The sequence below is a fragment of the Calypte anna genome, chromosome Z, assembly GCF_003957555.1.
Source record: "Calypte anna isolate BGI_N300 chromosome Z, bCalAnn1_v1.p, whole genome shotgun sequence".
NCBI lineage: Eukaryota > Metazoa > Chordata > Aves > Apodiformes > Trochilidae > Calypte > Calypte anna.
The window spans coordinates 52,093,468-52,237,646 of record NC_044274.1 but is presented as its reverse complement, the minus strand read 5'-3'; positions in this window follow the sequence as shown (position 1 = coordinate 52,237,646).

The window sequence follows — 144,179 nt, the reverse complement described above, 5'->3', positions numbered from 1 at the left end:
TTGCAGCTCAGAGCAGTTGATCTAGTTCTGCAGAGAAAGCTGAAATAAGAGACCTTGTGGATCATGCTTGTTAAGTGTTCTCTTTAAACAGGTTGGAAGCCCTGACATGCTCCAGCGACCAGTGAAAAGTTTGTTGACTGATTTAAAAGTAACTAGATTGAACTGTGAACAGCATGAGTCACAGATCATTATGGCTGATACATAACAACCTTTTAATTATTTGAACATTAGCCTCCAGTTTGAAGTAAGTTGAAGAAACTGGATCACCCTGTTCATTTAGACAATGAAATCTACCTGCTATCCCTTCCCCTGGCACCACTAGGGCTTGGGTGAAAGTCTGGCTTCACTGAAGCTAGTGACACAGTCCCTGTTGATTTAGATGCAAACAAACTTCCATACCTCAGTACTTACTCTGGTTTCTTAAATCTCAGTTCCTTATCCTGCATTTTCAAAGCTCTTTTCTGCATTCTCCTTGCATCACACCCATGACATGGGTGGAGTGGCTGACACCACAGAAATCTGTGCTGCCATTCAGAGGGACCTGACAGGATGGAGAGTTGGGCAGGGAGAAATTTTATGAATTACGACGAGACCAAGTGTAAAGTCTTACATCTGGGAAAGAACAACCCCAGGTACCAGCATAGGTTGGGGACTGAGCAGCAGCAGAGGGGAAAGGGACCTGGGGGTGCTTGAGGATGGAAGGACGACCATGAGCCAACAATGTGCTCTGGTGGTCAAGGCCAATGGCATTCTGGGGTGCAGTAAAAGGGGGGGTGGTTAGTATGTCAAGAGAGGTTCTCCTCCCCTGGTTCTCCTCCCCCTTGTGAGGCTGCACCCAGAATATTGTGTCCAGTTCTGGGTACCGTTCATTCCAGAAGGACAGAGAACTGCTTGAAAGAGTCCACACAGAGCCACAAAGATGGTTCAGGGAGTGGAACATCTCCCTTATGAGAAAAGGCTGAGGGAGCTGGGTCTCTTCAGCTTGGAGAAGGAAAGAAGGAGGGTGGCCTCATCAATGTTTATAGACATGTAAGGGGTGAGTGCCAGGAGGACAAAATCAAGCTTTTCTCAGGGTGACTAACAATAGGACAAGGGGCATTGTTTATAAGCCATTAAATAATACAATTTTTATGATTGTAGTTCTATATAAATATTAGGCAGAATTTTTAGGAATATTAGGAAGAATTTTTTCACTCTGAGGGTGACAGAGGACTGGCGCAGGCTGCCCAGGGAGGTTGTGGAGTCTTCTTTCCTGGAGATATTCAAAGCCCGCCTGGATGTGTTCCTGTGTGACCTGCTACAGGTGACCCTGATTTGGCAGGTCAGGTTGGAATAGATGATTTTTCAAGGTTCATTCCAACCCCTAACTTTCTATGATTCTGTGACAAGGCCAGAACCTTGATGTCCCATTTGAAACATGCTCTAAATGAACACCCTTAAAAAACTAAGGTGACCCCCTGTGGCTTTCTTTGCTGGGTAGGAAGGTGTCTGTCCAGGTGGTGGGGACCCCCCAGTGTGTGCTACTAGCTCCAGCAAAGGCTTCAGATGGAAAAGACAGAAGTCACCAGCTTCCTACCCCATGTCTGTGCCAGTGGCTGGAGCATGATTCTCTCCACTCATTTAAGGGTGGCAGAGAAATGGCCAAACAGCTGAGTCCAGTGTCTGCTCAAGTTAAAAGATGACTTCAGGAACCAGGGATGGGCTTAGGAAGGAGGAAGAGGATGCTCCAGGTCTCCCAGTCTGCCACTGGTTAACACAAACACATGGTTTTCTGGTTGAAAATCATATTTCCCAGATTTTGACCTGACAGATTACTATTCTGCACAGTGGCTGGCAGCATGCTGGATTGAGGCACCCACTGCCAGCCCTGGCTCAGTTTATAAACTCTGAATTTTGTCCCAGAGCTCTCTATAATCTCAATCCCTTTGGTTTTGGAATAGATTGTGTGACAATTGAAGTGCCTCTGCCAAGCATTGGTTGCCTGGAGGGGGTTAGTATCCCCAGCCTAGGAGATGCTTGAAGACCCTGGGCATCTTGGTCCAGCATGAAAATACAGCTTCACCCAGCATTACTCAGAGCAGAAATTTGTGCTTGAGGACCCTGAATGGTGCTATGAAAGTAAATGTGTCTATAGAATATCTACTTTTTTTCTGTGAAAGTTGCAAGCAACAGAGTATGTTTTGTGCATAAGTAAATTTTATTTGATCTGTAAAGGACACTGCTCTAGGCCTAAAATGAGTTGCATTCATCTCCATTTTATCTGTTTATGCACATTTTACAAGACAGTTGGAACCAGGGAACCCCAGGTTTCACATCCATACAACATGAAGTTTGGCTTTATGTGATGAGACAATTTTTTTTTACTCAGACTGGAATTAAATTGGTTTGTTTCCTTTTCACAGGAGATAAAGTACTATTTTTTTCTTACTCTTCTAGTTCTCTCAGGTTTTTTTTTTGTTGTTTTTATCCCTTGTAGGCATAGGAGGAATATCTCTGTAGTTAAATAAGGAAAGAAGGTGTGTGAGTGGGTTGTTGACATACTTCAGTGAGGTGGAGATAATCCAGTTTCCGAACCCAGGTGGTTAAGGAGTTCATCACAATATCCCTAATGTTATTGTTCAGTTATTCTTACATTGCATGGTCAGAGGAGCATTTATTTCCATCTTTCTGAGTAACCTAAAAGTCACTTTCTGCTGATGATGTGGTGCTACTGCTTCCAGAAATGATCCTTCCCTCCCCCCAGTTGTCATCACTTCTATGCTGCATGCATGCTGCCCCCTGTTAGACTAGATTTAAGACCTGGTTGGTTTGAAAATTAAACTTTGGGCTGACTCTCAGTTACTTTTTTTCCAGATAAACTCTCGGACTGACTACCTGACTATTGGTGTAGCGACAGGCTTGGCAGCTCTGGCACAAGGAGGAGATTGAGTTAGAGCCACCCCTTTTTACAGGAGCCAGACAGTGTCAGCATAGTGTCCTTGAGGACAGGGGAAGTGTTGGGCTGTGCAGCTCTTCCACCAGCCCCATTGCTGCCCCTATACCCACACCTCCCATGTGGTTCAGCCCTTCAAAGGGAGAACCAGACTACCCCCTACCATAGCACAGGAGATGTGGCTATGAGAGGCAACAGGCTCTCATATGAGTCTCAATGAGAGATACCCTGGTCCTGCTAAATGGACCCAGCCAGTGGGTCAGGGTGTCTGAAGTGTTTTTCTGATTATCTTTTGCCTGTGCATGGGTTTGCCTTATACTAGATAAAGCATTGCAAAGACTTATTCTTCTCCATGATTTTGTGTGTGGCAGTGTGACTGTAATTGCTCTGTTGAGCTCAAGTATTGAACTGTGGTCTTTAATGACATGAAAACCATTTACATTAGCAAATGCTTGACACCTGTAATTGTTATGAGCTGAAAATTATTTAGAGGGTTAGTGTGAAGGTCATGTTTCTCCTTAGTAAACTGTGATAGAACCAGAGGCAATGAATGTAAGCTGCACCAGGAAAGGTTTAGGCTGGATGTTAGGAAATATTTTTTCACTGAGGGCTGTCAGACATTGGAATGTCCTGCCCAGGGCAGTGGTGGAGTCACCATCCCTGGAGGCATTTAAAAGGCGTTTAGACCTGGTCCTCAAGAACATGGTTTAGTACTTGGCTATGGTGTTGGTCAAAGGTTGGACTAGATGATCTTCCAGGTCTCTTCCAACCTAAACATTCTGTGATTCTGTGATTCTGTATTACTTAAGCCTCTGGAGCGTACTGAGTTCATAGCTGTGTTGTTGCTTAAACCTCTTCACATAGTGCCTCCTGTTCTTCAAAATGTGGAACTAAACATGAAATGCCCTGGGCAGCCCCTTTCATGGTATTTCTGTGTACATGTGTTTGCAACAGCTGCGCTCCTTGCCACCAAATTGCCCCATCCTCCCCACACTGCCTCACATCCTCTTCACATCCCACAAATCCCAGTGCAGCACCAGCTGTGGTTATCATGCTCACATGGAAAGTTAGAGGAAAAGGAGCCACTCCTAACCTTTCCCAGCCCCCCCTGGGAGGGACATGCACCTGAGATGAGCACCCCAATGGGTGTGGAGTGAGGGATCCAGTGCCAGCTGGAAGGGAAAGCTTTTGTGTCTGAAAGGCAGTGGAGACTTGTATTATGTGATCATAAACTTGTACTTTGTGATCATAAACAAATGTATTCTCACTGGATTCTCTTAGTACAAACTGCACAACAGTGCACACTAATCTCTTTTAAAAACTGTTCACAGCAGAGATGAGGCCCAGGGCACCTGAGAACTTGCAGGAAAACGGTGATTTTCATTACCTTTAGCTAATCCATACAGATGCCATCCCATTCACCTTTTCAGGCACTTCTGGCACATGGTTTTAGCCATGAAATAAATTGGATTATTCTATGAAAGGGAAAAATTAATCTCCTCCCAGTGGCATTATTATAAAAGGGATTTTTCAATAATTTTTAAAAATTTCTCTTCTACATAGCCATAGATCAAAACACACACAGGTTTCTGCTGTGCTTAAAGATGAGTATGAAATGGCTGGGAGCTTTCAAGAGAGAGGCACAGCCCTGAAAGCAGAAAGTAGAGGGGTGGGGGAAGGAAAAATCCCAGGTCTATAAGACTTGCAAAATTTCAGTATCAGGGGTTATCCATTTTCATATCTTCCCATATCTTTCAAAATTAGAATCCAGGACAGTAAACATCTTTCACAGATGCAAAGGTGTTGGACAAATTTTACTTAAAAATTTTACTATGTTATTTACATTTTCTTGATAAGCAGCTATGTAACTGTGATTTCCCTGATTTTTGGGAAAGCTTAATAGGTGGCTAATTGTAGGTGGGAAAGGCAATGCAAAGAAATTGTTTCACTTCATTCTCTCATTCTCCTCCTGCAAGCTGTTCTTTGTCCTTTCCCTTCACCTTTCATTTTGCCCTCTTTTCAGTTCTTGAGCTCTGAGCCATCCTTACCTTTCCTACTGCCTTGTAAATTATGTCTCAGCTGAGATCATAAAGAAATAAACACCCCAATTATCTATTTGTGTAATAATACAACATTATAAATTTAGACTAAAAACATTAATATGAGAAACACTAATTGTCTAAATGCTTTTTTACCACTTTGCTTAATATTAGTGTCTTAGGAACCCCTATTTTCTACCTTGTTTTTAGTTTAAACCTTTTATAGATAGCTCTGTAAAACTGTGACTTTCTTCTGGTTTCTGATGCCAAATATTAGCCTGAAAACCCTATTGCCCCGTGGTAATGTCTTTCTATGCCGCAGTGTTCCTATGAAGCACATGTTACTTCTTCTGTTGACTTTTTTTTTTTTTTTTAGTTTTCAAGTCAAGAGGGGAGTTGCGTTTTGCTCATGGTCCTGTTGCACATGGATTGTGTACACAAGGCCAGCATCTCCTGCAGTGCTGTGTTGCTGTTTCTGCCACTTTTGGCCTAGCTGTAAAACTGGAGGGAAGAGAGATATTCACTGGTATCTGGTCTACAGATAGGTTTTCCATAAGAACAGAATCAAAGGATGACTCTTGTCAAGTGGAACAAACATTTTCTGTTGCCTCATAAGAAAATACTATATTGTTTCTTTTCTTTTAAGCATATAAAAGCATGAACTTTAGATAAACATGTAAATATTTTTATGAAGTAAATGGAATTAATTTACAGGATGCTGAAATTAAACATTTACTGCTCAAGAAAGAGTTGTCTGAGCCAAAACAACTAATATTGTTTAATCTATAGCCTCTGACTGTGTTGCAGAGTATGGTTATTTGCTTATACCCTTCTATCAAAAGTCCCTTCTCCTCTCTTCCTCTTTAACGGAAATTCATTTCACAGATGGCAAACTATGGCATAGAGATGGTAAGAAACGAGTCCCAGGTCCGAGGGGGGTTGGCAGAATAAAGAATCCTCTTCAGGTCCCTGCTCACCTTGGAGCAGTTTGTCTCTTTATCAGATGTAGGCATAGTTCTGAGCTCTGTGCATCCTTTGGGGATGCAGTTCATAAGAGTGATAATCTCTACCTGGCCAGGGCATCCCCAGCACTGCTGATGGTGCAGATGCAAGCTTTCAGTCCAGGACAGGCTCACTCTGCATTTCTGCCTTTCACCAGAGGGGAAAATAACAGCTGTTATGCTGCTCCCCCACCCACCTCCAGCCCCAAAGTTTAGTAAAGCAGGGGGGAACAATTTGTAATTGATTCTGTCTTTTCTCATTTCTTGTAGTGGATTAAAACCTGCACCCTCAGTCCAGGGAGGTCCTCCATGGAAATCAGTGGAGTGTTTGCATAAGGTCTTCAGGTACCTGAAAGCAACCACCTATCTCCAGAGTGAAGAAAATAAATTCCAGGCAGCAGTTCAGAAAAAGGAGCTGAGGGTTAAGTTCTGATATCTGCAGAGAACAGACCATGATGAATGAGGAACAAATTATTTCCAGTGTGCAGTTATGAATATATGTACCAGAAACATGATTCTTAAGGTTGAAAACAAATTGTCACCATACTGTCCTGTCATCAGGAGCTCATGAAATATCCCAGAAAAACCTGCAACTCTGTCTTGAGTTGCTCCATGTCTTTGTCAATACAGAGCCACCTCTCAGTTTCAATACACTGCATAGCTTTTAAACATGAGTATCTTGTACATAGAACCCCCCCATCCCCCCCATGTGTGAGTTGGCATCCTGTGGCCTGGGTTGCTCAAAAGGTGAGCCTCTCTTGCATTTAAAGTATATGCATTTAAAGTATACAGATTTTAAATGTTTATTTTTTTAGTTTATACTTACACATAGATGTATAACTATACGAATGCAAAAACAAAATGTACACTCTACATTTATACTAAATGTCATTACCTTGAACTTGCCATGTAAATTTGCCCAAATTTTTTATTGGGCGATTGACACAGGCAGCACTCATTTGCATGAGATGTGTCCTATGTGAGTTCTGAACTGTGGCTCTGCTGTGTGGAGCACATCCCAGCTTTGCAGGCTGTCCTGCTGCCAACATCTCTGCACCTCCTGGTCTCTGCAAGAGATGCTGCTGCCCAAATGCCCAGTCTGGGTGAAGAGGAAGGTGTGAGAGGTAGTATGTGTTTAGCCAGGATCTCACCCACCACACTGCAATCTCTTCCCTTCTGTTGTGCCCTGTGCAGCAAAAATGGCTATGGTATCTGCAAACAGTGCCAAGATTTTTGCAGGTTTCAGATCAAAGTTGAGCTTTAAGGCAGATTTCAAAGAAAAATGAGGAGATGATGCCATGGGTATTTGGTTAGGGAATTTGCCTGTCAGGGAGGAAAATATGGCAGGAAGAACAAAAGTTTTGGCTTTAAAATGCCCTCTTGGAGGTAGGATTCAGCAAACAAGAGGTGAATGAGAGTTGGACACAAAAGGATTTAAAGATGAGGTGAGGTGTTTATCTTGGATTTGGCAGGCAAGAACTAGCCACTAGTGGTTTGACATAAATAAGCAGCTGGGGAATGATCTTCACAACAGTGGTATGAGTGCTGAAAGCAGGATGTGGTTTCATTTGACAATGCTGGAGAAAAAAGCATAGCTGTCATCAAGAGAGGAGCTGGCAAATGGCGTAGTTCAGTCATTCGGTTGGTGGCTACATGACATGGACATAGTCTTAGGTTCTTGCAGCAAGCTGAAAGATTATGAAATGCACTGGACTCATGTGCTGAGCAGTGTCTCCAGGTTGGAGGTGTTGCTTTCAGATGCATGAGGTTTGATGCAGGACTGGAGCTTCATGGTTATATTCATAGACACATCTGGGAGAGAGAGAACTTGAGGGGTCAAATAAGAGCTCAGGTGGCCAGATTAAGCTTCACCTGTACACTGCTTATCACAGTGGGTATCACAGGGAGGTTGACTAGAAGCCATGCTTTTAGAGAAACTTGAGCTTGACAGGAGTCCTAAATTAGGGATGAGCAAAGGGACTGAGATCTAAATTGCCATGAGTCTCTTCCCAAGCCTCAAATAAACTAACCATAGACTTTTATTTTTCCCTCTGTCCTTTCACTTCCTTGATTTTTGTGGGACTCCAAATAGAAATGCCAGAGGCTGGTTTTCTAGCATTTCCAAGAGAGATAAAATCAGAAAATCTACCAAAATTAGCTTAGTTCATATTCTTGGCATGCTTTTTCAGATTGACTTCTAGACCAAAAAGTGATTTTGATCTAGGTATTTGTATACCTTCCAAACATCTGGATTTCTTGAAGTCAGCTCAACTTCACTCCATATACTTCCGTTGTGTTTCCTGCTGTACTACTGAAAGAACCACACAAATATTTAAGCATTGGAGGAACAGCCATATGGGGAAATTTTCCAAGAACAAAATACATGCACTTGCTTAGGTGTGATTAAAGACAAGGTGTGATGAGGATAGACTTCTAGTCATGCTCCTGTCTCCTCAGAAAGAAAGGGGCAAATCCAGTATGTAAATAGAAGTAATAGAGTCCTGCTAAGCCTCAGGCTGTGGTTCCTAGTTCCATTCCAGTTCATAAAGTGGCCATTTGAGGTCTGCAGGGAGCTGGCAGGACATGTTTTTGTCTCCTTTCTTTCCACACTTTCTATTTCTTGTTTGAGGAGAGCAGATGGAAATTTCTTTATATGTTCATTATAAGCTGCAGCTAAAGAGGAAGAGGTCAGCTAGATCAGCTCTGACAGCAAGTGGTAGTTATCATCACTTTCTGTGTGCCTAGTAATCCTGGAGTAATTTCGTAAAGAAGAGTAGATATAGGAGTGAGATACTATGTTGGAAGAAGAGCAAGCTTGGTATTATTATGCAATAGAAAAAAATAATACAATGTGTGCAGAGAAGGTAGCACTAGAGGACCTGAGAACTGCACCATGAGAAGGTGTTGGGAGAGTGAAAGGGGCTCTTTAAACCAGGCCAAAGTATGTGAGTTCTCTGTGTTATTTCCAGTGCATGTGGAGTAAGCAGGATATCTTCCTGATATTACATTGCAGAAACTGAGAAAGGCTAGCAGAAAGCTCAGCAGCTGGAAAGACAAAAAGAGGGTGACAAGAAGGTTTTCATCTGGCCAGGTTACTATTGATTATGACACTAAAAATGTGCAGCTGTGACTTCTCTCACTGTTCTGCACATTCTCAGATGGCCATGGAGACAGCAATATTCTGCTCCCCAGAGCAGGTGGTGGATCTCTGATAACCTATTGATGCTGATAAGTTGTTTGCTAAACTGGGATGGTTCCATACCAAGGAACTACTTTTTAAAGGACTTGTGAACAATTCCTGCTCTCCATAGTAAAGAACCATATATAACAGAGGTTATAATCCCTAGCTGGCCAAACTCTCTGACCTAATGAAAACCTTAAAATAATCAAATATCAAAGAAGCTATTTGTAGTTGCTTTTTAGAAGATACCTTAGAAGAACCCTAAGAGAATGGCTAATGTAGTCTGCATGTGGAACCAGAACTTTTCTGAAAGGGAAAAAGAAGGCATTAGAAAAATTCATAGTTCCTGTGGTTAGCACCTGCACTTGATTTTTTGACATCTTGTTTTTTCAAGGTTTCCTGAAGTCCATGTATTTATGGCATTACACACATTTTGGAGACAAAGGTTCCTTTCTGTATGGGTAAGTTATGTGCTCCTTTCATGTTGTGTTTGTGACTTTGACTTATTCTTTGGAATACTTTGTGCTTTGTGGCCTGTTTTTTCATTTTATGTGGCCATAACTTGTATAAGACTTTATTTGTGGCCCAAGTTAAACAGGGATCATACAAAATACTTTTTTGACTTTGATGATGTAATTATTCAATTGAAGCAGCATTACTCATGGTATTACACAGAAGTTTTCAGTATCCCAAATGTTTTGACAGAGCAGCTATGCAATTTGATAAATAGTAGTGAAGGGGATACAGGTGCTTTCTGCACTTCTTTAAGCTTGCAGCAGGTAGCTTCAGATGGTCAAAGGGTAGCAACCAGATCTATTAGGTCAGTCAAACAGAGCAGAAAAATAACTTTACTTTTTTCTCTCTAAAGGAAGGAAGGAAAGGATTTTAGTAGTACCAGGATGCTGGTCTTGAGCAAATAACCCCAGAGAACATGAGTCTTTCTCAAGTTTTCAGGGAACACAAACTTTGCATATGCACACAAGACAATTCAACATAGTCTTGGAGATCAGAGGGCAGGCTGTATTGCTGGTGTAGACATAGCCATAATCAGTATATTAATATGCTGAGAAGGTGTGAGTTTACTTTTGAGATTTTGAAGTATGCCGAAGTGTATATACAGATCACCAGAACAGGGATGTATGGTAGATGAAGATTGCCAAGTGGTGTGCTAGAGGAGTGGAGATAGTGTTGGTATAGCAAAGATTAGAAAAACAAAAGAAAGTAATGAGAAGTTTAAAATATGCTAATTACCTATTATGGAGAATGATTGAAATTGCGTGCTTGGAAAATTATTATGAACTAGAAAGAATGATGAAAGATATTATTTTTTTCCCCTGAAATTTTGCATCATTTAAGATATATTGACCCAGACTTTATCTTCCACTTAACACTACTTGAGAATTTGGCTCATTAATTTGACTTGAATGTTTTATCATTATAGAACTTGTATTTTTTTATTCTAGTTGTTGGTGAGAGATAAGCTGAAAGATATGGTGTAGTAATATTTTTAATGCCTTTAATCTGACAGTACTCATGCATGAGTGCATGTATATGTGTGTGTCCCTACATATATGTACATGTAAGTAAATATATATTACCACTGTCTTGTAGGAATCAACCACAATGCAGCCAGCACTGTCTTGAAAAACATCATATTGAATGTTTTCTGAAAAATGTTTTTAATGTGAGTTGTGTAATACATAAACTGCAGATACAGAAGTATTCAGATCTAGAAAAAGCCTTACCAACTCATATATAATTGTTTGTTTGGACACTGAAATTTCTTCTTAAAGTATTCTTTAATATCATCAGCTTGCTGTCTCATCCAGAGGTGCCCAATATCCATAGGCACCAAGGCTGACACTCATGAACTTTCCCATGATTCCAACAGCTACACCCAGTCCTAGCCTTATGCACTTTATTTCAGACTTAAACATAGTTTATATATACATACAAACCCAAAACACTTTGAGATGTCCTGCTTACCTAAACTGCACTGTCATCTCACTTTTTAATGGAATCTTTCATAGATGCCTTGCGTTTTCATTCCAAACATGCCCCAACTTTGGCAGGGCAAAGAAATTTAAAACTTAAGTGATACCCAGGTCTACTGAATAAAGAAACAAGTATCTTTGCAGACAGGAGAGCTCAGTTCAGAGGTATTTTTCAGGGCATGCCTAACTTGCATCAAAAGGATTAATGTTCTCATAAAAAAGAGTTATAGCAACTGGTTATTCAAGAAAACAATATGCAAGTGAAGGAAGAAGGTGTTCAAAGGGAGGAATGTTTGGCATCCAGATGGGAGGGAAGACACTGAAGTCCTGATTTTGCTTCCAAAATTGTTTGTGAATTTCCAATTAAGTTGTTGGATGCAGTAGTGAGGTAGTATTGATGGGTGACTGGCTTCACAGGTGGGTTACCTGAACTATATCCCATGCATAGCTGTAAGGTATCTAGCATGTATTAGACTAGTGCTAAGGAAACAGAAAGAGCTGAGAAAAGAAATCTGTAATACTCTGAACTGAAATGCTGAGACTGACTTCAGAAGAGCCATGTCTCCACACAAGTCCAAGAGCTCCAGATCTTAGAATATCTTTCCATGAAAACTGGTTTTGCTTCTGTTCTCAACTATAGTCTTCTAAGAAGTGTGTCTGTTGCTTAAAGGATAAAATAATCTTGGGGAATAATTTCTGTTCATTGCAGCTATTTCGTAATGTGGTTCTAGCAGCTGGGGACAGGGAGGAAACCAGGCTGATGTGATCAGCCATCTCTCAACAAGGCATTTGACATCTACTGCCTGTAGTTTAAGACTTATTCTCCTACTTATTTTTTTCTCGTCAACAAAGAGAATGCTGAAGAAAGACATAATATGTACGAAAACTGCTGTAAGTCATTAATGAAGCAGTGCTGGGCATTCACTAGAGATACAAAAGTTTGCAGTAAGTATGGCTCCGGATTTATGCCTTCTTTTGATGTGACGTCTCCTCTACGCCTCTGACAGTCAAAGATATTTTTAACAGGTAAGTTAGGATGACTGTAAATGGATGCACAAGAACACACTTGGCAAGATGAATGTGGACAATTTATGGGTTTTTTTGTTTTAGTGGGTTTTTCTTTTGTAACCTGCACAAGAAGGGGGCTTATCTTTTCCCAGCAATGTTGGTGTTTAAATGGTGAGCACTCTGGGCCTGTCTTCAATAGCAAAAACTATGTAAAGACACTGCTGCATGGTGCTTCTGCAGGCTAAGCTGTAGGGAATTTGCAAGAAACATCTCTTCCCTGTAGCACCATGTGGAAAATGTTTCAATTTTGTGGCTAAAGCGATGAATAAAAAGTGTGGTCACACACAACGATCTGGAGAAATACCACTGACTGCACTTTGGCCTTTGTAAAAAGTGTTTCTAGAAAGGTACCAGTTTCTTTTCATCAAATGTGGAGGATATTCAAAATTGGCCTGGGATCAAAATCAACCTAAAGGAATCCACTCAACTTCAACAGCACCATAGAGTAACCTGAATCTCTCTGATGACCATTAAATCATCCCCAGCATCCATGTCAGCTAATCCCAAAGAGAACGAGACTGCCAAGAATGCCAAAACTTTTAGCCAAGTAACAGCTAGTTTCTCTACAAAGACATTGGAAAAAAACAGTGAAAAAAATAGTTCATAAAAAAAAACATAGGTCAATTTACTTGGGAAATTTTTCCATATGTGCTTTGGTTCTCAGTAGTCATAAAATCACTTGTTTTAGAAACACAAAATTGATTTTATATTCCTGGATTTGCAGAAAATCAATTAATTCCTTTCATTCTTAGTGTGATAATCTTGTAATTACCAAATAAAGACCTAACTCTAGATGCAGCAGAACACATAGGATGCTCATCTATCTTATATGAACATTCAGGATTCATCTACAAGACTCATTAGCAAGAGGAAGTGAATACGAGCTGGAAGCCATGACCAGAGGCAGTTTTTAGTCAGTTTTTAGAGGCAGTTTTTAGTTTGGAGATTCCTTGAGCATTTTGTGCAGCCTGAGGCTGGGTCTGCAACCTCAGACCCCAGGAACATATGGGTGCAGGCTACATGCTCTGCTACGTTGAGCATCTCACCACAAAGTATAAGGTCCAGGTTTTCAAATTTACCTTGTAGTCTTCAAATGCAGAAAACATCTTCATTGAATTTTAAAAACACCCTAGCAGATGAGTGACATTAATTATAGTTACGCTCTGAGTTAGTGAATGCCAGATTTGTAGGTCCTGCTAGTTACTCCATCTCCAAACACTAAAATGCCTTTAAAAACCTGGCTTAGATTCTGCACAGTTACTCCTGATTATGAAGGATAAATGTTTACTTTGAACATTACAGGAATTTTCAATGTTAAGTTTATTTTATTGAAAAAATATATGCTAGTCTTTTTTTTGAGACAATTCTTGCCATTTCTGTTTTTCTATAGAGTACTATGAAATGTGTCATTTGCAGCTTCTAGAGTATGAACAACAGGAGGTAAACTTTGGCTTATTACTGCTCTCACTCATGCAGATGATGATTTAGCTTTGCAGCCTGACAACACCTTTTCAACTCTACTGCAGTCTTATTTTAACATTGGCATTGGCTACAAGTACACAGATGTTAATTTGTGTCCATCAGGTCAAGGGAGATGGTTCTCCCTTTCTACTCCTCTAGTGAGACTGCACCTGGAGTACTGAGTCAAGCTCTGGACTCCTTGGGACACAAAATGCATGGAGCTGTTGGAGCAAGTCCAGAGGAGGACCATGATGATGATCAGAGGGGTGGAAGACCTCTGTTATTAGGCGAGCCTGAGAGAGTCGGGGTTGATCCTAGGGAAAAGAAGGCTCTGCAGAGACTTCATATCCACCTTCCAGTACCTGAAGGGGGCTTATAGGACACGTTTTGTAGGGGCTGTTGCAATTGGGCAAGGGGTTAATGTTTTACAATAAAAGAGGGTAAATTCAAAGTAGATCTGCAGAAGAAATTTATTACAATGAGGGTGGTGAAACACTGGAACATGTTCTCCGGAGAGATGGTAGATGTTCTATCCCTGGAACCATTTGAGGAAAGGTTAGATGGGGCTTTGAGAAACCTGATCTAGTGGAAGATGTCCCTGCTCATTGCAGGGAGGTTAGACCTTTAAATGTCCCTATCAAACCTGAATCATAGAAACACAGAATCATCATGGTTGGAAAGGACCTTCAAGATTAGAGTCCAACTGTCAGTCCTACGTCATCTTAACCACTAAATCATCTCCTGAAGCACCACATCTACCTTATTTTTAATACCTCCAGGGGTTCCAACTCCACCACTTCCCTGAGCAACCTATTCCAATGCTTCACTACTCTTTCAGTGAAGAAATTTTTCTTAACATCTAATCTGAACCTCCCTTGGTGCAGCTTGAACCCACTACCTCTTGTCCTTTCACTAATCACTGGGGAGAAAAGGCCAACACCCATCTCACTACATTCTCCTTTCAGGTAGCTGTAGAGGGCAATAATGTCTCCCCTCAACCTCCAGGATGTATAACACCAGCTCCTTAGGCCTCCCCTTACCAGACCTGTTCTACAGACCCCTCATCAGCCTGGTTGCCCTTCTCTGTACCCTCCCCACCACCTTGATGTCCTTCCTCTACTGTGGTGCCCAAACCTGCACAGAGTACTCGAGGTGCAGCCTCACCAAGGCTGAGTACAGGGATAAGAGCCCCTCCCTGGCCCTGCTGCTCACACTGCTTCTGGTACAGCCAGGATGCCGTTCACCTTCTTGGCACCCTGGGCACACTGTGGGCTCATGTTCAGTCAGCACGCCCAGGTCCCTCTCTGCTGGGCAGCTCTCCAGCCACTTCTCCCCACTCCTGTAGCCTACGTGCAAGTTGTTGTGGCCCAAGTGCAGGACCTGACATTTGGCCTTATTGAAACTCATCCTGTTGGCCTTGGCCCATGGATCAAGCCTGTCCAGACCCCTCTGCAGAGCCTCCCTACCCTCAGGCAGATTGACACTGCCACCCAGTTCAGTGTCACCTACAAAATCACTGAGGGTGCACTCTGTCCCCTCACCCAAACCCTCAATGAAGATGTCAAACAGGGTCGGCCCCAGCACTGAGCCCTGGGGGACACCACTCATGACTGGTCAGCAGCTTAATGGAGTTAACTCCATTATCACGACTCTTTGTACCTGGCCATCCAGCCTGTTTATCTCTTGAAGGGTGCACACATCCAAGCCATGAGCAGCCAACTTCTCCAGGAGAATGCTGTGGGAAACATGTCCAAGGCCCTGCTAAAGTCAAGGCAGACAAGATTCATAGCCCTTCCCTTACCCAATAAGGGGCTCACCCTGTCATAGGAGATGAGGTCAGTCAAACAAGACCTGCCCTGCATGAACCCATGCTGATTGAGCACCGTCACCTGGTTGTTCTGTATGTACCCCATAATGGCACTCAGAATGATCTGCTCCATCAGGTTCCCTGGTACTGAAGTTAAACTCACAGGGATGCAACTTTCTGGATCATCCTTCTGTCCCTTCTTATATAAGAAGGTTATGGTGGCTGATTTCCAATCTTCCTGTACCTCTCCAGTCAGCCAGGACTGCTGGTAAATGGTGGCAAGTAGCTTGGTGAGCACCCATGCCAGTTCTTTCAGCACTTTCAAGTGCATACCATCTGGCCCCATAGATCTGTGGACTTTTATATGGTGTAGCACATCACTGACCATCTCCTCCTGGATTGTGGGAACGTCATTCTGTTCTTAAACCTTGCTATAATTCTAATTCTGTGATTCTATGATTCTAACAAATATACAATCATTTGTTGTACTTGTTATTTAATATTAGAATAGAGACAATTTTCAGTTAAATCACTGTATGACAGAGGGATTCCATGGGACACAGGAGATTAGAAGCTCGAAGTAATTTACAACAAATACACCTACTAGTTTCCCCAGATGCTTCAGTTTTACATCCTGACACCCACAACTCCAGCCACTGGAGTTTTATTTCTGTGACTATTTTCCTTTCCCATTCTCTGTGAGTGAGAATCTTCTCCATATTTGAATGTCCAAATTTCAGCCCCATCTACTTGCTCTGTGTGTCTTGTCTCTCTAACATTTACCTCTACTTTTCCAAAGAGACTTAAAAAAAAGCTACAGACTGAAATAACCCTGACTGGACTCAAGCAAGGTGTGCCATCTTTTGACCTGGACCACCTCTGGTAGATAATTCAATAAAAGCCAGCCATGGTGCTGAATCCATTTCTGGGCACTGTCAAGAAAGTGGGACTACATTTGAAGTTTGTGTACCACAGGGGCTCTAGGAGTCATGGTGGGGTGGGAGGCAGGTGGCACCACTGTCACCCTCCTTGGCTGGGAGACTCAAAAGACTGTCAAAGAAATTGCAATAATGTTAGGAGAACTGGAAAAGTATTGTGTGTGAAGGAGGCACATGATAAGGAAAGGATGAGACCGTGGCTTTGCACCGTGGAAGTTTTTCAACTTTCCACAGTTCATGAGGGTTTAATGCCAAAACTCCACAGGTGTTTGCTTCTCACAACTGAACGTGTGGGGTCTGAGGAGCTCAGAGATCAGTGCAGAGCTGTAAAAGAGCTTGGCCACAATGTGCAGGTTTGAATTATTATAATATTAATATACTTTCTTAATATTTTCACAAAAGCCAACATTTTTCCCATGAGAAATTCTGAATCTTTTCCTTTACTGGCATTTGGCCAGGGCTCCTGCTGACAGAAAGGTTAATAAAGGAAGTGAGCTATGCAAAGGGCTCTGACAATGTTTATTGTAATTTTTTTTATCCACCACACAGACTGAGATTTTAACCTTCAGTGTCTCAGGAAATAATGCAGAAGAAAATGGATGTGATCCTCACCTTAAGTTACTCATGACAATTTGTAAATGAGAGTTGTGCAAAGGCTGCTTTACATTGAAGTGTGTTTTTCAGATCATGATTTTTATGCCAAAAAGACAAATTCAGGGAACTCCTTTCCTCTTAATCTCTCTTTAAAGCCTTTGTTTGTCTGCATGTTTAGTTGAATCCCTTTCTTTTAGTTCCCTGTCATTGGAAGATACTGTGATTGTCTAGTATTGCTGTTGAACAAAATATTTCACAGATGAAGACCCAAGCCCCAGCCTTCAGAATAAATCACGATGCTTGAAAGCAGTATTTTAGAGATTTTAAAACTGAGACTTTTAAACAAGCTTTCGTGGAATAGAGCTTTACAGATTCATTGAAAATTATGAAATGAAATGGAACATTTCAAAGAAATGCTACACCAACAAAATCTATTAAGGAGAGAGAAAATGTACAGTTGAACAGAATTATACTAACAATCATTTCTAGTGTCAGTTTTGCAGAATGCTGCAAAGTTTGATGCTGGCTCAGTGACTTCCAGCTGCTCTGAGCTTTCAAGTCTCATTAACTGTGGGACAACATGGAAGGCACCCTTCTATCTCTAGTGTAGTCGGTCTTGGTCAGAAGTCTGGATCCAAAACTGGACTCAAGATTGATTGTCTTCATGATGGTTTGATTTTTAATTCCAGAAAAGCCCATTTTAGAAATGCTATCTGTCACAAAATCCAGTTTCAGAGTTTATTCAGCATATTTAAGGTTTTGGTTTTAAATATATTTAATCTGTATTTCAACTCTAGTGGGAATATTTTACCTGCTGCTAATTTACAAGTATTTTTTTCATACCAAAATGAAAGAAGGATATTTCTGTTTTTATTGGTGTTGAGCAGAAATCAGGTCCATCAATAAAATTATTTGTACCTGTATGAGCTGATATAAAAAGTTAAAAGAGTCAGGCTGTGTGTTTTCCAGAGCATCAGTATCCACTTAACACATGCTGAAGACTCTCTAGTTCTTTCTAAGGACTCATGCTGCATCTCCTCTTGCATTTGCCTCCCATGACATTTCTGACAGTGAGTATGTCTTATCTATGTTTGGAAAGTGCTTTGTAAACTTACAGCACTATTATAAATCCTTTTATGAGAATAAGAATGTAAACCTTTACCAGCTACAATAACATGAGTGGAAAATTCTTTTTTCGTTTCTCAATGCCTGACTAAATATTTTTTTTAGTCTTATATTTATAGAAAGTTTCTTTTTATGGACTTTATCGGAAATGTTATTCTTAGAGGTGGAGTTAGGAAAATCAGGAATTCAGTACATATCTTTCACTTTTCTTCAGTGGCAAAGAAATTTTTTCTTATTTCTCTGTGTCCTTCAGGCAGACAGAAAGAAAGATGTGCCTTTAATGCTATGTGAAATCTGGGATTTCTAAAGGCTACCAGGGAGCATTTTCTTTTTCCAGTTACTTTCCAAACCCCTACACTTTTCAAGTCTCCTTCATCTGTATTTTTTCTCAGCATCTAATTTCCAATAATAGTTTTGGCTGTTATTGAAGATAATCACAAAATCACTGAATGTCAGGTTGAAATGGACCTCAAGAATCATCTGGTCCAACCCTTCTAATGTTGCTCTTTATGTGAGATATCTCAGCACCCTGTTGAGTTGAGACTTAAACCTTTCCAAAGTGGGGGAGTCTACCACTTCTCCCAGAGACCATTCCAATGTCTGGCTGTCCTCATAGTGAAAAATCTTCCTTTTGTGTTCAATTGGAATCTACCTAGGGGCAACTTGTGTCCATTACTCCTTGTCTTATCCATGTGATTCCTTGTAAATAGGGAGTCTCCATCTTCTTATAGCCCCTCTGACATCAGCCAGCTTTCTCAACACCCTAGGGTGGATGGCACCTGGACCCATCAATTTGAATGGGTTAAGCTCCAGTAATAGTTGCTACAGCAACTCTTTCTTCACTGGTGACAGGCCATTGTCTGCAACAACCTGAACTTCTGTTCCTATGGCTTGGGACCTACAGCACTGGTAAAGACAGAGGTGAAGGTCTTAAGAACCTCTCCCTTTTCAGCATTGCTGGTAACTAGTTCACCTCTCCTATTTATTAGTGGGCCAATATTATTTTCCATTGGTTTTGCTTGCTGTTAATCTATCTGAAGAACCCTTTCTTGAAGTTTTTTTACATCTCTGGCCAAATATGGCTCAAGCTGAGTTTTTTCTTTCCTAATTGCTTCTCTGTATATCCTGGTGATGGCCTTGTAATTTTCAACCAGTAATGTTCCACTTTTCAACCTCTGGTACATTTCCCTTTTGTTTCTGAGCAGATTCAGAAGCTCACAGTTAAGCCATGGGGGTCACTTGCTCCACCTACTTCCCTTGCCCTTAGAGGGCATTAACTGGTTTTGTTTAACTAGGATAGTGTTCTTGAAAAACTCCCAGCACTAGCCAGCTCCTTTACCCTTCACGGAAGTTTCTCATGGGATCTCTTTCAACTGAGCCCTGAGTGAGTTGAAGTGAGCTCTTCTAAAATCTAAAAATATTTTTATTGAAAAAATATTTTTCTTCATTGTCCTCAGCAGTATCTCAGTCTCCACAAATCTGCTGTCACTGCAGCTAAGTCTGTCAATAACCAAGATGTCACAGAACAGGTTTTCTTGGTGAGTGAGTAGCAAGTCCAGCTGGTGCTCCATTCCTGGTTGGCACCCCTGACATCTATGTGAGGAAGCAGTCTTCTACACATTCCAGGAACCTTAGATGTCAGATGAGCTGCAGTGCTGTTCTTACAGCAAATATCCAGGTAGTTAAAGTGTCCCATAAGGACCAAGTTTTGTTGATCTTAGTATGGCTTTATTGGTCACACTCTTGGTTTGGGACTTGGTAACAGAGGCCTACTGTAAGGACACCCTTGGAGATAACCCAAATATGCCCAAAGGCATATCAAAGTCAACCAGTTACCACAGTTGACTTCTATACTAGTTGAAATGGACAGGGTAAGTTCATGAAAAGGCAGTTTGAAATTATCACACATCAGTTAAGAATGGGCAGGTGTGGGAAAACATGATGCTTTGGGGAAGACTGCACCTTACCACAGCTAATATGGGTGGATGCTCTGTTCATCTCTGGATAGCTCTGAATGAGAATGGTGCCCTCACTTTGCCCTCACTTTGTACGTGCTTGTGCAAAGAATGAGGTACTGGAAATTACATCCAATAAATCAAGCGAATCTCTTTGCAAAGCTGAGATACAGACATGCATCTCTTCCTGCTTTACTGCTGAGGTTCCTATGGAGGTTTCCTGCTTGTAATTTACTTCACATAAGTCAATTTAGAAGTTATTAGAAAACAAATATCTCCATAAATTGAACAGGATTAAAAGATGCTGCAATTATTCATTTGCTATCTTGCAGTGCTGATAAAGCTGCTGCTGCCACCAGGCTTTTGAGATGCCTAATCATTCCTTCCCAGGTTTATCTCCACTGAAAATATGTCAAGATATCTAATAGAGACTTCTAGATACAATGTACACGTAGTTTTTACTTTACACATATATTCACAGGAGCTTAGAAATATTGTTTGGAAAGGACATCTTGAGATCACCCAGTTGAAAATCCTGCTAAAAATAGGAGTATTGTCCAATGCTAGGCCAGGTCAGCCATGGCTTTGTCTAGATGAGCCTTGAAAACCTTCAAGGAGTGCCTCTGAGCAATCATTTTCAACACTGCAACTTGTTCTTACTAATATAAGAGTTCATATATTTTGCCACCTCACATCTTTCTCCAGTTACAAAAACTTTAAACATTGGCAGAAGTGCATTATTGCCATCTTTCTACTCAGTCTCTAGAGCTAGGATTGCATAATGTCATGAGTCCAACAGCACGAGCCATTAACAGGGAAGTTATAAATATGCTCCAAAAGATCAGTTACACCACGTCTGGTCTTTTGTTCTAATGGTAAATCTTCTGGAGAACTCCTTGCAGAAAATCATTTGAGACGACAGCATTTTTGGAGAAGCTGGCCTGATGAGCAACAAGGGAGGCTGCTTGCTTGCTCTCTGGAGCTGAGACAGCATTTGCTGATACACTGCTTAGGGCTCTTGGTTAGTTTAACTGATGGGAAAGAAAAGAAAAGGTATTTGCTCAGCTCTTCCTCACACTGTAGCTGGCATAGATGTTCAAAGGGGAGAAAGATGGTCAGAGTGCTTGTGTGTCTCTCCTATTCTTTACAATCAGGAAACAAAGATTTCAATAATTGGACTTAGGTCTTTCTGTGTGCTAGTTATTATTGCTGCAGTATGACAGGGTCACTTCTTGGCAGCTGTTTACAGAAAGCTGCTACCTGAGCAGAGTCTTGGAGAGACACTTACACCCCATTTCTACAAATACTTCCTAATAGCTATAGCTAAGAGTCTCTGAGGCCTCCGTGAACTCCTGCTGCTGGGGCAATGCAGAACAACATGTTCCTAAGGATGTGTTTCCTCCTCCGTGCGGAGGGCTCTGGTCCGCCTGCACCATGGTTTGGAGTTAGACTGGTGTGGCACTGTTCCTGGGCTTGGCACCGACACACCACATAATGTGATAATCCCCGTGGGTTGAATTAATGCTGTCCTTGGCCAAAAAGCTGTACTTGGAGGTAAACTTCTGACCTTGTGGCTTTTTTTCCAAAAAAAATGTTTTGAAAATAAGTAATTGTTATCCTTTCATAAGCCATTCCTCACTCAGAAGATTTGATTCTTATGAGTGCTACTGTGGTTTATAAAAGAAACAGAGAACTCTTCCTGCAGCCAAAACACTGCAGCAGAGACAATGAGGAAGCAAAGCACTGGGGCAACTAGGTCCTTCCAAAACCAATCATTCTCTAAGGTATGTAACTGTGAAGTGTCACTCTCACTTTGGCTCAGACACGGGAAATGGTGCCTATGTCTTGGGTATTCACTGTTTATCCACTGAGCAAAAGTACTCATCAAAGAAACACATGCTCTTTTTTTTTTTTTTTTTTTTTTTTTTAAGAATGATTGCACATGAGACACTATAGGTCTAGCAATGGGTAAAAGATGGCATTTCTTGAGAGAGCTTTGAAGGGCTCCTCGGTTCAGTGCTAGTATGCAAAAGGTAAGAATGTACCTACAAGTTGGGACCTGTGGCGCTTCATTCTTAGCTTGAGGGTTTTAGTAAGTACTTGAGGACACAATGTGCTGAAGCAACATGTACAAAGGAAGACCTTTAGCTGAGAAGTAGTCACGGTCCAATAACTGTTACTCTCTTTGGAGACAACCACAATTGCACTAAAGTCGGGGAAAAAAAGTACATTAATTTTATATAACAACATTTTTAGTTAGCACATTTACAAAGGAAAATATTCAACAACAGAGAAATATAGGTATTACCCTTTATCTTAATGAGCTGAGTGAGGGGTGAAGAGGATAGCAGACCTAGTTCACGGCTCACAAAATGTAAACTCTAATTTTTTAAAGCATCCTTTACTTTGTTTCCTGTTTTGCATGTTATCATTTTAATGTGTCCAATAATTGAATCTGCAACTCCTTATGGATTCAGGTGAGACTGCACAGACATCTACCAGCATGATTTGCTGCAATCAAGTAATTGATCATTTGCAGACTATATCCTCATTTGCAGACTATATTCTCATTTGCAACCAGTAATTGTGTTGGAAGTTATTTGCAACTGCAGAAGTCTTCAGTTTAAGAGTCACAAACTACATGCACTTAAGAAAATCAGAGAACTTGCTTTAAGAGCAACGTGATTTGCATTCAGAAAGGGATATCCATGCAGATGTTGAAGGTAGAGAATGGCAGCATTGAGGCACTGTTGTCTGATTTCTAGCTTAGCTCCTGCTGAGAGTGAAGCCATAAGTGATTAGAAGCAGGGTGAGAGATGAGAGTGATTTGGGCACATCAGCAGGTGTCTCCTACCTTTCCAACCATTTCTAGACAGCTGTGGTTCTCTTGCTGTGGTCATTGGGGGTGACTTTGCTCTACTGACCTTACCCTGGGCCAAGGTGACAACATGTCATGGGCACCCAGACTGCTGTTTAGCACTCCTTCCCATGCCAGGCAGCAGAAATGATGAGACCATTTGCAAACAAGGGCTTTTCCTCTTTTTTTCTTGGGGTGCCCCAGAGAGTTGTGGGATACAAAGATACTCATCCTGTTGTACTACAGCTGAGGCAGAAACCTGAGCCTCCTCTTTCCAACAGCTAATCCACAAGGAGTTTCCAAAAAGTCACTGAGTGATCAGCCCAGCAAACACTGATACTATACAAGACAATAAGAGGTACTGTGTTTGAATGGGCGTCCTGCTGCAAGACTCATAGATACATTTTAAACCTCAGCTGCATGTACTGTAGGAAATGAGGTGTAATGATGGTGGCCCATCAATCTAATTTGTCTGACTTGTGCAGAAGTTAGATAGAACAGGACCCAACTCTCTCACAGAGAATGGATGACTCTATGCTGGGGACCCTAGTTCCTCTGCCCTGCCAACACCATTCAAGGTCTGCAAGAAAGATGAGGTGATTGTGGACCAAAGGAGGAGCAGAAAATCCTTGGACAAATGTGCTGATCTAACCCCATTTCTGCACTAAGCCTGGAGAAAACATGGAGCAGAGCATGCAGCTCCTCCATAGTGACTGTGCTTTCCCACCAACCAGCTCAGAGTAAGCAAATCATCAACAGAGCCTGGTGCCCTGGAGATACACATAGCTATGAAATGGATAGCTGACCAAGCTGCATGGTCTGCAGACAATCAGCAGGATGCCGATGTGCCTAAGTATTTGACATTCCTCAGATATACTGGGGCAATAAACAGAAAGATAATCCCTGTGCTTTGTGCAATGGGGAAAACATGTAATTTTTCAAGTTTTGAACTAAATATGTGTGGCAAGTCATGAAATGTTTTAATCATGAGCAAAAGATCAAATAAAACAAACAAACCAAAAAATGGAACAAAAGGCAGGCCAAAATCCTGTACAATGCTATACAAAGCTGCCTGACGTTGAAGAAGCACCAACACTGGCTGCTCTTGGGCTATGGCAAGCTCTGGGTCTACATCACCCAGTCTTCAGGCCTCCATGTGCCTGTGAGGAGGTGAAATTTTTTGGCTGCCAAAAGTGTGAGCTAGGAGGAAGATACAAGTGCAACCAGGCTTCATGCCTGCCCAAGCGCTGCTTGCCATGCCCAAGGGGAAGCTTTTTCACAGGGCTTGATGAGGTTTTGGTACTGCAGCTCTGCAATGCACAGACAATATTTGCTCTTATGAACATTCAAGAGGAACAATTCCAAGGGAAGAGATGAACTGAAAGTAAGGAGAGCATGACCTGGAGTCTGTTAGGCAAGCAGTTAGTTTTGAAATGTTCTCAGGCAGGTGTCCACTCCTATCAATCCAGATACAGTGTGACATGTTACATGGACTGTTGTGCTGGATCATGACTACTGAGACTGTATGACTCCTTCATCTTTTGAACACATCTTCATGATTCCTCTACATCGAGAGGGCACTTCTGCCAACCCTCTCTTCCTACCCTTAAAGTTTCCCTTTAGTTTCCCAGAGACATGCATATCTTCTTGTCTGTGTTTTCTTCCAGTGCTGGAAGCAGTGCATTTACTGTACACCTGAACTCTGGTTTCTGGAAAGATGAATGTGTTGTATCTTGCTGGTAAAAAATATAACATGGCACTTTTATTTATTCATTTATTCATTTACTCATTTATATATTTTATAGCTTTGGAGTTAAGAGTGCCAGAGGTTTCTGAAATAGCATCACTAGAGCTGCGTGTGACAAGTACCCAGAAGTGCCTCCAAATTATGGTCATGACTGTGAAGGAAAAGGACCCCACAGGGAAAGGCAGCATGGACTGAGGAATCCATCTGGCGACCTGGTGGACTGAAGATAGAAGGGAGCAGCAGAACTGGAGGTGTCCTATTGTATGCTGCTATAATATCTCACAGGTATTCCTAACTCTAGACTACCTAACAAAAATGCAGCTGAGTTATGTGTTCACAGGCCTGAAGGTGACCACTGCTACGCATTCACTGGTATTGTTGTCTGATGTTCAGGAATGAACCAACCATTCAGAAAGGCAGGGTTTTAGGAGCCTACAATTTGTGGTACTGGAAGATGAATTTTTAAGAATTAATTGTGCTGAGAATTGCAGTGGGTTCATCACGAGAAGGCAAGCCACATCTGCAATATGATCAGGTACTATTCTTGCTCATCTGTGGGAGGATGCGTGGGTAAGGGTGAGTGCAGGGTGCAGGGTGAGTGCATGCTCTGGTCTGCTCTACACGTGAGCCTTGCTGCCTGACTGATGCTCCCTGCCTTGCTAGGAACAATGCTGGACCCTAATTTTTGCCACCAAATTATGACAAGATACATGGGAAGGGGGTTGCTTGGCTGTCAGCTGGTAAATGGCATGGCAGGCTGCAAGCAGACATTAGATGTTTCGGGTGCTCAACCCTTGCCCGTGTCTTGGTACCAGTGATGGGAAGTGCTGAGCTGTGGTGGCACCTGGAGGTGCAGCCTCTTCGCTACAGGGGGCTGCACTGGCGCAGGACACTCTGGCATGGTACAATTCCCACTGATGACAGTGTCAGGTCACCTCTCCAGGCCACCCTGTGCTTATGACTTGCCCCAGCTTGCTGTTGGTGTCATGAAGGTCAGACTAGCAGTGATGTTACCTCCAAACAATGGTGATGAGACAGCTTGTAAGGAATGTCAGAGTCCCCAAAGAGTCTGCTGTGAATGATGTCCTCATCTGAAGAAGCATAAGTAAGTAAGTAAGCATCCACCAGCACTTCTGCATCAGAGAGAATTTTACTTCCCCGTGCCAGTAAGGTGATTTTCAGTCTTTCTGTCTGTGTCTTCAGGACTGGTCACCCTTGCAAAGCTGGAACTCAGCATTCATAGAGTCCCTTTGCTTGTGTCAAAGTGAGGAAGATGTTTTGGCCCTGCAGCTGAAGCTGTTGTCTTGTCCCTGCAGACGAAGCCACTGGGGGTAATATTCTCTGTCTCTGGAGGTATCTCCACATGCCTGGTTAGACATGGGGCCTGGCTGTGGCACCTGTTTGGGTTCCTGCTATGCCTGGTAGAGAGCAGCAGGCTCCTGCAAGCAGCATCTATGCATGAGCCAGTGAGGCAACTTACTCTCTTGCCACCGGACAGATAGCCCAGGTGTGTCCCTTGAGCAAAGCCAGGATGCACTATATGAGCTGCAGCACTGGTAAGAGTTGCTGGCAAGGGGATTTTGTCTGGCATGAGTGACAGCTATATGGTCAGTGCCTTTGCCAGACAAAGGGCTGACTCTTCATCAAACTGTGAAAGCCTGTGGGTAGAATCTGAGAACTGTGATCCTGGAAGAGGTGATGTCAGAGAATGTCTTCCTCCAGAGGATGGAGAAGACAGCAAGCAGACAAGCAGAGCAGATAGACCTTCAGCTGATAAAATGGGAACCATCTTAGGCCTAGTCTCTGTACTTTCTGGTTTCAATTTAAATCACGATGGACAGACCCATGTTTTGTATTTCTAGGTTATCATATGGCTTTGGAATTTGGAGCTGATTTTAGTTTACCTTCTGTTAACTTTTAATTACTTGTCCAAATCTAAGATGGGGAAAGTAACGCTAACATAATTCTTTTCGCATGCTCGGTCTAGAACAATGATTCAACTGCAAAGAAAAATTATTTCTTTCACAGCAGAGTGATTTCACCTCTTGTTCCTATTCTCCATGTCAAATGTCAAAATTTAACCATGTTAAATACTTGGTTTTGTTTCATAATGAATTTTCATTTTCAGGAAGTTTGAGCTTGGCTCCAGAATTGTGCTTGGGGCTGGAACTCAATATATCAACTCAAATTGGAAACAAACCATCATTTGTACAAAGCTGCTAAGAAATTCAGTTGGATGGAGTTTGGCAGTTAGTAAGAATATGTTATGCTTCTAATGTTCAAAAACATAATCTAAAGGATGCATGTATATAGTCCATTATCTCTCCATAATTTAAGAGAAGCAATTCACCTATCAATGAAAAACCACTGCTTTTGAGATGCTTCATTGTACATCAACAGCAGTTCATCTGACGGCCTGGAGAAGACTGACTTACGCGAATGAAATTTCTTCAGGCGTTTTTAAACAACCTTCCCTTGTCCTGAAACCATGGGAGATGTAGCAAACCTCTGAATTGCAGGTGTGTGCAGAAAAACGGTGGGTGCAGCTGAATTGAATGTTACTGTAATATAATCTAGATACATGGAATGAAAGTTCGTAACTTTTAAAATTGTTGCTCTCTCCAACTACATCTAAGTATCTCCAACTCCAAATATATCTTCAATAAAACAAACCTCAAACTGGTTTTTATTACTGGTTAAAAAATAAATTTTTTTAGCTGCCAGGGGTAAACACGTGCCAAAGCACTTTGCTGGATTAGGCTTTGAATGTCTCAGGATTTAAGCTCTTCAGATGTGTGGGGTGGAGAAATTGAAACCATTCAACACAGACAGGGTCCAAGAATGCTCTTGGAGGTTTACTGTGGCTCTTAGTTTAATGTAGAAACTACTCCATCTCCACAGAATACCATTTTGGCTGTTTCAGGGATTTATTGGGTATAAAATACTGAAAAGTTAAAAAGAAGAGGAGCTAGCTGGACCACTATGCTCATCAACTCACCAGTGTAGAAATATTCCTTACTCTATTAATCTATAGTTATTTGCTATCTGAAGTCCTCTACATGGATCAGAACTAGCAGTTCTGAAGGTCAGACTGGCAGTGATGGTGTTAGCTCCAAACAATGACCATGAGACAGCTTGTAAGGAATGTCAGAGTCTCCAAAGAGTCTGCTGTGAATGATGTCCTCATCTGAAGAAGGATAAACCTCCCGGCTGCAATGAGCAGCTCCCGGATCTGACATTTAAATGCACAAACCACCACTTATCTGGGGGGCTGCCTGGAGTCCAGGGGCACATGGGGCTTCCATCACGTCCCATTCTTTAGCACCAGGCTGTCCTCTGCCAGGGGTGGCTCTGCCTCAGCCCAGAGAGTGCAGTGCCCACTTTTCCACATCCCTTCCCACAGGGCTTGATGCAGGAGATACTCAAAGGATGATCCCCATCAGACAGCACAGCAGAAAGCACAGCCTCCCCACCAGACCCTCCCCTGGGTGCAGGCCTTGGGTCACTTCTGCTGGAAACTGTCTGTGGAAGGACAGGGGCCTGACACGGAGGCAGAATGTTGTTGTGTGATACTGCATTAGAAGATGTGTGTGTGATGTGGGTGTTGGTGTTTCTCTGAGTCATCCTCTTCTCTTGCTGCTCGTTTTTTTGGATAACATTGAAGAGGTAGATGGTATGAGCACAAATTATGTCTTCTCTCTCTAGTCCAGCAAATATGTGTTGACCCAAAGCAGAAGAGCTGTGTGGGAAGGAAGACATGGCTCTCCTGAGCACACTGGTGTGGGAGGACGTTTTGCAGGGAATCTGGGCGCGAAACACATCAAGCTAAGGAGGGACTCGGCTACAGTTCCTCTGGCAAGTGTTCTCATTGTTTGACCACTGCACAGTAGAGAAGCACATTTTCCTTCAGTTGTTTGGTTTGAAAGGGCTTTTTTTATATTACTATTTTTTTTTAATTTTGTAAGCATTATGTTGCCTCAGGAGAGAGCCTGGGGCAGCCCTGTGCAAGAGGGTGACTGTCAGTCAAAAAACCCTGTTGGGACTGGTAGGATACCAGACATACTCTTTTTAGTTTGTTAGCTCAGGGTTTTTTTTTTGTTTGTTTATTTTTTTGGTGTGGTCTTTATTTCAGGTATAAAAGTGAGGAAAAGTTAAATTCCTCATTTTTTTTTTTTTTTGCATATTATGTTGTGTCCTGCTCTTTTGCAGTTCTCCTTGTCAGCCTGAGGGTGACAAATTTTGCAGTGGAGATGGAGAGTTTGTGTGGGCCTGTATTTGTTTCCTGCTTCCAAGAGAGAGGCTGTGTGCCAGACACCTTTGGCAGCCCAATGCTCAGGCATCATCTTTTGTCCCCTCTGTGTTCTAGGCTGTCTGCTGCAAGAAACAAATAATAAAACTGTCGGTCTGAGATTCCTGGTATTCATCTGCCCCCAGCCAGAGTGCTTAGGGCTGAGAATATCCCTTGGGAAGATCAAATAATGTACTTTATTTACAAAATGAGCCCTTTTCCTGCTACCTGGTTTAAGACAATAGTTACAGGTGCTGGCTTTCTATGAACACGGGGTCCCAGGTTTGCAGCCAGGAGAAACACAGTGCTTGAAAAGGTTACAGGCAGGTCCTACCTCAGCTCAAGGAATTAATGGTGCTACTTTTTCCCATGAGAGCACTTGGCAATGAGGAGAAGCAGAGCCAGTCCCCATGTATATACTTCACTGGCATCCTTCATCTTAAGGGGATTTCACATACCTTCCAAGAGCTCCTTCCCTGTGTCCTGTTACACTCTTAGAATGGATGCAGCAGAAAAATTTCACATCAAACCCCTTTTTCCTTCCAGTGAAACAGTTGTGCAAGGGTTATACACACAGCAACAGTCATAGAAGGTGGCAACTGTGCACCCTTTTGCACTCCTGAGAGCTCATAGGATTGAGGGGTTTGGACATTTGTTTACTGACCTCCCTCAAGACTTTCCAGCTATGAATGTGCAGTCTCTACCCTGTCTTTGAATAACAAAATATTCTGGCTGGGAACAAATGAATCTTCAGGCAGTTCTAGCTTATGAAACATAAAAACCAAGTACTGAACTAAATTTCCTTTTTTTCTAAACCCTCTTTTTATTGTCACTGCCTATTAGCCTGCTCTTGCTTCTTTCTTGTGCAAGAAATCTGGTTTGTTAACCACATTATCTTTGTTATGAAATGATAAATTACTTCATCCCAGTTTCCAGTAGTCCATGATGCCTAGAAAATAGATCCGTGACTCCAAATTATTCTAACAACTTGCTGATTTCTTTGGGGAAATATGAACAAAATTAATATGATGCTTATGTAATCACTTACTAAAACTATGACTAATTTGCATCCCGGTGGAGATAAGAGGAGATAAGATGATGTGACATAAATTACACTCCTGTCTTTCTCTATCCATCTTTCTGGAGCCTGAGGGTGCCTGTTCACAGCAGCAAAAGAGTGCCTCTGATCTGAGCTGCAGTTGCACCATAGGACATGTGCTAAAGCCAGGCTAATGAGTCTTGCCAGACCTGTGTTGGCTTGTGCTGGGCTGATCCTGCTTCCTTCTGCTCCTGGTCTTGCCCTTGCTAGAAAGCCCTTAGAGATAGCCAGTAGGCATTTCTCTGGACTTTTTCTGAAGCAGCTGCCCAGGACAACCTAGTGTTTCCTGATTTAGTGTGGAAAGATAGTCCCATCCTGGCAGAAGTGGCCAAGCCACTTATAAAACACCCAGACTAAACCCTGCCTGCTATTCAAGACATTCATGATTTTTAAAAATTGGCATTCCTCCTTCCTCAGCCCCTGAATTTGTTTTGTTTTTTTAGTGCTGCACACAGGGCAGGGGCACAGTTGCTGCAGCATGAGGACCAAACACACCCTGCAGCCTGAAACAGCAGCTGGGAAACTGAATATTCCCAATCTTGCTGCACCGTGTGAATGTGAGATAAAAAATAAAACTGCATTTCAAGATAAGTAGTGAAAAGACCCTGATTTAAAATGTTGTTTGTTTAGGTGGTTTTGTTGGATGTGTGTGGGAAGAGGGCTTGCTCAAAGCTTCCCACATCTGCTTTTCAGGGCTGGTGTTCACACTCTCCATCCTAACCTGTCCTTCTGCATCACCAACTTGGTTTTCTAGGTCTCTCTCCCATGTATACTCCCTGCTCTCCAGTGCTGCAGGTGAGCTCACACTGTAGTCCTTGGGTGTCTTTCCTTCTGTGACCACCCAATGTCATTACATGTGTTGCTTCCATCTTTATGCAGCTTAGCTGGCAAGGGAGCCAACAGGTTCAAAATCTTTTGAGACACATAAATGCTGTTGTTACAGAAGCTTAGTTTCCTTGATAAGTCACGATAAAAATAAGGTTAGCAGACCATTTCACAGTATTGTCTGTATTCTAAGGACACGTCTGTACAGGTTGGTATGGTACCTTGCTGGGTCCTGAGCAAGCCTCAACTGAACCCTCAGATCAATGACACAGCTTTTATGAAGATAACTTTGAATACTGGCAGCATCTCTTGTATTTGGGGCAGCTGTGCTGTTTCTGGTTTGGGAGCCATCTCATCCAGTGTTAAATTGACTGAAGAGCTCTACAGTGCACTGCACTGTGCAATGCATACATACCCAAATAATTAAGATGAAAACCATAATTCCCTTGAAAGCTTCTCTCCAAGTGTGGATTAAAGGCCAAATTTGAGGTAATTTGCAAGGAATTGCTAAAATGTAACCCCTTCTTTAAAAAGTCATTTGCCATTGAAAAGTTACTGCTGTTACAGTATATCATTTACTGGTGGCATACATCTGCATATCTCAATGTGTCTCCAATCTACTCCAAGATGTTACCTGGTCATACGCTTGGGGTATGATGTTTGGTATGGTACAGTGGATGACACCTAAGGACCCTTAGGGAGGAAATACTAAAAGAAAGTAATAGAGGCACAGATTTGATGTCTCTGGATTAAAATGACAAGGTAAAGGAAATTAGGACTGCATGGTTTATGGACAGTGGGGGAGCTGCTGGTGTCTCTGTGAATATGAATTGCAACATTGCTAACTTTCCACCTGCAAGCTGCAGAGGTCACACTTAAGCTCTGACAGCAAAGCTGTCATTCTCAAAATCAACATTTCAAAGGGCTGTGAAACCCACACGCATGCTCAAGCTGTTCTGGAAGTTCCTATGCCTTTGCGGAACCAGAGAGTAAATTTAGTCTGGGTCCCTTGACACAGCATGTTCTGTAGATACTGCCTTCTTCATGTACATATACAACTTCTTTCCATATCCAAATTGCTCAAAAAACTCAAACCTGTCCATCCTCATTAAGACCAATACTGACTTGCTACAGCAGACATTTTTGCTGGAAATGAAGAGTCCTTCTATCAAAAGGTCTCTGAGATGTAGACCATGGAAAGAGAGGTTCTTATGGATTTTGGCAGTCTTCTGCAACTTTTGCAGTGAATAGCAGGGAAAAAAACAGCCACCAAATCCTCCACAAATAGGCTCTCTAATTTTACACCAGTCTTCAGGTATGTCATGTTGTCACAGTCCAAATCACAGTATCACAGAATCACTATGGCTGTAAAAGACCTCTAAGTCTTTTGAACCCGGTTCCATCTGTCAGCAAAGAAAATTACCATGTCCACTAGAATAAGTTCTGAAATGTCATATTTACAAATTTTTTAAACACCTCCAAGGGTAGTGACCCATTCCAGTGCCTGACTACTTTTTCAGTAAAGAAATTCTTCCTAACATCTAGTCTAAACCTCCCCTGTGGTTCAACTTCAAGCCATTTCCTCTAGTCTTATTGTTACTGAACTTGGAAAAGACCAACATCCACCTCTCTGCAGTCTCCTTTCAGGTTTCAGGGAACAATAAGGTCTCCTCTCAGCCTCCTCTTCTCCAAAATAAACAATCCCATTTCCCTCAGGCTCATAGGACTTCTTGTCCAGACCCTTTGCCAGCTTGGCTGCTCTTTTCTGGACACTTTCCAGCAAATGCTTCACTGTCACTGTTTGAAGAGACTTGTCATCTAGCATTTCTTCAGACACCCCTCACTGAAGGACAGTGACCCAGCAGTGAACCTGCACAGGGCCCATAGGACATAGTGTGGCACTGGAAAACCACATTCTGACTGTCCCAGGGCAGGTTCACCCCTGGGGCTGACCTAGGTTTACCTACTTTCCTCCATCCTCCACCAAAGCAAGTCACCCCAGAGCAGCTTTTGTGACTGGGCTGACTCTTCGGATGCACTGATCCTCCCCCAAGTTGCAGTTGGCCTGAGTGGCAATGGGTGCCAAGGAAAGGTGTGAGCAAGGGAAAGGTGTATGTGGTTGCAGGTTCTGGGCAGATGCCCCATGTGCCTGCGATGTCATTTCCCCATCTCTCTCCCTGCCACACTTCAGGTAGGTGCCACTGGGGTATGATGGATGGTTTGGTGGGAGCCACCAGACTGCATGGGAAGAGGAGAGCTGCCACAGATGAAAAATGAATTGCTATAAGGTAAGGAGGTTAGTGATTCCTTATACCTTCCAGAACATGAAGCCAGAGTGTTAAAGACCTGAAGCACAGTAGACTTAAATCTCCCAGTGTTGGGAAATTTGAAACTTAGCTTCTGCAATAGTACTTTCTCAACAACTTTAACTCTTCCCCTATATAAAATACTTCTCTAGCCTCTCTGAAAGCTTACCAGACTAGCCCTGTCCCAAGTCTATGGAGAACTACATGGGAACAGGCAGGGGTCCTGTGAGGCAGAGAGGAAGGCAAAAAGCTGAATTTAAGTCAGGTGTGATGAAGCAGGAGCCAGCTCAGTCCTGTGTGTCCTCACTTGCTTGTCCTGCTCTGTTAGAGCATGGGCTCCATAGATACCCAAGGGCAGACAGTGAGGAGCACTGGAGGAGCAACTACACCTCTGAACCTTTCTGTTCCTCACCCAGGGAAGAGCTGGAGCTATTACAAATCACTTTTATTTGCTCTTGGAGCCTCTCAAATACCAAGCAGCATTGTTTAATGACAGCCATAAATCAATAAGTAATTAAGCATGGAAGCTATAAAAAACATGTGAAAACAAACCTTGTGCAGTGATGTACATGTAGAATTTGAAGTTAGAAAACTACACTCCTATAAAAACATTCCTAGTGTTGCACTGGAGATAATCTGTGTGGGGAAATACTCCTCTTCATCCTACAAGTTATTAGTTTTGGCTAGAAAAGTACTCATTACCATAGTTACATGGAAGTTTGCAGGGCTAAACTTGCAGGGCTAAACCAGGACTAAAGTTCATACTGCCAAGTCCTAGAATTGCTGGCACATTCTATGAAGCAGGAATGCCAATTCCATCCCTGCTTCTTCCAGTGTTTTTGCACTATATTCTAGCAGTCTTTATAACCCGAGAATTTTGCCAGCTTCTTTTTCTCTTCGTTTTGTTTCCTGGGGAGTATTTATCCTCTCAGATCTTTGGCAGAGTGTATGAGTGCAGCCTGGCCTGCTGACAGCACCTTGACAGGTTCCAGCACCAAGGGCTGTGGCAGCGGGCACCTTCCTGGGGTATACTTGAGCATCTTTTTCAGCAGTTTGAGTTTTAATCTCATACTTGTTCTGTTTCTTCTGACGCTACTTAAAGTCTGTGTCTCGTGTCTCTCTCTCCTCGGCTGCTTTGTGCTCAACATGCTTTATTAAGCATGGGTTGTCACCAGGTGAATTCATGCATCACATCATTCTTCTCTGCTCCAGCTGTGCCTACAAATATGCAAGGGATTTAGATATATCCAGTAAGCCATGCTCCTCTGGAGAGCGTGTGCCTGCATTAGCACTGGATCCTGAGAGAGTAGGCCTCGTACTTCATCTTCAGATACTGAGTTTAAAAAGACAGGTATTTTTTCACTTACTGTGAGATTAAATATCTGATACACATTTCTAGCACTTGGAAGAGTCTTCCCAAAAGGGCTATTTGATTCCCTCCTTTTATTAATCTTGTACAACACTGTATTACATCCTGTGGTGTGTGCACATGCAACCAGCCCCTTGGGAGCCTGGTCAACCAGCTGGGTTGTGATTTCCTGAGACACTGACAGGGACAAGGCTGAAAAACTGGGGTTGCTCCTACTTCCTCCCTGCTTCACATCCTGCTGTATAGCTAACAAGGTGGCTGGCTATCCCTAGTTTGGGTTTGCTGTTGTTTTCCCTCTCACTGTAATATCACAGAAGACACAAGGCCAGATAGTGTTCTTAGATCAGAACACTAGGCATAATTAGAAACAGTCTGACAGGAACCTTTGTTATATAAACATACAAGTGTTTTATAGCCATGGAAATAACCATGAAGGTAAGATAAAAATACATCCCAAATGAAGTTATTATGTTAGACTGGATAGACCTTCAAGAGAAGGATGCAGGGTTTCAGTGCAAGAGAGTGTGTAACCCAAATCCCATCCATAGAAGCAGCATTGTCGTATCTCATTTCATGGACATAACCAAGGGTGGCTCTCTCAAAGATGGAGCAGCCCAACAATATAAAACCAGCTTTAATGGGAAGGCATTTTGGGCTCTGGTTATCTGCAGATTAAAATGTCATTTGTTGTGTCACAGGGTTACATATTTAGTACAGTGATGATGACCTAGATGCCAGGTTCCAGATCTGAGCCATGGGTCCAATCATGTTGCTTTCTGTTGACTGTTGTTAGTGAGATTAAATTTGACTGCATGAATGTAAAAACTTCATAAATTAAAAGCTGATGTCCCACAGACATTCAGAGTAGGGTGAAAATGTATGAATCAGTTTTGGGGAAAACTATCATTGCTTTTCTTTTCCTTCATAATTATACTTTGGGGTAGATTATGCGTTTATGCAGCAGAAGAATGCAGGGTCAAAAGTAACAGGTCAGGGCACCACAAAGGGCTTTGAAATGAAGTGTGAAATGCTGTAGTTAGGGCCCAGGAAAAGCAGGAAGGCTCTTTCTGAAGAGCACAGAGAAGAGCGGCCTCTCTGTTAGTCTCCCTCTTCCTACAGCATCTCCTGATGTTCTCACCAGAGCCTCTCTCCTGGAGAAGGAATTCAGCTCAGAAGTACCAGAGCATCACCTGTGATAAAGGCAGGTCTGCTGCTAAGGGCCAGCAGAGGCCCTTCTTTGCTGGGAAGACGTGTTCTCCCCAGGCATGGCCTTGCTGAAAAGCACACTGGGGCAAGGTGCATCCTAACTGGCATATCATAGAGGAGAGTGTTGGTACATCACTTCACCCCCCAATACTGCTCACTAATTAAAGTTTCTAGGGGCATGGAGTAATATGAGATAGAGTTTGTGGTAAAGTTCTAAGAAGCTGGAGAAAGGTGAAGCAGGTGTCCAAGAAAGCCTGTCCACTTAGGTCCCACTTGCCCTGCCTGTTGCAGAGGCTGTTATTCAGACAGATAGTAAAGAGAAGCATGTTTAAATAAACACATGTATACACTGGTGACTGAGAAACACCTGTTGGTACAGAAAGGGGATTGCTGATTTAAAGTTCCAGCTTTCTCAGATCACAAAAGCAGGTGAGAAAGAGAACAGTAAATCCTGGGTTTTATTGCCCTAAAGCAAACATTTTTCCCTCCCTAGTTTGATCTGGGAAAGTTTGTACTTACATGGCAAAACAACCAAGAAGTTCTGAATTGGTATTATCTTGAACTTCAATGGGCCATCCTCTGTGTTTTACTCTAGAAAGAGGTGGGAATGACAGTGTTCACATTGCTTAGCAGGGCTCGAAGAGACTGAGGCTACAGTCCTGGGCTGTATCCTGTAACTTGGGAAGCAGTGCAGTGAAGAGGAGTAGTGATAACTTTGCTAGAGTTAAACTGTTAAAAAACAACTTGAAAAAGCAAGATGTGGTAGAGATCTGGGGGAGATCCCACGGGAGGCAAAGTCTAAGTCAGGAGGCCCCTCAAATGAAATAGACAAAAAATAAGAATATCTGATTATATATGGGAAATAAGAATTGAGACACAAATTACTTGAAATTGCTTACAGGTCAGGGAGTGGTATGTGTGTGCAATCAGTAAGCTGTATTCAATGCAACTTTTCCAGCAATGTGCATTTAAACAACAGTATGAAGCAGCACTTGAACAGTTTGATGGAAGAGAGGCCAGAAATGTGGTCTGCATTTGCTGATGTACACAGAACTATTCAAGGCAATGCTCAAATCAAAATGAACTGTCAGAAATGTACCGTGTCAATAACGTCACAAACGTGAGAAAAATGGCTTCGTTCTCCTGCCAGAGAGAAAGAGTGTGTATTGGGGCTGCTAAACTAGAAATACTTTCTTAATAGCAATCTTATCTGCTCAAGTTTCTCCTGCACCTTGCAGCTGTTTTGGCAGGGCTAAGAGATCTCCTGATGTAGTAAGTTCATGACAAGATAACACCTTTGTAAGCAGTGGCAGGTTCAGACAAGTTAATTGTACTGCAGTGCTCAGTGTGATAAGGGAGCCCAGGCTGGGAGCCCAGGGAGCCTGGCCTCTGTGTACGCAGAGCTCCTGCTTACAGAGAAATGAATTAGGCACAGACTTGAAAAAGAGATGTCTGCATTTGCATTTGATTACAGCTTCATACCTGCAAGGGATGATGCAGGCAAGTTGGATTATCACATTTAGAAGCAGGTATAGAAGAAGACTTTATCAACACCAGCCCTTGTAGTAAGGTTAGTAGCAATTCACGCAGTATTTCCTGTGTAATTTTTTTTCCCAGTTGGTTGATTTCCTTCTTGCTGTTACAGTTGCTAATTGGAAGGTTCTGTTGCATACCAGACTTCTAGAAAGTTTTCTTGCTTTTGGATTTCATCCTGGATTCCCCACTAGCACTCAGCACAGCTGTGTAACAAGAAAAACATCCACAGGTCAGGAGAAAATGTCATCCGCATGAGCTGCCTGCAGAAGCCTAAGAGTGAGTGTGTTTTGGAGAAAGCTGTGGCCTTTGGTGGACAGCAATCTTAGCAGATGTGAGCTCTCTGGATTTGATTTTTGACTAGATTGATATTCTGAATGAGATTCATTGTACTTGCTTCTGCTAAGATGTCGTCACTCAGTGCATGTTTTCCTATTTGGTAATTATCATGTCATTCTTTTCTAGACCTGGCAACCTGTCTTCAAAACAGTGGCATCATCATGAGCTAAAATAATTATGTCAATTCTTAAAAAAAAATAACCAACCAAAAAAAAAAAAACAAACCCCAAACCCTGTACTTGGAGAAAAACAGCTGTGAGCATCTTTGTAACACAGCAATAAGTAATTCAAACTGCTTTTTCTCTTTAATAGCTCTTCTGGCATAAGATCCTTCCCTTTTGTCATTCATTAATTACTTCAGTGTAATGTCACTTACAGTACACTAATAACACAGAAGCAGAGGAGCAATCCCTGTGATAACTATTCTTGAGACAGGACTTTCTGGAATTGAATACTCTTTAGATTTCAATAGAAAAGACAAGTTGCAAACTTACTTCTGGAAAATCAGAGTAGGAAACTGGAAGTTTACCCATTCTTTAGCTCTTTCACTTCACTGTACTCTCCCTGCTCTGTATCATGCATGTGCTAAGACCCTTTACAAGGTCTCAGCAAGAAATACATTTTCTGGAACAGTATTTATTCTCAATAAGCATTAATGCTATATAATCACAATGTTTACATCAAGATATCTGTTGAACGTATTTTCCTGATTTTAAAGTGAGAAGAAACGTATAGAGGTGGCATTTCTAAGTTTAGTAGTGAAGACCATTTATTTTGGAGAGAAACAAGAATAGAAAAAAAGTAAAGAAACTGGGGGTTTCTGATGATATTTTTAATACTTGAGACACAGATTAGTTTAAATGATAGTTTAAATGATTGTAAAAGACAAATTGCTCCTGTTAATGTAGTATGGACACTTATCCCCACTGAGAAGAAGCTGCAGAGTGTGAAGAGTAAAATGATCTGGGTCTTATGGAAAAAGAGATTCCATAACTTGTGTAAATCCAGCACATTCCATTAAAAAAAAAAAAAAAAAAAAAAAAAAAAAAAAAAAAAAAAAGAGAAAGAAAGAAAGAAAGAAAGAAAGAAAGAAAGAAAGAGAGAAAGAGAGAAAGAGAGAAAGAAAGAGAGAAAGAAAGAGAGAAAGAAAGAGAGAAAGAAAGAGAGAAAGAAAGAAAGAAAGAAAGAAAGAAAGAAAGAAAGAAAGAAAGAAAGAAAGAAAGAAAAAGAAAGAAAGAAAGAAAGAAAGAAAGAAAGAAAGAAAAGAAAAGAAAGAAAGAAAGAAAAGAAAGAAAGAAAGAAAGAAGAAAGAAAGAAAGAAAGAAAAAGATAATTGTAAACTAGATATAAATTTCAACAAGGAACAGTTTTGCGGCTATAATTGATTTACAGATACTCACAAATCATGTGGGTAAGCATGTTACAGGATGTTCTTTCACCTAAGTAAAGGATTTGGATTTCTACAATTTGATACCCAACTTAATGTAATGAGTAATATGACACTTGTACCTTCTTTTGTACAAAATGAAAATTTGAGTAACAGAACCTAAATCTAATGGGTGGATGGTGATTAATTCAGAATGTTACAAGCAAGTCACCAATTCACACAGACAGTTTTAGAGATCTCCTGGAAAAACCTGGTGGAAAAGCTTGTGTTAAAAAGTGGCAAGGAAATGTTAAAAAACAAGTTGCTGCTCATCTTTTTGTTGTGCTGAAATACATACAGTCAAGTGTAAAAAGTATCTATGATATAAAGGAGATTAAAACTAGCTGTTTAAGTTAAGGAAGTTAAGGAAGGAGAAGGTAACAGTAATAGACTATGGAGTTTGGACCTTAGGTAGTACCTCTATTCATAAATAAAATAAATCCTCTTTTTTTTTTTTTTTTTTTTTTTTCTCCCCTCCATGTTTTTCTCTGTGAAGAAATCTAGGGTAGATATCCAAAAATTTTGAAGCTGTGGAAAGAAAATATTTCCTTTCTATTCCTTTCAATTTTTTCTCAGAGCTGAAACTCCAGTTCTGTGGATGTGTCCTGGACCTACAGGAGCACTGTCCCACTCTGATCTGAGGGGCCCAAAGTCCTCTGATTGCCTCTCTGCATCCTTGTGACTGCTACTATATATGTCATTGCTTGCATCCAGTTCAGGTCTTTCAAAAGCCAAGGCACAAAGACAGACATTTAATAGGGTCTCAGAGGAAACAGACTCCTTCGAAATAAATATTGATTTACAAACACATGAAACAAGAAAGATGTTCAGCCACAGAGGAGGAAGGCTGCCTTTTGTTCCATAAACATTTATCTGAATATCCCATGTCACTCCACCAGTTGTTCTGGGGTGAGTGGAGCCTCTGGGGTGACTGACTTGTGATGGATCTGGTTGGGTCAAGTTGAGTAGGAGTGTCGATACACTTGATGACAGGAAGGGTCTGCAAAGGGACCTGGACAGGCTGGACCAGTGGGGCAAGGTAAATAAAATGAGGTTCAACAAGGCCAAGTGCTGGGTCCTGCAACCCCAAGTAACAGTTACAGACTTGAGGAGGAGTGGCTGGAAAGCTGCCAAGCACAAAAGGGCCTGGGGTGTTGGTTGATACCTGTCTAAATATGAGCCAGTAGTGTGCCCAGGTGGCCAAGAAGGCCACCAGGATTCTGACTTGTATCAGGAATAGTGTGGCCAGCTTGCATTTTGTGCTTTCCTCCTGATAGAGCTCAATGACACCAATGGAAGGCTCAACTGTCTGGGTCCCTGGAGTTAGGGGGGATATCTGTTTGCTGTGCTTACGAAGAACACTTGGAAAATATCTGGCTTTGACTCAGTTTACTTATAGGTTCTTTTAGATATGTATATTTCAGAAGTAATATATATGTAGCTGGAATATCTTAAAAAAAAATAAAAATGAGAGTTTTAGTTCACACCTGGGACCCAATAGTTTTGAACTGGTTGTTATCTGAGCTTTGCTGTTCCAGTGAAGCTGTTCAGTGAAGCTGGGACTTCACTGACTCCTTCTCCAAGAGAAGCACAGATTGACCACTCATCTGATGACCAGTCACCAGAAACTGCAAGCTGAATGGGGGATAAGGACATGCCAAGACTAATGAAAATCATCTAGGCTAAACACAGCTGGCACACAACTGTAATCACATTTTGTCTTCTCTGCCTCTCAAGAAAACCTTAGGAATGCACCTTTTATTTTCTCTGTTCCCGAGTGGAGGGACATCAGGCTTAGGGCCACTGAAGGTTCTGAGGAAAAGGCTCCCTGTGGTCAATGCCTTCTGGGAAAACACTTGTCTCCTCAGCATCTGCTGTGCAGCACATTCTGAGGGCTGAAATACTTTCTATGTATAGCTAAACCTGTCCAATTTTTTTTCTTCTGCGTTGTTTTTTCTAGCTGTAGATTCCCCAGGTGTTGTCAGCAGTCAGGCTCAGATAAGGGTTCTGGCTGCCATTGAATGCTTCAGCCTTCTCTGACCAGTAATAACATCAGGATCAGCTTTGCCAGGAGTGGCCCTGGCAGTCTCTTAACAGACTTGAAAATCCCCTTTCACTGGCTCTTTGCTTGTGCATTGGTCAGAGTACCTGTATGCATGACAATCTGGGACAACTGCTAGATCTGAACATTTCTCAACCAGCTGTGGGAGCCACAGATGCTGCTGTAGGAGGTGATGGTTCCTGGCTCTCCTCATAAGCCTCCTTCCAGCCACTGGTTGAGTGGGGAGTTTTTCCTGGGTAAGGGTTGAATAATGACACCACAGGTTGGACATGCAAATGACACTCATTAGGCTGTGGCAGCATGGGTTAGCAAATGTTTTTTGACTTCCAAGACCCTTTTGGCATAACATAATCAGGTAATGAATTTTACATAGAGGTGCAAAGGATGCAAGTAAGCAGCTCCCCAGCTACCACCACTGGTCTATATTAATTAGAGAGAGATTTCTTAGTGTCCACACAATCATGGGAAAAAGGCAAAATGCAAGCAGGCAGGAAAGAAATTAAGGCAAGAAAAATTATTCTGCGTTTTTCTCATTTAGCAAAATAGCAGTGTTGATCAGTGGTCTGCTGTTTTCCTCTCTCACTTATTCCTATTTTTAAAAGGCAGAAGCTTCTGGAAATTACGGTGTGTAGAAAATGGGGACATTTCAAAGCTGCACTTCAGCTGAAGGAAGAGGGAGCTGGGTGTGATCCTTGCTGTGTGCTGTCTGTGGGGCTGACTGCCCACATCTTGCCAGTGTTCCCTGCAGGAGGACTGGCTGCCCCTGTGCTGTCCAGTGCCCAGGGATGTGCAGCACCCAGCCAGCCAGGGTGTGATGCCCCTAGGTTGTTCTCTGTGCTGAACTGCATCTTGGCCTCCAGGTGCAAATATAATACCATTTACAGGCACAGCTGTCTCACAGGAGTGGTTTTCATTGAAAAACCATACTTTCTGGGAGCAATTTTTATTTTGCAGGTGAAAAATGTGAAGGATTTTACACCAGATGGGAGGATCAGCGTAGGACAGCGTGAAGATTTGTGATGAGACTCAAAATGACTGACACATAAAGGTTGCACATTCAAATTAAAATGCTTTCAAAAGAATCAGTGAAAAAAATCCCAGATATAGATCTACACAATCTGGTCAACAAGAATGACCTGATGTGGTGCTTTCAGCCATTATCTGCCATGGGATTAATGGGTGATTGAAACATCATCATCCTGCCAAGACTAGTGAAGTATCGTTGTCAGGAGCTAGTGGCCATCTGTTCAGCAGAGATGTGGTAAAAAAGCACAAAGAAATTAAAACGGAGGAAAGCAGAATAAAAACACAGCTCATGGTTCCTTCAGATTTTGAGCATAAGAGAACTGCCTGCTTATGTTTTTCCTAAGAATACGTTTCCTAGGCTATTTTAAGACAGCTGCACAAATAAATCTAATGAGAATTTCAGAAAAGGCAATTTATTGAGTAGGCCTTGCTCAGAACCAGATACTCAAACATACTTCTTCAGCACTCAGAAGAGCTACTTGATGGTTTCCCAAAGACTAAAGCCATTGTGAAGCAGCATTACCCATCTCCACCCAGCGCAAGGTACTTAGGAAAATTTCAAGTGTATGATTTAAAATACATCCTTGTAAGAGAGACAATTATGTAGACATCTTAGTTATTAAACGGATGTTCCATCTGACGTAAAATTTGTATGTGGGTGAGGATATTCACTTTAGCTCTCAGGATCAAAATAGAGGCCACAGTACCGTCAAATAAATATTATTTACATGTGAAGGACAATATTCGGGAATGTCAGCAGTTCTAACTGACAATTAGGAAGGCACTGTCAAGCCTGGGTAACGAATCAGTTATTAGTAGAGGAGTCAGACGGTGCTAATCTCTTTACCAGCTAGTCAGCACTTTCAAACAGCCCATGGAGATGGCAGATGCTGTTTACTTAGCACAGATGTCTCAGCTACTCTTCTGGCCATGCTGGGAACAGTCAGTGGTCAAAAAGCCATGTTGGTCCTTCTGATTAAAAGAAGTGTTGAAGTATCCCCTGCTCCACAGCATGCTTTCCTCTCTTTGTTTATGCTGTCTTTGTGAAGCTGCATCTCTTTGGACATCGAACAGATTCTTTCTTCTTTTTTATTCTCCTGGAAGACTTATTTTAAAAAACAATCCTCAAATACCTGTCTCTGGCTTCTTGGGTGGAGAAAATGTTGCAATAATGTGGTTGGGATAGTGCAGTCTCCTTAGGTCTGTTCAGCACAGTGAGTCCACACCCAGAGCACGCTTGGCAGAGCCAGCCCTGACTTTAGATGTCACTGGCCAGGACAGAAACAGGGGTGGGGGGAGTCTGCTGTGTGGAGGGGCATCCTGGGCAACACTTGGCTAGCTATTTGCAGATCCAGGCATTGCTTGCATCTGCAGATTCAATCAGGTCAGTAAACCCTGCTCATTCTCAACACATTGGTGCCAGGAGTCCTCAGAGGATGGAGGGTAAGAGCAAGGCTGAGCAAGTATGTAAATTGGTGGGGTCCTTTGGTAAGGGCAGGTCACACCTTTGCCTTGTGCCAGCGGATGAAGCACCAGCACAGCCTGATTGCCAGCAAGACACCATTAATTGCCACCTGACCTGTTGTTGCTTCTTATGCTTGTTGACCTCTTTATATCCGAAGATGGCTTGATTTATTTGTGACTTTTTGGCCAATGCACCTTGGACCAACAAGGCAGTGTCAGCTTTTTCCCATGGGACTTCTTCTGAAATCAGCACTGCACCAGCCTCTGGTGAGAGGAAGCATGGGGACACATGTAAGTAAACATGCACACAGCATCCTCTGCACAGGAGACAGGCACAGGGATGCCAGGAGTGAGGAGGCATGCAGGGAGCTGAAAGAAAAGCATCTTGTTTGGGGAAATAACAGAACAAGGAACTTCAGCAAAATTGTTGCTTTATGTAAATGAAAGCTAACAAATGAGTGGCCAAGAGGAGTCCTTCCCTGATCTCCCTGTACTCCTTGGACAATCCATCCCAGGGCCAATGCTGTGCAGAGGTGCCACACTAACTCTCTGGCTAGAAAACCCTCCACTTTATATCCTTGCATGTACCTGTGCTGCAGCACTGTCCCGTGTTTCCTAAAAAAGGAAAATGACTCCTTTTAATTTTTGATTCTCTGGTTTTGTTCTTGGTGATTAATTCCCACTTTTATATGCTGTCCCACTACTGGGACTGCTTCCTGCTCAGTAAGACATAGAGCTGGAATGACACAAGGGTCACCAACGAGTCCAAGTGAGTTAACAAAGATACCCCAAGAAAACCTGAAAACTTTCTGACAATACATAGCAGGGCTCAAACGTCTTCCATCACTTTCACCAGTTTTTAATTCATTACTTCTTTGTCCATAGTACAGCTAAAACAATTTCTGTTAATCTTCTCACTTTTGAAACCATCTTTTTCCCATTCTTCAACTCCCTTTTTTTTTTTTCTTGCAGATATAAATCAGCCACCTGGGAAAGTTGAGAGACATGATGGGTCAAGTACAACAGAGTTACAGGGTCATCAGTAAAACACCCTTACAAAGCAATTAATTATCTGAGAGCTCTGCAAACCCCTTTTCTGCCCATCAAAGCACTTTTTCTTCTGGCACAGGGACACTGCAGAGTCCCTCCAGGACTGCACTGGGGTCTCATAGCTTACACTAAGTTGGCCTAAAGGCTGTGAGTTGAGACACCCAGCACAATAAACAGGTGGTTTGGAGCCAACTGAACTTGAAAAAAGCAAGAAATGCATGCATGTAGGTTCCCAGAGCACCTTTGCTCAGCATTCCTCCATTTCAAGGCTCCTTCAACTGTATAGAGCAGCTTTGGACAACAATAAAGCCTTGGGAGCTAAGGCCTTCAGTACTGTCAAACGTATGTACATTAATTAAAAGTAATGAGTGCTGCAAGCTTACTCATAAGAGCACATAACATTCAATAATACATTAGCTTCCAAATGTTCCCTGTGCATTTATTATTCTCATGTTAACAGAGGGGTCCCTTAGTATTTTAAATTTAGGAAGAAATTTATTGGAATGCATATTTAAGATCTGCATCAGGTGGGTTTTTTTAGAATTCAAACCATATAAGCTCATGTGTTAAAAAGGTATTATTAATTTTCCCATCCAAAACTAGAAAAAAACCAAAATTTAGGTAGAGTAGTTGATGGATTCAGATGGTATCTGAGGCAAACTCTTTTGTGAAGTCTGTTTGGAAAATAATGCATATGTGTCCTGTCTAAAAAAAACCCTTTTTTCATCAAAGATTTTGTTTCTTAGTGATGCAAGGCTAGACAGGCATAAATTGTTGCAGTGACCTCTTGCCTGATGATATTACTAAATTATGTTGGAGCAGAGGTGGATTTAGGGATTTAGTAAATGGCAAACCCCTCTGACCTTAATTACTCTAATGCCTTCTTAAATCCCTTCACAGCTATGCAAATAAAATGCACTTCCTGCGCTCAGAATAAAGACTGCTCAGTCAGTTTTAGGTTGCAGTAATGGCATATAATGTTAAAAATGTAACAGAAAGACATTCAGGCCACCTGAAGGGGAGTTCTGCATCAGAGTGACCTAGTGCTGTGCTGTGGGCACTCACCTGGACAGCCACAGCAGACAGCAGTGGCTGCCTGTCTATTCTGCACATGGTGCTCATGGAGAGGGCTCCTCTGGAGAGGCATCCAGGGCTGAAACTTGAGCTTTGACTCTCTTGCCCTGCTCCTACACAAATATTCAGGGCTAACACATAAGCCAATAATATGAAGGTCATATAGATACATACATGTATATAGGTAGACACACACAGATACATACACACACATAGCAGTGTGCCCAGGTGGCCAAGAAGGCCACCAGCATACTGGTCTGTCTCAGGAATGGTGTGGTCAGTAGGAGTAGGGAAGTGGTCATGCCCCTGTACTCGGCACTACAAGAAGGAGATTGAGCTGCTGGTGTGAGTTCAGAGAAGGGCAACCAAGCTGGGGAAGGGTCTGGAGAACAAGTCCTGTGAGGACAGGCTGAGGGAATGTTTAATTTGGAGGAGAGGAGGCTAGGAGGAAACCTTACTGCCCTCTACAACTACATGAAAGGATGTTGTAGTGAGGTGGGTGCTGGCCTCTTCTCTCAAGTAAATCATGATAGAGGACTAGAGGAAATGGCCTGAAGTTGCACCAAGGGAGGTTTAGACAGCATATTAGGAAGAATTTCTTTACTGCAAGAGTAGTCAGGCACTGGAACAGGCTGCCTGCGGAGGTGGTGGAATTGCCACACCTGGAAATATTTAAAACCTGTGTAGATGAGTCACTCTGGGACATGGTGTAGTGAGCATGGTGATAGAGATGCCTTGTTTTACTGGGGTGGGGAGATGCTGATAGTTGTATATGGTGATTTAGAGGTCTTTTCCAACTCTGACAGTTCTGTGATTCTATGATTCATGTATATATGTTTGTGTTTGTGTATGCATGTAAGGCAAAGGATGTGAAGAGCTAAGGATATTCATAGTTACCAAGGAGACTGAGCACATATATCAACTTTGTTGCTCTTCTCTATATGTAGGACCTAAATATGTCATCCTACATTTGTTGTTTTTATCCACCCTGGTCAATATATATTCACTCAAAAATATATAAATACGAATATCTGGAGGTGTTGGGCTGTTGAGAATATTTCATTGGATGCCCAGAGATTCATGTGTCCCTCACCTTTCCTTGCAGCCCACCACAGAAGGCAGAACTCTGGACTCAGTCATGCAGAGTGTTGCCACTGACACAGCTGAGCATGTGTGTGTTTAAATCCCAGAGAGTACCTAATCCTGTCGATTTCATGATCAATGTTGACTTTTCCTTAGGGCAAGGGATAGCATGTCCTCAAGGTGGCTGCCAGGCAGCCAGGAATCCCTGGTTTTGGGGGTGGACACATGCTGGAATCCTGGCTCAGTTCCTATGCACTAGCAAAAGGAAACATGGAAGCAGGTGAGTGGCAGTAACATGATTTGCAGCACCCTGGGAATGATTATTTCATCACAGGTGGATGTTTTCAGAGCAGTAAACATCTCACCTGTAGGCCAAAAAATTCTACTTTACACACCCCATTTGTTCTTTTTATGTGCATCACAAAAAAAGCAATTATGTGGAGTTTAACAAATAGGATATAACCTGCAATTTATTCCACTTTTAGCTTCTTTTCATGCCTGTAGCTTTACTGAGTTCATTTGTTCATTTGTTATTCAAAATCGGTGACAGAAGAAATTAGATGTACATCATCATCAGCCTAGTGATTGCGAACAGCTTATTCCAAGCATTTGACATTTGAAGTATATTAGCAACACTTAGCTAGGCACAAAGTAATGCATAGAAATGTGTCTGCTGTATTGCTGTAGATGTGTAATTCCTAAAATAAGATTTTGGCTGCAAACAGGTACCATTATGAGCTTATAATTACCTTTAGTAAAAGTTCTGTCAGGATTAATTCAAATTCAGTTCTCTTGAATTATGTGATGCCAGCATTTACTGGAACATTTCTAGGAAGATAATTCAACAAAGACCTGAATGCAGATGACAATTGTTTTGCTTTGCTGGGGCTAATTTTTGCAGGCCAGCTCAAGTTTTACTCCAGTCCTATGATCACATTGAACTTTGAGAAGGACAGTGAAGAAAATTTGGGAAAGGAACTCATTACTGATTCTGACACTTATTGTGATCAAAGAAAACTAATGGATGAAAAGAAAAGAAAAGAAAAGAAAAGAAAAGAAAAGAAAAGAAAAGAAAAGAAATAAAACAATAAAAAGAACTACCAGTATTGATAACATTTGGGCAGATGGTATCAAATAGCCAAATGGCAGCATATACAGAGTTTTTCTACACTTCACAGCAGGTACAAAACAGCTGGACAATTTCTTAATTTTTCTGAAAAGGATTATGTTTTCAATAGATGCCATTTGGAATTAACTAATGGAAGCTCAGGAAGAAGTGACAAATATGGGATTTGAGCTATGATACTTCAACAATATTAGTTGAGATTGACCCACATAGGTCTGAAAATAGTTAGCAGTTCATGGCATATGGCTGCTGGGCTACATCAGTGAGTCAGAAAACTACTAGAAAGTATGTATTTCTCCTGAAAGTTACATCCCAATTTCAAGAACTGTTTGCTTTAGTGAGAAATCATTGGAAAACCAGACTGAGTAGGGCATCTGCAGCCATGAAAAATCTGAGGGGCAGCTTAAAACCACCACAACTCTTCTTCCCTCACTTCTGGATCTTGCTTCACAGATGAGGTAGAGGTGTGATGGTGAAATCCAGCACAAGAGTGATGATCCTAATCAGTGGTGCCTGAAGCAGATTGCTTCTATCAGAGCTCAAGAGAACAGTGGTGTCACCTGGAAAATAAATCAGGTCAGACATAGCTGGCTTGCTTGAATCAGGCAAAGCAATGAGAGAGCTCAGACCTCTACAGACCTGGGGTCTACTGGTCACTTGCATTGCTGAAAATGATCATGCTTGGGTGGCCTCATCATGTGTGATGAGATTATGGACATCCAGGTGAAGCATCAGTCAGAGCCACATGAACTCTGGAAACATCCAACTTGATGCACAGAGCACTGGGACTATGCCAGCCTCAGCCGACCAGGGGTAGCAGATGTCCATTCTGTGGGTCAAGTTCTCTCTGTAGATTGCTGTGGAGGACATTTTTCTATGTCACTGTAAATATAGCACCCTGGTTTGCCTGTCGCACCGGTGACAAATGCAGTGGTCTTCCTGTGGTCAAACTGGTCTTCCTGTGCCCACTGCACCTGATCACTGTGAGTGGGGTCAGAGCCTGATGGTGCAAAGCCTTCTGTGCAGAGCTGGTTGCACCTTGGAGTGGGAGCAGGGAGAAATGCTGTGGGCATCAGCAGTCTGCTCTCAGTGGGGATGCTGGGACTTTGCACTTCACAACAGAGCAGGTGGTGAGTGAAGCAGGATGTACTGTTCTCCAGAATATGGGAATTCAAGACAGCATAAAAAATGCAGCAGCAGGACAAAGACTCAAATGAAGCAAAAGTAGGAACTGAGAGAGTTCAGCTCATTCAGAAAATGCTTATACACTATTTAACTGCTTCAAAATACGGAGTGTTTGCTTGAAGGGGTTTGTTTCACATTGACATATCCAGGATAAGGCAATGAAGAGTGATTGCCTTGCCCAGACATACTGATAGGATAACCTGTGCAGGGATGTCAGTGGAGACATGCAATGCCCTCTTACATGTTTCAGTGGTCATAAAGCAAGAACTTAATGCAAGCATGAACAGTGGAGCAGGATGGCATGAGAACAACCTGAGGCCAAGGTATCAGAGCAGACTCCCTTAGATGTGCTCTGCTAAACAAAGTACCCTGGTGGCCTCTCAGCCACACAGGATCATGAGTGGCACTGCAGGCATGCTGTTCTCTTGAGGAAGAGACAGCACAATCTCCTGGGAGCAGCTCCAGCATGTGCACAGATGCACACAGGGTGTACATGAAGAAGTGGAACCAGCAATTCACTCACTGTCACTGCACATTTTCTATGCATCATCACGGAGAGAGATGTAAAGTAAGGAAGTTCCAAGATGTGCCTGCCCACCTGGCCACAGGGCAGGGGTAAATATGGGTCTCTCCTGATTCTTCAGAGCACCTGCCTGCTGCTGCCACTCCTGTCCAACGTGGTCATGACTTCACCAGAAAGCAAGCTTGGGTGCTTAGGGACAGAAAGCAAGCTTGGGTGCTTAGGGACCATGAAGCCCTGGTCTGCAAACAGCCTTGCCCAGCTCAGCCTCGTTACCAGCCGGGGGTGCTCACAGAGATAAATGACTGTCTCATGCTGGACCAACTACTCCATGGGATTATTCTCAGGCTGGTATCTTGAGGCTAATCTGCTTTAGCTGCTTCTTTGGCAGGCTTTTGCCTGTGTCACCAGGTCTGGCCTCTGTTGCAGCATCCTACTGGCCCAGTGCCCTTTAGAAGTCCCTGTGCCAAGCCCAGGCCTCTGAAGGGCACTGCCCACACAAGCATGGTGTCCTAAGCCTGCCCTCCTACCTGCACCCTCAGGGAACACGGGGTGTTTGATGCAGGACTACACAGACCATGCAAAAGAGCCATCAAAGGAGCGTTTTGCATCTATATGGCACCCAAGAGGCACCAAAGACCCAACAATAACCCCTTGTACTCCTCCAACAGTTTGCTTTTCACCCCAGCAGGTAATAGCTGTGTGGGAAGGGGGCAAAGCTGCTGCATTTGCTCACTTTCTCCTTCCTGTTTGGTCTTGCCTTTGCTTTGCAACTCAGTAGATTCTGTCTTTTTATAACTTTCAGCCTCCTCTGACAGGTCAACCTCAACATCTACCCATCAGATTATTAAGGCCTCCCTCTTTCAGTCTTCTGCTACATTAGACACCAAGAAGCTAGGCTTGAAAAACAAATTCTTATCAAGATGGCAGCAATTTTATTGTTCTGCTTGGGAAACAGACCATTTATTTGTTAATTGTTTTTAATACCTTGCTGCTTCAGAGGCAGACTTGCAGGTGCCTGTCTTCCTGTCCTTCCTGATGAATAAGGCAGTGAGTGCTGCACAAGATACATCAGAAAACTGCAACACATGCTAACTCTTAAAGTGAAACCAAGTTTGCAAGCTGTATATATATCAACTAGTAAACAAACCTTCAGAAAACCAGTGAAAAAACCCTTATCTAGATAAGTATATTCAAGCATATTTACATATGAAAGCAATTTTGTCTTTCTCAGTAAAAGCTAGGTGAACTTCTAAGCAAAAAAACTTGTCAGATTTCACTGTTTCCACCCAGTTCAAACAAGACCACAGCTAAAGCAACTGATGACTCAACACGAGTGTCACTGGTGACTTCTGGCCCAGAGGTCTCTGAGGGTGACATAATGGGGAAGACCTATGAACATCAGTTTTTCCAGCACTGTTGTCCATCAAACAGAACACTTGTTGTCTAACTCCTGTAAGACTATGGAAGAACATACACATAATCTATCGATAGGCTTAAATAGATTTAGATACTTCAAGCTTTCCTCCTCACCTGTTTTAAGTTCAATTTAAAATGTCCTTTTCCCTCTTAAATATAAAGAAATCAAAGCCTATTGCTCTGGAAAGTATATTGTTTTCTCTACAGCTCTAGGTATTCATGAGTGGTTTCAAGCACTTTTGAGTATCATCTGTAAGTCTAACTGATTTTTGAACTGGCTTTCGTCTCTCTGATTCCTGACTCTAGTCAGTCAAGAGCCCTCCTAGAGTAGCTGCCTGCCTCAATTGCTACAGCAACTTGAGTATTTTTAGCCTGAGAGGAGAATGCATGCTGCTGACATGCTCTGCTACACAAGGCTGCTGAGGCATGGCTCTATTTCTGCTCAGCATTGAGAAGCAGCTGCTGTGTCCAAGCAAGGGTACTTTCTTTTTGCCATTTAAACCCAGGCCAGCACTGAGGTGCTTGCTTCAATAAAGAGTCTTCTCAGTTCTAAAAATTCTTCTTATTCTTCTGAGCCTGCAGCTTATTGACCCTCGTGGGTCAATAATGCCTTGTGGATCAGTGGTGGAGCACCACCACATAGTGATGCATTGATGCTGGACTTTATCAACCAGCCCCTAAAGCAGATCCCCTGAAAACCACCCATGGTCCTTTTGCACAATGTATGCATTCCCTGGACCTTGGCTGTTCCAAATGGATGGGCAGGCTGTTCTGCATGGAGACTGGGGAGCCACTGGCCCCAGTGAAACAGCAATGACCACAGCACTTGCTTGCATCAGCAGGGCTCCTCCCACCCTCCTAATCTGTGCATTTAGTTCTGCTTTTCTTCCTTCCTTTGTGAACACTTTTTTTTTTTTTTTTTGAAGAGAGTGTGAGAATTCAGCCTTGAAAAAGATGTGTATTCTCAAGAATACACAGAAGCAACACTTCCTAGTGACTGACCTAGCAATATGAGGTATTCTTTCACTAGTCTAATGATAACCTTCACAGTAATTCTCTGCTTTTCTGTAAACTAAACTGAGGAAAAACTTACAAAAATGTCCCACCTAAATGGAGTGTACATGCCTGAGTGTAAAGGGTGTCTCTTGGGAGAAGGCAAATGTCACATGTCCGATGAGAAAATAGCTTTTTATAACAACACTGGCTGCATAGCTGTTAACAAGGTGAAAGAGGCCACTGATAAAGAGAACTGATGAAGGTTCAGCTGGGCTATATAATGCTCTATTTTTAGAGTGTATGTTTTTTATTTTTGCATGAAAGAAGTTAACAGAAATCTGTATTTACCTGGCATCTGCCTATGCATAGGCCATTTTGCAAGATCTCTCTCGTTCACAGTGTCCAGCCTTGTTTGTGCTGTTTCACTCCTTGATTTCTTTGCCATTTAGGAGCTGTTGTGGGGGTGTTGTTAAACCACATATGAAAAGGAATGGAGTGAAATACTGTACAGCCTGAAAAATGGAGCAGAGCCAAAGTTAAATGGTTTTAACCTGAAAATAAAATGCTTTGAAGCACAGTTTGCAGCTTAAGAAGAGGGATTCTCAACCCCAACCCAATATGTGCTGCAGGGCTTTAACTTTTTATACACAGGATTCAACTCACTTCTTAGGCAAAGTTTGGCTTTGATCATCCCTTTTCACAAATTTAAAACAGCTAGATCTGTTTCTGTGACTTACTCTACTCTACAAGGAAGCTGGAAAGATTATAGAAATCCCATGCTGGGATTCCCTTTGTGACTTACAGAGCAGAAGACTGTCTGGGGTCTCTGTTGCTGAATTTGTGCACAATGGTAACCTTCAAACTTTAACCTGTGGCAGTGGCAACCTGCTCTTGGTGTCTCATGGTGATGGAAAGCTGTGGGAAACCCAGCTAGCTGGAAGAAACTAACATAGAAATGAAGCTTCTTGGAACATAGCAAGGCTCATTGCTCCAGGACATGCTGGCAAATCAGTCACAGAAACATAAGATGGTTTGGATTTTAAGAAAGTAGGAGATCAAGCTGGTTTGCCACTGTGTTCAGATTACCATTCAGTGGGGTACCAGTCTTTCAGGCCATAGCCAGCTGGATCCTTGCACAACCACACTGGCGCTGTCATACAAAAGCTAACCCTTTTGTAGCATTCTCCTAGACCTGAATTTACAGTACTTGAAAAGCAAGAGGATCTTTACTGTGGGGGTCAGGAAGGGATTAACCTTAAGGTAGCCAAAAGCCTGTTACTTTCAGAGCAGCATCCCATCTTTGGAATAATGGATCTCTCGGATGCTAAAGCATATTGCTGTAGACAGTGTGCTCTTGCATTCTACATCTATAGTGTTCATTTTATGATGCAAATAAAAGAAGAAAAATATGTTTATGTCTGACTAGACAGAAGAAAAATATAGCAATATGTAGTATTTTGCCTGAAGGTACAGACTGACACTAACAACAGGTTCAGAATGGGCTTTTGAGCTAATGAAAAGATTTCAGCTTTCAGAGAAATCTGGAAGTATTTTTGTCTAACATCCTGCTCCAAGCATGAGGTTCAAAGTTAGTGTCAGCAGACATACATAATATCACCCATTTATATGTCAGTATTTAATATCTTGGGAGTTGAGAATTTTACAAGGTGTGTGCACAAATCACTACATCCACTACAGAAACCTCTGGGCATGAAATCCCTGGTAGTGATGAGGTGAAATGGCATAATTCTTCAAGCAATGTATAGAGAAACTTCCTGCAAGTTTTAACAGGTGTGGAAAAAGTGCTATTTATCTTCTTCCTAAACCATTCCTTTCCCTCTAGTGTATGTCATGTCATTGTTCATTGTATCCAATGTACATAATTTTCCCTGAAACTTGCTTTTCCCCTGAAAATAGGAGGCTACTAGCATTCTGAAAAAGGGCAAGTTTCTAAGCAAGTCTCTAGAAAAAACTGCTGGTCTACTCTAATTCCAGATCTTGCTTTTTTTGAAGGAACAGAAAAGAAATGGAGAGCAAAAAAAGTCTCTACAAAGTCTTCAAACATAAGCCCATACACATGTTCTCAGCTATGGAAGAACATCAAAGTTCTCACTCTGCCCTTTAACAGGGCAATCAAAAACAGTTAAAGAGAGTGCTAATTATCTTCCTGAAACCATTTTTTTAACTCATTGTAATGCATTATCTAATTACAGGGTTCATTTGTGAATTCTCATTTAGCATAAAGCCTGTCATTTCAGAGACTGTAGTCAGTAGCTTTGGCTTGCAGCAAAAATACAAAATGCCATTCTCTGGTGTGAAAACTCACCTCACTCCTGTCAGTGGCAGAGTGGCCCAGGTTGCCTAAGCACTGCTCTATTACAAGGGGAAGGCACATGGGCTGCATACATTGGTCCAAGTCATAATTTGAGCAAGCCAAGGAGGGTGATGGCTGGCAAAAAACAAAGCCTCAGAGGAGTTAGAAAACCCTCAGGGTTCAAAGGGAGCCAAGCTATATTGAGGCATGTGGTCAATAGCTACAGAGTGGGAACACTAACCTGAGCACCTTCTGTTCAGAAAAAGGGAATCTGCCTCTTGGATAACTCCTTAGTAAAGACACAATCTGGGCAGTGATAGGAATGCTGCAAAACCCAGTGTTGAAATTGGATGCAGTCACATTTTCCTTTCCTCCAAAGAGAAGTGCCATATAGTTCCTTTTGAGTCACTGGGAAACCAGCCAAAACGGCCAAAGAACAGTTTTCTAGATGTCATTATCAATAACATATGATTAGCACTACAGCAAGTCTACACAGCCCTAGCATGGGAGCTGGGACCCCCCATGGGTGTAGAAGGCTGGGCAGCCCCAGCACTGCCCACAGTCAAATGCTGAGATTGTGAAAGCATCAAGGACCCGTCCTGTCTTGCTAGTTGGCATGAGGACCACAGCAGAGATATGAGTATGCTCGCCTTCCAAGTACAAAATGGTTGTTGGCAGTACACTGTGAACATGTCAGACTTGGGGGAATATATTAAGAAAAGGCCCTTCAGTGGTTTTCTTTCTTTAAATGGTAGCCACTGGAAAGTTATGCAAACACTTCAGCTGTGGAATATATAATCTGACATCTGGCAGGGCTCCTTTGTTGACCCAAGGAGTGAAGTATGCAAGGGATGGCTAGAAGTTGTTTCAGTGCTTATTCAAAATGATAAATTATATTAGATGGCTTTTCTCCCCCGCTGCTTCTGCTCTAACTTGGTCACTCCCAGTAAATAAATCTGATTCCCTAGTTTTCTAATAATGAAATGCACTTTTTAGCAACAGAAGGCTGGAGCAGAGGGAGCTGGAAAAAGGAACCAGAGAAGGAGTGTGAGCCTGTGGCTGCACATGAAAATGAGCCCAAACCAGAGCCAGCTATATGAAACATGGACCTAGGCAAACGCAGTTGTTTTTTATAAAACAGCTCCCTGATCCAAGCCACTGGAGTTAAGTAACTGGCCAAAGAGGTGTTGCTAAATCAAAATCATTCCTGTTTCTGCCCATTTCTCATCAAAATGGAGACTGCTGAAACCAGAGCCTGATTGTATAGCTTTTCCCTGTTGCCACAAGCCTTGGGGTCTTGGTCTGACCAGCTCAAGGGGTTGATTTTATAGCCTCCCTCCTCTCCTCTTTCACTGGCATTGTCCCCCAGGAACCAGCCTCTGCCCCTCCATCCAGACTCAGTAAAAAAACAGAGAGGGTGATTTTGTGTCAAGAAGTCCCTCAGATTTCACTCACTGCCTGACAAGGTATAAAGGACAAATAAAAACCCCACACTTCCCACAGAAGCCCCTGTAGCACCTGATACAACAATCTGTGCAGCTCCAGAGGAAATGAAGCTGTGCTGACCATATGCATTCTTTTTATTAGCATTTGAGGGCCAAACAAAAAGCCTGATTTACATGAAATAGTATCTTAAGCTTTTCAACGTGTCCTATTTCCTCCTGTATTTATATTCCGTGTGAATACTTACCAACTAGTTAATTTAAAAATTTTTAACACTTTCTAAATTAAAAGAGTTATGAGAAACAGTTACAAGACATCAAAAGTCTTACAGTCCTCTGAAATAAAAAGGGAGAATGCACTCAGAAGTAAATGTTGAGACACTCAGTAAACAGGACAAATATTAATTTATTAGTCAATTATTGTTACAGTAGTGATCTGCTAGGAGAAAGTAAGTCATTAAAGCATTTGAAAAATAACAGGAACTTTGAACAGAGTAGCTGCTTAGCATGAGAAGAGAAATCAGTGACTGAAGCAATAAATGAACCAGCGCCATAAAATACCTCGATACCACTGGAATACAGTACATTAATCGGAAGCCATGAAGTAATTTTCTCATCAAAGAGGCACTTCTCCATTTTCTTTGATTTTCTGTTAGTTGAACTTCTGTTTTCCTGCCTTTGCTTTGCAGCAAACAAACTGTTGTAGTTTGATGATGGGCATCTCTTTGAGCTACGTAGGTTTCTTGCAGGTTTTGCTTGTTTCAGAGGTAGTAATAATATTTTTTACTGTTAATGACTTACTATTGTCATTGTGGATCCATGAGTAGGTTGTAGTGTCTGACAGTCCTCACCACCCAGACACCAGGAACCTGGAATAAAGTCCAAATAAGTGTCTTTCTATTAAATTTAGACCATTTGGTCAAGAGCAGGAAACACATTTCATATGAGTTTTCTCCTTGGCTTTGGCTTTCTTAGAAAGCTTATCAACCATACTCTTGGTCTAAAAGCCCATAGTAGCTCCTTTATGTCCTGTCTAGTCTTAATACACACTTCACAGTCACCCCACGAGCCTTGCTTTCCTTCACCTAGGCTGATTTGTTCTTCACTGTTTTGTGAAAATATAATTTTGTGCTTCATTCCCAAAGCCTCTCCAAAGAGGGCTGATGTGTGAGATGGAAACCTTAGGTGCCACAAAACACACCAATTTGCACTGTGTGCCCTCTTCTGATTTTTCTTTCTCATCCTAGAAATGAACTCACACCCACACACATACACAGTCAGAAACTTGCCATCCTACCACAAGGATTTCATATACTGAGCAATATAAACTATTTCTTCAGTTGAAGGAACCTATGGAAGTAAATCCAAACCAACCACTGCAGGGTGACTTTGTATGAAATATTATCCAAACTAGTCCTGATGTTACATAGCATCAGCTGAAGGAAGGAAGCCATCATTTAAATTTCTTAAAGGCATAAGAGATTTTCAGGATCTGACTTTCTTTTGGGAGTGAATTAGTTTTCATGTTCCTTGCAGCATTCTTCACTCAAATACAGCAACTCTAACCAAGATATCTGGTCAAGGTGTCTTGGTGATACTTGCCCTGTTGGTATTTGCTCCACAATGGAAAAGTCATGCAGAATCCCATTAGTTTTTCTGGGGGAAAATTACTTTCTTGGTGTTAACTGGTAATGACTGTCTTGGGTTATAAACTACAGTGATGAATTTTAATGTTAAAAAGAGTCTTTTGCATTATACATGCAGGGAAAAACAGGCCTAGCCTTACACACATATGGATAGATTCTAAATGAGCAAATGTATCTCAAGAAGAAATCCAGGAAGACTGGAATAACAGAAGACAATTCTTTGCTAACACCAGCTTCATACTAAGGAAGCTGGATTTGAGGACCTGTTAAAATGAGTAGCAAGCGAAAGAGAAAGCATCACATGCTACCACAGAAAACAAAGACATACTTATTCCAGGAATACCATGTTCGGGGATCGTTATCCCCGGACAAGAAAAAGGTTAAAAATAAATAAATAAATAAAAAATTAGATGAGGAAGATTTAGAAGTAGCTTCTGTGTAGAAAGAGTGAACAACAATGGGACTCCCTGGCTTGGAAAGTGGGCAACAGCAGATTGATGTGCTGGGCTATGAAAACCCTAGCCTACATGAGTTGGCATCCATCTCCATCAGAGATGTCTCTGTGCAGGTGGCTCCTGCATTGTGCAGGATGATGTGGGAAACTGACTAGGTTGCATGCAAGGTTATTGTCATACCCAGGCAACACAAAGCCCAGTAGGGAAGGATTCCTATCCTCCCTCCTGAAGCATTCTCCCTTTGAGAAGTGAGGCTCAGAAAGGAGGAGCTTTGAAGTGTGCCATTTGCCCTGGCTGAGGGCTGGTGGGCAAGCCCTGGACAGGGCAGTGCACATTGATTCCCTCCTGCAACACATCAGCAGTGGCAACAAGCAATTTCCTCATGCTGACTAGCACTTTGCAGGGCTAATGAAACCATGGTTTGTGATGGCCAGTTTTTGGGATGGGAGAGAGAGACCAGATGTAGCAGGAGGAGCCATTCTTGCTCCTGAAGCTCGACGAGCTGCTGGTCTCTTCCAGGACTCCAGCCACCACACAGCGCTTCCAGGGTAGAAGTGTAGCGGGAAGAGCCTTTCTTGCTCCAGAGGCTTGACGAGCTGCTAGCTTCTCCATGCCTTACACCAGAGTGAGCTGCTCGCACCAGAGTGAGCTGAGGTCTCTTCTGTGGGTGTGTGTCCCACCTTTATTGGCCCCCTGGTCTTGCTCATGCCCAATAGGGGCCTGTCCTAATCAGGCACAGGTGGACTCACACCCACTCCTATGCTCAAGCTGGTGCCTCTTGTCCTATCACTGGACATAACTGAGGCTGGCACCATCCTCCTGGCTCTCCCCCTTTCAGTATTTATAAACATTAATGAAGTCTCCCCTCATTCTCCTCTTCTCCAAGCTGAAGAGACCCAGCTCCCTCAGCCTTTCCTCATAAGGGGGATGTTCCACTCCCTTCGTCATCTTTATCACTCTGTGCTGGACTCTTTCAAGCAGTTCCCTTTCCTTCTGGAACTAAAGGTACCCAGAATTGGACACAATATTCCAGATGCAGCTTCACAAAGGCAGAATAAAGGGAGAAGAGAGCCTCACACCACCTACTAACCACTCCACTTCTAATGCACCCCAGGGTTCCATTTGCCTTCTTGGCCACAAGGGCACATGGTCGGCTCTTGGTCATCCATTTACTAGCATCCCCAGCTCCCTTTCACCTATGCTGCTCTCCAACAGCTCAGTCCCTGACCAGCACTGGTACCTGAGGTGGTTCTTTGCCTGATGTAAGACTCTACATTTGCCCTTGTTGTAATTAATCAGATTTTCCCCTGCCCAAGCCTGTGTAAGTCCCTCTGAATGGCATCGCAGCCCTCTGGAGTGTCAGCCACTCCTCCCATCTTTGTGTCATCAACAAACTTGCTGAGAAGACACTCTGTCCCATCATCAAGGTCATTGGTAAAGATGCTGAACAGCACTGAACCCAGCAGCGATCCCCAGGGAACTCCACTAGTCACTGGTCTCCATCTGGACTCTGCACCACTGATCATCTCTTTGGACTCTATTGTGCAGCCATTTCTTAATCCATCTCCCTGCAGATTCTTGTATCTCACGTTTCCTGAGCTTGCTCATGAGGGCGTTATGGGAGACTGTGTCAAAAGCCTTGTTAAGGCCAAGGCAGACTGCATCCACTGCTCTTCCTGCATCTGCCCATTCACTCACAACATCATAGAAGGCTATCAGATTAGTCAAGCATGATTTCCCCTTAGCAGATCCATGCTGACTGCTCCTGATAACTTTCTTCTCTTCCATGTGCTCAGAGATGACCTCCAGAACCAGCCACTCCATCATTTTTCCAGCGGTGAGGTGAGGCTGACTGGTCTGTAATTGCCTGTATCCTCCTTCTATGCCTTTTTTGAAGACTGGAGTGACATTGGCTTTCCTGCAGTCTTCAGGCACCTCTCCTGTTTATAATGACCTTTCCAAAATGATGGAGACTGGTGGGGTGATAACATCAGTCAGCTCTCACAACACTCTTGGGTGTGTATATTCATTTTGCATAACTGATCTCTAACCCAATCTTCATTGACTAGTGGTGAGTCTTCCCTGCTCCAGGCTTTCTCTCTTATATCTGGAAATACAGAAATATCAGAAATACATCAGAAGAAACACAGCCTCTGGAAAGCTGTCTGGAAATCCCACAAGGAAAGATTTTTTTGTGCCTCTTTCTTCCAGCTGGGTTAGAGTCACTGTAAGAACATTTTCTTTCTCTCTCTTTCGACATCTGACAGTTTGACTTCTGCCTGGATCTCAGGAGCCTAGAGGTTGGTGAAAATAGTCAAGAAGTAATTACCCTTTTAGAAATAATTCAGTTTAGGTTTGGAGACAATTTTAGATGGAGGCCTAAGGGCAATGGAGAATTTTTACCATGTTCAAGTCTTCTGGCTCTGCCTTTGGCAGCATACAGAAGGCTCTGTTTCAGCATGCTTATTAGGTCAGAAATAAGCTGGCTCTCTGGCAGCATGGGAACCCGTGTTTGTAACAATGTTGCACTAAAAATCAGTGCTCGTTAACCTCCGCAGTGCTGAACCTAAGGAGAGCAATCTGAATTCCCAAGCCTTTGATACTTGCCATGAACCCTTAATTTTTATCAATGCATTTCCCTGTCTCATAGTCATATTTCATTAAAAAGATATTTTCTATTGAAGAAATGGAGAAAACTGGGGTCAATGTCAGTGCTTGCATTGTCAAACCTGGGCCTGGATACTTCAACACCATCCTCTAATACCAACCTGAGTTCTCAATGAACCTCTGTGGGACCCAGCTGGTGAGAAGGGGACCTTTGATATCTTGTTCCTATGCTGTGTGCCCCATGAGGAGGAAGAGGACAGACTGCCTCTGGGAGGCAATGCTTGATTGCTGGTGGCCTGCATCGTGTCCCATCCCTTGGGCAGCAGCAGCTGGCAGTCCTCCAGCCCACTGCCAGTAGCAAACACTAATTGTAAATGAAGCTTTGGAGACTGAGGTTGTTTTGTAACATCTCTTTCTGTATTACAGGTAAAACATCAGCCTCACCTCCACTTCAGGGACCTCTTTCCTCTCCACATCTCTGCTGCTCTGGGGATGCTCCTGGTGTCCCACGCTGTGTAGGAGCCATGGGAATCAGAATGTTAGGGGTGGAAGGGACCTCTGGAGATCATCTAGTACAACCCCCTCTGGTGGAGCAGGTTCATCTAGAGTAGGTTGCACAGGATTGTATCCAGGTGGGTTTTGAATGTCTCCAGAGAGGGAGAATGCATCACCTTTTTGGGCACCCTGTTCCAGTGATCAGTTACCCTTACAGTAAAGAAGAATTTCCTTATGTTTCAGTTCAATCTTCTGTGTTCCAGTTTGTGACATTTGCCCCTTGTCCTCTCACTGGAAACCACTGAAAAGAGTCCAGTCCCATCCTCTTCCTGATACCTGTTAGATATTTACAAGACATTTATAAGATAGATGAAACCCCTTGTCAGTCTTCTCCAGGCTGAACTGACCCAGGTCCCTGAGCCTTTCCTGATTTATTAGATGCTCTGGTCCCCTAACCATCTTACTGGCTCTGTGCTCGATTCACTTCAGTAGTTCATTGTACTTCATGAGCTGGGAAGACCAGAACTAGATTCAGCAGATGGTTCTCCAGCACAGAGTGCTGGTATCCTCACCAGTTCCCAGGGACCATTTGTGCTGTCAGGAGGCTGAGCTGGGCATGGAGCTGCAGAGAAGCACATTTCAGACTGTAGGTGAGTTGCAATTCAATCCCCAGCTTGTCCCAGGGAGTAAATCATCCTTTACTCTGGGACAGAGGGCAAATCTGAATCCTAGTCCTCAGTGAGCCCAGAGAAGATAGATAAAGCAAACCAAACATGTGATTTCCTGTGTCTCTGATATAAACTTCACATAGAGAGGGATAGTTCCTGGAGGCATCTGTTACAATAACACCCCAGTTGAGAATAATCTTGTTTTCATCTTGATATCACCTTAATTCTGTTGCAGCACACAAGACACCATGTCAGACGGCATGCTGAAGCAGCAGGGGTGCAGCAGATGGGTGCAGAGCAGGGAGGATTGGTTTGCTGGTGCAAGCCAGCCTTGGTGCTCTGCAGACCTCATCATCAGGCATTAAGTGTGAGTCTATGACCAATGCCACTAACCAACAAACCTCTTCTCCAGACACTCCACCAGTTCTCCTCTCAGGGCACTGTCCTAACTCTAGTTTGTGACATGCTCCAACAGAACAACCAGTGGCAGGAGTGCTTGCTTCATGGAGATGTCAGCTGCTGACCTGAAAACATCTTGATTATCAGGTACTTCGAAGTGGATGAGATGTTTTCCCACAGCCTCTTTTTACTTCTTAGTTAGGTTGTAAACTTGGCTTTCAGTTCTTCAGCCTGGACCTGCAACAATCCCAGAAGTTCTTTGGTCTAGGACTCATGCTTGTGCTTGGGGGACCAGGTGGTGTTTTTTGAGACAGCCTCATTCCAAGTCTTACAGACATTGACTGGTGAACCAGTCATAGCACCACCCTTGCCTCCACTATATGGCTAAGAAGCAGAGTAATCTGGCTGCTAACAAGAAGCAAGAAAGAATATGCTTGATGTTGAGCATGTGATGTGACAAGCACCTGTGGAGCTGACAATAGGACTGCTCTCCTGTTGGACACAAGGCTGGGGATTTGTGTCCTTGCATCTGCCAGAATCCTCAACAGAGCATTTCAGAAAGGCTCCAGAACCAACCTGTTCAGCCAGGCACTTGCAGACCACATGCACAAGCCAGGCATCAGCACTGTGCCTAAGGCTGACCAAAGGTCCTGGGGAGCACTGAAAGGGACATTGCTCCCACACTCCAGGTGGAACATTCCTACCCATCTCAGTGTGCAAGAGAAACTGGGAACATTGTAGGCCCCAGGATATGCATGATAAACATCTCTGCTGCTCTGCCTTTCCTCTTCACTCTCCCCCATTCTCCTTTCAGTTTACAAAGCCCCAGTTCTAGGTTGGGCTCTCAATCCTCAGCTGAATCTGAATTAACTGCATCAGAATGGGTGCCACTGCATTTTCATTACATCAGTGAAAAAGCAAAGGTGACTTCCCCAGAGCTTGCATGGCTGTCTGTCCTCTCTCTGCTGCTGCTAGCTGTGTGAGCATCAGGAGCTCATGTGTGCAGCCCACACCGCAAACCTTTCTCAGGCCCCAAGACTTCCCCTGGCTTCTTGGCATAGCTGAGGCATCACCCCTGCTAGCTTCATCTGGCCTGTAGGGTTCAGCTGGTGGCAACAATCCTACAGATTTTGCCTTCCCCTTGTTTGCGTGCAGCCAGCTCACAGTGCTTTGCAGTCTAGCGTGCAATCGTTTTAATGACTAAAACCAGGTTGACACGCCAAGCAGCTTCAAGGCAAAAAAAGCTGGCATGCTGTAATGTGTCCCTGTGAGCTAACTTGCTGTAGCTTTCCTCCCTGTGTTGCACTGGGCCATACTAGCAGCCAGCAGTGGGGACGTCCATCAGGCTGCTCTTTGTATACGTCCAGCTAGACACCCTGCAGTCTTTCCTCAGGCCAGACCCACACAAATGGTTAAGGGTTAAATACAGAGAGCTGTTTCTGGAGATTTTAATTTGCTTTCTGCATTCCTTCTTGGACAAAGATCAATTATATCGGAAGAGATTTTTGCAAACAGGATTTCACCTGACTAAAGACCGTTGCTTTTAAGAGAAGCCAAAGATAATTAAATATGCTTTGTACTGAGTATAAACTCTCTATAATATTGGGAATTTTCCAGCTCTGATAGTAGTGGGATCCACAAAAGAGCAAAGATAGGCAGATAGGCAATTTTTTAAAATGAAGGCATAATTCACTAGGCATCCCCCCATTTATTTGAAGATACCATCTTGGACCTCATTGAAGTATCTGCCAAACAGAGAAATACACCATGCCTTACTTGTTTGATTTGGGTTTAACTTGGGTTTTGCTTCCAGGCTGAAGCACTTTATGGGCTACCAGCACTGCACTTGGAGTGTGGACTTAAAGTAAATTGATTCAGCATTATACTGATGATGATATTTTAGTGCCCTCACTTCTTTGGCTTCTTGGAGTAATCCTGTCCCCTGTACCTACTTCCTTAACTGTTAGTAGTTGGTCTAACATCAACTACAGCCCAATAACAAAATGATGATGAACAATTTTTTGTGCATTATAAGGGCTTGTTTGAAATACTTTTAAATATGAGCAAAACAGTGAATTCTGCAGGACAAATTATTTTGCTCTTTTGTCCTCCCTTCTTGTTACCTTATCTCCAGAAGCCAACAAAAAATTGCAAATATTGTCTAGCTGGGTCATACGCTGTTATGGATTAGCAATGAGCCAAGGGTGTGGTCAGATGATTATAAGAGATAAATTGCTTCTTGCTTGACTTTAGCTCACCTTAGTTGTGAAGCTAAACTTGCTATTTAAACCAGGGAAATGATTGAAGCTCTAGTGTTTTATCCCCTATGAGAAACAGAAAGAACCCTTGGGAAGAGTGCCTGTCACTTATGATGGGACAGCCCTGTGTCCAGGGAGCCAGAGAGCAACGTGGCAGGGCAAACAGAGAGCTCTGACCGTGGAGGGCAATGTTACCCATTGTCTTGACTGGCAGTGCTGGGAGTAGCTGAAAGGGGCAAGGGAAGCAAGGCAGAGCTATACCATGGGAAGAGTGGTGGGGCTTTGTAGCTGCCTTTGTTGTTAGATGTGAATTTGTTCCCGTTTAAAAACACCCCTTCAGCCTCTTGCTTATACATCAAGAGCATTTCAGAAACTGTAACATGACATATAGAGACCAAACAGCCATCGCCAGATGGATTTTCCCCAGGGGATAAAACCCTTACATCCCAGAGCTGTGGAGGAAACCAGACCCTCCCCTGCCTATGATGCTGTAAGAGACCTTCAGACAGACCTTCCCAGTTATTCTGCATGGGGTTCAGAAACTGGAAAAACACCAGAGAAGAATGAATGTCCATATTTCTTCTCAACCCTGATGGCCATTGTGTGACAGAACTTCAACAGCAGTGGATGGGAGGAGAAACTCAGGTTGCTTAAATCTATATCTTTCATTGTTTTGTTGAACTAGTTTAAATCACCATCCTTGTGCTGTGGGCTAAAAGATGGATGCCTTGCTGGCTTTAAAATTAACTGAGAGCTTAGATACATCTCTCTAACTTTTACATTAACTTTAACCACTTAAGAAGGAAACCTAAGAGTGTAGTTAACTCCTAATGTTTCTAGATAGCATCTGGTACTGATTATCATCAGGTACAAAATACTAAACCACTAAGACCACTGTCTGATCTGGGTTTTGATAATTTTTGCTTTGCTTAAAACAAAAAAGTCCAGCTGAACCTTTTCTAAGTGTTTCCATACTATGCAAGTTGAACTATTCATGGATGGTTTTGGGGTTGTTTTTTTTGTTTTTTGTTTTTTTTTATGTTTGTGTGATCTTTCTATTTAGCATTCATACTACTATCTAGGAGTGAATGATGGCTGATTGCCACTTCCACATTCATTACAGCTTCCACTTTTACCAGTGGGTACATTCAATTCACTGCTTAGGTTCATGTGTCAAGCCAGTGCAGTACCTTTCAGGTCACACATGGCAAAGGCATCAGCTGATAGCAACTGGAATTAGGCATGTGAAAGCACAGTTCACTGAAGTGCCTTAAAGCTTGCAAGTTTGCTAAATGAACATGGAAGCTCTTACTTTGCAATGAACTCTGTGTGGGTGTATCCATGTGCTGCCTTACTCCAGCAGGAGTCTTTTCTTAGATTTATTTTGGATGATTTTTTTTTCAAAAAATCTGGATTTATAATTTGCATGTGGTTCAAAACTTCTTGCAAAACTTCTTCTGTTCCATCCCTTTTATATGAGCCATTTGACTGTTTCCTGCTATCCTTTTGCCATGATCATTCTTACTCACTAAAACATGGCATCAGGATGAACTGTAAAAGAGAGGACTTTTTACCTACTTTTTTTGGAACACAGCCAACAAAATCTGTGGATTAAATCTAAATTAATCAGTTTCTTCTCTGTGTGCCATCATATGTAAACAGTTGTTCCAGCTGTGCAATGACAAGCAATTGAAAAAATTATGTGCCTGAAAAAGATTTGGTGTGACTTTGCAAATGTATTAAATGGCAGCCTTTTTTTCAACTTGAATTAGCAGCAAAAAAAAAAAAAAAAAAATCACAATGGAAGTCCCTAGGCTTCAGCCAATATTTCCCTATGGAATCTGCCTTTTGACCATTAAGTGTTAGGTTATGACAGGTATGCATAGCTTCAAAATATTCTTCCTCGTGAAGACATTACATATTACCCTTTCTGCATATTGCCATTGCCTGCAAAGTGTAGTGAGCCATCATTTTCTTGAACTGCACCTCACTGCTAACGTCTGATATTTCTGTCTTTCCTTCTTTCCCTCATTTTGGCTCCTTCTTTGATGGTTTCACTTTAGTCAGATTAGCAAGAAAAATAAAGCTGCATTTCTACTAGTAAGCCTCCTGTAGTTCAAGCCAACTGGCTGAAGGGATGAGGATGTTGAAAATACATATCCAATTGTGATCTGGCTGCAGTCCTCATTTGGCTAATGTACCAAATGTCAGCTCCAACTGAAAAAAGCACACCCTTTCACTAATGCTGTTTTATACATAGCACAGAGTGTACTCTTGAGAAGCAGCCCCATCTTTTGATACTCGGCAAAGATTTGTCAAAAAGCAGGAAAGGATTATCTATCCAGAATGCAAACCTAGACCCTCCAGGAAGAGATTTATGCAAGATTATCCAACAAACTAGGTAATACACAGACATGCATTTTAAAACCCACGATTACTTGCATGCCAGGGATTTTTCAAGATGTGTGCAATATGTGTCCAGATATCAGAGTAGTATCCAAATCAACATGAAGAACTGTTGTCTAATTGCAGAAAAAATACTAAAAGCATACACATGTTTTATGCACTAGGAAACCAGGCAAGAGTTCAGGACTATAAAAGTGTGGTCTAGAGGAACTCTGGTTAAGGTAAGGAGCTGACCAGATATTATATACTATATTGTTCCTCTATTCCTGAACCTTTCTTCTCCAAGCTGGGCTGCTGAACTGAAGCTGAAGAATCAAAGGCTTGTTCTCTTGCTTAAGATGCCACAATCATTCGCTTTTCAGTTACTTTTCCCATTTTATACAAAAAATTTTGTTTAGCGTGCTGGCGTTGTGTGCAAGAAAGTCAGTATTATTGCTTACTTTTCGAGGATGAAAGACTGCTGATGGAAAAGATTCTCCCTCCCATTTGTGTGTTGTGCTTAGTAAACATTTATTTATTTATTTGTGCCTGGGAAAGGAGGCAAGTGCTGTGATTAAAAAAGGTTCTCCTTCCTTTAATTGCTGGCAAAAAAAATTATAAAACCCATTATAAGCTGAGGCAGGAGAAATAAGAACACGTTAACATGTTCCACTATTTTAGTCCTAAATCAGTCAGCTATAAATAAATTCATTTAGTCTTCAGAGAGCTGGGCTCTGTAGTCATTTGTGCATCTCATAAGCATAGCTTGCTTTTGCAAACACCAGGTCTCGTGTACTTTTGTGTTTGATGCTCACTAATATCTGAGCACACAAAGTACGTTCACTTCCCCTTTGTTCCACAATCCATTATGAGAAATATAGAACAGTAGCAACAGAAGAGTGCTACTATCCAAGAAAAACACTTTTTGGCCTTAGTAATTGCTATCAATACACTCATTCAAAAGAATAAAAAAGGAAGTGACTAACACAGAACAATAAAAATGTCTTCCTCACTCTTGAAAGGGCTTGTTATTCACTTAAGCCCAAATATTTTGTCACCTTCAAGTGATAATTAGGACATGAGTCTGAAAAGTTTTGCAGGTTTGTGTTCTGTGTGGAATTCTATGCATACAGTCCCAGCTGTGGATAAAATACAACCCTTTGATAGTCCTTGATTTTGAAAATCATTCCCTAGCAAGCCGTTCTCCTGAAAGCCCATGGGCAGTGGGTATTGGTAAGAAGATGGTGACCCTGGGAGGAATGAGCAGGCTGCAGGATATATTCAGAGGTTCTGGGTTAGCTTTTCTCTCTTGCAGTCTCCCAGCTGTGCACTTGCACTCTTCTGGATCCCATGGGGTTGTTTTCTTGCTTTTTAGTACCCAGTACCCAGCAGATAAACTCCAGGAAACACACAGGGAAATCCCGGAACCTGCCACAGCCCCATCCCTTTGAGCAGTCTCACACAGGAAGAGAGGTGGCTGGAGGATCTCTCAGACTCAATTCTACTGGCATTTCCCTGACTTCTTCTATATATTTTTAGAGCTACTGGAAAGTATTTTTGTACCAGGGGTTAGCCCTAGCAACGACAGAGTTTTGTCACTCTAAAAGCTTATTTATCTAGTTATAGATAGGAAAGCTTATTTATCTAGGTATAGTTTCAATTTGTCTTTCTAAAACTGGGCCAATAGGGCCTGCCAAATGGCCTGGAAATGTCCATACAGACCTTGTGCTGTCAGCTCAGTTTTTCATATCTCATTTTGTTCTGGCATGTTTCAGGCTGCTCAGGGAGAAATTTGGCCAGTGGCTTCTTGGTGCAGTGAAGATTTTCAAAGAGGGAACAAAGCCAAGCCATCTTGAACTTTACTAATGGAGGATGGAGCATACCGAGATGTTTTTCAAAGGTGAAACCAAAATCCTGAGCATGTGAAAGAGAAAAAATTGATGAAATAATGTGAGACTTAGACACAAACTCTTGCTCAGGCCTCCAGTTTGTTGTTGGCACTTGGTACCAGTACAAGGCAGGATCAAGCACCTTTTTGTTGTTGTTGTTTTGGGGTATTTTTGTCTCTTTTTCTCATTGTGCTGGCCAGAAAAGGTATCTGCAAGATCTGAGGGGTGTGTGAGGAGCTTGGGAGGCTGCTCATGGCTGCAGCAGCTGGTGGCTGACCTTGCTGGGATGGAAGCCAACATCAAGGGGACAGGGCTGGCAGTGACTGTGTAAGGGTCTGACTGAGTGGCCTTCAAAGCCATGTCCTCTGAGAGTGGCAGTTTAGGAGTAGCTCCAACATCCACTTGTGGTGCTCAGCTCTTCATGCCTGAAAGAGCAAGCTGTGTGACCTTACCTCCTTTCTGCACTTACGTAGGCAGGAAAATTTCTCTTCATAATGTCAATAGCACACTACTTCCTTAATTTTTCCAGTGTACAGTTATAAATTTACAAATAATGCATTACACTTTTCTTTGACAGTTGTGAAATGGGTGTTGTAATATCCACGATCAGAGCTATACACATTCATATAGAAATTGTGTGAGATATTCTGAGGTTTGAGCACCAAGGGGCAAGGAGAAATAATGTGTCCAAGCTGCCTCTGGAGGCCATATGTGTAATACACAAGCCTGTACACACAATAATTGAAATATCTGTGACAATTAAAGAAGAATTCAACTTTGAGCTAGAAGCAGGGGATGGGATGCCAGAGATGTGGAGTATGAGTTAATTCATGAGCCATCATTAAACTCTTGACAAATGTGCTCTGGGGTAGCCTAGAATTCAGAGCTCTGCAGGTCTGTTCAAGAAAACAAACTATAATGCAGGTCTTTGGATAGATATGAACTTCCCCATTCAGCTCCATTACTTCTCATTATTACTGGTATGTTGTTTTAAGAGCTACTCATGTTTTACCCATTGAATTAAGTTACCTAGTACTTCAAAGATAATATACTTCAAAACTTTCTGAAGAGGTTCTGACATTTTTACTGCTCTCAAAGACCTTGAAAGCTTGTGGATGAAAGAGCTACTTTTCATCTGTTGCATGAAATTCCTTTCAGGAGTTGTAAAATTAACTATTACCCCCTTCCCTCCCATCTGTGTTCTCTGAGAAATAATAACACAGACTCCTGTGGAAGCACTGAACAAAGGGGAGAAACAGTCCCTGCATTTCAATCGTATCTTGCACCCTTATTCCTGTGAACAGCATTGCTGCGAAGGCAATGGGAATGAGCCAAGAGGGTTCAACAGGATTCTGAGTGGATGTTGTAGAAAGGCCTCTAAGGCACTTGCACTGTGTTTTTATGTTGAGATACAAAAAGTTCTAAAAGTGTTCAATATCATTTGCTGGGAAACTGTGTATGTGATACAAGAACAATTATGGTTAATTAACCAGTACTTCTGGAAAATGATTGGTTCCAGTTACATTCTCTAGGGCAATTTATAACTGAGAAAGAGTCTCAGCATTCTCTCCAAAGGTTAAATCTGCTCACTAAACCTCAGACAGGGAAATATTTATATATATTTGGAAGGTATATAGAAATTTCTCCATCTGCTTAGTCAAATTGAAGACACAGAGGAAGATATCACGATATTATGCTGATCAAGACAAGAGCATGCCTGAAACTTAACAGTATCTGTGATTCTGTCTGGTGTTCTAGGGTATATTTAAGCTCTGTGTACTATTTTCACATGCAATTTTATACAGTTGATGTCTATAATTAAATTTTAAAATAATGAAAAACTTATTTCAATTCAAATTAGATAGAAAGCATGCCTTTGCCTTGAGCCTTTTCTTCCTGAATTTTCCCGCTTGTGGGATTTTGTTGTTGTTGCTGTTTTAAAGAAAGAACAAAAGACAGTGGAAAGACTCTTGTATATTCTCTGGTGGTAGCTTTTGAATTTCATACGGATTTACATGACAAAGATAGTGTGAAAAATGTGATTTCAGAGGCACAGGGAGAAAGATTATAAAATTTTCCTCCTTCAGAGGATTTCTCTGTAGAGAAGGACCCTCTAGTTGGACAGATGCCTGGGAGGTAGGAGCAAACATCTGACTATTGAGTCAGTGAGATGCCAAAGACTCCCCACTTTAGCCTCAATGCATCACTCTGAGAAGGCCAGCACTTAGCTGAAGCCATCCTGCAGATAGGTATCTCAGCTAAGCTAGTTATTTAGGTCTCTTCCATCATTTAGGCAGACAGACAGGCATCTCTGGAGTACGATTCAAGATATTTTAGTACAGCTGTCCAAGAAAGGATGAATGACTCATACTCTGGAGGTACCTGTCCTTCATCATTGACTGGAGAGAGAGCCTAGATGACTAGCTCTGATTAGATGCCTAATTTTGGGGGTAGGTGAAGTAAGGTGATCTTGCTCCCACCATTAGCCTTTCTGCACTTTTGCAGGTCTGTGGAACATGTCTAGACTCTTTCTGCAGGGACACATCTGAGAGAAGTGCTGTAAAAGTGTAGTCAGGATGTACAGACCAGGAGGGCCACATGAGCTTCTGAGAGGGATCTGGTAGGAGACATCTCTGATACATAAAATGGGAAACACCTCTTTCATCAGTTAAAATGTTCCATGTGTGAGGAGCTTTCACAGTGCAATGACTGCCTCTGGAGGAGAAGTCTATTGGAAATGCATCTAACTCACACAGAGATACATGTCAGCCTTTGTACACAGCATCCATATTTCTGTCTGACAGCTGACTGCTTCACTACAAGTAGAAAATACTTGAAACAGATTAACAAATAGCCTCCTGAGGAAGAAAGAGAGCATATAGGCTGCACAGGGTTGTTGTGGGTGTCCCCTCCCTGGAAGTGTTCAAGGCCAGGTTGGGTGAAGCCTTGAGCAACCATATCTAGTGCTAGGTGTCCCTGACCTTGCAGGGGGGGTTGGAACTTCATGGTCTTTATGGTCCCTTCCAGCCATAGCCATTCTATGATTCTATGATAACACTGGCAATAGGAGAAAGGAGAAACAACTAAACACTCAAAAATGTAACTACTACATTTTTAAAACAATTAAATGCCCTGTAGTGGCCAGCAGGGCAAAATTTAACAAGTGGACCCACAACAAGGAGAAGAGGCAAAAGAAACAGTAGGGAGAAACATTCATCCCTAATAAGTAAGGAGGAAGTGAGGTATTGACTTATGCAAGTGACTTAGCACTGCAACAAATGGTCATCTTTGAAGACTAACAGAGCCTACTGCACAGTGTGACAGGCTTGCAGCCTCCCAGTCCCACAGGAGTGCTCAGGACCTATGTACTTTGAGAGCTGTGGTCACAGCAGCAGGTAACAGCAATAAAACATGCTGAGGTAGGGTCTTGTACTTGGAGAAGGCAAATCCATGTTTTAAAAGGGCCTTGTACTTGGAGAAGGCAAATCCATGTTTTAAAAGGGCCTGAGCTTCAAGGGATGCTTCTGCCACAGTCACCCATCACAAGGTAAACTTGTCAAGTGACCTTATCCTCCTGCACATGGCCACCATGTTGGGGATGTGGTCTCTTGGGCTGTTGTGCTTCTGGTGCAGAACATAAAAGATCTAAACTCAGCGGACATCCCTGGCACTGCTGTGGACCTTGGGCTCCTTTATAGCATGCACAAGAGTGTGGCAGCATCTAGGCACTTTCTCTTAACTGGGAGGTGGAAATTGCCCAAATGACAGACCTGAATAATGACAGGTGGTTTAATGGCGCCTCATTTCTGTGTATCCTTTTCTCCACATTAGCAGGAATCATACATTAACCCAGCAGTGAAAATATATGGTTCACAGTTGGTTCCAGAGCATGGTGTAAGCCAAGGACCATGCTAGTTGCAGCACTTGTGAAGAAACAGCTATGATATTTCTGTCTGTATTGCTTCTAAAAGATAGTGAATATGTACAATAGTACTCCACTCATAAAGTTTTATAAGGCATTGGGCACTTTTGTTGGAACAGACTCCATGCCAGCATGCAACTTGTTCATTTTATGTTGTGAACACAACATTGTTTGCATGAGCTTCACAGTTGGCCGCCACCAGCAGCTGTTTTTCTTTATTCACCAGCTGGCATACTGAATGTACTCAGCTGTAATTCACTTTTTCATTCCTAGCCATGAGTACTGATGCTGCTTTAGAGGCTGAGTTTGCATTCAGAGTTCTAATTTTTAGTAGACCTTGCAGGAGGAGAGGAAAGAAATATAATTTATTTCAAGATTGATCCTGTATGAAGCTGCCTTTTGCAAGTGAATGATGGAAACAGTTTACATCTACTTCCATGTAATGTATTCCTGTGCTGTAAGGGCTCTGACACTGCCTACAAACTTGTTATTCCTGGGTTTGATTAATCAAAAGCTTATCGTATGTCTTTATTTTGAAAATTTCTGCCAGAATAATTGTAACTTTATCTGATAAATTATGTCCGTGTCGGTCACCTGTTTGTGTGCTCTTTCTTAGCTTACTAGGTCTTATCCTTTACCTTCTGTTACCGCACTGCTTTCCTTTTTACCTTGATACTTTAGTCTTACTGATGCAAAGATTGGAATTTGATGCCTCTTGGTGCGATCATTGCTAATATGATTGCTTTTCTTCTAGAGTGGTTCTGTGTGCTCCCAACATGTGTTAAACTCATGCTCTTGGAATATTAGTGGCAGCAGGAGTCTGAAAGAGCAACATTTCAAAAAAAGATGTTTCAAGCAGCCAAGTGACATAAATAATTGGAGGTTCAGGCAAAACCTTCAGGCAAGAGGCAAATGTTGCATGTTCCAAAGGTAAATGTTGCACTTAAAGTCTCTACAATGCAAAAGTTTTCTATTTGTGAGATTGCAGGTTTCTGGCTTTGTTCTGCAAGCCTGTAGAGCTGACATATGTGCACACTTTGCTTAGAGTTGCCCTGTATTCATGCCACAGTTAGAGCTTAGATCTTGTGACTTAGCACATGTAAGTAGCATGCTGTTTTCCAGAGAAGGAGAAGAGTCTCTTACCCCTCAACCAAAACTGGAATCCAGGCAAAGAGTAGCCCACACTCCATACAGCAATAGGAAGGGGAGCAACCAAAGTGTTAAAGGAGAAGCCAGGTGTGTTCTTGTTATGTTTGGCTTGTAGTACAAATTTATCACTTTTTAGAGTGTTACCTACCCACATCCCTGCTTTTTTGTTCATAAATATTCATTAAACACGGTTCTTGTAACACAACTTTTAGTTCCAAGGTGGATAAATAAACATAGAACATAGTTATACTCAAATACTTCAAATAAGGTTTATGAAAAAGTTTGTGTTTCAAATATGAAAGACTAGATAAGAGACCTATTGAACTAGTGAACTGGTATAGTCATTGTTCAGAACCAAGATGTTATTTAATGGGAAGGCACTAGGATTTTACTAAAATGAATGATTTGTCCTGGTGAATCTGAAAAGGCCACAACACACAAATGAGAATATTAAAAAACTTATGTCAACAAGGGTTTCTGTAAAACTGTTTATTGTATATGTGACTCTGCCCAAAGATAATTTAGGCCTGCCTGATAGCATGAAAAAATTTAGATAGCAGGAAATAAATGCATCTTCACTTGTAATAACAGGAGCAATTACAAGAGTTACAGCAGGCACTATATGTTTCAGGACATTGTCTGTGTTGGAGAGATGCTAACTCAGAGAAGGACAACAGTGTCTTCTTTCATCTTTTTAAACTCAAGTCTCTCCAAACAGACCAGGTTATTTCACATGCAGCTTCCTTCTCAGAACTAATTTCTAATGAACTGATCCTGCTCACAGCCTGAAGTAAGATCAGCCAATTCAGATCACAGGGAAGTGACATCTGATTTTCATTAGGTGCCTTGTCTCATATTCTTCACCTCGGTGAACAGTGTTCAAACCTGAAAGATAAAGTGAGTTGCAGCCTGCAGCTGCTAAGGGGTGGCCAGAACAAGAGAGAAGCACATCTGAGATCTCCACCCATGGAGAATCTCCTTTTCTCTAGTGTGTGATCCTTTCACTAGAGAGGATTCAGTCCTGAACTGTGGATCTGGTTGAGCTTCCCTGCAATACAGGTCTTGAAACAGATAGCAGGGAATTTTTCTGAGCTGAAAAAGAGCATATAGATAGACAAAATACAGCTTCTGTCCTCAAAGATACTAGTGATGTATTCCAACACACTCTATTGCTTTCCTATTTCACCCCTCTTGGCTTTCGTCCCCTGTCATTGCCCACTGCTCCTTCTCCACTATCTCTTTTGAAAAAAGTCTCATTGTACCTGAGAATAAAAATTACATGCATTGTCTAAATGTCATTAGCTGTCACCATGCCAACCAGTAGACTACATGTAACAGCAGTAAAAGATGCAGATCTTAATATAGCAAATGTATTGAATTTTCATCCCTCTTTAAACTTACCTGCACCTTCCCCTTTATATAGACACACATCTGTTGTCTCACCAACCTAAGCAAAGGTTACAAAGCAGGGCAGCCAGAGGGCCTGACAGATGCAGATAGGAGTTTCCCTGATGTGAGCTTCCCTCCCAGGAGAACTGGCAGAGAGACCAGGAGGTGAACTGAGTTGGGATGGCTGATGGAGAAGTGACATGGATTCAGGAATTACTGAACATACCAATTATTTAGGGTTTCCTAGATACTGCCCATGGTCTCTCTTCACTTAAATATGTGTGGAGGATGACATATGGGTAAACAAATGCACAAGTTCACCATATGCAGAATTACTATTAACAGAATTTTCTGTTTCTGCATACAGCTGCAAATCAGATTTCTGATGCTTCTGCAGCACTTGAAATGATCTAGTAAGATAAAAACAGATATCTGTGCCAGAACTGGAACAGTTTTGTTCAAACTTTGAGATGCTTTCACTAGGTGAATCCTTTTTCACTGCAGGGTGAAGCAGGTCTTCGAACGGCAGAATTGCACACACAGAGACGTATTGCTATGGCTCTCCAGAGTCCTTCACTTCTGATAGATGCTTGTCTAGCCTGCTCTTTACAAGTTCTAACAGGTGGGACTTCATGAATTTCCTAAGCAATGCAGTGTCCTGCTTCCCTGTCCTTAGAGGTAGAGAAAAGAAGGTGCTGCTCTCAGCTTAAACCTCTTTTGATGCACTTTAAGCCTTTCACCTCCTGTGCTCTTCCTCTTTCCAGTGAATCTGGAGAATGATTTATTAGAGACTGCTGTACATTTTATAGAGCAGCTGGAAACAGTAATCTTGTGATATGTGCAGCCTAAAGAACCTTTACACAAATCTTAACACAATATTTACCCATAGGGATGACTTCCTTTGTTATTTCCATATCATGTGCAATTTATAAAATTATACACACAGAAAGTATAGAAAATTTATGAAGCAAGTATACCAGAAGATGTCCTTGCCATAGGTCTCTCCCATTATACTTACCTAGGCAGAGGTTGGTCTGTAAAATTGCTTAAGAAAGATTTGGCTGTGAGAAGGGTGAGGCTTGGCTGCAGCTTCAGCAATAGAGGATTCCTGAAAGACCAGTTCTTTGACTCAACAAGTCAAATGATAATTATATCGCTGCTCAGGGTATATAGCATGTGTATATGTGAAGAATTCTGTTTATTATCAAAAGACACAATCATGATAGTGATTATTACTTGGTGATTGTGAAATATACCATGAGGTATTTTATGGGGACTCTGAGGTGAATGGACTGCATAAGACCTTTTGAAGAAACAACAGAAATGTGAGGCACACAGAGATTTCTTCGGAGCTGTTAATAGAGAAGTTTGCTTCTTAAGTGCAACCAGATGAGTGGGGCCAAACTCTCTTCACACCCTAAAACTAAAGGGTTGAGAAGCCCCGTAAGTATCCATTTTGTCCCTCCTCTTAGAATCTGATCCAGATTCCACAAAAGAAAAAGGCACCCTTAAAAATTAACCTGCCTATTAAATGCAACTGGGAAACAGAGATGACATGTAAACAGCAATAAAGCAGAGCTGGGAAATGAATTAAAAAAAAACCAACTCTAACTAGAAACATAAATTAAATGTAATATAACAAAGGTTCTCTGCAAGAATTTGTTTATGGCTGCAGGCTCCAGAGAGCCAAAGCCAGTGTGTGGTTGGCTCAGGCATACTCCATAGTTCATCAGCCTGGTTCAGTGCCTTGCTGGGAGACTGGCCTCGAGACTCACATATTGAATCTTTCCATTTTGGGCCGTGGAGAGAAGGATAACAGCAGGAAAATAGTTCAACATGTATAAGAAAGACACAGTGCATGGGAAAAAAAAATGTTAAATGCATTCTTATGTTTCCCTTATTTCCTATAGGTTTAAGAAAATAAAACACTGACAGCACTGCCCACACCAGAGCTAAAATTCAACAGAGCTGTTCACCCACAAGAAAAAAAACAAACCAAAACAAAAAAACCCCACCACATTTTCCACAGTTGAGAAACCTTCCATCCCTATTCTTGCACCACCAGTCTTTATTCCCACTTTCATGGTGTCCTTGAAAGTCTGGAATTATTAGTGGTCTGAAATTCTGGCTATCCAGACTATTTGCAGTCTTATGTGACTGTAAGCTAGGCTCCGTAAAACTCAACCAAAACAGCAGAGGAAAGACCTGAAAATTAATTATCGGCTCAGCAAGCTCCAGACCTTCTGCAGATCTCAGCTGCCATAGTGCCTCTGTCCAGACTTTTTTACAAAGTGCCACTTTTTGGCTGATGTGGTACTTTCTAGATATTGAAGGACTCATCCAAACTGCTCAAACTCTTTATCTGGAAAAAGAGGAAAATCCATATTTCTGTACTGAACCCCTAGAAAACCAGGGACCTCCAAATATGCAGCTGCTAAGACAGCTCTTGTGTTTGTATGAAGGACACAGAGTTTGGCACAAATGCCCTTTATCTGCATTCCCCTTGGAAATAACAGTGTAGTCATTTCTGTGTGTTCTGACTTTTTTTATGTAGGAGATGACAAGAGCAGGAGACAGTTGGAGAAAGAGGAGAAGTCCCATCCCACCAGGGAAAGGGAACTTGGGAAAGGAAAACAGTAGGAGAAATAGGGCCTTTTAAGAAACAACATGGGTGGAGGTAAAAAACATGCAGAAAATAAACACTGAATACATTTTGTAAGTGGAAATCCATCATTTTGCTTCTGTGGCAACTATGCTTGTGTAAACCACAGAAAAATAATAGGTACATAGTACTTATGTGATAAATTGCCTTTTATTATTGTCTTCCAGTTGTGATCACAGTAGAAGAGAGCACAGATAAACCAAAGAGAAAAACTGAAAAAAAACCCCAACAGAGTAACTAATGGGTTTGTCCTGGTTAAACTAGAGCATCTAGTCAAGTGCTGCTCAATGCCATGTATCGACCTCCATCATCTTTGGTAAGTTGTTTGGAACAGGAGAGGTGCCTGAGGACTGAAGGAAACCAAATGTCACTCCAGTCTTCAAGAAAGGCAAGAAAGAGGACCCAGGTAGCTACAGATCTGTCAGACTCACCTACATCCCCAGAAAGGTGATGGAACAACTCATTCTTCATGCTCTCTCCAGGCACATCATGGACAAGAGGCTTATCAGGAGCAGTCAACATGGGGAAGTGATGTCTGACCAACCTGATGGCCTTCTATGAGGATATAATCAGGTAGATGGATGATGGCAGAGCAGAAGATGGAGTTTATCTTGATTTCAGTAAGGCGTCTAACACCGTCTCCCACAGCATCCTTGGACCTAAACTGAAGAAATGTGGCCTGGATGATTGGGTAGTGAGGTGGACTGGGAGTTGGTTGAAGGATAAAAGCCAGAGAGCTGCAGTCAATGGGATGGAGTCCAGTTGGAAGTCTGTTTCAAGTGGAGACCCTCAAGGGTCAGTACTGGGACCAGTACTATTCAATATATTTATTAATGACCTGATGAGGGAACAGAGTGTACCATCAGCAAGTTTGCTGATGACACAAAACTGGGTGGGGTTACTGAAACCCCAGAAGGCTGTGCTGCCATTCAGAGGGACCTGGACAGACTGGAGAGCTGGGCAGGGACAAATTTAATGTATTACAACATGGGCAAGTGTAAAGTAATATCTGGGAAAGAACAACCCTAGGTACCAACCAGTACAGGCTGGGGACTGAACTGCTGGAGAGCAGCATAGGTAAAAGGGACATTGAGGTGCTAGTGAATGGAAGGATGACCATGAGTGAACAACGTGCCCTGGTGGCCAAGAAGGCCAAAGGAACCCTGAGGTGCATTAGAAGGGGGGTGGTTAGTAGGTCAAGAGAAGTTCTCCTCCCCCCTGTGAGGCTGCACCTGGAATATTGTGTGCAGTTCTGGGGCCCACAGTTCCAGAAGCACCAGGAACTGCTTGAGAGAGTCCAGCACAGAGCAACCAAGATGATGAAGGGAGTGAAACGTCTCCCTTAATGAGGAAAGGCTGAGGGAGCTGGGTCTCTTCAGCTTGGAGAAGAGGAGAATGAGGGGTGGCTTCATCAATGTTTATAGGTATGTAAGGGGCGAGTGCCAGGAGGATGGAGTCAAGCTTTTCCCAGGTGTGACTAACAATGGGACAAGGGGCAATGATTATAAACTGGAGCATAAGAGGTTCCGTATAATTATTAGGAAGAATTTTTTCACTGTGAAGGTGACAGAGTACTGGCACAGGCTACTCAGGGAGGTTGTGGAGTCTCCATCCCAGAAGACATTCAAAACCTACCTGGATGTGTTCCTGTGTAACCTGCTATAAGTGATCGTGCTCTGGCAGGGGGACTTGGACAAGATGATCTTTTGAGGTCACCCCCAACCCCTAACTTTCTATGATTCCTCTAGGACTTAGGTGGAAAAGGAAAGTGCGTAGAGATTGGAAGCAAGGCCAGGTAACACAGGAGGACTACAGAAATCTGTTCACCACTGCAGCGAGAAAATTAATGCTGTCAAAGCTCTGTTAGATTTCAAGCTGACCATCGCTGTGAAGGACAACAAAAAGGGCCTTTTAAAATGTGTCAAGAGTAACAGGAGGATCAGAGATAGATAACACTGGACCATTACTTGATAAAGTCTGTTATTGCATAAATAGAGATGTAGACAAAACAAAGACATTTAATGCCTTCTTTATCTCTGCCTTTAACACAGATGAAGGACTCCTGGAGCCTTGTGTTGGAAGACTATGACTGCAGAATGATAGAGTTCTAGCCAACTCAGAATCTGAGAGTTGCTGCTCCAGTTGGATGTGCATAAATCTATGGAGCCCAATGCAATTCATCCCAGGGTTCTGAAGGAGGTAGCTCCTGGTATCTCTTCATTTTTCAGCTGTTTTGAGAGTCTTAAGAGATCTGAATTGACTATAAGCTGGCAAATGTCGTATAAGCTTTTTAGAAGGGTAGGAAGAAAGATCCTGGTAATTGCAGGCCTATCAGTCTCACTTCAATACCTGGTAAAATTTTGGAGAGGGTTAGTCTGGAAGTTACTCAAAAACACATGAGACACAAAGTAGTGACTGGTCGTAGCCAGCATGGGTTCATGAGGGGAAAGACCTACTTAATTAGCTGAAAACCCACCTAGCTCACCAAGGGAAGCCAGTAGATGTGGTGAGTTTGGATATTAGGAAAGCTTTTAATACTGTCTCTCCCAGTGTCCTTCTGGATAAAATGTCAGCACACAGACAATTCCACAATATGTTGGATGAGCAACTGGCTTATGGGTCAAACTCAAAGAGGTGTAGTAAATGGGGTTACCTCAGGCTGGCTGCCAGTCATCAGTGGGGTTCTGCAGTGCTCACTTTTAGGGCCAGTGCTTTTTAATGTTTGTAGTAATGACCTGGACACGAGAATCAAATGTGCATTTAGTTTGCTGGTAATATTAAACTAGGAGGAACTGAGGACTTTCTTGAGGGTAGAGAGGTCTTACAGAGAGATCTGGACAGACTAGAGTGCTGAGCAATAATCAACTGCAGGAAAAAAGCGCCAGATTCTCCACCTGGGATGGGATAATCCTGGTTATATGTAAAAAATGGAGGATACGAGACTGGAGACCAGAAAAATACCTTGGGTTCAGGTTGGTGGCAAGTTGCATATGAGTCAACAGTGTGCCCTGGAAGCCAAAAGGGCTGACCATGTCCTGAGTTGCACCAAGCATAGAATAGACAGACTAACAAAGGATGTGACTGTCCCACTCTGCACCACACTGATGTGGCCCAACCTTGTGTACTGTGTGCAGTTTTCAGCACCTTAGTATGGAAGGGCATCAGACCCTTCTTGTGTTCAGAGGAGGGCAACAAATATGGAAAAAGCTCTTGAGGACATGACTTAAGAGGAGTGACTGGGGTCACCTGGTGTGTTCATTTTGGAGAAGGGTGGGGGGTGGCCTCATGGCAGCCTACAAATTCCTCAAGGTGGGATGCAGAGGGGAAGGTTTTGATATACTCTGGTGACTAGTGATAGGACATGAGGAGATAGGATGAAACTGTGTCAGGTAAAGCTGAGATTGGGTGCTAGGAAAAGGTTCTTCACAAGGAGAGTAGTTGGTCACTGGAACAGGTTGCCCAGAAAAGTGGCTGTGCCCATAAGCATGTCAGAGTTCAAGGAACATATTGTTAATGCTCTTCATCATATGGTTCAGTCCTAGGTAGTCCTATGAGGAGAAGAGCGCTGGATTCTGGTGATGCTTATGGGTGCCTTCTAACTCATGATATTCTATATTATATAAAAAGCCCATATGGGTTTTGGGGTTTTTTTGAGCAAAAGGATCGCTAAAATTACTCAGTAGGGCAACCAAGCCCCTGTGGGGAAGGTGGAAAGCTGAACTGAAAAAGCCCTTTTTTTGTGGGAAAACCAAGCTCAGGGATCATTATGGAGACAATAAAATTTGCTCAAACTTTGATTCTCTGCAAGTCTAAAAAAGAGTAACAAAACATTTTGGCGATCTGTCTGTACAGATGGATTTATTTTGTGAGTAATGCACAGAAGAGTGCCCCTTCCATTCCTTCTTCCAACTTCCTTTACAAATGTGATGTGTCAGAGCAGCAAATTAGAGAAAGCATTATTCTAATGAAAGAGGTCACTTTATTTGTCATGTTCAAGGAGGATATGGTGTTTGCAGATAGTTTCCACTGTCCTGACGTACAGACTTTTTCCTCTAACCACAACTAGGGATTTACTACATTTTGCACAAAGAGTTCCACCCTTTGCTTGTAAGAGATGATTTTAAGTTGAGAAACAGATTATTTTCACAAGGCTTATAGTTGTGGCGTAGATATGACTCCCTGCTCAGCTCACTACTGGGGGATTACTGGTCCCCTAAGTCATGTGCTGTCCATGCTGTTTGGACCTGTAAGCCATCTCAGAAATTCACTCTATAATATGTGCTCCAGGACTCTTGGTCAATAAATGTTATGGCTAAGCATGTTTCAGTCTGAAGCCATAATTCGTGAAAGCAGTGGTTCACAGGAGGTGTCCACTTACCCCAAAGCATCTGCTTAATTTCCATTCAAATGGACATCCTGAAGCCAAAAAGGTTTTGGTCCTCAGTCAAAACATTTAAGTGTCAGATATTTTGCTCAGATATCTGTCAACAAAAAACTGCTCCTGATGTGTTTTTTTGTTTTGTTTTTTTTTTTCGCAGGCAATACAGTTTCTGAGCAGCTTCAGTTAAGATGCATTGTGTGCTCCAGCCCTGGCTCTGATACAGAAAAGTCAATGAGTCACATATGAAAGTTCTTCAAAGTGAGGTCAAACCCAGACATAAATCACAAAGCCATAATTCACGCCTTAAAATGTGAATTAATGTGAGGTGGCAAGGCAGTGGGCAGTTTTATTCACAGCCTATTATGTGTAGTTACTTTAATGCCATGTACAGAGGGGGTCTAGAGAAGTTCTATCTCTCTGCAAAACTGCTCTGTGGCTTCTCCAGGAAGTGTCACCACATCTGGGCATGGAGGTTACCCTGAAAGGTAATGGGTCAATGGATGCTTCTGACAGCAATTGCTGTCAGAGGCTGACCAGTGTCAGGAGAGAGGCTGGCACCAGCAGAGTGCTGAGCAGGTCTGGCTGGGGCACTGTGCTCATCTCCCTTCTTCAAAATATTCCCCTTTCTTTGCAGGAAAAGTTCCTTTTGCACAGGTCTGCAGCTCTCCAGGGGGAGTTGCCCTTATAGGTACCAAGAGACTACCAAGCAGACACAGGGCAAAAATCAAAGCTGATATTCAAGTTGCCCCATCCCCAGGTTTAGACAGGGGGGACTCAGCCAGAGCCAAGCTGAAGAGATTGCAGCTGAGTCCTCCAATAAGCAGCCTGCTTGGTGGGGATGCTGTGACCAGGAGAACAGAGAAGAAATATGGAGATCACAGGTCTCAGAGTGTTATCTCACAAGCATCCATTCTGCACTCCATATCACTTCAGAGCACCCATATTTTCTTAGAAACTGAAGGTTTCATGCAGCACTGTGTAATTGAGTAGAATACATTGATCAGAGGAACATTTTTCTGCCAGTGCCTACCTGAATAGAGTTGTGTAAGCAACAAATTTATCATGCTAACACTGCTGTAAAAAAACCCCCTGCTGTTTCTTGCTAGGTAAATCTACTCAGGGCCTTCACCTAACACAACCATTACCACAAACAGATGTAACAGACTAAAGCACGACCCAGTTTATTACTGGTCCCCACCTCCTCTTTGACTTTAGATTCATTAGCCACTAGTAAATGATTGACAGTAAATCATAGAACTATAGAATGTCAGGTTGGAAGGGACCTCAAGGATCATCTGGACCAGCCCTTCTGATATTATCGTTTATGTGAGATGTCTCAGCACCCTGCTGAGATGGGACTTAGGGTTTTGTGAAATGGGGGAATTCACCACTTTCCGTGGGACACCATTCCAATGTCCTTTTTGTGAAAAATTTTCCCCTTGTGTTAAATCAGAATCTCTCTGTGAGCAACTTGTGCCCATTACCCCAGTGGTACATCACTTTATTAATGAGTACAAAAGAAGTAAATTATGGAAAGCAGATACAGCTTAAAAATGCCACCTATAAACTAATATCCTGTAACTATTTAAGTTTCAGTTCAGAGGAATTAAAGTCTGTCCAACTGAGGCTTTCATCATGCAGTTTAACAAAACTGCAGACTTCTCCCTCCTGTTCAAAACTATGTGTCTCACAAAGATATCCAGGATGGTTTCCTTTCCTTTTGTGACCGGCTCAGAAACTGCAACACTTGCTACCAAGTGAACAGGGTATCCTTATATCTGCTTTCTATCCTGATGCTCCAGAGCTTCAGTTCAGGAAATAACCTGGAATAAAACTGATTACTCGCTACGTCACAACATTTTGGGCATTAGTAATAAAAACATGCTATGATTTGCTGTCTCCCTGCAAATTAGACTCTTTTACATTTTTGTTTTCCCATCTCCTCATCCTAATACACTTATAATGAGGAATGGACTTCTTCCTCATGAACTACACAGTAAATCCCAAGATTAGGATTGCATTTTTTTTGCTTGATGTCTCCTTTGTCTAACATTTTTTCACTCCATTTATGCTTTTTTGGCAGATTATCTCTGACAATGGGTTTCAGGGTTTGACTCTGCTGAATGAGAGAATTTTTTTCCAGAGTTTTTGTTCTTCCTTTGTGCCACTTAGTGCTTGTGCCAACAGGAATTAAGGGATCCCTATTCTCCTTCACTGCCTCCGCCACATGCCTCTGTGCTGCTTCTTTCCAGGCTGAGAAGCCTTTAACCTCCCTTTAAGCACAGACCACTCCTCACCCCTGACCACCTCCTTCCCCTTCCTCTGTGCTGACTCCAAGGTGCAAATGAACACCCTTCCAGCCCCTGATTTGTTCTTCTGCATCCCCTGGTGCTGCTTTGACAACCCTGGCGCTGCAAAGGCACAGGCAGGGAGGCTGAGCTGAGCAGTGTGCCAAGGGGTTCAGGATGCACCTTTGTGCCCGTACAGTCCCACTTCCAGTAAAGCTCCTTTCCAGAAGGGCCTGGGGGGCTGGGTGCACATATGGCTCTGAGCAGGCAGGACAGCTGGCTGCTGGAGAGGGCTGTTGCTGAGGCATATGTTCTTTTGATGTCCTTCCATGCTCTGTGGCTCCAAGGCAGTGTGACACCACATCTGTGCTGCAGAAACCCAGCATCTCCATGCCATGGCACCAACTGATGCAGGGAACCACAAGCAGTGGGGCAGGATGGGGTCAAGAGGACTCTTCAGGGCCTATTCCCTGTCCCTGGTGGCAAGAGACCCTATCTCCTTGCTCACCCCCCCTGGGACAGAATCAGAATTCTATCTTTTCAGAATATAGGTAACAATGGGAGTCCCATTTGCTCTCCAGAGCAACGCAGCTGGTCCCCCAGAGGTGACAGACAGGAGCAAGGTGCTAGCATTGTCTCAGAGGAGAAGAAAAAAAGGAAGTTTATGAAATGCTCCATGCAGATGCAGAGGAAAGAAATGGGTGCTCCTCAAAAGCTGGGGAAATAGCTGCTGGGCACATCTCTGACTCCATGGCACCAGCCCAAGCATCATCCCCAACCAGGGAAGATCAAAAGAAAAAAAGGTGGAGTCTGAAAAAAAACAAGAATCTTCTACAGAGAACATACTGAGAATGAGATACTTTGCTTGCTAGCTGTTTGCTTCTTCTTATTTTTTTCTTTTTCTTTTTCTTTTTTCTTTTTTTTCTTTTCTTTTCTTTTTTTTCTTTTCTTTTCTTTTCTTTTCTTTTCTTTTCTTTTCTTTTCTTTTCTTTTCTCTTCTTTTCTTTTCTTTTCTTTTTTTTTTTTTTTTAACTCAGTTTGAGACACCATGTATTTTAAAGATTTTAACATTTGTCTTAAAGGTAGCAGGAAAATATATTCAGGAAAGCACTATCTGGAAAATAATAGATTAATAATAATTACTAGCTGAGGATCAGGATCTGTATTCTATTTAAAACAGCATTTTCATTATTATTCATAAGGAATTGCATGAGAATCAAGCGGGTATGAACACAATAACATGCCAAGTGGCTTGACATTTTAATTCATAAATATATATATTATAAAAAAAAAGAAACAAACCCTGCTGAACAGTCAGGAAGTGTCCTTTGTAGTTCTAAACACAAACAGATTTGTGAGCCGAAAGTGTGTTTCAGATTGTATTACAAAGCAGGATTCCATATGGCAGCTGAGGTCCAGAGCTGGGATGACTCAGGAAATCGAAAAGATGAAAAGAGCAGCACAGTTTATTGAATAGGTCTCATGGTTCCTGAAGAACCCTCAGCTCCATGGTTGAACATTGAGACTTGCTAAGTGGCAGAGCTGGAGACATATTTTGCAGTAGCTGAAAGTCATAACTATATTTTTCAAAGACTGGCTTTCTAGTAAATAAGCACATACTGCAACCCAGCCCCTATCAAGGCTTTTTGTATGTGAGATTTTATATACAGAAATAAGCAGTAGGACATCTGATTGATCACAGCTGTAAAATGTTTCTGCAGAAAACAGGTGATAAAAAAGTCCAGAAAATAGGCAAGAAACAAGTATTTTTATGAGAATTAGGAGGCGAGAAGTAACTTTTTGAACAGTTATTTTAGGTGATAAAGAAACCAGTAAACTCACCTTCTCCACATATCTGAAAAATAAGTAGACACCACACTGCTCAAACTAGAAATCACTTGCATTTATGTGACTATGCTTCTACTTTGACAGGTTTTTCCTGCCTTTGCTTGCTGGAGCAAAAGCCGATTTTTGAGCAAACTATCTGCAGTGATGGTACACGGAGGAGGCAGTGTCTTCCTCCAAAAACCCTCTCTGTGATGGTCACCAGGGAATGGGACTTATCCCTGCAGTCCAAGTGGAGACTCAGACTTCCTCCAGGGGGAGGGAAGCCCTCTCTGGAGGTGCCTACCTCTTCCCACAGCCACTTCCCATCCTGTGCAGCCCAACAGACACCAGTGCCTTGCAGATAGATACTGGGGAATGAGAAGACATCTGCTTTATTTTGAGGTATTGAGTGGAAAAAAGCCCATGAGGTTTCTAGATCTACTCATTCTTGTGCAATTCTCCTTTTGTGGTGATTTGGAACAAATTAATTTCTTTCAAAACCTGAAGTCTATGATGCAAAGTACCTTTGTTTTCCCAGAGAAGCTCTAACCTCTGCCTCTTTTTTCAGTCCTCCCAATGCACAAAAGATCCTTCCCAGGCTGTTCTGTGAGGTTAAGAGTGGATCCTATTGCATATCAACACCAAATGATAGGATCTAAGAGCAATCAGGCTTTACAAACATGTCTAAGTGTAGCCAGGAAGAGATGTCAGACTACCAAGACAAACACCAAACAAAGGCAGGTCTGTGAAAGGTGTGTTTGACTGCGGGCCTGTTCATCGCTGTCCTCAGATCACTAGTGAGCCATGACAAGGATCAGTCTGAACTTGAGTGAGGCCTTTGGGTATTTCTGCAGCATATGTATGGGTTGCATTATGTTCCCCATGCAGTATCCTGGGCAAAGACAGATATAGAGAGGCAAAGATTTCCTCCAGCTGCTTCTGCAAGTCTTCATTCCCTACACACAGTCAACACACTCCTCTGGCTTCCCCACTCCCCATTGCCTTGCTATCCTGAGCCATACTGTCTTTCTTCTCTGCTCAGGCAGGTTCAGCATGTCCTCCATAGCACCTGAGGGATGCTTGCACAAGCCTGCTGACTCAGGCATGGGGACCTGTGCCTGTGGCCAGTGTGTTAGGCAGGGTCATCCCCAGGCACAGGGCAGGCAGCATGTCCTGGCTGTGGGAAGAGCAGCTCCCTGAGCCTTGCCAGGGCCATGGCAGCAGACAGTGGCCAGTCTATCACCATACCACTCCAGCATCCATCAGGATTCCTATTTTCTGCACCATATGGGAATGGAGGGGGTGAGGTGGCTGAGCTCCACGGGTGGTGGCATCAGCTCAGCAGGCAGGCTTTGAGCAGAGAGCAGAAAACTCTTCAGCAAACAAAGGGAAATCATGTGCAGATCAGCAGAGCAAATGAAGAAACAAAAGAGCACAGACATAAGGACTTAAACACTCTCAGGGAACTAAGAGATGAATGCAGAGGGGGAGACAGAGGGAAAGCCTAAGAGCCTGTAGGATGCCTGAGCCAAAGCAAAGCAGGAGGAAAGGAGCTCTGGGGAAGCCACAAGCTGGTCTCAGTCAGGGACAAGCATCTGACTGAAGCCTCAGGGAATAAAGATGGAGCTCTTAGAGAGCTTGTTTAAGATTTGTCTGTAGCATGGTAGAAAAACAGAATGTGTGGCTCTTGCTAAAGGGAGGGGGTGACTGAGTGGCAGCCCAAAACCCAACAGAGCCACTGTGTCCACCCCATTTGTGTGAATACATAGTTCTCCCCTGAAGCTCCATCTGGCAAGACGATTTGACCAACATAGATGCGTGATGATGACAGCTGAATTTCTGCTTCACTGTGGGGAATCCAGATGAGGACGATAAAAACTTGAGCTTTAAGGGTGCTTTAAAATATATGTATTTTTACAGTGCGTACCAAGACCTGCTGATGTGAAAGCCCTTGACTTTTTAACATTAATAGTAAGATTTAAGATTCAGCAGAATATATGTCTCTGTGCACTCATAAAGTTTCTGATGCCAAAACATACAGAAAATGAATAGGCTGTCACTGAAGAGTTCAAACCTGAATCTATCAGGAAGAAAGGCAAAGGTATATTGCTTCCTCTCATTTCCACAGTTGCTGCTTTATTTCATATTGGCTTTCGCATTTTTGCTGGTGCTTGAGATATCCAAACCCCATTCATGATCCTTTTGTTCTTATCCACAATTTTTATGTACGCTATATCATCCTCTGCTTTGAGCTCTCCTTCCAGCAAGCTCTGACTAGGAGATTTCCTTGAGAGCTTTCTTGTACACTGCTGAGCTTGGAAGCAAAGAAAGCCACTAGTGTGCAAACTCTCATGGAAACGTGACTAGTAGAAGAGAAAGACAGAAGGAAATTCTAAGTCTACAGAGGAAGGAGCTGCAGTTACTGACTTCTGTGAGCCTTTCCCTCTTCAGCATTTACATGAACAACGGCAGGAAAAAAATCAAGGGAAGGGCACAGCAATATGGAAGAAACAGGCCCAAAACATCAGAGGTTTTGGTAGATATAGGAAGCTCAGACAGACATCTGCAGCCTTTAGAATGCCAAAAGCTATCCTACCTACAGCTGTGTGTGTGCCCATGTGTGTATAGTGCCTGGGAGCCACAAAGAGTGCTTGCATCTCTTCTAAGTCTTGCTTTGGACCAGCCTACTGATTGCTTTCCATGTTCGTTCCAGCTCTGCATCTTACAGATGCATCTTACAAACCTGCTCCCAAATTGGCATCACCCTTCTGTGTGTGATAGGTGGAGAAGGATGTAAGTTCAATTGGTAATTTCAATGAGGTGCTCTTTTCAAACACTTTTTGTTTTTTCCTTTTCCTGTCTTGTTTTCTACCAGGTCCAGATCTTCATCTACTGCAAACCCATAGAGCAATCTGACTGAGCCAAGGCTACCAAAATTTCTATATGTATCACAAGGTTCTTAATTACCACTTTCTCCTGCCTCATTTCTTCAAGATATGCAGATTGTACTCTGCAGAGTCACAGTCCATGGGAAAGCACCACTAGGAAACCTGGCACTCACTGCAGTGGTTTTTCCTTGGCTGCAGCCTGACCTGGAGCCTTTAATTAAAGTGTTTTAATACAACAGTAGATAGACAATATTATATAACAGTGTGACTATGTGTAGGGAAAGCAAAAATAAATACCATTTGAGGGATGGTGAGGGGTACATTTGTTGGGGCTGTGGGTTGGAGCAGACAAAGACATGGACAATATTTGGTCCCCTTGACTTGCTGCAAGTGCCTGCTTCTGCTCACCACAGTTGCAAACCCACCACTGGGATCTGCTGGTGCTCAGGGTCTCAGAGCAGACTGAACTAATGGCAGACGTGTCTACAAAAGGCCACAGGGTAAATCATGCTTGACCAATGTGTTGGCCTTCTATGATGTCATTACTGGCTGGTTAAATGAGGGGAGAGCAGCAGAAGTAATCTACCTTGACTTCAGCAAGGCTTTTGACACTGTCTCCCGTAACATCCTCATTAAGAATCTCAAGATGTGTGGGTCATGTGGGGTGGACAGTGAAGTGGATTGAGAGCTGGTCTAATAACAAAAGTCAGGGGGTCATGATCAGTAGTGCAGGGTCATGTAGGAGGCTTGTAGCCAGCAATGTTCCTCAGGGTTCAGTACTGGTCTTGTTCAATATATTACATTATATATATTCAATATATTCATCAGTGATGTAAATGAAGGGACAGAGCGTATTCTCAGCAAGTTTGCTGATGGTGCAAAACTGGTAGGAATGGCCGACACTTCAGAGGGTTGTGCTGCTGTCCAGCATGACCTGGACAGGCTGGAGAGCTGAGCAGAGAACATGATGAGGTTCAACAGGGGCAAATATAGGGCCCTGTGCCTGGGGTGGAACAATTCCATGCTGCAGGATAGGTTAGGGATTGAATTGCTGGAAAGCAGTGCTGAGAAAGATCTTGGAGTTCTGATAGACAATAAGATAACCATGAGCCAGCATTGTCTTGTGTGGCCAAGAAGGTCAGTGGTACCCTGGGATGCACTAGGAAGTGTGTGGGCAGCAGGTCGAGGGGGGGGTCATCCTCCCCCTGTGTCCTGTAAGTCCACAACTGGAATACTGTGTTCAATTATGGGCTGCCCCATTCAAGAGAGACATGAAACTGCTGGGGAGAGTCCAGCAGAGGGCAACAAAGATAACTAGGGAACTGGAGCATCTCTTAGGAGGAAAGGTTGAAAGATTAGGGCCTGTGTATCCTGGAGAGAAGTCTGAGAGGTGACCTTATTAGTGTCTATAAATATCTAAAGGAAAAGTGTTAGGAAGATGGAGCCAGACTCTTTTCAGTGGTGCCCAGCAACAGGACAAGGGACAGTGGGTGCAAACTGGAACACAGGAAGCTCAGTTTAAACATGAGGACAAACTTCTCTACTGTGAGGGTGATAAGACAGTGGAACAGGCTGCCCAGGGAGGCTGTGGAGTCCCCTTCTCTGGAGATGTTCAATACCCACCTGGATGCACTCCTGTGTAATGGGCTCTAAGTGCTTCAGCAGGGTGGTTGGACTAGGTGATCCCTAGAGGTCCCTTCCAGCTCTGATGATTCTGTGGTGCGATGGATAAACCTGTGTGCTCAGGGATACCATACTGAACCCCTTGTCCTGTGGCTGGAGTGTAGTGGGGCAGCCAGGGTGGGCACAAAGCATAAAGGTGCTGGTGAATGAAAGGCTTTGGTCTGCTCCAGGAGGTGTCTTTTAGGTCGTAATGTCTGAGAAATTTGCAGTCAGTGGATGCTTTTTTTTGATTTTGCCCCAAGGGATTTCTTCTCAAATTGAGAGCAGAGGCTGCTAATTCATCTTTGTTCCTCTTAGATTCAACAGGATGAATTTATTGCTCACCATCTGTGGTGCAGATACTATTTGAAAAATTGCACTATTAGCATTCTTGTCTTTTTTACAAGGGAAGAATTAGCCACTAACATTTTCCTATTTTATTTTATTTTATTTTTTATATTTTATTTAATTTAATTTCATTTTTTGTTTGTTTGTTTGCTTTGCTTTGCTTTGTTCATTTATTTTAAATTATGCAATTTTATTTATTTCATCTTTTACCTGTGTTTAGTGTTACTCTTTATTGATTATAGCAAGGACCTTGGCTGGTCTTCCATTTTTCTTTCCATTTTCTCTTTAGCAGACAGACAGTGCTCATCAGGAAGCTGTGACTAGAGTAATCACTGCTGCAGATGGTTGTCCCCAGAAAAGGATCAGAGAGACAATTCCTGTCATGGCAACCATTAGCACAGGAAGTCTGGACAGCTGAGATGGCAGAGTATTTTGAAACTAGATTAGGAAAGAGATGCATCTTTTGACATCAGTGCCCATGTCTGAGTGCTAATTATGGAGGAAGGACTAGCTGGGAGGTGCCAGCCATTAGGGTCAGGTAGCACATCAAGAGGTTCCCCTGGTTTCATGCTGCCTGTGAAGGCATCTCTTGTTGCAAGATTGGATTTGGTTCTTAATTGTAAAACTCCCAGGAAAATCTTTCCTGACACAATGTTTCCCAGCATCCCTGTCGCCATTCAGAACCTCTGTCCTCAGATTTACCATAATAATAATAATTAAAAAAAAACCCAAAAACAAAAAACAACCCCCCCCCACATCTGTCTTGCTGTCTCAACAGTTATTATGGTTTACATGAAGTCTACACATTAATCCACTTCTCCACTTCTTCAGATCTTTGTCTGCAATATATTCAGGTTTGATGGTATTCTCCAAGTTTGCTGTTTCCATCAAGGCTATTCAATGGCAATTATTCTTATTGCAGACATCTTAAAGCCTGATCTTAGAGAAAATGAGGGGACATAGACATAAGGTGTTGCCATAGCCTGAAATAGTAACCAACGGGTAAAGCATAGAAATTATACCTTTTCAAGGTGTTCTGAAAAGTAGCATAAAATGCACACTGCCCACATAGTTGCACAAGGCAGTCATCTAAATCTCCATCCAAAGCCAGGTCAAAGGTCAATTTCACAAATCTAAATCCAAAGCCAGATTTGCACAGCTCTAAGCTTAATTCACTATACCAGCAAATGCTCTCAAGGTCTCAGACATATTGAATGCACCACTGTGGATTTTAACTCCTGGGCACCAGACTTTTCCCACACAGCTCTGCAGGTAGAGCAGCAGCAAGTCATGAGTGTGTGATGAAGTTGTGCATCTTTGCCATTTTTAAAAACTATTAAATTATTCTTTCTGAGTGAGAGACTTTGTGATGCTGGTCATCAGAGTAGAGGAATTCACATTTATCTGGCTACACATCCATTTTAAATGATGGTGAAGAGTTCAATTTAAGTTGTCACAGCCAAACTAGAAGGGTATGTCTAAGCGTATGGAGAGTTTGGATAATCAAGGTACAGCCCAAAAAACAAATGTGGAGATTTTTGTTTTTCCATAGCACTGGAAAGAAAAATACCGTATGACTTACCTAGCTCTTCTCTTCCTCTGTTATTTGGTTAAGGAATTTTGACTTCAACAGCTTCTGCTGCTTTTACAGAGCCACAAGATTTTCTTGCCTGATGGGAGGGCTAGATGATTCAGGACATCAGTAATGAGTTATGGAGTCTTTCACCTTGCGGGTCACTGGCTTAAATACAGCTCATCGTTATCCAGATATTAAACTCTGCCTTTAATTTTCACAGGTGGAAACCAAGGATCTGGCAGTGCTGTGTAGTGCCAGTTACACTTTGCTGAGCCCACTATTTCTCTACCTATGTACAAAGGCAATGAGACACCAACTAGGATCATCCCAGCTGCAGACAGGAGTGTGATGCAGAGAGAGGCATGAATTGTTGGTATGGGAAAGATCAGAAAAAAAAAAGATAATGTAATAAAACTTTGGACTGCTCAACACACAAAGAGTCCAGAGCTCAGGCACTGGGGGATACTACTATGGAGATCTGTTACAAAGGAATTGCAGTCTCTTGCAGCAGGACAGAAATGTTACCTTATTTTTTTTCCATCAAGTGCTGTAGCCAGTAGGGATGACCAAAATCATCCTTATACATGAGGCTCTTGATAGCATCTGGACTGCTGGATATTTTCATTCCTCTGGACAAGAAGTTAAATTATCAAACTTCAAATGGAATTGGAAGTGTCAGAATAACTAGGGAAAAGTAGCAAAATATTTAGTTCAAACTTTGCAGGCTAAATTAAATTCAGAATTTCTGAGCCAAAACATCTCTGCTTCCTTTAAAAAAATCTTTTAATTTGTGATCTCAAGCTAGAGAACCCTGCCCCTTCTGTGTTATCAGATGTGGTCCTTCCCAACCACAAAAAACTGCCTTAGCACAAGCATTGGTGGAAGCTAAGGCAGTTCAAGCTAAGGCAGGCCCTGGCCCTTGCCATGAATTTTCCTGCCAAGTCCTCTCCAAAAAGGTGAAAAGCCATTCCAAGCCTCCCTGCCCCTGGTACCATCTCTCACACTTGCAGTACAGAAGAGATGAAGTTTTGACTTTGACCTTTGCTAGAATTCCCATAATGATGGATGCTCAGGAAAGTGGACCTACCTTACCACAGCCTTGGAAGTCAAGTACCCCCTTCTGTAGAAATATTAAAGTTACCAGAACATCACTGCTTATATGGGAGAAATTGAATTATTCCTTCACAAAGAATAAATTTTATTGATCCCATCTCAGGCATGGAGGTCACATTTTGACATTCCATTCAGGGAGCATGCAAAGAACATCTTCTGAGAAACCTGCCCCCTCTCCATGCTGGGAAGACATGAAGGTGCTCTGAGCACAGAAGAAGTAGATTTATCACACCAATTAGATACCCTGTGATCTCCGAACTAATGAACATTTGGCATGCTGCTGAAGTCTTTCTGGAACTGGATTAGTGACTAAGTTTCCCTGTGGCCTACATCTGACCATCCGACTGCTATTCTCATAGATATTGTCCCACTCTTCCACCAGGATATAAGCATAATTGATCCTAAGAAAATCTGGCATGTTCGTTGTTTCTTGTTAGAAGATCATGTGCTAAAAGAGTAATGAATAATAAACACAATGGCTTTTCCTAACATTTCTTGTCCAGAACCTACTGATACTGCAGTGTATAATTAATACCACCACCATTTTATTGTGCAAGAAATTTTCTTGAACTCCTGTCACTCTAATTATGTTTTTTGGTTAATTTCTATTTATATGTTGTTGATAATCACCTAAATCAATTATTATTCTTCACTGAAGTGCTTGTAATTTTCTATTATTCTTATTTTGAAAGGACCAAAGAAATTTGCAACAGTCTTCCTGGGTTTTATATGGTAAAATATTACCATCTACAGAAAAGAGAGTTGTAATTATGTTTTTCCAATGATGTATGGGATTTTGTTCTTTAATTCACTTCAGCTTTCTCCCTCATTTCTTGATTGTTCTGTTCTCAGACTTCAGGAGAACTACATTTCTTAAAATATTCCTATTAAAGTAAATATTTGAATCAAGAAGAAAGAGAAACAGAGAAATTAAAAGATGCAATAAAAGCCTCCAAAGGGCAAGTGAACAGTCTTGAGGGACTCAAAGTACTGTGGTTTTTGTGTTTAGATGAGGCACTAAATCCATCATGGTGCTTACATCCAGCAATCCAAGAGTTTGTAAACAGAGCAGATTTTTCATCAGTAATCCAAAGGGCAAACAGATAATTGACAACAGGTTCTGAAATGTGAGTAATCAAAACTAACCAGTCACCAAAGTCTCTATAAGGAGAAGATGATGACTTTTAGAAGACTTCTCAATTACACATAAAGTGACAATGCTGTGGAGCTTCGGCACTAACATTCCAAGATCTGGTAAAAATCCTTGTTTGGAAGCACAAAACTGAATTCACCCCTGTGGCTGCTGAGTGCAGACAGCCTGTCGCAGCTTGTGGCCATACACTCAAGCACCCTCCTTCTGCAGAAAATCTGGCTGTGGGCAGGGTGAGATGTCCTTTCTCCACATCCACAATGTTTATAGCCTTATAGCTATTTTGGGTCGCAGGATAAACTGAAGCCATGGGAATGAGCAATGCTATGAAAGAAATCAACTCAGCACAGAGGATACTGACTCTTCAAGTCCTATGACTTTTTGCCCTCATGGGTGTCAGTGGGGAGGAGCAGGGATGTCTGCAAGATTCTGGGACCCTGTCCAGCTGTTGTAGAGAAGCCACAGGCTTAGTTCCTGCGAGACGTGGGGAGCAGGAAGGGACACTGAAGTGAAGCAATGAAGTGGCTGGAGCTGGAAAACACAAGTGAGGAGTGGGTGAGCTCTGGGACAAAAGGGTCTGTCCTACTCCCCTGTTGAGAGGGAAGTTTCTCCTTTTCCTATCTCTCTGTTCGCTCCCTCTCCCCACCCCCTCATGGTAGATTTAAAGCTTGCACTCAGCTCCAGAAAGATGAATCATATGCTTGAAGATGATTCTGGATTTGAACTGGCACATCTCAAGCCTTCTGCATGGACACACAGATCACGTTCTTTCTTACAAGGTTGAGGAACACTACGAGTAGAACTTTTTCCTCTATGTCCCTTCTGATTTTGGTTGACATGCATCGATTCCAAATCTCCACAGATGTCTCTGTAAGCACCATCTGGTCAGCCTGATATTTTTAACCAAAGCCTAAGGATTTTTATCACAACACATTTTAGAATCATACTAGGGAATTTTTCTTTCCGTAGTTTTTAGTGTTCTTCAAGAAATAATTCAGGCACAGCACTGATGTTCTAAGTAAGCATCAGATTATTCACCCATGGATCCCCAAAGCTTCCAGAAGGTCCTGAATCATGTCTGGAGGACCTGGTACCCCCAGGCATAATGGGGAAGGCTGCATGGGAGATGCAGTCAGCTCTGAATAGGACAGAAAACACTGCCACATCAATAATAACCTATGGACCATTCTGCTGGCCAGTCCCTGCTTCAGTCTGTTGCACTTTGTTTCACACCAAATGATTTCCTAAACCACCCACTCTTTCACTGATTTGGGGTTATTTCACGATTTCAAATGGCTATGCAAAAGAAAACAAGGTAGCGTAAGTCAATGCTCAGTTCACCCAAGGATAATTTTAATCTAAATTATTATTAAAAACCTATACACTTACATGCAATTGGACTTATTCTTGACAGCAAGAATTTACAATTCCTTCAATCATACCTGAGGGATTGTCTTTCCAGATTTCATAGAGAAACCAAAAGTGAAAGAGTTATTATGTTGCTTTTAATAGAAACCATCTCAAGCCTCATGAGATACTGTCTTCATAAATATTTATTATGAAGTTCTTATCTGAATGTGATTACATGTTAAATAGCAGTGTTCTGAAATACTGCACTTGGCTAGAAAAGATTTCAATTTTATGACACTAGCACACTAGCAAGTTTAAAAAGTTGTATTTGTCTTCTCCTTTTTTTTTTTTTTTTTTTTTTAAAGAGGGCAACGTTAATAGATGCTACCATTTTATCTAGCTGTTCTTGCTTCTCTTAACACAAAGAAATGAGACTTTGGGGGAGAGATTCTCAGTTTTGAAGTACTGACCCAGTCACTTTGGAAGGTGGATATAATTCTATAACAGCTCAGTCTTGAATTCCTGCATCAGATTCATTTGCTTAGGTATAGCTGATGCTAATAAATTGTGTAAAAGATTCTAAGCCTCTTTTGCCAGTAGCTGTTAGCACTGTTAATGGCTTCTATGATATTTATTGGGCTTTTGTACTGTTGTGGACCCCAAAAGCTCTGCTCAGGTGACTTTTTGGCTCTGAAGAATTGAGCCACTACTGACTAAATCATTATGTCTGTAGAAACATATATTGTATTTTAAAAGGAAAGTATATTTTTAAAACTTAAACTTTATATTATGGGAATGGATCCCAGTTTTTCTCAAAATGTTATTGTCTAGTCATGATTTTGTACACATATATGGAGAAATTTTGCACCTATTATATATTCATTATTCCTGCATAAAGAGTTTGGAGGAAGAGGAGGAATGAGATGCATGGGACAATTTTTCACAGTCTTTCCAAGCATCTTAAGAGAACAGCCAAGCAAAAGAATATATACAGACATTTTGAGGCAAATGGCCATCTCAGGGCTGTTTATATATAAAAAAATTATAGTGCAGGCCCTTAGCTGCACTGGTGCTGTGGATCCTGGCTAGAGGGAAAGCAGAGCAGAATATGAGAGAAGTACAGTTCCAAGAGGAAAAAAATATGTATGGTTTGAGTTTAAAACCAGAGCTCATTTACATTAAGAGATCAATCAGTGGGGAAATCCATACCGCAGTGCTAGCCCATCACTGAGCAAGCTAATTGAATGCAGAGCAACTGAGAGCATGGGTGGCCTCTTTCTTCTTTTATCTGCACAGCTAAACTTGCAGCAGCTCCAAGATCCTCCACTCTACAAACTGAGAGTCTTCAGACCAGGCAACCATCCGGCTGAGACTGAGAAGCTTTATCTGTGAGTGCATAGCATCTTTTAAACCTATTTTCCTGTCTCTAAACTGGGCTGTGCACAATGGGGTAAAAGTGGCTACAGTCCACAGACACCCAGCCACTGGCTACCATGGGGACCCCGTCCCCTGCCATGACAGGTAGGAGCTGGGTGGCAGCCAGAGCAGAGGTGGCTACCTCCTGTGTACAGTGCTGTGAGAGCCCTAAATAAACATGCTTACATAACATGCAACATCAACCCATCTTTCCCCTGGGTTCTTTTGGCATGAACACTCACAGGAAATATCCCGTTAGGGGAGATAAAAGGCTTGATTTACTCTGTTCCTGATAATGTGTAATTGCTTAATCACAAGCACATAATTAAACTCCATTGGGAAGGTTACAGTGACAATGATTGCTGAGCAAAGATGAGTTCCCCTAGAGAGACAATCTTTGCATCAGCTGGAGTTTTTTTATAATGGGAACCAAGAGGAAATGAACTAAAAAGATTGAGTGTTTGGCAAGAGCTACGGAGGCATGGGGCAAGGGAGGCTGGACACAGCTGGAGCAGCACCAACAGAGGGAGAGGAGATCAGTTTTCAAATTAATTCCTTCACTAACTGAACTGCTGGTGGAAGCAACTTCTCTGGAGAGGCACTTCTTGTGCACCGAGGAGGCCATCAAGTCCAGCAAGCTCTAGAAAAGACAGTTTAAGGCTTGGAGCACACCTCCAGCTTGTGCCAGTGCAGCAACCCACCTGAGCCCACCACCCCAAGACTGCATTGACCCTTCTGAAGGCTGAATGTGCAGATGGCACAGAGCCACAATGCCCAGCAGCTGGCATAGCAATCGTGATGGACCCATACCTGACACAGCAGATTCAGTGAGGAGCTACAGCTTCCCAATGCAAAGAGCACCAGCTCCTGTGGTGTCCAGGCTGTCCTCTGGCTTAGGATATGGCACGGAAGGAGTGAACAGAAAGGTTTTTCTCCAAGGGAAAGGAGGCAGTTTTACAAACTGGTGCATGAGTCACGAGTCCTTTTATTGGAAACTCCTCTTCAGTCATCTGGAAGGCAGTGCTAAAGATATTTTTTTCATTCCTTTGTCATGTAAATTTTGTGTCACTTATGCATTAGGCATCCACCACAAAGGAACAGCAGTGTGCTGAGGCCATCAGAGTCTTGTGTGCACATCCACAACTCTGAGGCTTCCTTAATAACTGCATTAATGAATGAAGTCCTGTTTGCATATGGAAGAGCACTACAATAATTTTCATCTGTGATGATGAAGGAAGTCTGATAAGTTAAAAAAAAACCCAACAAAAACCTTCAGTACATAGGAGTGACTGTGTTTCTAAGAGAGAGAAGACAGTGATTTCCAGTTTGAGGGTGCCAGTCTGTAAGTGCAAGTAAAGAGCAGCATTTTGCAGACTGCAGAGCTGAAGAAAATTTTCTGCATCGGAAAATGATGCTTGCTTTGAATTGGCAAGAAATATTTCAATAGCAGGTTGTGGAGAATGCAACTTCAAAGTTTTGAAGTCGATAGAGTTTTGGAAGCAGTTGCTGAAATTTGTATCCAAAAGTGATTTAACTTCCCCAGTAAGTGATGTGTACAAATGGCACACAGCACTAAACCACATATGCACGCAGTGTATGAAATCCCACATTCTTGACTTCCTTTTCCAGCTTTAACATTTTTTCAAGAGCAAAACTAAATGAATCAAGCTTGCAATAGGATGTTTGTATAAATGCCAAAAAGAAAATTAAAATCAGCTGTTATCTGAAAATTACTGAGCCTGAAGTACTTTCTTTAGCTACTTGGTGCCCTTGTAAATCCTGTTCACTGTTGTGGGTAATTAGCTAAAGGTAGAGCTCTTTAAGCCAAGACTATTCTAGGTTTCTTTGGCTTTTTTTGGTAGTATGACCTAGTTATAAATCATCAGAATTCACAGGGCAACCTGTTCTTCCATGAATGGACTTCAGGTGGTGTGGTAACTCATCCACTTTAGAAGTATAGTCTTAGCTTCTGCTAAAGAAGAAATGTTGTGACCAAAAAAGAGAAAATGTGGGGACATGCTGGAGAATACATTACCCAATATTTTTCTTCGCCCAACTTACTGTGCTAAGAAAGTAAAAATTTCTGAGACCATCTGGAAGCAGGATGGCAACACATATCCTGCAGCAAAGCAGGATTCCTCTCACGCGGTCTAAAACTACAATCGAAGCTTTGGACTCAAAATTTGTAGGAGAGTTCTTTCTTTTTAGGTTTGTCAGCACAATTGTGGCAGAAACCAATTTAACAAAACCACATCTTCTAATTAATGAACACTGGTAACTATCATTTTTTAAAATTGTTTAGATAGAATACAGGAAGAGAGTGAGACAGAAGACAGATACCTCTTGTTTAGTACCCTAAAAATAACACCATCACCCTGCTAAATAAGCAAGAACATAATGCAACACTTGAAAGAAAAACAGTCATTCATTTTTGTCTTGATACTCTTTGGTACTATTCAATACTATTTTGTCTTCATACTAGTGATATTTGTCTTGATACTGAGTTCATCTGTACCAGTAGGAAGAACTTAAATTACAGTGCAGAATGTAGACATCTGAGCCTTGTCTCAGCTGGTGGAGGATTCTCTCTGTTACCTTTTTCTCCCCTCTTTTTTTGTTTCTTTTTTTCCAAATAGCATCCTGACTTCCTCAGGCACATGAAAAGGTTTATGTCTCCTGTTACCATGAAACATGAAACATCAGCCAGCCTGAAAGCAAAGCTAGAGGTTGTAGAGATATGTCACCTGAAAGGAAGGAGTCAGAGAGTTGTAGTCAATGGGGCAGAATCTGGTTGGAGGTGTGTGACCAGTGGAGTCCCTCAGGGGTCGGTGCTGGGACCGGTGTTGTTTAATATCTTCATCAACGACTTGGATGAGGGTATAGAATGTACCCTCAGCAAGTTTGCTGATGACACTAAGCTGGGAGGAGTGGCTGACACACCAGAAGGCTGTGCTGCCATTCAGAGAGACTTAGACAGGCTGGAGAGTTGGGCAGAGAGAAACATGATGAAATTCAACAAGGGGAAGTGTAGAGTCTTGCATTTGGGGAAGAACAACCCGATGTCCCAGTATAGGTTGGGGGCTGACCTGCTGGGGAGCAGTGTAGATGAAAGAGACCTGGGGGTCCTGGTTGACAAGAAGATGACCATGAGCCAGCAATGTGCCCTTGTGGCCAAGAAGGCCAATGGCATCCTGGGGTGCATTAGAAGGGTGTGGTTAGTAGGTCAAGAGAGGTTCTCCTCCCCCTCTATTCTGCATTGGTGAGGCCGCACCTGGAGTATTGTGTCCAGTTCTGGGCCCTCAGTTCAAGAAGGACAGGGAAGTGCTTGAAAGAGTCCAGCGCAGAGCTACTAAGATGATTAAGGGAGTGGAACATCTCCCTTATGAGGAAAGGCTGAGGGAGCTGGGTCTCTTTAGTTTGGAGAAAAGGAGACTGAGGGGTGACCTCATCAATGTTTTCAAATATGTAAGGGGTGAGTGTCAGGGAGATGGAGTTAGGCTCTTCTCAGTAGTGACCAGTGATAGGACAAGGGGTAATGGGTGTAAATTGGAGCATAGGAGGTTCAAGTTGAATATTCGAAAAAATTTTTTTACTGTAAGGGTGACAGAGCCAGGCTGCCCAGGGAGGTTGTGGAGTCTCCTTCACTGGAGACATTCAAAACCCGTCTGGACACGTTCCTCTGTGATGTACTCTAGGTGGCCCTGCTCTGGCAGGGGGGGTTGGACTAGATGATCTTTCGAGGTCCCTTCCAACCCCTAGGATTCTGTGATTCTGTGATTCTGTGATTCTACACTGCATAACTAACATAGACATCTGCTGTTTCATTTCCATGACCATGTCCTCAACCCTTTCTTTCAAGGGTAATGCAGTGTTAAGGGCAGATACAGGCTGGTGGCTCTTTATTTGCATCAGGATTTAGTAATCTTAATTTGCTTCAGGAGTCATCCCAGCAGTGAGCTGAAGAAAGCAGAATGTGCTGGAGCCAGCAACTACCTAGCCTCTGCCTATTACAGAGCAGGAGGGTGGATCTGAATGTCACAGTCTGAATGAGGAGAAGAAGGATATATTTTTCAAGCAGAGCTCCGTGAATTTTCTCCCTCTCTAGTACCCTCACGTTTCCATTTCTGCTGGCTGCTACCACCTACAGCAATATAGATAACAGCCAGCAAGAACAAACACATTAGAGGTTTTGGACCCAGTAAGAATACTACCGATAAATATGGATGATGTTATTCAGAGACTTAAATCATATGATGCTGGGCATGGACCCTGAACCTACCTGCAGCTCAACTTGCATCTTTTTGATGATATCCCATGGAGTAAACAAACCATTTTAACCATTTCAAGATAACAAAACCCTCCATGGAGAAAAGCATTGCAGTCAGTTGCAACCACTTACCACACTTAAGAATTTTGCTCCTAAGGGGATCTGAAGTATCAGAGCACAGAGAAAGACCTCACAGTGGATGTCAGTGATGCAAATGCAACTAGTATGTTTGCATGGTCACTAATGACCCTGCTCTCCTAATGCAGTAGGGTAGCTAGAAGAACACCTCTCTAATGGCATATAAACACTTTCCAAGTGGCTGTCCTATTAAGGTTATACAAGACCCAGGGCAGTCCTCTGCAATGTGATGTCAGCTCTGGCTCCAGGCCTGACATGCAGTTACACAACAGGACAAGGAGAGGGAAGAAAATGTAGAGGCTCTAGAGTTGTTAATTTTTAGTATACACGTTAAGCATGTAGTTTCTATTGCCATCATTGGCAAAATGTCAAGTGGGTGAATAGCAGTAGGGGGAGTCAAGGCTGATGTAAAACATGCTGGGTTTTTTGACATTTCTTAATATTGTTCTTTATTCTTTTTATTTTCATGTATCTGTCCTGATTTTCCCTCTCGGAGTCTTGGCAGGGGTGCAAAAGAAGCTCAGAAGTACATATCTTATGACTGAGTAATGCTTTACTGAGGCAGGGAATGTCTTTTTTTTCAGTTTTTCATAGTTTTTTTTTTTCTTACTTTGTGCATGAGCTGTTGGCCTAGAAGCCCTCCTGATATTTAGCATTCCTTCCATACTGGTTAATTTGTGTCAGTTGCAAGAAGACTGTGGTGGGGATTTGGGGCTGGCACTGGTGAAGATATGCTTGTTATCTCAAGCAGAGAAGGGAAATGTCACTGTTCTGTTGCACAGCCCAAGAAAAGGGGAAAAAGGAATCAGCACTAACCTTTTTCCTCACTGCCCACATGAGCCCACTGCAGTGTAGCAATGAGTGCTGAACAGATGCAGAAGTGTGTCTGAGGTGGAGAACCTCAGGTGCTATTCTCACAGAACAGCTTATGCTGCTTTCTCTTCATAGTGCTGTTTGGAGGTATCAGGGCTCTCAGCCAAGAGAAATGGTCATCTTCCCTGCATTAGCTAACCTTTTTTAAAGCTTTTTGTACTCCTTCAATTCAAAACCATGTAGGTGACTTTGGCTGCGGAGGAAATTCCCTAGGATGAGTGGAGCCTATGTGCTTCTGAGGGCACAGACAGAGCCTTGTGGAAAGATGTACCACAGCTGCCCAGGGTGCCAAGGGCATGTGGAGGAACAATGGAATTTTTTGCTGGTGTTCATGGGTGAGAGGCAGTTCTCCAAGCAGTGAATGCAAATCCTGCTGTCCACAAGGGTGGGTGCATGAGTGCTGGCCTTGCCACCAGGTCTCCATGCTGCAAACTGGGAAGAGGACTGGCCTGTCAGCATCACCGTAGGTAGGAGAACCAGGCCCCACAACACACGCCATCTGAGCATGGGGAAAGACAGAGACTGGAGAGGTAGCATGCAACAGTCTCTGTGGTCCAGACCTTGGACTCATTACAGGGAAGATCTCTGTCCAGCCAAGCTCTCCAGAAAACACCTGATAGCTGAGAGCCATATAGAGCACAGGGCTACCCTGTTCCTCCACAAAACACTCCCAGCCTGGTGCTTGATTCCCTTATTTTTCCATCAGCCTGTATAAAAACTTTGAGTGTTGACTCAAGTCTCTTAATCAGGAGACTGCATTTGGCTGACATGTTAGGAGTCCCATCTACTCATGCGTGTATCTGTCCTCCTCTCTTATGACCAGATTAGGAGTTGTCATAACAAAGCTGTGAAACTTCTCAGACAAAATCAATATTGATAGTGAAAGTTTGAATTGTAAGCACTGATAAAGTTCAATATGAATAAAATATTTTATCTAAAATATTTCTTACAGTTTTCTGTTTTACTTAATCCCTAATACATGCCAGCTTGCATTACTTTCTTTTGGTGATACTTTGGGAGAATATACCACAGGAAAACTACTCAGTCAATTATTTGCCTGTAGATGAAGAAAGTCAGACCTGAAATTAAAATAAAGCTATTCTGTATGAAATGGGGGAGAGAAAAGCCTTGGATTAGGAAACCTCTGGAGCTTTGTGGAATGTTTGATCCTAATCCAACCTGTGTGGCTCAAGACATCATGGCTTACTGTATGTCATTTTATGATGGAGAAAATATGCAGTAAAACCAGGCCTGTATGATCAGGATCCTTGGCAATAAATGCATTAAGCCAGAATAAATCAATTCAGAAAACTGTCTGTGGCCCTTTATGCTCCAAGTTGCTTCTACAACATCTGCCTTAACTGTCTTTGTTAGGAGAATTTTTCTGCAGGGTGTGTATTTTATACTTTGACAACCTCATACAAATATTTTATTGTCAGAATTAGGACACAACTATGCTTGCAATCCAACTACCTATTCTGAACTGCATGTGTCTGAACCTGTGCATGTCTATGAAGAAAAAAATAAGCTTCTCATTTCCCATTCTCGTCCTCACAATTCACTTGGAAACAGCAGTATCATACAGGTAAAACCAACCCCAGAGAAAATCAGGTTGCTTTTTCCTGCTTTAGAGATGTAACAGGATTTCTGTGAGCCAATACAAAATTCTTGCATTATGAAAGTCCCACCCTTTCCACATGAATGTTAAGTCTACCTCCAAATGATGTGTGTGTGCACGGAGTGCCTTTGAAAGAAGTCCTTCACAAAATCAGCATCAGGAGATGGAACTGCTGCACTTCCATCTGAATGTTGCTATTGTTCTAGTCTCCATCACATTTGCTTTTCCAATCAGTCTCAGATGTAACTTCCCAGCCACAAAAAATTGTTTTGAGTTATTGGCAGTCTAATTCATCCAGATTTTCTTTGTTTACAGGAAGATTTTAGTGTTCAACTAGAAGAATGGAATTTATTGCCAGCTCTTAGACACTGTGGGGCAAAATGCAGGGAAGAGAGTAGATTTCGGTAGGTCAGTCTCGATGGGAGAGAACTTTTTGTTCAGGTTACTGGCTTAAACTAGCAATAACTTTGTCATGAAGTATTGAAGTATAACTTTTACATGTTGCGCTTGGAAAGAGCAAGACTCAAGTCATCTGGTGCTGAACAGAGCTGCCATGCCCTCAGCCCCATTTACATCCCATTTCTTCAAACTACATGAGCAGAAACCTCTGTCCTCTCTCACGCCCCATGGCAGGCTGAGCCACATCTATGTCTATCAAAACTGGCATTAGTTTGTCTAACCTTTTCTTTAAGATCTCTGTTGCCAGAGAGACCTTGGCAAACTATTCCAGCTTTTGCCTGTCCTCACAGTCCCTACTTGCTGACCTGTATCTCTTTTAGGAAGTCTAAGAAATTCAACTTGTTGGAAATAAGATGAGCTCTGCTGACATCAGTGCATCAGTTTCACCATTAAACATGCTTTGTAGATATGACCCAGTACTGTCAAAACTCAGGCCTTTCACTTCCCTCTATATTTTAATCTGTTCTACTCTTTATCTCTTGATAGATTCACAGTGTTCCTCTCCCTGACTTTAACATCTAAGCAGTGTGAAAGTGCTGACGCTTACTCCTACATACCGCCATCAGCATTCAGCTTTCTTTCTGTTCATATTTCCAAAACTTCCAGATCTTTATCTTCACACATGCCCACGACAGCATTCTGCTGGGGATCTAAAAAATACATCAGACATACAAAGAAGTTTATGAGACCATCTTCCAGATTTGTCTTTCAAAGCAAATAAACCTTCTCTTTGTAAGTCTCACCTCTCTTCTCAAGTTCAAAATTTTGGACATTATCTTTAATACCACTCAGTGCTCAGCTACTTCCTCTTGTATTTTGTGTATCCTCCCTCCACTGTAGGGACACCAGTCTTTAGTGTCCATTTGGCCTGGTGCCCAAAAGATAACTTCCCATTTTCTTCACTGTCCTTTTTGAATGAACAGCTTTTCAGGGGAGTCCTTTAAAGTTTTTCTTCTGTGTCATCTTTAGCCTTTCCTTTAAGTCTTTTCCTCTGACTGCAAGTGTCTAGGTAGAAGGCATGAGGTACTCCTACCTTTTTAGTTAAATAATTGACAAGTTTGAATAAAATTAAACCACAAATCATAGCCAGATGCCCATCTGCATGTGCGCTAACTTTCACAAAAATGACTTCCCTATCACTGCTGCTTTAATCTTCTCTATTTCTTCTAATTCCTTTGATCAGTCATGTGTTAGGCCTTGTCTTGAATTAGCAGCATGTGCCACATAGGTAATACCACTCACTATGTGTTTACACACATCTTCACCCTCATTCTCTGCCTGGGCTATTAATTGTGTTATCAGTCCTGCAAGGCCTAGGAGCTAGCTAAAAGCCCTTCAATTCAGCCTGCATCTTGTCCTGGAATCTTTGAGATGTTCTTCCTATGTGGTCCTAGATTCAACAGTGCAGAAAGTGGCAAAGGGCTTGTAGACATGGTTCAAATTTTGCACACCAGCAGTGGTGTACAGGCAGACAGTGTTGTCATCAGCAAGATACTCTCTCCTTGGAGAAAGGGCTGCTTTTATCTTTTAGTCAGTGAATAAGACACAGACATGTTGAACAAGCCTTCCTTACGTTTTCCCTCTGAACAGCTGACAGTGGGGTCTTGCCTCCTGTCAAGGGAAGCTCTGAACCACAGAATTTGCACTTCATAGAAGTCCTTGCAGCCTAAGTTTTCCTGTCTGAGAGACCTGCTATGCAGACTGATTTTGATTTTTTTTTTTTTTTTTTTTGGGTTACTGGTTACTTTGGACTTCAATTAAATAGAAATATGTTAACACTCAGCCCTTATATAAAACTGCATACAGGTAGCATTTTGGAAAATAGTGAAAGAGAAATTGGAAGCTTATCTAAAAATCTGGTTCTTCATGATCCACATGCTTATCAAGTATTTTTAGGTTTTGTTGTTGCTGGTTTTACTATTTAATTTTGTTGTAGCTATATCTCTACATTGTCTTGCTTTGTCCATTAGGATCCACATCTCTTTGTTATATACACTTATTGTGAACCTGCTCTACCTCTGCATGTTTTCACTTGCTTTCCTGCTTCAGTGTTTCCTGTGCCTTCATCTGACATAATTAATCACCAAAAAAAACTGATCCTGATCTGAAAATACTGTGGTGAGTACCCTAACCCAGAGAAAATTCTGGACTTGTTGACAAGGCCCTCACAATGCCAAGGCTCCTTCAATGGTCACATTGGCCTTCAGGGATTGATAGAATGACAAGAGGTTACAGAATGGGCCAATGTTGACAAGTGCCATGTAGATGTGCTCACGTACCTCTATCGAAGATGCAGCCAGCCTCACAGTGCTTCCTCTACCCATCTGAAAATGAATCTGTGCAAGGCAGCCACAATTAGTTATACATCAATGAAAGACAGGCTTGTCTAGTCCTTTCAGCTCTTGCAGGGAGGAAAAATTCAGACAGCTGCTGAAAAACTAATGAAAACATTTCTGCTTTGGGCCACAAGCAGAGAAACCTGGAATCGAAGCAAGAAAAAAGCTTCTTTCTGTTGCATTCCCCACCTGCAGAATCAGTGGATGTCTAAATAAGAACAATATGTACTGGCAGCACTGCCCAAGTGCAGGCACGGCTCAGGGCAGAGCCAAGCCTGGCTGCTGTGCCAAGCAGCCTCATGCAGCCCTCGTCTCTGAGATCTGCTCCTCACAGGGTGCTAAAGGCCACAAAAATCTCCTCCCACACACTCTCCCCACATTTCTCAGATCCACTTAACTAATTAAACAGACTACTTCCAGGAACATCAGTATTTATTCTGAAAATGAAGGAAACTGGAACGGCCACAATACCTATTATTTGTAGCACTGGTGGCAAAACAATAATGCACAAAAAAAAGCAAAGCAAAATATGAGTATTTTCATGCCTCATCTGAATGCATCTCAACATGCTGGTAGAGTTGGCATTTTCTCATCATGCTAGGAAACTAGGTTTACTTCATTGTTAGTGAAGTGTGTTATTACAAGCACAAATGCAGAGAAGAATATTTTCACCTGCTGGCATTATTAGCTTTGAGAGAAGCCCTGGCAAGAAAAATAATAATAATAAAAAACAAATCTCTGTGGCCAGTCCCTGCTATTCAAAGAATAAAGCTTAACATGTTAATGCAGGTAACAAGCATTATGGAAGAGCCTTACACGAAGTTAGATCAGTTTGGCTGTATTCAGGTGGTGTGTAAGGGGTGCAAGTCACTTGCAGGTAAAACGACCCAAAACAAAGGAGTTTGATCCTCCATTTAGACAGTCATACGTGAAAGTCCCAGGGTAACCTTGGTTATTTCAAGCATACCTTTGAGATAGGCCCTCTGTGTTCATTTACTCCATCTGTTTTCTCAGGGTGGTTTAGAGCCTCATCACATTTTGTAAAAGTGCTGTGTTTGTGATGTATTACACTGAGAAGGTCAGAGAAGTTGGAGTAACACTTTGAAGTTCCTCCCTAGGCTTTTTTCCTAATGCTTTCCATCCCCTGCTCTTCAATTTTACAGGCAATTTGTGCAGGCCTTTAAAGAAGGAATTACACTATTGTTTAGCAAAAGTACAATGCCAAAAGTGAGTAGTAAGTTAAACAGTACCACATCTTTATTCCAGTGGAGTATGCATACATGCCATTTCAAATTTCTTATTTCTAACTTTCCATTTTTGTAACATTACAAAGCCTTGGAAACTGCACTGTAGCTTCTCAGGACCATGTGTTGAAGAAAGCTTTTGCAGTAAAACAACTTTTCTTGGCAGTAGGTTCATTTTCCTATGAAATCAGACAGAGCACTCACCAAATTAAGATCCATTCAGGAATGTCCCCTCATTTACCCTGCTGTCACACAGAGCATAAGCCTTATCACTCCTTGCCATGCCAAATGCCTGCATACCCATCACTTCTTCTTATGAGTTCTTAGGTGAAAAACAAACTTAATGATTATGTCCTGTGAAATCAGATCTCAGATCCCAGACATTCTATGGCACAAGGAAATTAGCTGAATCCTCACTGAGGGCTCTACCAATTGCTGTGGCACACAATGAGACTTAAGAGGCATGGTTTAGGCCTTCTTCTTAGTGATTTTTTTCAAATGCTTCAGGAAAACGCAGTGTGAATTTCCCATGTTTCTTTCACAGTGTCTGCACTTGTGTTCATCTCATTTTTAAGAAACAGCTACTTAGCTGAAAATATTAAGCCTCTGATTAATAAAAGTAGAAAGTCATCTGCAGGTCAGGTCAAAAATCCCACAGAAGGATCACACTAGTGAACAAAATGACAGGGAGGCATCACAGGGGAGGTCAAAACAGGCAAATTAGAATCACCAGATCTGTCTTCTTGAAGTTTTTCTTCCCAAGATATGCAAGTTTATCTGGTGTGTGTTTGGGTATTGAAGTTCTACCTACAGACATGCACAGATATACCTAAAAATATAATAGAGAATAAGGACAACTGAGAAGTTAGAAACAGTTTTTAAGTGATGCACAGACCTCAGACTGGAAGCAGGGGACATTATAATTTTCTCTTTTCTCATCTATCCATCTCTTTCTTTAACTCACACTAGCCATGGAAACTAAACCTTGCTGAGACTCAAGCACTGAAAGAAATAAGCTTGATTTCATGGAAGGCAGAAAATACTCTATTATGCCAGCTCTGACTCTGATAACATAGCCCTTTCTTTTGGAGGAAACAATCGAAACAAATGGAAAGACTCACTCACTCTTGTGTAGGTCTCAGTTCTGCTTGTGATTTTGGTCTTTTCCAGGAAGGAAGAGGACTGGCCACTACTTTTTACCTTTCCCATGCTCCATGAGGAAGAGAGGCTATTTAATATGATCAAGAACCCTGGAGGTAATAGCTGCAACCTCCATTTATAGACTTTTGGGTGGTGGAACAAGGAAGAAAAGAAAGAAGCAGTGGAGTTACCTCCAAAGATCTCTGGTGGTTTGGGACCATCACAAGAAGAAATCTTGTCAAACCAGATGTAAACTTGGGAGATATCACGAAAGAAGACAAAATGGGAGAGTGGGCTATGAGGGGAAAAGGTTCTTTGCTGTATAAAAGAAGCTTTGATGTTATAGATCTATAATTTGCTGAAAGCACAGCTTTTATGTATATTTCTGCCAGACTGTTGGTTTTGGGATTGAGATATGCTGACAACCAAAAATGACATATTTTTGGTGTGCTTCATCTGTGGCTTCTAATGATTGAAAAGCTGCTGTCTTCACTACTGAAGGAGAAGTAGGAGAGGAACACTCTGGTCTAGTGCATGCAAAGAAAGAGAATAGTATCCATTGCCACTATAAAGCAGAGACATTTTTGGGAAAAGAGTGGCAGAGACTGTGAGCTAGCCCAGGAAGTAGTCCTGGAGTACTGCTCTACTTTGGGCAGAAAGTAATCCAAAAATGACAGACAGTAGAATGATTTCTGCCTTTCATTACTATTACAAAACATTTGAAAAGATACAAAAGGCAATTAAAACCTGAATGGATTTCCCTTATTTTGCTTATAGAATACAGACAATATGCCTATCAAGCACTGATTTCACTGCTCCCACCATCTTCCTCCACCACATTTCTTATTTGTTTATAGGAACAGATTGTCCTTGTGAGATGTCTCTGAACCTGGCAGTGACTAAGAAACAGGCTGCTCAGTTATTCAAGTGACACTAACAAGCACCGAAGCTGGCTGGATCCATTGCACACAGTTTATCCAAAATGTAATTCAAGACAGTCTATTTATTCAATTCAGCTACATGTGAAGCACAGCAGCTCTGTGCAGGAATGCACAAGATCAGGAGGAAGGTCTTAAGTGGTGTTCATTCATGTTTACACATGTCTTCTCCACTTGTAGGGAAGTACAATATGCTCGGGATTTTCTTGGCCAGCTGCTTTAAGTTGCTTCAACTTACTATCTGCTAGGTAAACACAATAAATCACAAGAATGTTTAAAGGTAGAGCAAGTCGATTTCCCTGATAAGGAAACCAGCCTCTGCAGTGTTATTTCCTTTTGATTAGGTCTTGTTTGCCTATTGCAAAACCAAAACATGTGGCACTTATTGAAAGAGCAAGATCGAGTTAACAGTACAGCAGTTTAATATTTCTTCCATCGCCCATAGATTCAAAAAAAAAGAAAAAGCAGATGTTGAGTTGTGTGCTCAGCCATCGAAAGAGAACTATACTGTCCATGGTTTGTATGTTAGCTCTTTGTCCTTGCACTCACGCCCTTCCTGTCCTTACCTACCTTGTTTTAGCACGTAACAGCACATTTATCTACAGGGCAGGAACCATCACTTGTAGCTCTTTGTGAGCTACTGATCTCACATAGATGATAACAAACGCCATCGACTAAAACCATCCAAGAAAAAAGAGAAAAGAATCCACCATGCAGGGAAAGATGGGCTCTCAGGCCAATGTGGAAAGAGCCTTCAACCACCAGTGGCAGGCAGCAGTAATGTCAAGTTAACCACAGAAATGGTTGGGTAATTCTGAGGGGGCACTCACACCAGAGCAGGAAAAAGGGATGCAGGCATGACTGGAAGCCTGTGCAGTTTCTTTGCAAAGTGGCCAAAACTGTCTCTGTGCAGGCTGCCTGCCCTGGTACCGGGGCTCACAGAGAAAGGGGCTTCAGGACTGCCAAACAGAACCTGTAGAACTTCACAGCCATCAAGCCTCTCTCAGCCTGTGATGCCAGGTACTAGATCCTCCGCAAATGAGGAGCTTAGGTTGCTAATTAATGAGAATTAAGCCATGAAGAAGGCATAAAACCCCACATTAGAAAGCTAGTTTATAACACCATTCATTAGACAATTACTCAACATCAAAAAGAGACAGCCCAATGTGGCATTTTCATTACCTGGTTTTATTATACTGAAGGATTTTATATAGCACGTACTCCCTGCTGGGAAATGTGACTTCTGAACAGCTTTTTTCCCTTCAAGTGTGTTACCATTCTCAGGTTTCTGAACATGAGTCTTGCTTTCAGACCTTCTAAAAAAACTTTGACCTATGCACCAATGAAGGAAAAGATGACTTTTTCATACAGGAGAGGAAAAGTCATCCTGAGCCCTCACATGATTTAGAAGGAAAGAACCCTCATGCCAATTCCATTTAGCATGGAGTTCCTTAACATGCTGACATTCATATTCATTTCCATATTTCCACTCTGATGTGTTGATGCTTTCCTAGAGGCAGTGCAAGAGCCAAGGAGGAACTCATGCTCACCATCATAGCCCACTAAAAAGCAAGAAGTGGAAAAAAGAGTACTGTGGTGTTTGAGCCACCTGTGAGTTTGCAAAGCTTTGCTGCTCTCCTGGGAGGAAGGGGCACAGCCCAACAGCAGCACTGGCCATGCACAAAATACTTGAAACTATTTCAGTCCTTAAATATTGGTATGGGTATGGATGTGGGTATGGATATGAGGATAGATGTGTGCTACAAATAATGAGCTAAAGAGACTTAAAAGCAGAGGATCAAGCTATGACGAAGGGATAAAGGAAAACTTTTAAAAGGGGCAAAAATTTAAGCTGTTTGAGCACTGTGAAAATGTCCCATTTTGCTACTTTCCTGTAGAGAGACAAATAAGAAGGCAGGTATTGTATTTTTCAAACAATTGAAAATGTGAAACAGACTAAAAGAATGAGTGATTCCTGTTCTCATGGTCAACTGCCATGAGGTCTGCTGAGGCAGCTGATACAGGGACTTTTGTCAGCACAATTTCACAATCTGCAGTCCTTACAGCAACACAAGTTATAAGCAGTCAGACTTCATCCTATCATACATGGAAACTGGAAGAGATTTCCTTCCCTCATCCAGCTGAGGGGCAGGGGAAGCAGAGCCATTGCCTCCCTGCCCTCCCTGTGCCACAGCAGGAGAAATGCCCCACTATGAATCTCCAGTATTGCAAAATTTATCAACACCCCTGCCCATCCTAGTTTTCTGGAAAAGGGGGATGAAAAAGAGATGAAGCACAATTCCTGCTCAGCTTTCGGTCTTTCTAGTTTTGGATGCTTTTGAGTGTTTATGTTTGATTTTTTTCCAGGGCAAGAAGAGAGGAGGCATGGGCAGCGTCTCTTCTCTCTCTCTCTCTCTCTCTCTTTTTTTTTTTTTTTTTTTTTTCTCTTTTCTTTTCTTTTCTTTTCTTTTCTTTTCTTTTCTTTTCTTTTCTTTTCTTTTCTTTTCTTTTCTTTTCTTTTCTTTTCTTTTCTTTTCTTTTCTTTTCTTTTCTTTTTTTGCATTCCATCTGTAAATGCAAGGGCTTTTGGGCCAGTTTCTCAACACAAACAGGGATCAAGACATCTCAAAATATTTCCAAGTGTTGTCACTTGGGTATTTACAGCAGTCTTTGCTTTTTGAAAGACCACAAATGTAATTTCACCTCTCAAAAAGAAAAAGAGAAAAAAAAAAGGTGTGATTGTGTGATTTCTCTGTACCTCTCATCTCTCATGTAGAAGTTCCACTATGTCATGTCTATTCAAGAGCAGCAACACATCCCTTCCTTCCCCAGACTACGAGGTTGCTTCCAGCTCACAGCCCAGCAGCTAAAAAAAGACATTTAATGCCTCTTTCTGAAGTTTCTCTAGACTAGAAGATTCGAAGAAATACTGAATAGCACAGAAAATGCAAAGGTAGTTTTTGCATATACATAATGTCTTTACCAGCTAGGAAGTCTTGGTGCTCTTTGGCAGCTTTTGCTTCTTGCAGAGAGTTTCACCATGGTTTGGCACTGACACCCTTTGTAGTGAAAGGCAGTAGTACTTTTGACTGAGTTGAATTGCAACACCATCTCCATTAAATAGCCACAAGCTTTTATCATTCCCACCCCTCTATTTTATTCTAATGAGGCATTACCCCTGTACTCCATTTGCACATTTTGGCAGGGAAGGGACCTGTTAATTAGCCAGACATTGCATTTTTAGCCAAAGCCTGATGCAGAAGTCTTGGTTTTTCGAATCTGACCTGTTGTGTGAGTCATGAGATCCATATTAATACATGGCACAGTACTGCTCCATTGCCTAGCCTCCTAAATCTGCCAGATGGCTCAGTAGAAAGATAAGCAGCATCAGAAAATTCACTCTCAAAAATAGGATGGTGACAGCAGAATCCATTAGCCTGATGTTCACAATATAAAGCCACCTTGCCACGGAATTTTTGGGTACACTGAACCCTCAACCAGGATGCAGGGGCAGATCAAATTTAGAAAAGAAAGGCTTTAAATAGAAGTTCAATTCAAAAATAAGTGTACCCCTAGAAGTTATGTTCCTGTAATGAATTTAGAAATAAGAGTAGAATAAAAGATTTACTAGCATTCTCAGGTGACAGGCAGTGCAATCAGGTGGACACCCTGATCATGACACACTGTTTCAAACACAGACTTCCAGGAAAAACAGGGGCAGGACCACGTCTTCTTTTTCTGTTTATTATACAGTGCTAAGAACATTGGAGATGTGTGAAAAACTATAAATCTTCACATGAACGCCATCTGGCTTGGATGGCATGACAGCTTATATCAATAGTTTTATGTACTGGCTGGTTGTCTCCCGGTTTCCAAGTCATGAGTATCTCTGTGGCCAAATTTTCAAATCTCTGCTTCCAACAAGGCACACGAAAAAGTGCCTATTCAGGCATGCTCTGCCCACAACATCTTCCAGTCTAACATGCCTGGACAGATTTTTAAAAGTGCTTGGCAATAACATTCCATCAATAGCCTAAAGAGTACCGGGTGAGATACGTTAGCTCTTACGAGTATAAACTACAACAAAAATATTTTCTGCAGTATTTTAGCTTGTTGAAGATGTTGAAAAAATAAATCTGTTATTGACCTAGGCTGATTTTTTCGCAGCTGTTGGAAGTACTGCCACAAACTAAAAAATCAGTTTTTCACATGGCTTGAGTACTGTTCTGTTTATTGGTTTTTTTGTTGTGTTCTTTTTTTTTTTCTTGCTTGTTTGTGGTTTTGTTTTGTTTTGTTTTGTTTTTTAATCTATCTCCACTTTTAGATATGTTTATGATGAGACAGACAAAGCTGAATTCTATGCATTTCCCTGAAAATACAAATCACTGAATAAGCTGGGAAGAAAGAACCTCCTTACCACATGCAGGTGATTATTTCTGTGAGGAAACATGAGGACAGACTGTAATTTCTATGCAGATAATAGAGACACTAGTTAAAGATGTCCTGTTCTTCCTACTGTATTTAAAGAATATGCACAAAGAAAAGAGACAGGGTGGATTTATCCATTCCGGTTGTTATTTTTTGCAACTAAATACATGACACTGCATTTAATTTTATTCCATATTGTTGATGTTTTCACTAGTTTAGTTTTTCATTGATTGTTAGATTATTTTTTGCAGTTGAAAAACATGCCATGTATATTCTCTGTTCAGGAAGAGAACAATGTAATAAAGTTTGTTTTGGTAACAAAAATGTGATGAATATAGGAAAAATATTTTGTGTTGCATTATAATTATTGAAGTTCTGTTAATTCTAGTAATACTTTTGACAATTATTTCTCCAGATATTGAATCTTGCCTAGGTACACCTTTAATTTTGTAATAGATATCTTGCTCTTTGCATGTAATATGAAAATCCATGTTGGACTCTCTTCATTAGTGTTTCACTGATCTCTACCAATAATGAATATTTGAAAAAAATTAGCAACACCTCTTTGAAGGATGCCCAGGGATTTAGATCCAAGTCAAAATCTTGAGACCTAGAAAGTGACGAAAGCCTGGCTCTGTCAGCTCAACACTCTTTCGTGGGGAGTATATGAGCCCTGGTAGACTGAAACTTTGGGATTCCTGGAAAAAAAATCACTTAGATATTGTAAAAAATCCTATCAGTTTAAAAACTACCGTTTTTCAAATATCTCTTAAAAATAAATATATAAATAAATAAAAAAGACCGAAAGCATCTGGACAAAAAATAAAAACCAAAAAACAGCAACAAAAAAAAACCCAACAACAAAAAAGGAAGGTAAAGCATCTGGATTTCTTTTGAAAATAAATTTTCTTGGCTATTTCGGCACTTTTTGCAACTTTCAGTCACCATCATCATTCCTATTCTTCTTATCTGTGCTTTAGTTCCCCATTTACTGAGGACAAAGGCACTTTTCTAGCCTACAGGGGTAGGATTTTTATGAGGATAAGCACACGCTGAGTAGAGAAGTAGTCAGGTAAGACAGTACTGGAGTACCAAGGCTACCACAGGTTGTCTCTGGTAATTACAGGCTTGTCAGTCCCACTTCAGTGCCTAGTAAAATTATGGAGAGCATTACTCTGAGAGTTACTGAAAAACTCTTGAGGTACAAGGCAGTGACACAGCTCATGAGGTGAAAGTCCTACTTAGCTAACTTAATTTCCTTTTATGACAAAGCCACCTATCTAGCTGCCCACAGGAAGCCAGTAGATGTGGTCGTTTGGGATTTCAGGAGAGTTTTCAACACTGTCTCTTACAGTGTCCTTCAGGACAGAATATCAGCACACAGACAAACAATTCATTAGCATGTTCGGTGAGCCACTGGTTGATGGGTCAAGCTCAAAAAGGTCTAGTAAGGGGGGTTACATGAGGATGGTGGCCTGAACCAGTTGGGTTCTGCAGGGTTCAGTTTTGGGGCCAGTGCTCTTTAATGTTTTTAATTTTTTATTTTTTTTTTTAATGTTTGTACAAATTAGAGGAAATGTTGGGGAGCAGCTCTGCAGAAAAAATTCTGGGGGTTAGGTTTTTGGCAAGTTGGATATGAGTCAACAGCGGCAGCCAAAAGAGCCAACCATGTCCCAGGGTGCATCAAGCACCTATAGCCAGCCTTTCAAAGGTGGTGACTGTTCCACCCTACACTGCACTGGGGAAATCCCACTTCAAGTGCTTCCTGAAGTTTTTGGTGCCTCAGCGTAAGGAGGACAACAAACTATTACTGTGTGTCCAGAAGAAGGCAACAAAGATGGTAAAAGGTCTTTAGAGCAAGAGAAACACCTGAGGTCACTTGGTGTGTTCAGCTTGGAGAAGAAAAAGCTGAAGTGTAACTTCATGGCAGCCTACAACTTCCTCAAAGGGGACATCAGAAGAGGAGGTGCTGATCTCATCTCTGTGGTGACCCGCAATAGGACACAAGGAGATGGAATGAGGATGAGCCAGCAGGGGAAGTTCAGATTGGGCATAGGAAAAGGTTCTTCAATGAGAGGGTGGTTGGTCACCGGAGCAGTATCCCCAGGGACGTGGTCACGGCACCAAGCCTGTCAGAGATCAAGGAGCATCTGCACAACACTCTTAGTCATACAGTTAAGCTTTAGGCAGTCCCATGAGGAGCAGGGAGTTGGATTCTGTCATCCTTATGGTCCCTTCCAACTTGAAACATTTTACCCTAGTCTCATCTATGGTAACAGAATATATTGCATAAAGAATAAGAAGACAAAAAAAAAAAATAAACAAAGGGAAAATAATAGTAGAGATGCAGAAAGAGGAAGCAGCAATGTAACAGCTTGCATCTCCAGCTTTTTAGATTCTTCAGGATTAATCAGGCAATGCATCACGAAAAATATACATAACCAGTTTCAGAAATCTGTTGAATCTACACATATGCCAGCAACTTTGACTAAAATTAGACTTCAGCTTTTGATGAAATTTTCTGTTTGAGCACTAGCTGAAAATCCTACTGAAAGAAAACTTTGCTGGTTTTTTGTTTAGTTTTTGGGTTTTTTTTGGGTTTTTTTCCCAAAAAGCAGGGCATCTTCAAATCAAATCATTTTCACTGGGAGAAGTGGCTTCTCAGACACTTGAAAAAATTAAAAAGGCTGAATATGAAGGTAAGCAACTTACCAGAAATCAAGAGAGTAATTTACACAAGTCTTTCCAATAAAATAGACAGTTGAAAGAAGAAACAATAGTTATATTACACATGCTAGATGTAAAAGCTTATTCACTGAACAGTAAAACCAAGCTGACATAGAGATAGCACCAAGGGGATTACATCTGTCCAAAACCATAATGCAAAATGTAAAGCATCTGAGTTTGGGCAGATACAGTAAGCATTAGAGGAGACACTGGCTAGTTACCCTGCAGTTCTTTGACTACGAATAAACCAAATAGCATTTATTCAAGAAGTGCTGGAGAACATCTCCCTCTGATCTGACAACTTTACCTGCGAATGGAACCACTAAGTACAGAAGACACACAGAAAGAAACAGCAAACACACAGGTGGTGTGCCATCACACTTGAATATCAACTTGTGCACAGCAGAATTTTGCTTTTACAAAGGAGAATTTGAGACTCAGGTGGCAAGGCAAAAATTACGCATTATGGAAAAAGCATGGATGTCAGGACTCAGGAGCAAAGCAGGGTATAAACTAACCTGACGTTATAAATAGAGCCCAGACAGGCACTGTCTCAAAAAAAGTGGCAGTTCCAGGAAACACAGCTAGACATGAAAGGTTTGCTTTTTTTTTTCCCAATTCTAGAAACTTTCCTTCTGTACGACATTTTAAAATGAAGGCAGAAGAGAAACATACAAAAAACCCCACAAAAACAAAACAAGCAAAAAAAACCCCAACTAAACAATAAAAACCCAAAACCCAAAACCAAACCAAAAAACCTCAAAAAACAAAACAAAAATATTAAAAAAGCCAAAACCAACCAAAAAACCAAACCAACCAAGCAAACAAACCCCAAAACAATCAAACAAACAAACAAACAAAACAGAAAACAAACAAGGGCTAGAAGAAGAGGGAAATAAAATCCCAAAGAGAAAAAGCAGAAAAGCTTTGCAAGAAATCAAAGTCAAGACTACACATGCTGCCTGGATAAAAAGAGAACTCAAGATGGCACAAGAAAGTTCTGACAGCTTTCCAAAAGCAAGGGTAAAAAAAAGGTGTTAAAACATGCAGAGATGAACAGAGGAAGAGAAGAACCCAAGGCAAGCACAGACAAAGAGAAACACATTGCCAGTACATTCTACCTTCTCTTCAGGGGCTTTCAAGGACACTATAAAAGAGAACAAGTGAGTTCATTGAGGAACAAAAAATTCCAGCAACACCTCATTGATCCACGAAGACTGCTGGAGGCAAAATGCCTTTGAATCAGACCAGTCTGCCTAAGAACTTCCCTAAGCAAGGTATCTTGTCCTCACTGCTGACACTGCTGGGCAAAGAGACTTTTGTATGTGGTCAATACATGGGGATGTTAACCTGATGTAGAGATGGCAATTTTGACAGCATGTTATTAGGGAGGCCATGCTCCAGTGATGGGTTTGTAGAGCAGGGAATGGAAGAGGGCTTTTCTGGAAGGGCAGCAAGCTCTTCATTCCTTTCTCTTGCCATCTGAGCTGTTTATGAATCTGTCCCAAAATAAGCCCTGACTGATCCTTGCAGCTTCTTTTCCCTGAATTACACAGTGTGATTCTGCCCAAGAGAACCCCCCTGCCTGAGCAAAGGGCTGCTGTTCTGTACACAAATGAAATGGGTCGCATGGCTTGAATATTGCCCACAGCTTCAGGTCTCGTCCTTGTCAGATGTAGAGAAGTCAGAGATTTAACTATTTGATACTTGTCTGGAGACTGGCTCCCAGCAGGCCTAGATGAGCTCATGATACACTGATCAGAACACCACCTTGCTGACTGGTGTTAGATAAGCCACTGACATCTCAGAGCAACGGGGTACTCAAGCCAGCCTTTCCCCACATGTAGGGCTAGGGACTGTGAGATCTGAGACAGGGGGTGCTGTTAGCAGCATGCCCAAAAGAGGCCAAAGCACCTCTTGTAAGCAGCTGCTTTTCATGAGATGCATGCTGGTCATTTTGCCTGCAGGCCAGAAGAGCACAATGCAGTTTGGATTCACCCTTACATCTATTATGGAGGGAGAGCAAGTACAGTGATAATTTTAATTACATTAAAAGCTATGTGTCAGACAGCTAACCTTGAGCAGCCGCTCTGGCAGCTTGGCTGGATTCAAATGGAATCAGCTTGCACTCAGATTCAAATCTGGGATTACCTCTTAATCTTCCCTCTCTTCATTTAATATAATTTCATTCCATGTAGCCTCCTCAGCAAGAGCTCTTGCCTTGACATTGAGCACACTGGATGTCACTGCACCATTCACTTAATCTGGGCTTTCCCCCAAGATCAAGGATGCACAGTCTGTTTCTATGCTTATTCATGTATTTATCCAGGCTGAAAAATTCAGCTTTTAGGGGGGGACACAAAGAGCCACTGATCTTTAGCAACAGGATTCTGATTCCTGCAACTGCTTACACTGATTTGCCATGACTCACAAACTGTATTCCCAAGAAGAAGGTCAAGAAACAACTTCTTCATCCTTGCTGTTCAGTTTGTTAGCTTTTAAGATTGAAGTTGAGGCATTCTTTTTTTAATTTCTGGTCCCCAGAGCCGTTGAGGAAGAGCTGAGGAAGGCTGAGGGAGACAAGGACATCACAGAGAAGACACTGCAGTCTGAAGAGGCTGCAAAAAGTCACTCTGGTTACTGTTGGTGGGGCTGCATGGAAAAGTTGAGATCAAAAGACCATTCATTACTGCAGTATTGTCAGTGTACTTTCAGATGTCCCACAGCTTACTCAGGTCAGGATGAGAAAATGAACTTTCTCTGTCTACCTGGTTTTTACTTTAAAATACAGGATGCATTAGGTATTAAGAGTCTTTCTTCCAAGACTTGAATAATTGTTTGGCTAATACATTATCCTAGAAGATGCTGAGAAATAGTATTTTCCAAAGCCCTAGGTCATGTGTTTTCCTAGGAGATAATCAGAAATTTCCAAAGTGGCTAAGGCTGTGCTCAACTCAGGGCACACTAAGTAGCAGCAAAATTATACACTGTGACCCCCTTGTTATCAGTCCTATAATCTGGGAAGTGTAAAAGAAAATACGCAGTCACATGGTATAGTTTTTCATGTCTTGTTGTGGGATCACATAAAAGCAGCAGTGCCTTGGAGCACTATAGCAAATGAAGCAAATGCCAGGCATCTAAGTGGTGTTGACAGGTTGCTAAGGTATAGAGATTGTACGTGTTTCTTACAGCTGTGATGCAAATAGGGTCCCTTATTTTTCATCAACTGAAGAAGATTATGGGAAGGGATGGGGAAATCATTCAAAGGATCACCCAAAGCAATAGATTTCTCCTCTTCTTAAGAGAGACAATTCGAGTGAAATAAAATCGCAGTTACAGCACAAATCAGCCCTCTGGTCCCCACAAAAAAAAAAAAACAAAAAACAAAAAACCAAAACCAGAAACTGCAGCCAGTCCTGCTCACTGAGGCAGTCCTGTGCTGTGTGACTGCTCCCCACAGGCGGCAGCTCCTTTCTCCAGGCAGTCCTCAGGTATCCTTCTCCAGAAGCTGCTGCACTGCCCTGTTTCCTAGAGCTTTTACTCAAGTCATATGGCTTTTAGCCCAGCTCCACAGTCAGATTCTTTTTCCACTTTACAGCAACGACTGCTCTTAAATAGTTATCAGACTTTATTACCTAATTAGAGAGGTGTAGGCTGTACAACACACGCAATGCCAATAATGTGGTATTATCTCTGACTTATGGATGTTTATCTAGCATCTGCCAAAATTGTGACATTTTTCCTGCCTGGCATAATGTTTTGGCAGTCTTTTGACATCAAAAAGAGAGCTAGCTAAGCCTCATCTATGCATCAATGAAAATAAAAAGATAACACTCCTGTAAACTTGGAAAAGCCATTTCCACTCTATGCTGCACAGAAATTACAATGCAAAGAACAGGCCAAAGCGAAGATGGAATTTGAAAAATTCTACACTAAAACCTGGATCCCATTCCATCCATGCATGTGTATGTTATGGAAAAGTTTCAGCAGGATATTTTGCTAAGTAAACAACAGCAAGTTAAGACAGAAGAAAAATATTTCCATTCTGCTGATGTCTAAACTGCAATGGGTTATGCCTAGAAGTGACTTAGGAATACCTTTGATGTTCTGAAACTTCACAATGTCCTACACCTTTCAATTTCTGGAATGTCAGGATTTTTTTTAAAACTAAAGTGAAACCATGGAAGCTGCAGGAGTGACCTTGTGCTTTTCACTACACCTACGAGAGTATTAGCATTCAGTCACAGTTTGAGTACGTAGAACTAAAGGAGGGCTTTCGGACTCAGAAGAGAGGTCCAGAGCTCTTCCCAGCCCCGATGGATGTGGATTCTGCAGGGCAGGTGGCAGCGGGCGATGAAGGAGCGCAGGGGAACAGCAGCGTGGAGCAGAGCGGGCGGAGAAGAGGAGGGGCTGGGGTCTGATGAGCTTGAGAGAGAATGGGCAGGGGATGGCAGGGAAAGCACCCCTCTCTGTTCCGCCTCTCTCGGAGTCCAAAAGCGCTCCTTCTTTATTTCCTTGTACTCAAACAATGACATTCCACCCCTTATTCCGTTCCATTTCTCTCTATACTCGTTCACCCAGAGATGCCCTGTCTTTAAAAAAGACTTCAGTTAAGTCCAGGCTGCAGACCCTCATCATGGCAGTTTCTCAAGGCAAGACAGATGGTACAGGGTCTGTCAGGCTTTATGCCCTCATGTGCTGCAAACTCTTCCTGAGATTCTTGGATCCCACTGCATTATCCTACGGTAAAAATTTCACGTCATACAAATTACTGCTATTATATAACAATTAAAACTATACAAAGTGAAACTAAAGGCTCTTGGCCAAAGTTCCCCTGTGATACACAATGAACATCCCCATCCTCCTGAATAACCCACCAGGTATGTCCAGGACCTTGACTAAAGACAATCCCATGGATGGGTTTGTCTTTGCCCAAAGCAGGATAGATAATTAAAACAGTTTTCCTAATAGATTACTTTCACACACAGCAGGGGCTTTATTCCCATCCACTCTATGTAGAAGGTCTGATTGAGCAGGATCATCTCAATTGATAGATTCCCTAGTGTTAATTAACCAGGTGGCTTCTGCCAAATGCATACCCCAAGTCTTGCAAGTCCCACCACTCACTGCTTTCAGGGTGGTTTTCAGCAAGCCATTGTAGCCTTGGTTTTTTCCAGATTCTTGTATATGATAAGGAATAGGTATATCCACTCTACGCCATGCTCTTTAGCCCAATTGTCTTTGAGATGGTTTTTGAAATGAGAAATGGAGAAAAGGAAAAATGGAAAAAAATCTTGCCATGTGAGTGGCTGAAGGACAGGATTGGCTGCCCAGAGATATTGTGTGGTCTCCATCTATGAAGACTGTCAGAATGTGACTGAACAAATTCCTGACTAGAGTAAGCTAGTGTTGAAATTACATCTCTTTGATGCAAGAGGCTGAACCAGGTGACCTGCAGAGCCACTGCCACCCTCAGCTACCCTGTGGTGCAAAAGTCCCATATCCTTCCCACAGCATCACCCCTCAGCATGGCTGGCATGTCAGGCTACATCCCAGGGCAAATCCTAAGAACAATATTACTGCCTGGCACTGCTGAATTCACGGTATAAGGATTTTGCTAACACTCAGGCAAAACATTCACTGCCTTCATTTCACCCTTTTATTTCATAGTAAATGTTCATATAATGGTTAACATTTTATTCAAACGAGCTTTCCAACTTTTAGATGTACGAATGATTTCCTTTTATTATCTATTATGTAATCATTCACCTTTAAAGCTTAATGTTCCCTCTTAAATCACATCTCAACCCCAAAATAATTTTACTTCTTCTTGTATTATTTCTGCTGCTGCTGTTTACCAAAAGTGGATGGTAAAGGTGAAATCTTGTTCCCTTTGCAGTCAGTGAGACTATTAAAAATTGATTTTGATTAAATAAAATTTTATTCTATATCTCAGAGTCTGAAAAAAATATTTCTCCTCCCCCCAGACTACAACAGCATGTACTTAGAACTGCACTAGGTGATTTCCAGACAGTAACACTTGCTTGATTTCATGACAACATCTAGGTCTGCCATACTATTCGAGAAATTAGTATGTGTATCTGGTATTATTTTGTTCATTTGGTTTAAAATTTTTAAAAGTTATCTCTTTTATAACAAAGATTGCAGACAGTGCTTCTACATCTCTGCATGTATGTCTGATTTCTCAGTGCAATTCTGTTCACAGTTCTCTTCAGTTGTCTCTCTGGAAACTCTGAGTAAGATACACTCAGCCTCTGAACTAAGACTGGATGTAGCACAGTTCCTAGCATCCAGTTCTAGTTTTATCTATATTCTGTGTCTGGAGTCTGATTTATATGGTTTATTGTACAGCCATTTGAAACTCATGTCAGTTAATGATTTGCTGGTATAAGTAGTTCTATGTGTCCTTCATCGTGATTCTTTTTAATTCCTTCTATTAGGGAAAATGCCAGTGCAGAACGTAAGTTAAAATAAATTCTTACAGTATGTGATTGCTCAAAAAGAAGACAGGCCACAAGGCCAGTCTGATGTCTTGGATGATCTGCTTTTGCCACACCTGACTTTCTTTTATTAGATATATGCAAAATTAGATATGTAATTATGGCTCCTATTTTCCCACCCTTTCTAACCTAGTGACACATATTCCCTCTGGCATTCAGTAGTTCTTAGGTACAAGATAAGAAAGATAAGTTTAGAAAGGTAAGTTATTAACTTGGATTATTAACACAGCATTGCCTGATAACAACTAGAAGGGCCAGATGATCAGCAGAGGTGGAAAAGGAAATTGTTATACCCATAGACACTTAAATTCTAACGGGGATGAAATGCCACATGCGAGCACACATATGGAAAGCCAGCAGAGAGCTGCCTGACAGGCAGAGGTGCCTGCTCAGCAAGATGATTTAGAAAAATCAAATTGTAAAATGTTTGCAAAGTAACATTTTTTTCTGAGACTGCTGTCTCATTTTAGGGAACAAGGTGATGTTTTCAGCATGGGTAGTTTAGGTTATGCTGTAGGCTGTTCTTAGGGGGTATGTTTAAGTCAATACAGAAATTCCCAAAGAAGTGATACAAAGCTGCAGAAGACTCAAAGAAGAACATCTCAAAGGAGAGGTTCTCAGTATGTAAGTACTCTAGAAAATCTGGAAACAGCCCTCTACTTCCAAGAACTGTCAAAGGCAGCAAAAAAACATATATCAGTTTTGCATACTGAAGAGGGAGTGTTGGTTCTATATATGAGGAAAGGAGCAGGTAAGAGAAGTATCATGAATATTTTTTTCTGGTAATAACTGGCCCTAAAAATGAACAAATTCATAAAGATTCCTACAGCAACTTGACAGCAAAAAAAAACAGAGTTAAATACAACCTTCTGTGAACCAAGCCTCAAGGTGAAACTACATCTTGCATGGCCACTACATATATCTGTCTGAAATATGCTTCTCCAGCTGGCCTGAATTTTCTGTGCCAGAGTATGCCTGAGTACACTAAGGAAGGTCCTTTCAGGCTCACCAAACTGCCATCCAGACCAAACTTCAAGCTTAGACTCTTTCCAAGCTGGGACAAACTATAGATCTTTCAGTCACCTACAGAGGAAAACAACACTAGTACTAGTCTTGGGCAAAGTAAGAGAGCATGTGAATGCTTAAAGCAGAGACAATTTTGTAGACATGCTGGTCCCATATAAGCTTCTTTTTGAGTCTGCTCTTCAGGTCCATCCTGGGTCTGTAATACCCTTGCTTCCTCCCTGCTACAGGCCCGTACAGCACATCCATAGGATTTGAGACATGTCTGCATTGCAGGCAGCTTTTCCATGTCTGTCCCACAAGTCATTGTGGCTTGTTTGTAGCCTGTCATAGCAAAAAAAGGATTGATTGTGAGTCAGAGCCCAGTCCTTCAAGATGTCACTCCCATGGTCCCTCTCAGGCAGCAGCAGTACCTGTTTTTGCCCATACCGAGCACCCCACACAGGTCTTGTAGGCTGGTGCCTGGCCTCGAGGACATGTGCACATGAATGCCAGTGTGCACATGTGCAAATGCATTTACACATATGTAAAAGACTAATTTAAGACAGAAGGTTCCTACCGAGCTGCTGAGTCAGGAAAACATGCATTGTCAAGTAAAGCAGGCTTCCTGCCAAACAGGAGGCATTGCTCTCCAGGACAGCCCATTTTTAATTTCCAGGCTTGCAGAGACCTTTGGTAGAGAAGAGGCATCAGAATCAGCACCTCCGCAGAGCCATGTGAAGTCCCGGGTAGGTGAACTCTTCCCTTGAGACCATCACTCCTGCATGCTCTGAAACTGGCACCTAATGGGAAGCGAGGTCCAAATGCCTGGATTGAGATGGCAATGGAAGAGAGGCAGTGCTTAAAAAGCTGCATACCCAACACTGAAGATTTCCAAATGAACATGCATTTCTGAATCTAGCTGACTCTAAGAAAAAGGGATGTATCCCCCACCTTGTCCAGAAGGGTGAAGAACAAAATGAGAGTAAACAACAAGTGTCTTGAGACAAAATGGTTTGAGTGGAAGTCCCTAATTGTGGCCCTATGGCCTGGTGTGTCTACCTGAGTATGGGGAGGGTGTGAACAGGGGTACAGAGGCTGCTTGCAGAGCTGGCAGACATTCATGTAGTCATGTCCTTCAGCTCATGCCACAAATGCACACTGCAGCACATCAAGTGGGGAATGCTGACAAGGAAAATGGAAGTGGTGCACAGAACAAAAGTAGAGGTTTGGTAGGGTTTGCTTCTGTGTGAGACTGTACACACTTGATTTTGGTTTTGAAGTGCAGAGGTATTTTCTCAAGGGAAGGTTAGCATGATGCCACTGCCTCTCTGCCTTAACTGCAGACCCCGGAGGCTGATTCCCATGACAAGATGGAGCAGTGTGGGTTGCACATTCCCCAGCTGTCCCACCCCTCCAGCAAAGCAGCTCTGCCAATCAAAGGGAAGCAAAAACGGGTGTCAAGGCCTTATGGGTATTACAAGGGTAATGTGGGTCTGTGGGTCCTGAAAGCTCTTTAATGACCTTGACAAAACCTCTGGTGCCTGGCTTTCCTCCACATAAAAGCATGACCATTCCTATGCAGCAGAAACCATGCTTCTTATTCCCAGCTGGTGCAGCAGGGTCTGCTCCACCACCACTGCTGAGTAGAGCAAGGCCAGACATGCAGCGTGGTGGCTGGCTCTGCAGCAGCAGCCCTGCTGGTGGCAGCAGGGGGAGGGAGAAAATGCAGTGTGCCATAAGCATGTATGGAGCCAGCAGTGGCTGCTTATAACTTCTGTGAACAGTCTGGGCTGTATGGCTGGTGGCTGAGCAGAGCAGGATCCTGATGACAACAGCATAATCCTAACAGCAACATGAACTCTGTTTCTCTGTTCTGTGGAGTCTTCAAAGAGGGCACAGAGATGCTCTGGTGTGGAGATAAAGGTTGTGCTGGCCTGCTTTGCTAGATGTTTTGGTAAATCACAGCGACTATGACATGACCGTTCTTGAGGTGATGCTCAGGGGGACTCGACAAGCCTGGAGGTTTCTGTCCAGACTTGTGCTTCTTTGATGCCCTGGGTGTGATCCAAGACATGATTTAACAGAGCTGCCAGATGAAGTTGTGAAGCTGTGCTAAAGCACTTGGGTCCTCATTACTTCCTTAGTGACCCTTAGCCACTTATTTCCTTTTACCTCAGTTTCTCAGCTATAAAAGCAAAAAATAAAAATGCCTTATGTCTCAAAGATATTCTTAAGTTAAACCTGTTAATTACTACAACACATACAGTTATTGCTGTAATGCAGCCTATTAAAGCAGGTAAGAAATTCTGCTGTGCTTAAGCAGAAGAAAATATAATTGAATAGTTGTCAGTAGAACCTATAAATATTTTGTTTTCTTCACAAAGTGAATCATAGTCTGATGTGACCAAAGTGTAACCCACATTCTATGGCAATAGGCCTCCTTTGCAAGTCTGTACATTTATACACTGTAGGATGGGGAAACGCAAGCTCTGTCTACTCATACTCCAAGCTAAAAACACCAATGAGGCTGTATTTGTACCGATAACACAGGAGGTGAGTGCCACAGGTGAACTCCAAGAACACATTGAGTCTGCTTGCACAAACTGACGCCTGAATCATTACCCTGGCTCTCACAGGCACAGTGTGACAGCTTTCAGCAGAAAGTCCCTGCATTCACTTTTACTCCAACGTAACAACAGCCAATCTTTGCTGCTTCAACATGGTTTGAAGCAGCAAAGAAAGAAGCAAGTGAGCAGAGGGAAGTGTAGTTCTTCTGTGCCTGTGATGGCTGTTTGCTAACTTCTGTTAATTGAAATATTGCAGTGCTTTTTACTGAAGTCAGAGGAAGTCAGCTTTAAAAGAAAAAAAATTATGTTTAAAGAAAGAGTGTTTGCCTTCACACCAGACTGATTTTTCACAGTCTGTTTCTATGTATCTGAAGCCAGGCATTGACAGTGGGAGTTCTGGCACAGAGCACCTCTCTCAAGTGAGAGGCACTGGCAGCTGCTGCTGATGTGGACTCCACAAAGAGGGGAGCCTCTATGTAGCCACAGCTTCGTTGCTACAGACCGCCAGAGCTGTCTTCACTTGCTTTTCCATTTCCCTCCAATGTTTCAATGTTATCAATGCTCACCAAAAGGTTCCCACTTTTGAAAAGAAGGTAACTAATTGACAGAAAACTGTAGGTAATAAAGTATGTTTCTGAATAATCTTCTGGCACCTGCTCAAGGAAAAATACTATCTGTTGTAAGTATCTGCCTAAGGAGGTTCTTTAAGAATGTATTTTCTTTTCCAAAATCTCTAGTGCTAGTGCACTTTATAAGAGAAAAAAATCCTTACTCTTTTTGATTAAAATTGTTAGTTCTTCTCTTTCAATCCAAAAATTTCTGACGTAAGGACATTTTCTTAATATTTTACTGAAGTATGCTTTTGAAAGATACTCTGGCAGTAGTGATTTCCCCTGGGAAAGTGAAGTAGTATAGACTTCCTTCCTCATCTGAGAAAAAAAACCAAAACAAAACACACTGAAATGTGTTTTCCCAGGCAGCTGGTCAAGGAAGCAGGTGTCAGGCTTGTAAGAAAGTCTGCAAGTTCTGCATCACAGCCCCATTCTTTCCCTGCTCTGCTGATGGCAACACCCGACTCACACTGAGACCATTCCTTGTGTGAGTAAGAAAATACTTCCTTGTTGCCCTAAGGCACATTAGCTTATGCTATATATAAGCTTATGCTATATATAAGTCATTTCTGCTGCAAGTTATAAAAACAACTTCCAGTTCGTGTTGTCTTTGTTTCCTGACACAGCTATCTGTCATTTGTGGAAGCCAGTGTCTCTCTGCAAGTTGTCTGGCTGCTTGGTTTGGATAGTTGGCAGGCTCAGTTATATTTTCTAATTTAGTAAATCTTCTTTCCAGCCTGCCTTCTCTTCTTTTTCCTCTGCAGTATTTACATCTATCCCTCCAACTGGTCCATTAGTGTCCCCCTTTCATTTCCCGTTTGGTTTCAAAATTCCCATCCTGCATTTAAACCCTCCACAGGCTTGCTTTCTTTACACACTAGGTTCTGTCACGCTCGCCCTTGCCCTGTTCCTCCTGCTTGTGTGGTACCAGCCTCCCCTCTGTGCCAAAACACAATCTCTCCTTGTTGAAGCAGCCACTGACTCTCCCTCCCAAGCCATCTGGACCCGCAGCCCTCCACTCCGCCGAGTCCCACAGCACTCAGCTCCAGGAGCTTATCTGCATGCCTTCCTTTGACAATTAATTTCTTTCCTCCCTCTGCTATTTTTTTAGACTGTAAATCAAGGATTACTATTGCCCTCTGTGATGCATTTTGGAAAGAAAGCTGAATTGGGTGCTGTACTGATTGAGGTGGGATCACGTTGTATTTTATTGCCTTAAAAAGTGTTTGGCAGGCAAATGCTATGCTGTGTACCATGGTAACAGCTGATGGAAGATATAAATACATGCACCTCAAAAAGTCACTTTAAAAGTTGGTATTTGCAAGGCTTAGTTCAAGGTGGTATATAAGACTTTTTTTAACTTCCCCTTTTTATTTACTCCAGCTTTGCAAAGTGGAAATAAAAAATGACAACTTCTCAAATTTGGGTAAATTTTGGCTAAAGTCAGGCTTATAATTCTGATTATGATATGCGTATGGTTTCCTTCACTAAGGCTTCAGAGTGCTTTTTGTACTTTGGTGGATAGTGTGACTTAACTCCCTAGAAATACAACAAAAGGAAATAAAGATGAAAGGAGAATATTAAAACAAGGGACATACAGACTTAGAAAAATGAATTTTCAGTCACAAAAAAATGCCAAAATCCCGTCAGTGACAATGGGAGGTGCCTGCAACAAAATAGGAGCCCAGCTTGTCATTTTGCTACTAGTTGTTGGGGTTTTTTAGATGCATTGCTGAAGGAGCTACTTTAGCCTGTTTTCCTGCAGGTTCGTGGTTTTTGTCTCCTAAATCTTCATTGATTACCCATGTAAATCAGTTACCACCAGGCTTGTGTGCATCCTGATCAGCTAAGAGTAGGCTCAGCAACTGGTCCAAGGTGGCCCTGGCCACACGCTGATGCATGCCAGTTGGAGTAGTGCTGGAGGCTTGCAGCTCCACTAACAGGATACTGACAAATCCTTCAGGAGACTCCTTACGTTCTAACTCCCACATGAATCACTGATCTTTTTTCCTCATTTCTGTCTGGATTCTCACTTTCATAAAACTTAAAGATCTTAAGACTTACACTACTCTTGAAAATATGGCTGCAGCTGACCAACTAAAACCTACTAGCTGGAAATTGGCAGGAAAATGGACAGAAAGGAAGTAAACAAGTTCCTCGAGGCCTTGCTCTGGCAAGAGGTAATGCTGCTGCTCTGATGGCATCACTGCCTAATTTTGGATGTGACTGCCCCACATATGCACCCTCCAGGTACAGCCAGAGCAAGTGTGAGGAGAGGAAGGCAGATGATTTTGATTTTTGGTTCGTGCAGCAAAATTGTGTCCCCTGTCATAGGGATGGATCCAAAAAACAACATGCATTTTAAAAAAGATGTAGGAGAATCTTTTCCCACACTGCAGTCCAAAGCCTGTCTGGTCAGTTTAAACTTGACTGGATCCCTTCGACGGAGCTTCCATTTGCATGGATGCCAGAAGATCTATCTGCAGGGCATTTCTCAAACTGACTGACCTGAATATTAACAGCTACATCTGTTCTAGGAAAACTTCCCTATTCTGAGGCAATGAATGACCCAGGCATGTCCCTTTGTAGTAATAGGGTGAGACCTAATCACTCATGAGCCTCACACAGAGAACTGGTATTTGGCTCTCTATGGATGGGAGATACAGTACTCCTTGGCTAAGTGCCCAGCTGGTATTTGAGACCCTTTCCAAAAATAGTGTGGCAAAAAAGCTGGAGACACTATGTGCTTCCTTGCATTGGCATTTTGACCCTCCCAGTCCTCATACCACCCTTTATAAATATGGACAGTGGTAACACTTCTGACTTGTCAATTCTTTCTTGCCTGGAAAGCAGCAGGGCCTGTCTTTAAGCCTGTGTTTTTACTGTGCCCAGCACAACTGTGCCTTGACAGCATTTTGGACTTGGACTTGCTGTCTGAATAAAAAAATACAGCATTATTGCACATTGCTAGGGAAGTATCTGTACGTATGACAAGCAGTGATTAAAAACCCAGTTCCAGCTTTGAAACCCATTATTGTAGATGTGCCTTAAGCCATATCCAATCAACAGTACTTTCTCAACATTGGTAAGAAGGAGGGGAGGGTATCTTGCCAAGGTCAGACGGCAAAGTAGGATAAACCTTGCTGAAAAGACTGTCAGGTTGACCACTGGTCTCTTCCAATTACAGTCAAGGAAAATCTGCTGAGACAGGTAAATTGCTGGTGATAAGGACATTTATTCTTCCTCAAGTACCAGTTCATATATAGGACAAAGCATCAGGAAGCAGACAGTGATATTATTCTGCCACATGGGAGTCAGTACAACACGTGTCCAGCCTGCTTGCCACTTTTTTGCAGCTTGAGTACACACAATAATCATAGCTGGTCTGTACTTGGTCTTCTTCCAGGAACCTCTAGAGATTAATAGAATTAGCTCTCCAATGAGCTAAAAACACCAACTTCAGCCAATATTTTGTGAGACTGCTGGCCTGCTAGAGTTTATGTCCAAACCAAATCCTGACAGTAATCTGGACAAAATTTCAGCATGTCATGTTAGTGGTTTGCATTAAGTCTTCACAAGGCCAAGAATGGGTTTGTCATTTATTTGGAGGGAAATGTCATGGGATGTTCCATTTCCTATTACTATTGCCTTTTATGGGTTATTTGCAGTTATGTTCTTAGACTCCCTTTTATGCTGATGATTAGCGTGAGGGCAACAAGCCCTACAAGAGATGAGAGCATTCATTTGAAGGCCTAACTGCAAGTGTGAGTGAAGAGCTATCAGCCTGATAGAGAAGACATAAAGATCTCTCACATTTCCTTACATTATTTTCTCAGTAATTAAAACGGAGTCATCTTAGTTAATAAGCTTTGAGTTAAACTCCCTTTTAGCCTGATGAAAGAACACTGTCATTAATTAGCTACACATGTAACTGCCAGTCAATTCCTGGAAATTACATTTGAAATAAGAACCCTATCTGAGTGCAGCTGCATTTTGCTTTCCTGCAATATAAATGCATTTTGTACAGATACATTCCTGTATAACACAAGTTTTACTTGTAAGGACTTACTTTTGATGTAATCAAACTTACATTCAAACTATATTCAAAAGGCTCCCAGTACACAAGCTAGGAAATTTTGAGCAAGATTAAAAGAGAAGGTATATGCATCATCTAAAATGATTAGAGGAAATAAAATGAGCTGTGCTGTGAAAACTGTAAGTAAGCAAACTTCTTAATCTAAGAATTTTTATGCATTGCTCCATAACATTCCACTCAAGCAGTTTCCTTGAATAAACCCAGCACCCTATGACCCACTTCTCTTGTGTCTTGTTCTCCATGCCACGAAGGACAGCAGGTATCGTGACTGCCAAAAGAAATATGAAACAGTGAGATCTGCTCACTGTTCCTTCCATGGGGTGCCCATTTGATTCTCTTCCTTCTACCCAGGCAATGAATTTCAAAAAACTTGCAGTACTGCCCTAGATCACTGTTCAGATGTCTCTTTTTCTACTGCTCTTGCATGAAATCTGCAAACATTTACTAGGTTGGAGAGAGAGAAAAATGTCATCAAAAGTAGACAGGTAGGCATGTGCTCAATGAGACTGGAATTTCTTTCTTCTATTATAAAGTCTGGCTATATCTGACTGAAAGTTATGTTACTTATGAGTCAGGACAGCCAGGGCACTTTCTGATGTAAGAGAGATGGTCTTGAACAACAGGAAGATGATCAGCACTGCTCCTTAGCCTATTTTTTTATCACTCGCTGTATGATGACCACTGTTTTCCTTTCCCTGACACATTGCCTGGAAAATTTGGATGTTGATTATCAGATCATTCAAGAACTTTCAATGTAATGTAGCTTTTGAGGTTAGTAAGAAACAAAGCAGAGCTATTTCCATATTTTGACAGGTATTATTGTCTAATAGTTTGCTGTTAATGATTTTCATTTATGGGCTTTGTTATCCTGCCAGTGTATTTCTGATGTGTACTGACACATCTCATGTGCCTCTTTCAGCTGTTGTAGTGTTAAGTTAAAGATGAGCCAGAAGCATTGCATTCCTGAGAAATAGCCCCTGTGATATTTTTCAGTCAGGGTATCTCTGTTGCATGTGCCATAGTGAAGTGGTAGGCATATAACAAGCTGTTTGTCTGGCTGCAGCATACCACAGATTAATTGTCATGCCTCAGTCAGAACGGCAAAGTGTGAAATACTTTTCTCATTACTGATACAATACAGCATGTCATACTAAAAGGCAGCCTCCTCTCCACTTGTACAGAAGCAACATCCATTAAATGTTTTTTCCCAAGAAACTGGGTGAAGAATCAGATAAAATGAAGAATACCTGCAGTATCTTGTGTGCATTACTTGCCTTGAATTACATAAATTAAGAATACCTCGTGTCTCTGATGTTATAAGGCAAAAATGACCACAGGCAAATCAAAACCATTAAATTTTTATGGACTCCCATGTTCAATACAGTTTCATTAATTTAACTTCATTATGTGATTTGCATTTGGAAATATTACATCTGAAATAGGATTAAAATCACAAGTAACTTGGCAGCTCCCCCTCATATTCTGGGGGTTTGTGCTATTCCAGTACAAATATAGAAAGTGCTGGGCCTTTACATGATGCTAGTAGGAGTACAACTGTGACAGAAAGCTAACAGATTTCTTGAATGTGGCATTTCCCAATCCACCCTCAGAAACACTCAGTACTCGGCACCTTTTGCACAGATTTTTAGAAATGTTAATTAGGTGTAACTGATATGTCTGAGATTTTTCAAAGGTCATTTAAAGGACAAGCTTTGATGGAAACAAAAAAAGGTACAGTACTAAAGAGGCTGTTTACATCCAAAGTGCAGAACTTTCTCCTCACAGAAACATGGGAATTTTATCTTAGTAGATAATATATGAACTGTAGATCATAGCAAAACCCTGCCTGAGATGAATCTGCAACAAGGAAAAAAATTAAGCAAGTTTTTCAAATGCTGAAAGCAAGGAATAGAAAAAACTGAATAATCCAGAGGACAATTTACAGTTCTCTGAATCAGTTCTCTGTGTAATTTGTGAGTCACTTCTTATATTAAGCCTGGCTTAACAGGCCTAAAAAATTATCATTATTGTGCCACAATTTTCATGTATATTCTCCTGTCAATTTACTGTGCAAATGTACCATAAATCCTTTTGCTGTACCATTTGAGTAAAGCTATAGGATAGCGATAGGCTTGCTTTTGACATCTTACAGTAATTCAGTAGCTTTTTTCTACTGAGTCATTTTCCAGGTTTTTAAAAGGTGACAGCCACCCAGAAGTACCTTGTAGAAACGTGCCTTGTCTGCCATTGGTTGAAAGACCTTCCAAAAACCTGTCACAGTGGTCATGGCAGTACTGCAGCAGCTGTGATAGTCACAGGACATAGATGAAAAGAGGTCTGTAGGAGGAGACAGAGTTTCTTTCAACAGGCCAGCTAACACAGGTGGAAAAACTAGGCAGATTGCAAGGTCCTTATCTTTCTTTTCAGGTCAGAAGCACTAGGAGCAAAATTTAAACCTAAATACAGGTTAAATAAAAAGAAGATGATACCTAGGGAGTAGCTAAAGTTGAGATTGTCACTGCTCTCAGATCAAGCACCAAGTATTTCTTCCTGACTCCAGTTCCTGCTAGCTCTTTTGATAACACCCCCTCCCTGGCACTAACTCTGTGAACTCAGCAGATACCCACTGTCCAGACTAAACCTGAACCTGTACCTGAGCATGCCACTGGCTGCATCTCCCCATCTTCCAACAGGAGAAAATCTTCTTGCTAATACTGGCTTTCTAGTTAGTTTTATGCACTCTTTTCTTAAGCTTTTTTGCAAACTTGCAAGGAAATTTTCCTACTTAGAAAACAGTGAGCATGCACCACAACAGACTGCCCAAAATTCACAAGGGATGCTTAAAAAGGAAATGAGCATTTTAAGGTTACTGCATGTACAGAGATACTGGCAGTTGATTTGCAAAAGAGAACAGAAATAGAATTACTTATGAAGCAGCAAAGAAAGCACTCTGTGTGAAGGAAGGCTGATGGTAAAAAAATTAGATAATAGAAAAGAAGAAAGTAATTTCTCTGTCGTTCCTTTTTATTCATCTCCTCCATGGGCTTAGTTGCCTTCTCTTTTATGTTTATGATTATGTCAACAGTCTATTGCTACTTTCAATAGCCTGTTTATTTTTGCAACCCCTAGATTCACACAATACTGAAGGCTCTTCAGACACAAAAGGAAGCTCAGGAGATTATTATCCACGTGCCAGGATGGGGGATATTCTTCAGCAGAGCTGTGGCAGACATGGCATCTTATGGAACTGTCCTTTGCAAGGGGGTCAACGATTTTCAGAACAAAACCCAACTCCTTCATGCAAAGTTAGATCATAATGGTTAAAACTAGGAACGTGCTCACAGCCTTTATGCCATATAAGCAAACTATTCTTCAAAATCTTGGGAAGGTGACCAGGAAATTCACCTTGTGGTGGGGTGAGATGCAGCCTCAGAGAGATAAATGACAAGAGAACAAGCTTCTGAAGAAATCTTGTGTGCACAATGGATAAGGGGCTACAGAGGGCACACATGTCTGTGCTTCGTCATGAGGAAAAACCTTCAACCACCAGTATGGTTGTAGAATTCAGATTCCCAATGCGATAGAAATGAATGTGTACCCTTGTGTACACTTCAGCAGAATAAAATCCCAGTGAAAAGGTATCTTTACCCCCCACCCACACACAAGAGCTCTTTTGTTTCTATTTCAACTGGTGATGTAGAAAAAACCCACAACTGCCTCTTCAACTTCTCTTGTGATAACATAAAATTATTCCTGGATTGCAAACTGAAACTGGAAGATGCTATTGTTGTAGGTAAAAGAAAAAGACACATGACTTCCAGATAATGCGCAAAGGAGGCTATGAAATATGTAGCTCTTAAATTAAAAGTTTTGGATTAAAAAAGAGAATTACTGAAAGATTGATGGCAGTATAGTTATCAAAAGAAAGAAAAATCTAACATTTTATAAATGATGCTCAAGCCTGTCTCCAGATTATATATCTAATACATGCACTGTAAGATTGCTGCAAAAACTTTTGAAAACAACTCATGCTAGTGCAAATCTCTTTAAAATGGCAGCCATACCTGGCAAGTGGGCCTTGTGATTAGTTACCGCCTCCTCCAATTTCATGGGATTTTAGGAATCTGTGGCAGTGCTTTGGGGAGAACTATACATGTAGTATAACTATCTGAGATGATACAGGAAGATATTTGCCATGGCAAGACTTCACAGCTATGCAGAGAGCAGCTTAAACACTCGGTTTATGTGAAAGAGACAATCTTCCCTCTTAGCGATACAGCTGACAGAGAAGGAGTTTCTCAATACACTCTCCCAAAACGTCATACCATCTTTCCTTGTAGTAAAAAGCTGTGTGACTGCACACTGTCAGTTTGATGCAGTATGGAAGTGTAAGTAGGGAAGGGAGGACACAGAAGACATGACATGACTCAAAACCTTTGAAGACATTCAAGATGCGAGTCAGCCATGATCAAGGTTGCCCTCCATCATTTTCTCTTAGCCCTGGACTTCAGCCTTCCAGCTCTCAAACAGTGGAAGTTTGTCTTGCTTTATGTACTTTATAACAGAGATGAAGTTGCACATTCCATCACACAGGCCATGATTCTAAGTATATTAAATGCTTTACCATTAATTAATCAATTACATCACCCATCAGAAGAGATGAGAGATGCAGAGTGGAATGAAGCCAGGTGATGCTCATCTGGCTATAGCTACAGTTTTGCGTCTCTAAACATTCAAATTAAAAAATCATGAATTCAGGGAAGCAGTTTATGAATATTCCATACTTTACAACTTAAAAAAATACACATAGTGTAACACAGCTTCTCGTTTAAAAATATCCATGATCAAAATGTATGAACGGTTCCCAAACTTCCACTGTCAACATACCATAAGAAAGCAAAGCTGAGAGCACAGATTAGTATGGCTTGCATCAGATTTGCTTTACTGGAATTAAGAAAAGTTCTCATTAACGGATTTTAAAAGAGTGAAACAAACATGCAGTTTCTGTTCCTTGCTAAGCTGAATATGTTCTCATTGCTACATTCAATTAACAAGCAGTTTCGATTTTTCCCCTGAGAAGCAAATGGCCATCTCTTGGAAAGAATACATTCTGAGGGATTAATATCTCATGTTCATGTCTTTTCTGCTTTAAACTGATTCATTGTGGTTTCTTCAAAGCAGATTGAAAGCTGAGAAAATGTTAAAGTCACCTAGTTATATAAATTACAATTAATTAATTTTTATCAGCAAAGTCTCAGCAAAGTAAAATATGCTACACAAAATACTTAGAGCTTCTTCAGTCTATTTTGAAAAAGTGAATGAGTGACCATGATAGAAACAGAGTAGTTTCAACACTGTTGAAACAGAGTTGACTGAAAATCTCTTGAGTTTTGAAAGTGAGTGGAGCTATCCTCAGTCTGTATCTAAGTATCTGCATTAAGATGATCTTCCGTTCATACACATCAACAAAAAGAATGTAGCTGTCAATTTCAAATCCTCAGCAGAATACAGAGAAAGCTGTTCAAACCCAGATCTATTTCGCTTGCAACTACCCAAGGAAAATGGCAACCCACTCAGAATGGCTCTGAAAGGATGAGGCGTACAAAAAAAATTCATTTTTTTTACAAACAAACAGCATTTTATGGTCACGTGAACTCCAATTTATCTTTAGCAGTGACTTGGTATAAATAAAACTGACCTGTGGAGAGTTATGTAAACATCATGCTACAATTAATCATCATAATTTACTATTGTGAATGCCCATAGGAATATCCGTTCTTACCAGTCAGCCTGAAATTATACAAATACATTCATGACAGGGAAATCCTAAATTGTTATTTCCCAGTAGTGCCCATTCCAACTGAATTTGATGGCACCATAACTTGTCTCCAAAACAATGAGGCCACATACATAATGTTCAAATGTGGTTTTTTTCCCTATAAAAGCCTGTTGGATACATCTCTCCTAGCAAAAACGCAGGGTTAACACATCATGGCTGTTTGGATTTTCAGACTTTCTTTCCCAACCTCTTTTCTCACATATCCTCCATCTTTTCTCTGTTTTGTCAAGTTGAAGAAAGATATTTTGCACTCCTTTCTTTTCTTCATTTTGCCTAAGTAGACACTTTGTCCTATGGTCCTCTGACCAACCTGCTTCTTCAAAGATGTCCAGACTACCAGCACTGAATCCTGGACCCTATTTAAGTCCAGGAAACTGTTGCCTGGTGCGATGATGGATTTGAAACAGACTTATTCAGCACATACTTGCCCAGTGACAGCATCTCCTTAGAGTGGGCAGCCACTGCTGCCAATTCCTTCCCAAATCATTTGCCACCTTGCATTTTCCTCTCCTTCTCTATGTCTGCTGCCAATATAACACTGCTTTGCTTCCAGTCTTTCCTCTTTTGCACTTCTCTCCTCAAGTCTGTTCCCACTTTTCCAGTTCCCATGCCACTGAGTACCTTCTTTAATTTCATGGGAGAATTTTTTTTTCCCTCTTTTCTATACTTTTCAAGAATCATTTCCACCTGCACAGTTTTTTGGCTCCTCATTTCTCTTCATGGTTAGGAGAACATTTCATCTGTTACAAAACACCGCAAACATTCAAGCTGCTGTATACATAACATTCCAATGAAAATAAAGAAAACAAAGCTCTTGCAGTCCAAATACCCACTGCTCAGCTGCCAGAGCATTCCTTGTTCTTTTAGAACTGCCTCAGATGCTGACTTCCATTTGTACCCACTTGACTGACCTGCTGGCACTGCCAGAAGGGTGTAATGTGGTGTAAGCATAAATCTGAGTCAGGCATAATTCTGCAGTGCAATGCTCTCACTGAACAGAGTCCTTTTCCATGAACTTTTGGGCATTTGGGATGGGTGCAAGGGTTTGCTGCAGAAACAGCAGTGTCACAGGAGGTCCTTGGAGCTGCAGCTGCATTTGCAAGGACAGGACAGCTGTGTCTGCTCTGGGCCAGGAGCTGTTTCCCCTCTCATCTGCTTTCCTTCTTGTCTTGGTGATGGCAAAATTGTGTTTCAGCCACTGTAGAGCAGCATATGGCAGTAACAACCAGCAGCTCCTGAAACACATGGATCTCTTTTGTTTTATAAATTCTAGCTCACTACTATAGCTACTCATCCCTGTTACTGCCTCCACATCTTGACTGCTAGTATTTCCTTAGACAAAAGCACTTTCTCCTCTTCCCTCACAGTGTCTGGCAGCAGCACCTCTCTGCACTGTATCAACACAACATTCATGTAGGAAAAAACACTTTGGTGCACAGAGCTAGTAACACCTCAAAACCTGACCAACAGAACTGCAACCAAACAGCACACTGCTCTGACCAATAAAACCATTCTTGAAATTGGTGTTAACCTTGAAATTAAAAAAAACTCTCAAAAACAAACAGGCTACACAAAAATCATACATATTTCTGCTAATCAAAAATGGTATGCTCTCCCTCTTATTTTAACAATACTGAAAATCATTCCAGCTTAACAGCTCATCTCAAAGGGTACAGGTAGTGGGAAGAAATCTTTGCCATGGGATTGTTTCTGAGGCTGGCCTCATAAGCTTCAGAAAACTATCAGATATTTGAATAGGAAAACGTGTCTCCATAGCTGAGATACCTAATGCCCAAGATCTAGCAGTCTGAGGAAGACCAGCGATGGAAAGCTTCTCTGAGCCTTGTTCTTGGTATGCCCCTTCCAATTTGGCATGGAATGCCATTCCTTCTTTTTTCCTAATTCACGTTCCTCTTCTAAACCTTCTTTCTTTCTATGCAGCCATTTATTGTTTACCTTTCAGACTCATTTACTTGGTTCCACATTAAAACAAACCCACTTCACACCCACAGAAAAACAAAGTCCTTGTTTCATTACAACACAAAGGTAGAATTCCCATGATTTTACCAGCAGGAGCAAAATTTTATTTTACAAGTAAGTACACTTTGTCTTAAAAAAAAATAAATCTGCTGCCTACAACTATCTTGTTAGTACCTTCAATGGCCATTCAGAGCATGTAGATTTACAGTATAGGTATCATGTATTTTTATCTCTTGAGAGACATTTAGAAAGCTCTTGTGTCTCCATGATTACTAATAACTAAAGGTCATAGAGCCTTCTGGCAAATTAATCTCTGTCACACCTACTGTTCTCTCATCCAGTTCAGAACACACTGCGAATGTCACTAGAACAAAGGTTTTTACCTATCTGTTGGTGCAGAATTTTACTATAAGTTAAACTTTTTTTTACTAACTATTCATGTTATTGTTTGTAGATCTCTAAACACTATGCTAAATACTTCTTACGGCAACAGTATGATTCTGAACTAAATCCCAGACCAGTCATTCATGTGAAGCTGTCATTACTGTGATTTGCCCCACAGAAATTACTTTGTCTTCACTGGGGAAGATATTGCCCTTTGCAGCTCTACCAGAACTGGCTTGATGTGGACTGCTGCTCTAACTCTCAGCTGTCAGTTATCTCTGCTCAGCTGAAGCAGTTAACACAAGCATTTCTTTCCCCTTTCAGTCCCAAGTCAAAGAGATTAGTTTACCCACGGCAGGGGGGCAGCATGAATGGTTGCCCCTGCCCCAAAGTGGATTAGGCTAGCTCTCAAGATAAGCTGTAGAGACCAGGCAGTGTATGAAGATGGTCTCTCCCCTTCTGCTCTCTGCCTAGTAGTTACCACATCCTAGCTGGAGTCTCCATGTGATTTGCATAGGCTCCATCTGCTGTCTAGACAGCACCCAGGAACTCACAGTTGCCCAGCAGGGTGGTCTCTCTCTTTGTCCTTAACTCCAAGAAAGTCTCAACAAACAGAGAGGGTGAGTTTCAGAGGAGCCTCAAAGCCATGTGTGGCCGATGAGTTAGAAATCCAGGCTGAATGCAAGCTGTGCTTACCTAATGAGGTGAGTAAACCTCATAGGGAATAGCAGCTCAGCACCAGGTTATGTACAAACAACGCAGCGCTGTGGAAACGCCACCATTTTTATCCTTATCTCAGTTAAGGGAGATGCTGATACTTCCTGGCCCGCCAAAACTGCGTGGTGCAGCACAAAAGTCTAAACTGACATCAAACATGATAACTGCAAAGAGAGAGCTGCACAGTCACTCCAGTGTTTTTGGCCAAGCACAGAAAATGGGACTTTTTCCAGGACTGGTTTTGGTAACTGAACCAGTACTTCTTCTCAGCATTGAAGTGCTTTCACACCTTCCATTCCATAGGGTAGACAAACATCTCTGTTTAAGTGTGGATGTTTAGTGAAGATGGTTTGCCCCCTGAATTCAAGAGTGTACTCCTTTAAGAGATACATCACCTCATACATCACCAATTTCCAGGAGACTGCTGATGTGTTGTAGCTGTCACGTCTGTCACAACCCTGTCCCCCATGGTGCCACCAGCACTACTCTAGTGATACCATGCTTGGGCTTATTGCTGTTCCTGCTGGATGACAAAACTTTCATTCACTCTGATGGATTCGTAGTTAGATTTATGTGCTGAGCACTAATTCAAATTCATGAGCTCCAAACTTCCACTTTTCACTGCTGAAATGCAAGGTTCTGGAGGCAGAACCAGGACATCTACTGCTCTTACCAAGGTTTGCTTGCCTCCTGTTCACAATGGAGTTTGAGAAAGGATCAGTAACATTATTTAAGAGCTATTCTACCTTGCAAAGATGTTAGTTATCCCTCTGAATTATCCCAGGTTCAGCTGGATCTTGAAAGCTTCTCTGTTCCCCGCCGGTGCAAGCATTAACTAAAGTCATCATAGTATTCACTCAAGCAGGAAAGTAACAAGGTACGTGGTGATACTGTCTGCCATCTAGACATGAATAATGCAGCGATTTTAGCTGCAATCACTACATCTTCACTTCCTGAGCTAAGGCATTTCATAAAGGGTGTTAAAAAAAAACAAAACAAAACGTAAGATGGTTAAGTCTTTGATATTTATACAGACTTTAATTTTCACTAAGGCTCAGTCTTCACAGAACAAGTCATCTAGGAAGGCTAAATCTCTGACCTAATTCTGTGCTTGAGGAAGTGTAAGGACCATTCCATCAGTCTGTTGCTGTGGGACACTTTGCAAGACTACAGCCTGGCCGCTGCACAGAGAGAGCATCCTAACAACATCACACATTAAGTGAAGGGTTATTTCTCTTTCTCTTTATGGAAAATGCCTTGACTGATTGCCCATGACTAAGTTGCAACTGTTCCCACCCTAATGCCATCGCTTTATACAGTGTCAAATAGAGCAGTACTCTGTCACCTCTTCACAGCAAGAACATCAACATCTCTATGGCCTCTTAAGTCGGACTAAGAAATTACATTCTAGATTAAAAACATGCACAGACTTCACTGCATGTCAACAGGTGGAAGAATTTACTGGTTCCAGACCCTCATCATAATGGAGAGTAATTATTATTACTATGTGGGAGAGATACAGCAGCTCAGAGAGACACTGCATCTGTGAGTCATTCACAGCTGTAGACTAAGCAAAGGCACAGCCTGGATAAAGAGATTAGCAAGGCAAGACAGATAGGTGCCTTGGGAGTGCACACACGTGTGTGTGCTCATTAGGTGTCAAAACAGGTAATTAAGGATTACATTGTATAAAGAAGTTCAAGCACGACTTAGGGCACATTAATGTCAGCTGCAATGGTAAATTGCTCACAGCAACTACAAAATACCTTCCCTCTTTCCAACCCCTCCCCCCCTCTTCTCCCCATCATGCATTTTTATTGCTGTTCAGTTAACTGAAAATCCACAATGCCAAAAATATAATCTTAGGTAGAAGAATATATTTCAGTACATTTCTGAATTCCATAGAAGTATTTAAGGCTGCTGCGATCCATTACTACAGAAACACATACGACAGTGCTACACATTTCTCCTTTGCCATTTCCCAAAAGGCCAGCACAAGAAACTGTCCTTCTAATAATAATTACATGCCCACATGGAGAGGGAGTCAATGTGACTGAGGGGTCAGGTATCCTTCATAGCAACAGCAGACTGGAATCACTAACCAAGCGAAGCAAATTCCTGAGAGAGGGACAGGAACACGAATCAGAGCACTTACTTTTTTGATGCGTACACCAAATGGCAGCCAAAATAGTGCACTCAAAAATCTTGTCCATTTAGTTTTTGTTATTCTTTGAGCATGGAACCAAAAAAATTTCCCTCAAGCTTTTCTCCAGTTCTGTTTCGTAAATCTTCTTTATGTAAACTACAGACTTTAATCACCTTTGTTATATTCTCCTTTTGCAATTAGGAGCAAGGTGATAAAACTAGGGCTGTCACCATAAGGTCATTAATATCACACAACAAAATAACTGCTCTATTGTGACCAAACCAAATATTTGAAATTATCTTTAATCTACCCAATTTCAGTGTCTTTTCTATTTGTTATGTACTCTACTGCTGTGTTCAGCTACAGTTCAG